Source organism: Gracilinanus agilis, chromosome 5 (genome assembly GCF_016433145.1).
Source record: "Gracilinanus agilis isolate LMUSP501 chromosome 5, AgileGrace, whole genome shotgun sequence".
In the NCBI taxonomy this organism is placed as follows: domain Eukaryota; kingdom Metazoa; phylum Chordata; class Mammalia; order Didelphimorphia; family Didelphidae; genus Gracilinanus; species Gracilinanus agilis.
This window is the reverse complement of record NC_058134.1, coordinates 232,295,382-232,438,065: the sequence shown is the minus strand read 5'-3', so window position 1 is coordinate 232,438,065 and position 142,684 is coordinate 232,295,382. Positions and strand designations below refer to the sequence as shown.

Below are 142,684 nucleotides of genomic sequence, written 5' to 3'. Positions count from 1 at the left end.
CTTTGGATGTGCTCAGCAATGTCCTTCCTGAGCCGCAGCTCCACAATTGAACACCTCCATCACTTTGATAGCATCCTTCCTTTTTTTTTTTTTACCCTTAACTTTTGTGTATTGGCTCATAGGTGGAAGAGTGGTAAGGGTGGGCAGTGAGGGTCAAGTGACTTGCCCAGGGTCACACCGCTGGGAAGTTTCTGAGGCCGGATTTGAACCTAGGACCTCCCGTCTCTGGGCCTGGGTCTCAATCCATTGAGCTATCCAGCTGCCCCCCATTCCCCATTTTTTTTAAACCCATCTGTGTATTGGCTCCTAGGTGGAAGAGTGGTAAGGGTGGGCAATGGGGGGGTCAAATGACTTGCCCAGGGTCACACAGCTGGGAAGCATCTGAGGCCAGATTTGAACCTAGGACTTCCCATCTCTAGCATCCTTCCTTCTTAATGCTGCCTTAGGACCCATACCGGGACTCTACTTAAATCTCTCCGGCTTTTCTTGCCTTAACTATGACTGTTTTTAATTTCACTTTTACTCCACGATTTCCAGTCTATTTGTATAACCTGTTTTTGTCATCCAACACATTTTGGCCCTCCTAGTGTTTGTGTCACCTACAAACCCAATTGTGCCCTCTATCCTTTCATCCAAATCAGCCACAGAAATTGTTGAACTTCACAGTCCTTAAGGAAAGAATTCTATAACCCTTCATTGGAGACATCTCTTCAGACTGACCTCTTAACATTAATCCACTTTGGATTCACTTAGTCAAGTACAAACTCATGTAATTACACTATCTCTAATCCATCTCAGCGCTGAAAGACTTGAGAATGCCTTTATTATGAGACGGTCAGCAGCCTTGCTAAACCTTAGGCTCTCCTATCCCCAGTTTGAAGATCCCAGCTAGCGCGCAGGTATACTTCCAGGGTGCGCTCCTCCGCATCCCCAGATCAGCAACAATACTTCCATTAAGCCCATAAGTCCTTCCAGCATCCTGACGTCTAGCCGATTCCATCCTGGTGACTTGAACTTTCCATCTTGTTTAAATCTGATCTAATTTCCCTGTAAATCTCCAATTTGAAGTTTATAATTTATGGAGAAAATAGGAGTTTACTAATTCTAACTTCTATCAATTTCCAATTTTCCATTCAGGACAAGGTTACATATACATACATATATACGTATACATGCGTACTTATTGTCTCGAGATTTTTACTGGAAAGTAATGATTTTTCATTTTTGGTCTTTATCCCTAAGACTTAGGATGGTATCTAGCATATATGTGTGTGTACATATGTATGTATGTACATATGTATGTATATGTATAAAGTAAGTGTTTAATAAATGTTTATTGATTGAATTTCATCTCTTGGTTTTCTTGCCTTCCGTGTTTATTTTCAAACAATTTTGTTGTCTTTAGTATTTCTTGAAACTCATCTAAATTAGGTTCCCCACTTCCATCCTTATAGTATCTTGCCACTCATACATCTTCAAATATATATCCTTTAAATTTCAACTCACTGCATCAATCTCTTAAAACTTTCCCGTTTACCTCTCAGAATAGATTGTGAATATGTCACCAGAGTCTAGTTCCTGAACCTCACATGATATCCATAAAATCTTTAGACTTTGTCCAGGATCATAGACTCAGATTTACATCTAAAAAGGATCTTAGAGTCCATCAAGTTCAACTCCTTCATTTTTGAAAATGAGGAAATGAGCCCCAGAAAAGCAATGACTTGCCCAAGGTTATGTGGGTAGGAGCAGAGGAAAGACTTGAACTTTGCCTCCCTGACCTCAGAACCAAAACTCTTTCCATTATATCATATTGCTTCATTTAAAATTTTTTTTCAGCAATTTGGATGAAGACAAGATGACAGTAGCATGATTGATTACTGGCATGTTTCTCATTTCTGTTTTACCCAGTAGTTCCTTATCAGCCAAAATCCAATCTGGCATAGCAGTTCCCTCATCAATTCCTAATTTTCTGTATTTTTAAAAAAATAAAATTATGACCAAATCATTTACAACCAAAATCATTCTTTTTTTTTTTTTTTATCTAATCTAAAATAGAAAACCAGTAAGTTTAAGGTAAGGCATCCAAGGCAATATAGCTCAAGGGGATATAATTTTGTCCTAAGATTATGTATTGAAGTATTTGGTTATATCAGGCTCTCTTCTGATGAATAATTTCCCCTTTGATTGAAGATCAAAATATGTAGATCCTTGGTGCAGAAACAGCTACGTTTTCTCTTGACCACCCATTTTAATTTGAGCCAAGAACCCTCATTACCCCAAAACCTTTCACTGGAGAATTTAGTGGGCCTCTTGAGAGAGGTGTGCACGGACGTGGAGTCACAGTCCAGCATTGATCCTTGACTAATCAAATGATCATAATCATGGAACTGCTCTGAGGCTCCATTTTCTTCATCCAAGAAATAGACATCAGGTCACAAATAGCTCCAAGGGATTATGAGGCTCAAATAATCTGTCAAAAGGCTTTGTGAACTTTAAAGCTATGTAAATGTCAACTATTTTTCTTTTCCTTTTTTTTTTTTTTTAAAGATAAATACCCTCCATCCTAGAATCAATACTGTGTATCAGTTCCAAGGCAGAAGAGCGGTAAGGGCTGGGCAATGAGGGTTAAGTGACTTGGCTATCATCCCATAGCTAGGATGTGTCTGAGGCCATATTGGATCTCTAGACCTGGCTCTCCATCTATTTTTCTATTTAAGTTTAAGAACAGGGGCCCATCTTCGTTGGTAGAGAGACCAATCAGGCATTTAAGTGCCTGGTAGGCACCAATACTGTGTGACATGCTGAGGATATAAATGCAAAGAAAGAAACTATTCCAGCTCCTCAGCTATAAGCTCCTTTGTTGACTAGGGATTGCTTTACCTTTTATTGGTTATTTTTGTTATTGTTTATTTGCATCCCCAGCTCCCAGAAGAGCGTCTCACACAATAGGTGCTTCCTAAATGCTTGCTGATTGCCTGGGAGTGCTCTACGTCCAGCATCGATAAGTTTTCTGTGCTTTGGGGATGATCCACTAGATGTCACTAAGGAACACTTTCCATAGTTGGTAACTTGACCCATGAAAAGTGTGGCTGGTTTAAATGATGGTATGGAAAGATATTGATCCCCATCTGGGAATCTTGAGTCCGGGATTAAAACACTCATTTTGTCATTACCTGGTCTTTGGAAAAGTGCATCGTCTCAGGTACCAGATGTGCATCTGGAGACAATTCACTCCATCTTTCTGATCCTGTTTCCCCACCGTGTTTCTAGCTTGTAATTCTGTTGACAGAGCCTTCAAGAACCTAAGAATTCAAGGAGAACCAGGTAGCATAGAACCAGGCTTGGAGGCAGGAGGTCCTGGAGTCAACTCCACCCTCAGACACTTCCTAGCTGGGTGACCCTGGGCAAGTCACTTAACCCCCATTGCCTAGCCTTAAAACACAGTATTGGTTCCAAGACTGATGGTATGGATTTCTTTTTTTTTTTTTTTTAAGCATGCAAAAGAAAAGTGGTTTCTCATTCCATAACCAGTTTAATTTCATCAATCGTGTCTGAAAATGTATGTCTAATTCCACATTTCAAGGTCACAGCCTCTTTATTAGGAGAGGACGGTGGGTCATTTCAGCTTCAGAATTCTGAAGGCTCCCCACGTTGTTAGGGCTTGCAGCGTGGTTATTGTGTGAACTCTCCTATCTGGGCTCCTTCCCCTCAGGACGATTCACAGAAGGCTCTACAAACCCCCAAATGGAAACAGCCTCCCATCCGCCGGGAAGGTGGCAGTCAGTGAGGAGCCAAAGGGCGGGATGGACACCCACTTCTCTTTGGTTATTTGCTACCCTAACAAGAGTTCCCTGCGTGGTTTTCAGACGGAAGGTGAGGGAGGGAGGCTGTTTCCATTTGGGGGTTTGTAGAGCATTAGAGTTCAGTACCCTTCACTGGAGACTGAAAAGCTCCAGGCCAGAAATCAGTCACCCCCGCCACAGGCCCGTCGGGGTGTCTCCTGCACCCCCGTGTGGAGTTCGTACACTCAGACCATGGAAGGACCCTCGCTTGTTTTATTTTTTAAATTAATTAATGGAGACTATTTTTCCATGGTTACATGATTCGTGGTCCTCCCCCCTCCCGGAGCTGACAAGCAGTTCCTCTGGGTTCTGCGTGTATCCTTGTTCAAACCCTATTTCCATGTTATTCCTATTCGCAGGAGAGCCATTCTTTAACACCAAAACTCGTCGTATTGTGTAAAGGGAACCCCTTCCTCCCAGGGTCGGGAGCTCTCTTCTAGTCCGAACCATCCCATGAGCGTGGCTGGGACGCTCCAAACAGAGCTCCCAGGGTAAGAGGCCTGAGAACATGACCAGGACTAAGGGTTACCGGGCCGGGCCGGAGAGACTCGGATAGGTTCCTGAGAGGTGACAGACCAGCTCAGAGAGACGGGCAGTGACGTGGAGAAAAGGGCTTTTATAAAAGAGGAGACCACAGAGGTGTGAGTTTGCTGGGATTGATTCTTCTACTCCATTCGGCCTTGGTGGCCCAGGCAGAAGACACCCTCGTGGGCTGCTGAGACCTTGCTCCAAAGAGGCCATCGGACTTCCATGTGGAGATCAGAACCTTGTGGGGAGGGAGCTGGAATTCTACGGAGCAGACTCTAGGGGGGTAGGCTAGGAAATAATTTTCTACTTCCTTATTTCTTCCTTATTCTATATTTATATAAATTAAATTGTTAAAAGCTGCTATCATCCTTGTGACTTAAGAGTTAATTTTATAAACGGCGATCACAATTTTTTTATTAATATTAAAACCAATTTCTAAATATCACATGTAGCATTTTAATTATTACATATTACATTTGTTTTCATTATTACAATATCCCCATCGAACTACATGATTGATCTTATGTTTTCCTTCTACTCCCACAGTTCTTCCTCTGGATGTGGATAGTTTTCTTTCTCATAAGTCCCTCAGAATTGTCCTGGGTCATTGCATTGCTATTAGTAGAGAAGTGCATTACTTTCTGTTGTGCCCCAGTGTGTCTGTCTCTGTGTACAATGTTCTCCTGGTTCTGCTCCTTTCACTCTGCATCAATTCCTGGAAATTCCTCCTGTTCATCATTCCTTTGAGCACAAGAGTATTCCATCATCAGCAGATACTACAATTTGTTCAGCCATTCCCCAATCAAAGGGCACCCCCTTATTTTCCAATTTTTTGCCACCACAAAGAGTGCAGTTATGAATATTTTTGTGCAAGTCTTTTTCCTTATGATCTTTTTGGGGTACAAACCCAGCAGTGGTGTGGCTGGGTCAAAGGATAGGTATTCTTTTATTTTTATTTTCTTTTTAATTTTTCAAAGCCCTCACCTTCCATCTTAGAATCATTACTGTGTATTGATTCTAAGGCAGGAGAGTGATAAGGGTGGGCAATGGGGGTTAAGTTACTTGCCCAGGGTCACACAGCTGGGAAGTGTCTGAGGCCAGATTTGAACCCAGGACTTCCCATTTCTGGGTCTGACTTTCAATCCACCCAGCTGCCCCCTAGGTATTCCTTTAAAGCCCTTTGGGCATAATTCCAATTGCCCTCCAGAATGGTTAGATTGAAGCGGTCCATCAGCTCCACGAAGGTTCCTGGTGGGTAGGACACTCAGAAAGGGGAACCAGGGACTGAGAGAAAATGAATTACGGGTTAAGGACTAATGGAAATAGAACATAAGGTGAGAATAAAGACTCACAAAGTTCTGGCAAAAGGTAGTCAGACAGCAAGCAAGTTCTGGAGGAAAATAGTTTCACTGGAATGAAGTTCTGATGGTAAAGAGCTTCGCCCTTAGCAAACATCCAGGTGTTTTTATTGAGGTTACAACTGTATAGGGCAGGGGTTGGCAACATATGGCTCTCGAGACACATCTGGCTCTTTTGAGGGCCAGATATGGCTCTTTCTGCAGGAGCCATAAAGTCAATTTTTTTCAGGTGCTGTTACAGGAGCGGCACTGTGAGCACTGACAGATGAACCACGTCACAGTAACTAACGGTTTACACATGACATTGTGCGTCACGTGATAAGTCAACGTCATGATGTCACACGTCACGTACCTTTTGTTACCACGACTATCTTCTAAGACAGAAGGCTCCCTCATTGATATTGCCGCACAAGATGAATCCTGGTCTGGTTTGGCTTGGTAGGTGTGCTGTGTGTTCCTCCTTCTGCCCTCCTTTTACTCTTTCCACACCTGTTACTGACATCTTGGGGTTCTGTTTAGTGATTGATCACTTTTGTCTACATTCTCTACCCCTCTGCCTCTGATTTACATGGCTTTAACTCAGTGCATTCATGGGGACTGCGCTCCCTATTTGTGGGATTGTTATTGTTTTTAACTTTTCTACCTGCTCTTAAAGGGGAACTATAGTCAGATTACATCTGTACATATGCTTCATTAGTGAGAAGCATTTCTCCCCAGTAGTTATTTCATTTGAAACAGAATGATTGAGTAGGCAGCACTGATAAAACACCTGTACCAGGAAATGTGTGTGATGTGTCCTGGCCAGTTTTCCATGAAAAGGTACCCTCCTCCCCCACGACATACTAATGCCTGCACACAAGTCATGTTATTTTCTGTAATCTCTTGATCTCCTACTTAATTTATGTGGCCAAATGGCTTAACCAGCAGGCCGGCAGCTTTTTCTTCTCCTATTGCCTGACTTGAGAGAGGGAGAGGAAAAAGTATTCTTCCCTGAATTTTTCTCTCTTTATTTCAGCAATTTTCTTAGTGTAAAGGAGTTTTATATGTATGTATGCAGTTATATCAGTACGATAGTGCCCCATTAAGTCTTGTTTTTTGATTAATAAAATAGTTTGAATTGGATGTTTTTCTTTCTTTTTGTTTTCACAGCTGGAGAAGGGGAGAGGCCCTTGCTGGTATTTAACTTCAAATTTTCTAATTAAACTGAACTGCGCTTTCCTTCCTTTTAATAAAGTAGTAACTAATTGCAGAAACCCTTTTATTGAAGAAGATGGCTAAAAGAAGAAGAGGAGTATTAAAGGATGATGAGTATATTACTTTTCAGCAAAAATGGACAGAGGAATTCACCTTTGTGGAGAAAACAGGTTCTGCAGTGTGTCTAATATGCAATGAAAAAATTTCATCGATGAAACGGTCAAATATAAAGCGACACTTTGACCTACGCCATACTACATTTGCATTGAAATATCCTGTGGGGGACAGCAGGAAGAAAGCATGTGAAGAGCTACTATGCAGAGTGCAAGCTAGTCAGCAGCAACTCCGTGTTTGGACCCAACAAGGTGACTGGAATTTGGCTAGCTTTGCTCCTACTTTAGCAATTGTGAGAAACAGAAAGCCATTCACAGATGGGGACTATGCCAAAACATTCATGCTTGATGTTGCCAATGAACTTTTTGATGATTTTTCAGATAAAGACAAGATAGTCAAAGGAATAAAAGGCATGCCTCTGTTGGCAAAAACTGTTCACAATCGTACGATAATGATGGCAAATCAAATTGAGGAAACACAACTGAAGGACATAAATGCAGCACTATTCTTTTCTCTTGCTGTGGATGAGTCAACAGACATAAGCCATTTATCCCAGTTCAGCATGATTGCAAGGTATGTTGTCGGTGACACACTACATGAGGAAAGTCTTGCTGTTTTGCCTTTGAAAGGGACAACAAGAGGGAAGGATTTATTCAAGTCTTTCACTGAGCTCACTAATGAAAAAAATCTACCAATGGATAAACTTATTTCAGAGTGTACTGATGGTGCTCCGTGCATGGTGGGGAAAAACAGAGGATTCATAGCGCTTCGTCATGAACATGAAAAGAGACCCATCCTAAGTTTTCACTACATTCTACATCAGGAGGCGCTTTGTGCTCAGATGTGTAGCGAGCAGCTTGGTGAGGTGATGTCGCTGGTCATTCAGGTGGTCAATTTTATTTTTACCTGAGCTTTAAATGATCACCAGTTTAAAACACTGCTGGAAGAAGTTGGGAATAATTATCCTGGTCTGCTTCTGCACAGCAATGTGCGTTGGTTGTCAAGAGGGAAGGTGCTCAACTGTTTCGCAGCTTGTCTGAGCAAAATCTGGACTTTTCTTGAAATGAAAAATGTCGAGCATCCTGAGTTAGCCAACACTGAGTGGCTCCTGAAGTTCTACTATCTTGTAGACATAACTCAACATCTGAACCAGCTCAGTGTGAAGATGTAAGGCGTTGGAAATACAGTCTTATCCCTTCAACAAGCAGTGTTTGCATTTCAAAGTAAGCTAGAACTCTTCATTACTGACATTGAAACAGGTCGTTTACTACACTTTGAAAAACTGAGAGAGTTTGAAGATGCATGCACAACAAGTGACCCTGCTCAACATCTTGATCTTCAGCAGCTAGCGGGTTTCACATCTAATCTCCTGAGGTCATTCAAAGCGTGCTTTGGAGAATTTCGTGAGTGCACTCGTCTTTTTAAGTTCATAACCCATCCACACGAGTGTGCAGTGGATAGTGCTGACCTGAATTACATCCCCGGTGTCTCCGTCAGAGATTTTGAGCTTTAAGCTGCTGATCTGAAGGCCTCAGATATGTGGGTGAATAAGTTCAAGTCACTGAATGAAGATTTGGAAAGACTTGCACGACAGCAAGCAGAGTTGGCGAGCAATCACAAGTGGGGAAAAATGAAAAATCTTCAACCTGTGGATGAGCTGATTGTCAAAACTTGGAACGCCCTTCCTGTCACATACCACACACTGTGTGAGTATTGCTGTACTGACAATGTTTGGCTCTACGTAAGCATGTGAGCAGTCTTTCTCACATCTAAAGAACATTAAGACCAACCTAAGATCACGTTTAACAGTTGGAAGTCTCAATGCCTGCATGAAGCTTAACCTCACCACATATCAACCAGACTACAAATCCATCAGCAAAACCACACAGCACCAGAAGTCACATTAATGGTAAGAAGTACTTTATTCATCATTGATTAGTACATAATAATGTTATTAAAAATAGTTCAGAGACTTATTGTACTTTAAAAGTGTTGTTCTTACATAAAATGCACATATTTACTTGTATTCAGTGTTAAACATATTGTAAGGCTCTCACAAAATTACATTTTAAAAAATGTGGCGTTTATGGCTCTCACGGCCAAAAAGGTTACAGACCCCTGGTATAGGGGGAAGGGGAAATGGTCATTAGAGGAGGGGTCTGATACAGTAACATCATGAGGTCATCATCACGAGAGAGACTATAGGTAGAGCTAAGGCCCAGATCCAGAGTTCCTAGGGCCTAAGGCCTCTAAATTTGTTTGATACATGTGTTAATTGATTGTTATTGGTAAAATAAGGAGACTGAGATAACTGACCAGTCTTCCTCTTCTGGAGTAACCTTAGGGAAGGGCTAGGAATTTGGCAAGGCTAAGGTTCAATTTAACTCAAGGTTACAGAAACCAATCACAAGCAATACAAAAGTCCCCTTTTTGAGCACTCTTAAAATAATATCAAGATTAATGTATAGCATGGATCAATTCACAACTCCACCAACAATGCATAGTATGACAGACTTTTTGAATGATACTGCTTGAAATCCCTGACCCAGGCTTCTCATCTGTGCCATTGAGACAATGGCTATGCTGGTGTTGTCCCATGATTCTGAGGTATAAATTATACCAGCTGTAACATGATCTATAAATGTGAGCTACAATTATTATATCCAAATAACAAAGTTTACTAGTGTGATGAATTATGGATATCTTATCCCTAAGAGTAACACATCACCTCTATTTAAGAGCAGAAAGTTCCTATCACTTTCTAGATTGCTTTGTTTGTTTTTGAATTCTGAGGATTCCTCAGGAAAATGGTTTCAAATCCTGGCTCTTGACCCATATAAGCTCCAGGACCCCAGGCAACACTCAGCCTCTCATTGTACAAGACAACCCTTTAAAACCATAAATAAAATGCAAGAATCCAGAGCAAGGCTGGGAGACTTATGAGAAAGAAAACTAGCCACACTCAGAGGAAGAACTGTGGGAGGAGAAACATAGAAGAAAAACAACTGCTTGAACACATGGGCTGATGGGGATATTATTGGGGATGTAGACACGAAACAATAACCCTAGTGCAACTATCAATAATATGGAACTAGGTCTTGATCAATGATACATGTAAAACCCAATGGAATTGTGCATCGGCTAAGGGAGATTAGGGGAGTTTGGGGGAGAGGGAAAGAACATGAAATATTTAACTAGGGGAAAATATTCAAAATGAAAATAAAACCATAAATAAGAGAACAGATGCCAATCTGCACTGGAAAAGGATGTCTCTTCCTCTCAATCCCATAGATAGATGGACAGACAGACTTGTCGACTGATAGTTAAATGGATGGATAGAGAAACAGGTAGGTAGGTAGGTGGATAGATAGAAAGATAAATGGATGGACAGATAGGTAGAGAGCAGGTAGTTAGGTGGAGAAATGATGGATGGATAGATAGTTGGTACATAGGTGGGTGGGTGGGTGGATGAATGGATGGATATGGTTATATATGTGTATAACTATGTAAAATTTAGTTGCTTGAAACCACAGTTCATGAAATCATTCAGAATGGCCATGTTTTCCAGAAAGCTGAGTCTTTATCCCTTTAAGTTCTCTCACACACAACTTTATATATACTAGATGCAAGGCATTCTGAATGTATAACCAGTACTTTAGAACTGTGCTTAGTCCTGTGCCTGGGACATAGTAGGCAATTAATAAATATTGATTATTTGAATGCTTGTACCACTCGACTCTAATGTACCAATTCCAGTCTTTTTTTTTTTTTTTTTAATCCTTACCTTACATCTTAGAATGAATACTGTGTATTGGTTCCAGAACAGAAGAGTGGTAAGGGCTAGGCAGTGGGAGGTTAAGTGACTTGCCCAGGGTCACACAGCTGGGAAGTATTTGAGGCCACATTTGAACCCAGGACCTCCCATCTTTAGGCCTGGCTCTCAATCCACTGAGCCACCCAGCTGCCCCCTGTTTGACTTTTAAAGTCCTTCACAACCTGGTCCCAATTTCTTTTTGCAGCCTCATTTTATGGTGTTCCCCATTCTCCACAGTCCTGCCTCTCTGTTCCTCACACGTGGCTGTCATCTCTTGGGTTGGTCCCTTTGCTTGTGGCTATGCCTCGTGCCTGGAATGCCCTCCTTGCCTCATCAAGTCCCTCCCATTCTTCAGGAATTAGTTCAAACACTACCTTCTACAGGAAGCCTTTCCGGATCTCCCAAACTCCTCTCAGTCTTCCTCTCTCCCTGCCTTGCACTAAGCCATCTCGCTTTATTTTGCATTTATTCAACAATTATTTATGGATCATGGCCAAGTGGAATACAAGCCTCCATATGCTCAGCTCCTTTAAGGAACCCACGCAAAGCCTCTGCCCCTTCTGAACCTTTGTCGTCATCGTCGTCGTGCCTGACTCTTCGTGACCCATTTGGGGTTTTCTTAGCGAGGACACTGAGGCAGTTTTCCATTCCAGCTCATTTTAGAGCTGAGGATCCAAGGCCAAGAAGGTTAAGTGACTTTTACAGGGTCAAACAGTGAGCCCAAGGTCTGAGGCGGGATTCGAACTCAGAAAGATGAATCTCCAGTACTATCCTCTGGCCAGTTAAGATGCCCTTCTAAACCTTTCTGCAGTTCTCCTCCCTTTCTTTTCTTTTCTGTAAGCCCTTCTGTCCTAGTATCAGTTCTAAGACAGAAGAGCAGGAAGGGCTTGGCAATGAGGGTTAAGTGACTTGCTCAGGGTCACACAGCTAGGAAATGTCTGATGCTAGATTGGAACCCAAGCTCAGGGCTCTATCCACTATGCTACCTAGCTGCCTCTCTCTTTTCTCATGTGGATGAAGTAGCAACAAGTTCTTTTAACTAATAATCATCCTTATGAGTCTGCCAGTAAAATGCTTATTATATTAGAAGGATGAGCAGTTCCTCAAGCCAGAGAAATGTAAAGCTTTTTGAGTTGGCTTTCTTGACATTACGCTAAACTTGGGCAGGAAAAAAATGGCATCTTTATCATCGCTAACCTCTATCTGAAATCTAGCGTTTTCTTCTGTGATTTCAGAACCTTATTGTGAGACTCTCCTCATCCTCTACCATCTAATCCTGTGTTGGCGAGCCTATGGCACGCCCGGTGCTTGGGTGGCTGCTCCCCTCCCCCTCTCCATGCCTGAGGACAGTTCTCCCAGGCCCCGCCCCTCTGCTCAGCAGCCAATGAGAATGCTTCCTCCTCCCCTGTCTGGGGCAAGGGGCGGGGCTCACATGGGGTATGAGGGTTGCTGTTTGGGTACTCGGCATCACTGCTTAGCCTAATAGGTCTCTTTGTTCCTCACCTGTGCCTCTCCCTCTCGGCTCCTGTATTAATCAAAGCCTTTGCCCTGAGCATCTCCCAAGCCTCGCCTCCTCTCTCTCTCCTCTCCTCCTCAATCTCAGAGAATCCACAGGTTTCACCAGACTGCCAAAGTGTCCGTGATGCCAAACCGGCTGAGAACTCCTGCGCTAAACTCTACAAATAGGGGGCAGCTGGGTAGCTCAGTGGATGGACAGCCAGGCCTGGAGATGGGAGGTCCTGGGTTCAAATCTGGCCTCAGACACTTCCCAGCTGTGTGACCCTGGGCAAGTCACTTGACCCCCATTGCCCACCCTTACCACTCTTCTGCCTTAGAACCAATATATAGTATTGACTCCAAGATGGAAGGTAAGGGCTTAAAAAAAAATAGCCCCATGCAAATGACTGAACAAGTTGTTGTGGATGATGGTGATGAAATACCTCTGTGCCATAAGAAATGATGAACAAGATCACAGAAAAACCAGGAAAATTAAGAACTATTTTGCCCAATTATATGGCAATAAATATGACAATCTAGGTGAAATGGGTGGATATCTACAAAAATAAAAACGGCCTACATTAACAAAAGAGGAAATGGAATACTTAAACAATCCTGTCTCAGAAAAATAAATCAAACAAGCCTTGTTCTTCACCTTTTAAGTTTCCCAATAAAATGCCTGGACCTCTATCTACCACCAGAGAAGGAAGTGATGGATTCTGAATGCAGGTCAGAGCATGCCATTTTTCACTTGATAAGTGTTTTCTTTCAAGGCATGATGAACATGGAAGCATGCTAGCACATGTATAACCTCTATGATATTACCTGCCATCTTGGGGAGGGGAGAGAAGAAAGAGAGAACAATGCATCACAAAGTGTCAGAAGCAATTATTTAAAATTAAAGATTAAATTTAAATTTAATTTAAAATTAAAGATAAAAAATTAAAAAATAAGCTGAGGACCCACAATGCCCTAAAGTCATCTATCCTCAAGTTCTTTCAGTACATTTATTTGAGTAGGATTCTCCAAATCTTCCCAACAGTCCGTGTCTTTCCTTTGCATTTTATTAGAATTTATTTTCACATCTGGATTTTATTTCTCTTTTTTTTTGTACCCAAGAGTTTTTTTTCCTGCTTCTTAACAGCAAACCAAACTGTTCCCATACAAAAGAGTCAATACTTACCCCCTTTGTAAACTAATTCATTCTTTTTTTCTTTACTCCAAAGTTACAATTCAACTCATTTCAGCAAAATGTTTATGTACAAAAGGGGTAGAACCTTGCCCTCCTGTGCCTGTGGTCTTCCCCACTAGAATGTCAGCCCCTGGACAGCTGAGAGGGTTTCACTGTGCATTTGTACCCCCAGGGACCTAGCAGAACTCCTGGCTCACAGGGAAGGCTTAATCAATGTTTGTGGATCGATAAGAGAGTCTGTAGGAGAGCTGGAAGCTTTCCTCCAATTCTCAGACCTTGTTTAGGGAGATCCCTTCAAAGACCAAGAAAGGCCTGGAGCCTTGCTAGCTGCTGCTTCTGCTTACAGCCTACAGTTGCCAAGAAGTGGAATAAAGGTTATTACCCAGGAAATGCACTCTCAGAAAGGGACGCTGGCTGGTCAAATAGACTGTCCAAGGATTATGCTGGCTCTCCTCCAGATGGTCTTCCCTAATCTCCGGAAACGGAGCGCGTCTCTTGGCTGAATTGTATTTCCATTATATATATTTTGTATAAACTTTTATGTATACATACGGTTTCTCCTTATAAAATTTAAGCTCCTTATTTCCTTTTTTTTTTTTTTTAACCCTCACCTTTTAAACTTAACTGTGGGCTATTTATCTGCGTCTTCTGTATTCTGCAAGGAAGATGTGTCCTCAGCTCTGATATAGCGTAGGTATTTAATAAATGCTTGCTGATTAATCTATAACTTTATTGCTGTAAAATAAAGATAGACTATAGGATTATAGCTTTAGAGCTAGAAGGTCATCCAATCTTAATCTATTTCTTCAGATGAGGAAACTGAGAGGTTAAAAGATTTGCTCAAGGTCAAACTGTTTGAACCCTGCTCCTCCTGACCCAAAGTCCGGCACTCTTTCCATCTTGCTCTGTTGCTCTGTTGCCTCTCACCAGGGTGATTTTTTTTTTTTTTTGAGAACCAGCCAACAATTAAGTATCTTCTATTTGCCAGACACTGGCTCAATGCTGGTGCTACAGAAACAAATTAATCAATTTGCCAAATACTTGCAAAGGTCCTACTGAGTGCCAGGCATTGTAGTAGGTATTAGGCATATAAGTAAGAAGAATAAAACCATGCCCACTCTCAAATGCCTCTATTCTATTGAGGGAGACAGGAATACAAATAATGTAGGAAAAAAGAAAGAAAAAAGCATTTTTTAAAAAACATTAATTTAAAAACAATTTTTCACATTCATTTTTTATAAATTTTGAGTTCCAAATTCTCTCCTTCCTTTTTTCCTCTTTCCACTCATTGAGAAAGCAAACCATTTGACATAGGTTATATATTTATTTGCAATCACACAAAACATATTTCCACATAAGTCTTATTGTGAAAGAAAATACAGATGCAACAAAAAAGAGAAAAAAGTAAGTAAAAAATAGTATATTTCAAGCTATATTAAGATTCCATCAATTCCTTCTCTGGAGATAGATAGCATTTTTCATCATGGGTCCTTTGGATTTGTCTTGGACTATTATATAGCTAAGAATAGCTAAGCCATTCGTAGCTGATCATCTTACTACATTGTTGTTACTGTGTTATGTTCTGGTTCTGTTCATTTTACTTTGCATCAGTTCATGCAGGTCTTTCCAGTTTTTTCCAAAATCTTCATGGTCATCAGTTCTTACAGCACAATAGTATTCCATTACAATCATGCACCACAGCTTGTTCTGTCATTCCCCAATTGATGGGAATACTGGGGAGAAACCTTATGAATGTGGTATATGTGGGAAAATTTTTAGTCACAAATCAACTGTAGTCCAACATCAGCAACATTTTGCCAAAGAATAACCCTAGGAATATCATGAATCTGGGGAAAATTTCAGCCAAACTTGTCACTTTATTAAATGCTCAAGAGTCTAGGCATGTTGAGAGACCACATGAAAACTGATGATTTATCTCCCTTATTTTAAATAAACCTATTGTTCAAGCTTAAAAAAAATTCCTCAAGAACAAGCATTTATTAAATGCCTACTCTGCAGACACTGTACTAAATGCTTTACAATTATCTCATTTATCTCAAAGATAGAATTAATTTCAGGAGCATAAATATAAAGTAAGTATAAGGTAGTTGGGAGGGAGAGACCTACATTCTATCCAAATAGCTAATAGGGCTTGAATGAAAAGACTGGCCAGAATGGAAGTCTGAATTATGCTTGCAAGTGGGCAATAAGGCAGCCAGCCTTCTGTTTGTGAATGTTTTCTTTCCATTCTATTCAACAAGCATTTATCAGGCATCCATACTGGGCAGGGAGGGCCGCATGGTGTGGTGGGATCCAGGAAAACTGGGGTTCAAGCCCTGCCTCTGACATGTCTGTCCCTGGGCAAGTCACCCTAAGAGTAGCCCCTTAGTGGGCGAGGTGACTGAGATAAAACTGCAGATGTGTAAATGGAATTAGCTCAAGCCCATTCATAGTCAAAACTCTACTACCAGAGATAAAGTCATCCCCACCTCCCTTAGTGGGGAGGGGAGACGAGTTACCCACACGTGACAATAAGTAACAAATCAAGAACAAGGGACGGCCCTTTGGGCAGCCCAAATCAGTGCAGAGGCTGCCATTCGTCCACTTGAATTAGAGGTGGATCCACGGGAAGTGAGGAGAGACACTTTCTCTTCAAGTATGTGGGTAACTTCCTGTTGGGGCAGTTCCCGCTTTGAACTGGGTCCTGAAGGATCTCTGCTGAGACCTCAGACGGCTTCCCCTCTGATTGTCACGTGGGTAAGTTAGGCTGACTTCCTTGGCCTACCTTGGGGGTTCCAGACTCTCTACCTTAAGTAGGCCTCTTGCCTCTCTGATTGCTAAGGCCTTGTGGCGTGTAATCTAGTTTAATTAGTCTTTTTACCTTCTCCGTCAGGGCCTCTGCTGGCCCGGACTAGCCTCTCCCTCTCTCTATTTCCCTTGCCTTCTACCCTTCCTTATTGTAAATAATCTACCTTAAACCTGATCCTGACTTGGGTCTTTTAATTATGGAATCAATCTGAATTGTTGATTTCTGGCGGCCACACTTTAAATATATATCTATATAATACCTAAAATCTCCCTCTTACACAGAAGAGGTACTGCTTTGCATTGGTAAAGGGAATTTTCTCATCTGGGAGTTCTCTATTCAATAAAAGGACAAGTCTAGTCCCTATTCTCCTTTTGGGCAGAGACTAAGTACCTCAAACAATACCCAGCACTTAGTAGGACCTTTAAAAGTATTTGCCTGGGGGGCAGCTGGGTAGCTCAGTGGATTGAGAGCCAGGCCTAGAGATGGGAGGTCCTGGGTTCAAATCTGGCCTCAGACACTTCCCAGCTGTGTGACCCTGGGCAAGTCACTTGACCCCCATTGCCTACCCTTACCACTCTTCTGCCTTGGAGCCAATACACAGTATTGACTCTAAGACAGAAGGTAAGGGTTTAAAAAAAAAAAGTATTTGCCTGGCTTCAGACACTTCCTAGCTGTGTGACCCTGGGCAAGTCACTTAACTCCCATTGCCTAGCCCTTACTGCTCTCCTGCCTTGGGACCAATACACAGTATTGATTCTATGATGGAAGGTAAAGGTTTTTTTTTAAAAGTATTTAGCAATCATAGCAATGGTGGTAGCTATAATCCAAGCTCAAGATTTTTCAACTCCACCATTAACGATCTTAACCATAATGAGAATACATTAAGAACTGCTATGGTGAGCCATTCATCCTGCAATGCTTCCTGCCTGGAGCTACATGCAATACCAAGAAGTCCGAGGTCTCCTGGTCCAAGAAACTCTGCTGCCCGCAGTTGGGTTGGCCTGGAGCCCTTTGCAAAGGGTCATTAAAACAGCAGCCCCAGAAGAATCTGAGCAGGCTCAGAGAGCCACCAGCCTCCAGATCTTCCCTGCAGATGACGGAAGACAGATAAATAGGCCACAGTGAAACCAGGGAGGGACAGCACATCATACATCCCTTGTGGATGCCCCACCACAAAACGTTGCGGGGAAGGTTATTGATTAAGAGGAAACCTTGCCACAGGGAAGGCTGAGCCCAAACAGGTTTTCTTAAAACAGTACTGGCAGGACATGACGGGACACGTGCTTGGAGTCTGGGCAAACACCCAAGTCACTGGCTATTTCCATTCCCCTGGCGTTCAGCCTTGAAAAAATGACTCTCAAGGAGGCTCAGCGTTAGGTGACCTTCCTAGGAAAGGGTGAAAACATAGAGGTATCCAGGCGGGCTATTCTCCAGACACACCTTGGTGTTATTCGTGCCCAAAATGGCACTGCAGGTGCTTTCCCGGGCCAGAAGGGAAGTGCGTTCCTTAAATCAGTCAGGAAGCAAGTACTGGTCTATAGACTGGGGACCTACTAGAAAAAGACCAGAAAAAGAACATGGAGCGAACTTCTTGTTTTTACCAGCCACACACCGGAGGGGTGACCTTGGTGAAGGTGGAGCTTATCTGCAGAAAGGTCTGCTTATCTGCAGAAAGAAGCTGGAATGCGTGTTTTAACAAGTCCTTTGTATGTACATAGAGCCTGACTCCCAATACCAGCTCTACTGGCCCCTTGAGTCTATGGGGCAAGAGGAAAGACTGCTTTATCTCCCCAGGTTTCTGTGGGTAGCCCTAAGGGTCTGTAGGATGCTAGCACTCACAAGTCCCCCTTGGGATATTCCCTCCACTATCATCACTAATAATACCACCAGTGAATAGCTCCCATCTCTCTCTCACCTGCGCTCTCTCCAGACTCTTCCTTTTCCTCCTCGCCCGCTGCACTGCCACCTTTAGAAACCTCCCCTCTGGGTCCCTCTTTGACTCACTGGTGACTCCTTTCCTAAGGAAAGAAATTTGAGGAAAGATCCCAGCTATATTTCATCTCACTCTTACCCTCCTCTTTCTCCTCTCCTGAGGCACTGACTCAGTCCGTGGACACCCTTCTTCCCCACCCCTTCCAGATTCTTGTTCTCTTGTAGGGATTGTCTTCCTCCAAATACCAGAATGTAAACTTCTTAGAGGTAGTTTGTGCCTGAGCTTGTATTTGTCTCCCTAGTGATCTGCCCATTGCCCAACATTTGACATGCTTTATCTATAGATGATCTAAATCAGTGGTTCCCAAACTTTTTTGGCCTACCGCCCCCTTTCCAGAAAAAATATTACTTAGCCCCCTGGAAATTAATTTTAAAAAAATTTTAATAGCAATTAATAGGAAAGATAAACACACCTGTGGCCATCACTGCCCATCTGGATCACTGCAGCACCCACCAGGGGGTGGTGGTGCCCACTTTGGGAATCACTGATCTAAATAATACTAGCTTTAGGGTCTTTTATGTGCCGGGCACTATGCTAAAGCACTTCATAAATAGTATATCAACTGATCCTTACAACAACCCTACAAGGTAGGAGCTATTATAATCCTCACAATTCCGATGAAGAAACTGACATTAAATGACTCGCCCAGAGTCGCATGGCTAGTAAGTGTCTGAGGCTGCATTTGAATTTAAGTCCTTTTTGACTCTAGTTCCAGCATCCTCTCTTCTGGGCTACCTAACTAGCTGCCCTATCTATCTGTTGTCTATGTATCTATTTATGTGTCTATCTGTCTATACATCCCTATCTCTCTCTCCATCCGTCCATCCATCCATCCATCCATCCATCCATCCATCATCTATCTCCTCTTTCTCCTCTGTCTGTCTGTCTATCTATCTATCTATCTATCTATCTATCTATCTCCATCTCCTTTATCTTTCTCCTCTGTCTGTCTGTCTGTCTACCTATTTTTCTTTTTCTTTCTACCTATCTATTTATCTATCTATCACCATCTCCTCTTTCTCCTCTGTCTGTATATCTATCTATCTCCTCTATCTCTCTTTCTCCTCTGTCCATCTATCTATCTATCTATCTATCTATCTATCTATCTATCTATCTATCTATCTATCTATCTATCTACCTATGGCTATTTAATGACCCAGAAATAGGACCATGATCATTGGTTACATTTTCCTAGAGGAGCAGGTGAGAGCTGAGTGAAAGGTGGACACCAAAGGTGAATGAGAAGCCCTGAAAAGGGCTCAGCAAGCCCTCAAACAGAGGTGCCAGATCTCCCTGAACACCCCCTATACCCAATGGAATATGATTGTGCTATAAGAAATGAAAGAGACAATCTCAGAAAGACCTGGGAAAACTTCAGTGAACTGACAGGGGGAAATGAGCAGAATTATAACAACGATATTATAAAAATGAATCATCCTGAAAGATTTCAGAACTCTTAGGTCATTCCTGGTGTATTCTAATCAGTGCAAGTACAATTTCTGTTTTCTCTTCTCCTTGGCTAAATAGATGCGCTCTCCTTTGTTAATTTATGATGATCTTTTGGGTGATCGCTGTATGGTGGAAAGGTATCAAACTAGTAAGTATAAGCTAAAGGCTAGTGACCAGGGATACAGCTTTTCTTCTAAACCTATTATACTCTTAGAACAGAAATATTTAGGGGAAAAATAGATATAAATCTTACTCAATACTCCCCTTGGAGATAGATGTGGGAAAGAATAGCTAAGCAACAGATCCAGTTCTTCTTCCACTTCTCAATGGAGAGCTAGGCCTAGAGTCAGGAAGATTTGAATTCAAATCCTGATTCAGATACTTTCTAGTCATGTAATCCTAGAACAGTTACTAAATTCTGCTTGCCTCAGTTTCCACAATTGTAAAATGGGAATAATAACAGCATCTACCTCCCAGAGTTGTCTTGAGCATCCAATGAAATATATATAAGATGCTTAGTTCAGTCCCTGCCACACAGCAAATCCTTAATAAATGCTTGTTTTCTTCCTTTTTCGTTGTTCCTCCCCTCAAAGCAGAAAATACAGTTTCCCTTGGAGAGAGATAGGGCAGATTCCAGAGATATCTATCTATGTTGTCCATTTACAAACCACATTTAAACAACCCAGGTTCCTTGTGTTGATAGTCATCATACCTGGGCTCATCCATATAACTTAGAATTCACTTTCCTATACTCCACAATGGTTTTTCTAAACCTGTCATTTCTCCTCAAACCATCTATGGCTCCCTCTTCTCCAGCTTCTCAGCTGAGAACCTTACCTTATATTTCACAAAGTGGAGTCATTTGCCAAGAACTCCCTCTTCCCTCCTCATTTTACACCACTTAGATGCCTTCTCCCCCATTTTCCTTCTTTACCCCTATTTCACACAAGGAGGTGCAAGGCAAACCCCTCCATCTGCATGCAATTCCATTCATCGCCCTCTTCTCTAGCAAATTGCCTGCATTGTGATCGCTAATCTCTCATTAATCTTCAGTCTCTTCCAGTCTACTGTTTGGTTCTCTGTGGCCTAAAAATGGCCCCTGCCAACCTTGAAAAACACAGAAGTACCAAAGGAGTTAGGAAGAACAAGTGATTAATCTGGACAAGGAAGACAAAGCTCTGATCCACCACTATGTAAGTCAAGCGCTGTATACTACACAGAGCCAAAGCTCTGGGACTCTGGGAACACTGTCTCTGGGGAAAAAGCACCTCGAAGGGAGATTTTCCAATGAGCTAAAGAACTTGGGGGTCTTATACACTTTTGGGAATATAGACCTGGAAGGTTTAATTGATAGGCTTTACAGTGGACATGAGGGAAGGATGATTCCAGCCTAGGGCAGGACACCTGGGAGAGGCCTCTGATATAATAGGAGAAACTTCTAAAGACAAAAGGGAATTTAAGATTTGGTTATATCTACTAATTCTATCTAAGTTGAGATCACTGGGTACTTTAGGGTTTGTTGTTCAGTTTCTAGTCAGGTCAGTCTGGGACTTCCTTTAAGGCAAGTTCCCAAAGGACAGGGATAAACTTGGGGGGTCCATAAACAAGTTGACACCCCACATATTTATGTCTCCTTCACCACCACCCCCAGGAGCCCTGTTTTGCTCATCTCCCTGTTCACTATTATTCCATGTCTCTCTTCCCTTTTGTGGCTACACTTATTGAGATGGCCATCTCCAGGAGATGCCTCCATTTTCTTTCCTCTCTGTTAATTCATCTTCTGAACTCATAATAAAGTCACCAAGGATTTCATGGTGATCAATAATGTTCTTTTCTCAATCCTCATTCTTTTTAACTCCTCTGCAGCCTTTGACACTGTTTCTCACTCTCTTCTGGTTCTGCTCTTCTCTCTAGGTTTTGTGTGGAGAGAAGCATTAATTTGTTCTTCTCAGGGTGGACCTCCAGTGGGAATGGAAGCCTCCTTAGAATTTCAAAATAAGTCCTCAAAGACATTCTGTTATTGCCACAAGCCTAGTGAGTTGAGAGGCCTCTTATCTCACGTAAGAAAACCATTAGGCTATCCTGCCTCCTCATCTCTTCTGACCTTTAGGAGACAGAGAAGCCCTTCCTAAGGACATGGCTATCTCTCCATAACCTCTCCCACCCCTGATGGAAGATCTGATGAAGCTCAAGCTATGTAACTTCTTTTCCGAGTGGTTAGACTTTCATCCCTAGATTGTAAGTTTGGCCCCCAGACCGTGGGGTCTTGTGTCAGGAATCTATAAAAGGCTTGCATCTGCACCCATTCATTGGGCATTGCCATTAGGGCATGTCCCCTTACTCATGAGTAAGAATAAAAGACTGCATCTTCTACTCTCCAAGTTTGTGATGATAATTTGTGTGGGTGTTCCTTTTCTTTCAGCCCACAGTTTCAGAGCTCTGCTCTATCCTGGTGGTCTTCTTTCCTGTTTGCTTCCTTGCAGTCTCCATTGCTGGATCCATAAATAGGCCGTGCCTGCTAACAGCGTGTACCCCAAGGCACTATCACGGGCCCTCTTCTCTTCTTCCCTTAGTCATCTCTTCAGCTCCCATGGAGTCAAATATCTCTATGTTCATGGTTCTCAGATCTCCTCATTCAGCTTTAATCTTCAGACTCACGTCTTCAACTGACTATTGGACATTTTGAATTGGATGTCCAGTGGACATCTTAAACTCAATGAGTCCAAAGCTGCATTTGTTATCTTCTCCCTCATCCAATGTCTCCTTTTCAAAACTTCCCTATTCCTGCCTGGAGGACTACCATTTTCCTAAGCATTGAGGCTTGCAAACTAGACATCACAGACCTTCCCATTCCCCTCTTCCATATCCAATATAAGCCAGGGCAACTCTGTGCCACTTCTGCAACATCTCTCAAATTTGCTCCCTTCTCCCCTCTGACTCAACCACAACTCTAGTGAAGTCCCCAATCTCTTCACCCTTGGCCTACTGCAATAGCTCCTTATTGCTTGGTCTGTCTGTCTCAAATCCCTCCTCACTTCAGTCCATCCTCCATTTGGTCACCAAAGCGATTTTCCCAAAGTGTAGGGCTGACCATGCCAATCCCCATCTCTGTTCCCTCTGCCATTGTCAATAATCTCCATCACCTTCAGGATGAATATAAATTCCACTGTTGGGACCTTTTAAAAAAACTCATTTTCTGGCTTAGTAACAACTCTTAGAAGAACATGGGCTCTTCAAATAGGGTTAAATGACTTGCCCAGGGTCACATAGCTAGGAAGTATCTGAGGACAGATTGGAACACAGATCTTTCTAAGTTTGGTGCTCTATCCACTGTGCCAACCAGCTTCCCCTCTTTATTGGGTTTTCAAAGACCTTTATAACCTGGTCCTTGCTTTCCTTTTTGCCTTATTAAGCCTTACTTACTATTCCTTCAGCCCTATATATCCTGTGATTCAGGGACATTGGTCTTGATTGAGTCTTCATGATTTTTACCAACTCCTCAAATGGTCATTAGTCTCTTCCTTGCAAATAAAAGAGGGTTAATGGAAGGGGGGAAACTTCAGGGGGAGACATGACAAGGCAGTGTCTTGTGGGAAAATGTATTTATTATACCATTATTAATTAATTAATTGATTGATTTTTAAGCCCTCATCTTCCATCTTAGAATCAGTACTGTGTATTAGTTCTAAGGCAGAAGAGTGGTAAGAGTTAGTCAATGGGGGTTAAGTGACTTGCCCAGGGTCAACCAGCTAGGAAGTGTCTGAGGCCAGATTTGAACCCAGGACCTCCTGTCTCTGGGCCTGGCTCTCAATCCACTGAACCACCCAGTTGTCCCTCTATAACACTTTTTATTACATTGTTTTAATGCAACCTTATATTTTTTACACCCAGAATGTTTCTTGACCCAGTAACTCTTGGAATACAAGAGGTAATTAAAAATTATAGGCAATTTCTCCAGACCCCTGATCCACCCAAAGTATTCTTGTTTGGGATCACCACACTCCTGAGCCATTCACCGTAAGCTTCTGGTCTGAATTATAATTACTCAGACCTATCTCAATACATGTTGCTTTTTGGCTACCCTCTCAATAAAACTACTTAACTTCATACCTGGGGTTCTTAAGTGGAAAACCCTTATCAAAATGCTATTTAATATAAATCTTCTAGAATCTGGGAAGAGGGAGGCACCTATCCTTTCTGTCTCATTCTGTCCTACCAAATAACATACTAAATTTTTCTAAAATGATTTCAGATTTTGGGCTCTATTCTTGAAAGTCAGACTCAATTCCTTGTTTTTGCTTTTGAAGTGGCAGTTTTTGTATTTTATTATGCTTAGCATTTTTAAGAGACCTAGATTCCATTCCTGACTCTGTCACTTACTACCAGTAACCTTGAGTAAGTAACTAAACATTTATGAGACACAATTTCCTTATCTGTAAGTCTTGATAATGTATGTATATATGTATGTATGCATAATAATTAAACCACTAGTGGTGGATATTTTAAAAGAAATACAATTTTATTTGACCCATAGAATTTTAGAGCTGAAGAGGATTGTAAAGCTCATCTAAGCCCTCAAGGAGTTTATATTCTAAAAGGAGTGGGTAGGTGTAATACTTACACAAATAAGTGACAACACCAGGAAAATTGAGGAAAAAGCATTAACTGGCTGTATCTGGGAAGTCTTCATGGAGAAGGTGGTATACTGTCTGAACCTTAAAGGAAGATTTCTAAGATGTGACTACTGTAAGGGTTAAAATAAGGGTTTTGACAAAATAAGAGAGCAGCTTTTGATAATTTTAAGTTTTAATGAGAATATAGTAGAATTGTAAATTAATATTATCCCTTTAAGTCAGAGAAAAGAAAACTTCTGGCAGCTTTTAACAATTAACAGTTTAGTTTAATTAAAATAGACATAGTAAAAGAATATAGCAAAATTAATATAGTAAAGGAGAGAAATATAGGAAAGAGGTAGAGAAAGAAAATTTCCCAATGTCTTTATTAGTTATCCTATAACTACCTATAACTGTCTATAATTACTACTCAAACAACCTATATCTACCTATTATAAAAGGTATAGATAGATATCTTTCTATCTACCTACAGAAAGATAGAAAAGAGGAAAGAGAGCTTTATTAATCTTATACCCTATAAATATTCCTAAAATTCCCAATACTACCTAAAATTCCTAAAAACTACCTCTAACTATCTTCTGAGGACAGTTTCTTCTTGCCTGGCAAATGCCAGGCCTATCTAACCTACACTATCTATAAATAATTCACTAACTACCTAACTCACTAAAATAATAGACAACCACCACTTACTCCTTCAATCAGTTTTTTATCAGTAGCCGATTGATAGCAGATCCTTGCTTATGAGACAGATCTCCTGTTCTCTAGAGATCGCAGAGGCAAAAAGTCCTCTAAAAGCCAAAGCCAAAAGCCAGTAAGCTCAGGCCTGCCTTTGTATTCCAGCAACTAAATACCAACTCACACCACCAGCAACCAACCGCCAACAACCAACTCACACTCAGCAGCCAACTTCCCCGAAATTGCCAGCCCTCACTTTCAGCAACTGACACTGGCTCAGCATGGTTCCTACTTCTTGTTACTGTGGGCTGGCTAATTCTTACACATCTCTATGGTAAGAGGACCTCCATGTCCCCCATTAAATTAAAAAAGGATTAAAGAATTCCTTTTTACACTACAAAATTGGTATGCATTCAAGGCATGGAGAATGACTTACAAAAATTACAGAATAGCTAGAGCTGGAGTATCAAATCCTGGGACTGGAATATAACCTGGTCTTTCTGGAAAGCAGAGTCCATGGTATAGATTTAGAGGCAGAAGGGAACTAGTCAGCTAGCTTAGAGGTCAGCGAGCCATATTTCACAGAGGACAAAACTAAACTCCAAAGAGGGTAAAGAAAATTGCCCAAAGTCACACTAGTGACTTTGTTAGAGATAAGATTTGAATTTTACAGTCCCTAGATTCCAAATCAAGCCATCAACAAGCATCTATTGAGTACAGGTTATGTGCCAGCTTCTGGGGTTAAAAATATCTCAATAATCCTCACCATAACTGGGTGAGGTAAGAGACTATTATTATCCTCCCTTTTTTTCTCCCCTATAATCCTTACCCTCTGTCATAGAATTGATATTAAGAAAGAAGAGAAGTAAGGGCTAGACCATTGAGTTAAGTGACTTGCCCAGAGTCACACAGCTAGGCAGCATCTGAAGTCACATTTGAACATAGTATCTCTCATCTCCTGTTCCACTCTCTGTCCTGAGCCACCCAGCTACCCCTATTATCTACTTTCTACAGATAAAAGAGTGGGGGGACTTGGCCAGAATCACACAGCCAGAATGCCTAAGGCAGAGAATTGAACTCAGGGTCAACAGATTCCAAAAGTAGTCAGTCAGTAAGTAGAATTTATTAAGAGCCTACCCTACCAACGGCCTGAGGCTGTGAGTTCAAGATTTCAAAATATCACTTCACTTTTTCAAATACAGCTCCTTTTCCAGTGTAAATAATAATAGTACTTATGTAATGCTTTAAGGTTTAGAAAGTGCTTTACAAGTATTTAATTTTATTCTCACAGAAACCCTGGGAGGTAGGTAGTAATATTAGTTCCATTTTGCAGATGAACAGAGGCAGACTAGAAGTTGTGACTTGCCTAACGGTCACCCAACTATTAAATGCCCCAAGTTGATTTTGAGCATAGGAATTCCCCACTCCTGGTCAGACATTCCCTCCACGGTGCCCTGTAGCTAGCAGAGTCCTTCTTGTGGTGTATTGCAAAAGAAGATTAGAAGGGTCAGTGGAAGCCAGATGGTGACAGCTTCTTGACTGCCAGGCAGAAAAGTTTGGACTTTTCATCCTACAGGCAAGGTTTTGGAGGAGGCGGACCGTGCCTTAGGAAGTTGGTTAGGTAGGGCGGCAGGGTGGTCGAAGTGGGACTCGGGAAGTAGTGACCCCTTGGTGGGGCTGGGCGGGTGGAAGCCGGGAAGGTGAGGGAGGACGGAGACAAGGAGGTGGAACTTTGGTCAGTTACATCACAAGTTACACCAGCTAGGCCAGGGCCTCCAGTGAGCTGGAAAGTGAAAGGGATAACGGGAATCTATCTATGAAAGAGTGAGGACGGAGCTCGGGAAGGGCAGAAGAACCCCTCCCCCAAGGCCTAAATCGAATGACGTCACGGGACGGACGTCCGGTCCTCCACCCAGCTCTCGCGTCCTGGGATGTGAGGGAGAAGGCAAAAACTAGTCCGGGGCTCTCAACGTTACGCGAGACTTGGAGACGGTTGAGGGCGCGCCTGCGCAAAAGCAAGTCCTCTTGTTCAGGGGGCGGGCACTCCCGAAGGTGAGGCGGGGCCACGCGGTGACGTGAAGGCTGCGGAGCCGTTCTTCTCCAACCGGCGGGCTCGCGGCGCGGTGACGTTACGGGTGGCGTCAGAGTGACGCCGGACGAAGGACACAGACTTTAGGGCGGGGAGGACATTCGGTCTCTGTGAGCTGCAGCTTGCCGGAGCGGACAGACCGTCTTGTCTCCGCCATTTTAGGTGAGCGGGAAACCCTAGAGGAGAGGCCTGGGCTGCTGGCCCTGGGCCCGGGAGTCGGGCCGGGGGCGGTGGGGAGGATTGGCTTTGGGCAGCCATGGGTGACCATTGAGGGTGCGCGGCCGCGGTCGCAACGGGGTACATTGGCGGCCGTGCCGGGTGACATTGGCGCCCGCGGCCCTCCACTGATCGCGGCCTTGCCGCCTTCTTCTCCTCAGGAGGATGTTTTCGTCCGTGGCGCACTTGGCCCGCGCCAACCCCTTCCAAGCACCCCACCTGCAGCTCCTGCTGCAGCCCGAAGCCGATGCCAGCCCCGCGGGGCCCCCGGGCGCGCCTAGAGGCCTCCGCCCGCGCAGCCTGGCTGCAGCCGCCGTGGAAGGTGAGATGCTCTGCCTGGCCCGGTGACCTTGGGCAGGTCGTCGAGGCCCGCCAACCCGTGACTCTCGTTTTACAGACTAGTAAATTGAGCTCCAGGGACGTGGATGGGAGAGGGGCCCAACCCCACTGGGTGACAGAAAAAGAAACAGGCCGGGAGGGTCATAGGGGTCATAGCCGTAGAGTGGGGAAGAAGCCTTAGGCCGTTGGTCTGGGTTCCTTATTCTTGAGGCTGGGAACAAGCGATTCTTAAGTGCTGGGGATGCACACGCTCCTACCCCCAAGGCTCTCTCCTTAGGGGAGAGGGAAGTGGAAAGACCCCGGCTGTGGGGGTGGGAATGGGGCAGGACCTCTAGAGGAGGGAAGAGACTTCCCCAAGGTCACCCAGTGACCCTGCGGGGTTCTCTGACATGAATCTCTGCTTTTAGATTTATTTTCTTTTCCCTTTTTTAAACCTTTATTTTCTTATCATTCTAAGAAGAGTGGTAATGGCTAGGCCTTTGGGGCTGAGTGACTTGCTCTTTGGTCACACAGCCAGGAGGAAGTGTCTGAGCCTCAGAATTGTACCCAGGCCCCATCTCCTATTTTGCCTGTAGGTTTATTTCTTTTTATACTTATTGCCACCCACAAACAGCACTAAATAAAAACTTTATACCTGGTAGTCTTGAAAATGTGATTGAAGCCTGGGGTAGAGATCTCCAATTGCAGGAGTAAGGAAGACGAGTTCAGATCCAACTTCAAATTACTGACTGTGTGGCCTTGGGCAAGTCACCTCACCTCTGCCTCAGTTTCCTCATTTGTAAGATGGGGATCATAACACCAACCTCCCAGAGTTGTCAGGAGAACAAGAGATAACATTGAGTGACAGACTATAAATTACCAATAATTTCCACATAACTGATGCCTGAGTAATAGACATGAATGACCCCCCCCCCCAATTGCTGTAATTTCCTATTAATCTCTTCACTTTACTGGAACTGTTATTTTTAAATATCCTAAATGTAATAAAATGAAGGAAGCTTTATATCAGCTGTTGTGACATAGTCATAGTGGCTCTTCACCTGTCTTTTGGAGCCAGGAAGACCGAGGTTCAAGTCCCTCCTCTGATTCAGATTTGTGGTGTGTGAACTTGAAGAGCAGTAGTTGTAGAAAAAAAACTGCCTTTGTATAGGAAGATTCTCTACCTGGCAGTTTCTATATCAATGATATCAAACAGTTAAGTCCCAGTTCCTATTCAAGATACTATACTAGTTCTTAGTCAAGGCATTTATTTAAGCATCTTCTCTGTGCCAGGCATTGTGCTAGAAGACAACCATAGACATTCCCTGCCATCGATGAGCTTATAGTTTTAATAAGGGAGACAACAAGCAAACATGTACAAACAAGACACAGAAAGGATAAATTGGGGATAGTCTCAGAAAACAATGAGATTGAGGGCTGAAAAGATTTCTTGTGACAGGAAATTTATAAAAATCATCTGCTCTCAAAGAGCGTTTGTTTTACTTAAATACAGTTAAAACAAATCTATAGTGGGGCAGGCAGCTGGGTAGCTCAGTGGATTGAGATTCAGACCTAGAGATGAGAGGGCCTGGGTTCAAATTTGGACTCAAGACACTTCCTAGCTGTGTGATCCTGGGCAAGTCTCTTAATGCCCATTGCCTAATCCTTACCACAATTCTGCTTTGGAACCAATACTCAGTATTGATTCTAAGATGGGAGGGTAAAGGTTTCTTAAAAAAAAAAAATCTAAAGGAAGGCATTTCCCTGCTAAGAGGAAGGAACCAAATTTTAGGCTTAATATAGAATTATCTAATTTGAGGGTAGTTCTCTTGTAGAAAAAAGAAAATTGATCTCCACCTTTTGTTGAAATGGATATTGTTAGACTTTTGATCTTTTAAAATTACTGTAGAGTTTCTGTGATAATCTTAAACCAGTAGGGAGAAATTAGCCCTTAGGGTGAATCCTTAACTATTGGACTTCTACGTTTTATTTGTTCCTTTTTTTCCTTTTTTTTTTTCCAAATAGAACTATCTAGATTTTTTTGCCCATATCTTTCTAGTTTTCTTTTGTTGTTGAAAGCTAATATAAAGTCTTTTATGCATTTACTTCCAAGAATATGTAAATTAATGGTTTTATAAACAAATTGTAAGAGAATTTGGGGCATTAGTAAACTGTAGGATCTTTTGTGCTAGATAGCAAGCAAGTTACCTCTCTTTGGGAATTGATGTACCTGTTAAAGCTCCCTTAGTTTTGTTATTTTTTATAGTAGTAAAGCTGGCTTTGTCAGCATTTAAGAATTGATATCTGGTATATGTATTACAAAATCTTTATTGCTAACTTTAGATGTCAAATACCTAATCTTTTGTCATTGAATTGCAAGTTGAGGAAAAGGCTTTTCAGTTTTTCTTAGTATAGCAATATCAGTCACGTGGGGGGTTATGAGTCAGCATAGAAATATTTTCTATCACTTGAAATGTAGTGTCTGGAGAAAAAAATTAATTTTTTTTCTTTAAATGAAAACAGAGCAATATAGCTGCGAATATGGATCTGGCAGATTCTTTGTCCTTTGTGGCCTCGGAGGAATTATTAGCTGTGGCACAACTCACACAGCAGTGGTTCCCCTAGATCTGGTTAAGTGCAGAATGCAGGTTGGTTTGGCATGTTGGACTCCAGTCCATCCTTGCTCTGCATGTCTGAGAGTGGCGAGTGTGGGCCTCTACTAACAAGCTGTGTGCAAATCCTAATTGGCCAGAAGGTAAGTTGCTCTCTAGTAACGTGAGTTTTTTTTATTAAAAAGCATGGTGTGTCTTGTTTCTGCTACAGAATACAGTTGTGAATATGGCTCCATGAAGTTTTATGCACTCTGTGGCGTTGGTGGGGTCTTAAGTTGTGGCCTGACACACACTGCTGTTGTACCCCTCGACTTAGTGAAATGCAGAATGCAGGTTTGTACCGAGTTGGCACTCCAAAAGGCTTTGAGATTATGGCAAGATTCTCAATACCATGAAATGCTTAAAAGCAAGGAAGAAAATGGAAACCAAAACAAATTCTGCTTTTAATTTGAGTAGTCATGATGCAAGTTGAGATCATTCAGACTACTGCTGTTTTTTTTTTTGTTTTGTTTTGTTTTGTTTTGTTTTGTTTTTTGTTTTCTCATTGATATCAAAAAAGGTTTTACAGGGCTCAGCAGGTTGAGAGCCAGGCCTAGAGACAAGAGGTCCTGGGTTCAGATATGGCCTTAGACACGTAAGGCAGCAATGTGGCCTTGTGTAAATCATTTGATAACCCTATTGCTGAACCTTTACCCCATTCTTCTGCCTTAGAATCAATACACAGTATGGACTCTTAAGCTGGAAGGTTAAAGTTTAAAAAAAAATTTTAATATACTGACAAATATAAGTTAGGTGTTAATTTTCTTATGTAATTAATGTTTGAAACCCAAGGACAGTCTGGCCCTATAATAGGAACAATCTGGGGAGGTGCCTTTTCTTTCTTGCCTGATCCATTTGCTACCCTTTTCAACACAGCTGAAATCTCTTTTAAATTAATTTGGTTATCCTTAATGCTAGTTACCTGTTTCTATATTAATTAGCCTTCTGGTTTTAGCTGCATATGAAGTTGTTACTTGGGTAGCCCAAGCTTTACTACATGAGATTTCCTTGTTTTATGTTAAAAGAACTGGATTTTAATATATTTTTATAACGACTTTTTGAGCCTAATTTTTAAAAATAAAAATGTTAAAATTTAAAAATAATAAATTTAAAATTTATTCCAAACAGGATTAGGAGTTCACTTACCTATAAGGGGGAGAGAGAGAGAGAAAGGTGAAGTATTAGGAATAAGAGGAAGATGAAGTATCACTGAACTGACCCTAATAGAGATAAGAGCTTTTTGCATTAGGTAAATAGTAGGGGTTCTAAAGGAATGTGAACAGTCCTCTTTGATGACAGTTGTCTATTGATGTGTGTTTTGTGGTCTATCTTAACAGTTGAAGAACATTTGTAGTGTAAGATGAATCTTTTCATTCATTAGTTTGGAGTTCACAGTATTTTCAGCCCCTGGCATGTGTTCAAGAGTCCTAGCATTTTTGCTGGCATGTATTCAAGAGTACTTAGGGAGTAGCTTAGTTTATTAATATTTTGATGTGTGTTATCAAAAAGGGATTTTATTTGATAATCCTATGTTGCGTAAGTTATAGATTATATATTATAAGTCTCCTTTGTGCTTTTGAGTCAATGTTAAAAATAGTGCTGATTAATATTAGGCTATGTGCCGTAGTGACCTACTCAATGCTTGAATTCAAGCATTATCCTAAATAGTAATTTTAATATGTCTATATTTCAATGAACTACTAGTAAAAGTAAATTTCTTTTATAAGCATTGGGTAGTTCAAGTTGAAGGTTTTTGGAGATGTTATATCTAACTTTATTTTGTGTTGATTTTTAAGGTGGACCCCCAGAAATACAAGGGCATCTTTAATGGATTCTCCATCACACTTAGAGAAGATGGTGTTCGTGGTCTGGCCAGAGGATGGGCTCCAACATTCATTGGCTACTCTATGCAGGGACTCTGCAAGTTTGGTTTTTATGAAGCCTTCAAAGTCTTGTATAGCAACATTCTTGGTGAGGTAAATTAAATTTCAAACACATCCATAAAACCAAAGGTTTGAAACAATGGCCACTTTTACAAAAACAGAAACTGAAGTTTTAAAATGTAGTTTGCCCAAGGTCATAAACCTAGTTGGTGACTCAATCCAAAGTTATTTTTACTATACTGGGTTGCTCTGCCTCCTACAATAAACTCAGGCCCTTTGGCTTGGATAACCAGAACAAACCTGTGCCATGACTTAAGATGTCAGAATGTAGCCCGAATTGCCTTCCACATTGAGAAGAATGGGAAAGTAAAATTAAAAATGAGATTGCATCTTACTTGTCAGAGCTGTGATGATGAGTGTAACCCTCCTTGTATTTGAATTTGAAATGATAATTTATAGGAAATAAGAAAACAAATGAGACAGGAAATCAAAGATAGCTTCCTTTCCATTTATTTTCTCATTTTGATGTTTCAGGAAAACAGTTACCTCTGGCGTACGTCCCTGTATTTAGCTGCTTCGGCCAGTGCTGAATTCTTTGCTGATATTGCCCTGGCTCCTATGGAAGCTGCCAAGGTCAGAATTCAGACCCAGCCAGGCTATGCCAACACCCTAAGGGAGGCTGCTCCAAAAATGTTTAAAGAAGAGGGCCTGTTTGCGTAAGTGATTGGTCTAAATTCTACATGTGGCATCTGTTTGCATATTTTTCTGGTCTTGGGTGGGTCCTTTTGGTCATTTTGTTAGGTAGGACATATAAAGTGTGGCAGATTCCTGAAAAATGAACTAATTTTGAGTTGGCAATAGCATTTTTGGTAAATGTTGGTGATTGAAAGACTTGGCCCTATCTGAGTCTTGGCTTCAATAATCAGCTCAAAACTAGAAGCTACTAAGAAGCAGGAACAGTTCAGGATTTAAGTCCCATTGTTTCTATGTCTCATTTTGCTCTTCTGTAAAGAGGCTAATAAGCTATGCCTCACAGGCTTCTTGCAACCTAGAAACTTGAATTACTAAGGAATTTTGTTTGCATTAACTTAGCATAGTACCTGGCACATAATAGGCAATTAATACTTGTTGACTACTTTATGTCTTCTTAAACAAAGTAAATCCTTTAATTTAATTTCTCAACCAACATTTTCTTGGTACGGGGCAATCTGAGTTGTTGCTTTAGAGATGGCTTGTGCCAGAAGCTGATGCTTTGTTTTAGGGGCTTATGCATTAGACTGAGTTGGCAACATGCTTCCTTAGATCCACCTTTGTGGATGCCAACTCTTGTTCTGAGTTCTACTTGCTAACATTTGTTTCTTGTAGTTCCAGTCAAGAGGCATCCAGCAACTTTACCGGTTGTACTGTCAAAGGTGCTTGAGTCATTGGCATGTGAGATGAATATACCTGCATATTAGTCATGCGTTCTGATAGAAATGGCAGTGTGTCGTTTCTTACTATCAGGACTTGACTGGTATGCGGACAGACTTTTAAAAACAAAACTGAACTCTGGTTTTTTAAATGTAGTTTCCTGTTACATTAACCACTTGGGTCTTATAGATTCTACAAGGGAGTTGCTCCTTTATGGATGAGACAGATACCGTACACCATGATGAAGTTTGCTTGCTTTGAGCGCACTGTCGAGGCCCTGTACAAGTATGTTGTTCCGAAGCCTAGAAGTGAGTGCTCAAAGGGAGAACAGCTGGTTGTAACATTTGTGGCAGGTTACATAGGTAAGAAGCAATTACAAATCTTCATCTGCTTTTGAAAAGACATTTATGTCTTTTAATTATTGAATCCTAGTGTCTTGGGATTTTTTACAGTTTAATTCATCTGTTGTTCTATGACTTTAAGACCCGGGCAACTGGTTTGAAACCTCTTATTACTTTGTGTGATCTTGGGACAAGTTGTGTCACCTTGCTTCTCTAACTTAAGAGGTTGGGCTAGATCTCTTGATTCCCCCAAGGAGCAAATATTTTTAAAAGGGTTGTCTGGTTTTGAGTATTTATTAAATTTTATTTTATTTTTTTAAACCCTTCTGTTTTAGAGTCATTACTGTGAATTGGTTCTAAGGCAGAAGAACAATAAGGGCTAGGCACTTGGGGGTTAAGTGACTTGCCCAAGGTCAGACATCTAGGCAGTGTCTGAAGCCAGATTTTGAACCCAGGACCTCCCATCTCTAGTCCTGGCTCTCAATCCACTGATCCACCCAGCTGCCCCCTGTTTGTTAAATTCTAGAAAATCATTGACACCCAGATAAAACTCATGGTTAGCACCCTATGAATTAGACTCATTGGTCTCTGCAGAGAAATAAAAATAGTTATACCCTTTCTATAAAATAAAAAAAGTACATGAAGGTGATTAGTGAGTTTTACATCTTCATAATTGGTCAGTTTTTTACTGCAACATTAGCCAACTGAACACCCATACCCTAGGTATAATTATTAACCATTGTCATCTTCTTCCAGCTGGTGTCTTCTGTGCCATTGTATCTCACCCTGCTGACTCAGTGGTGTCTGTGCTGAACAAGGAAAAGGGCAGCTCAGCTTCACAAGTCCTCCAAAGGCTTGGATTCAGAGGTAGAATTTTGTTTTCTTAAAATTTTCCCACACAGGATTCCTTTTTTTTTTTCTCCTCCCTTTTCATTGTGCTTTGTGTTATTTTCACCAGGGGTATGGAAGGGGCTCTTTGCCCGTATCATCATGATTGGTACCCTGACTGCACTACAGTGGTTTATCTATGACTCCGTGAAAGTCTACTTCAGACTTCCCCGTCCTCCTCCTCCTGAGATGCCAGAATCTCTGAAGAAGAAGCTTGGGTTGAAATAATAGACAAATCAAGACTTAACTATGGACTGAATCTGCTTGCTGACCAGTGTTGAGCAAATATAAAAGAAACTTTTATATATTTGACTGTGTAGATTGTCTCTTCCTGATGTAATTATTGGTTGTACCTTTGCCTAATGCAGAGGTTTCAAAATTTAACTGTTGCAATAAACCAACTATTCGTGTTTCTTGCCTTTTTGTTCATCTGATTTCACTTTTAGTTTTAATTTGATTTTTTTTTTTGTTCTGAATTTCAACATTGGCAAAATGAAAAATAAGATTGCTTATGAAACTACCTTTTCTACACAGATTGCATTTCTTCACATTTTGGCTTCAAAGCTATCCTTTCATCCTGGTGAATATTTTTTTAATGCTATGATGACCTTATTTTATTTTTTTGCATCTTCACCACCCCCAAGTAAGACCCTTATGAGAAGTAGTCTAGAAAACCTACATATGGCCATGTCAGAAAATGTACGTGTCTTCTCCTTGAGTCCCCTATCTCTGTAAGGCTATGGTTAGCATATTTCATTATTAGGTATCACATGCAGAGTTCTTAAATGTTACATAAAATCTGCTTTATCTTAACTAGGTTTTTCTCAGTTCTTAATCCCCATGTCATTTCTTGTGTAGTGTTTCATTTATAGTCTTAAACTGCCATTCAGGCATATCCCAGTTGACGGGGTTTGGGAACAGTGATGTATCTTTTGTGTATGGGGTTCCTTTCCCCTCTAATGCCTTTTGGGGGTAATAAAATGAAATGGTATTGCTGGGTCAAAGGGTATATATGTACAATTGCATGAGTAGACTTGTTATCCACAGCAGCTGGACCAGTTGGCTTATTGACTACATCTTCTGCATGAATGTGCCTGCTTGCCCTTTCCCAGTCCCTCCGCTATTATTTTCTTGGTTATCTTTGCCAAACTAATGGAGTTCATGATGTAAACCTCAGTTATTTTACTTTTCATTTTTCTTGGGTTAATGTTACTAGAGAAATGACAGGATTTAATTCAGCCTTTTTGTAAGTTCAGACCCTTTTTTTCTGTTTGGCTCTGAGAAACATTGGTTCTTGGTTCCAATCTGTGACTTCAATGTGACGGAAATCCTGGTAAGGATGCAGATCCTAGCAACCATTCTACGATTTCTTATTTTCTGTCTTAGTAACAATACAGAAGGACATGGGTTAGGCAATTGGGGTTAAATTACTTGCACAGAGGGTAACAGCTAGTGAGGCTAATGGAGCACAATTGAGTCCTTGGAGCTCCTCCCAACCCCAGCCCTGGTTCTCTTATCCACTGTGCTACCCAGCTGCCCCTTTGCATCTTAAAATTTCTAGAGCACTGAGTAAGTAGATCTGTGGACAGCCAACCAGTATGCATCAATTCAAATTCATACTTTTCTGAATGAAACTGGGCCAGCCCTCCTCACTGCCTGCTTGCTTTTCTGTGATTCTTGTTGTCATAAGGTCCAATTTTGAATAAACCCTCAAAAGGAAAATTATTCCTCCCCAGAAGCAAGCCAGAGAACATTTTTGCATCTTTCTGCCTGCCTTTCCTATCCAAGAAAACCAAATGCAACGCCTTTCTGTGGAACAAAACTCCTGACATTTGGCTTTAAGTCTTCAGTTTTTCTCATAGTCTGGCAAATGGGGCTGCTTTTGTGGAGATGGTGAAATATGTCAGCATGGACTGAGTGTAAGTGCTTACCTAAAGGCAAGGAGTAGAGTTTGAATTACAGAAATAATTGGTAAGAGTGAGTATATATCTGAAAAAGTCACATTCTTAGCTAGATGAGTAAAAGTTGCTCAGTATGAGTGATAACTGGGATTATGGAGTGGAGTTGGTCTGTAGAGGCAGAAGCAATAAAATGAGAGGAAACCTGGATGTATTGCCAAGAGAATTCTGATTCCTTGGCCTCCTATTTTTGCCAGTGACTTTGGGCAAGTCTTTTCCATCTATAAATATGAAGTTTTTAGTGCTAGATGCTTTCTAAGATGTCTTCCAGGCTCTTCTCTTTTAATTTAGAACAAGATAAGGTTGAAGTAACCACATTTGTTCCTTTATTAATAAGATTTCATTAGATAGCTCAAATTACTTACTAGAACATCCTTAGCTTGTAAGCTATAAGAGTCTAGAAATGCAAAGTGACTTTTCCCCATTAAATTGATTAAGATTCCAGCTGGTTTTGAAGGTTAATCTACTCTTGGTATAGCACGTAAAATTTTTTTCAAAAAAAATTTTTATTTTAATTTTGAATACTTTCCCCTAGTTACATGTTTCATGTTCTTTCCCTCTCCCCTAAACCCTCCCACCCCCCTCGGCTGATGCACAATTCCACTGGGTTTTACATGTATCACTGATCAAGACCTAATTCCATATTATTGATAGTTGGACTAGAGTTATCGTTTAGAGTTTACATCCCCAATAATATCCCCATCAGCCCATGTGTTCAAGCAGTTGTTTTTCTTCTGTTTCTCCTCCCACAGTTCTTCCTCTGAATGTGGCTAATTTTCTTATAAGTCCCTCAGCATTGTATAGCATGTAAATTAGTGGTAGTCTGAGCTAAAATTTTTTGCCCCATAAAAATACTTCTGAGGCTTGTAGGTGCTTAATTATTCTCCTTAAATTATGTCTTGCTAGCATTTTAATATAGCTGCAAAAAGATACTCAGTTTAAAAGTATTTTGAGATGCTCACACAATGTTTGAGCCATTGGGTTTGTTTGTTTTTTAATGACCCTTACCTTCTTAGAATCAAATACTGAATATTGGTTCTAAGGTAGACCAGTAAAGATTAGACATTTGGGGTTAGGTGATTTATCTAGGGTCACACAGCTAAGGTCTGAGGTCATAATTTGAACCTGGGACCTGTTATCTGTAGGCATGGTCCTCAATCCACTGAGCCACCAAGCTGCCCCCAACTTTGGTTGTTTAGTGCATATTTAAGTAATGATTTAACTAGTAACACATGGCAAAATGGGACATGTGGGACTTGGTGCAAGAATGATAGAAGATTATGGCTTAAGCACCTTTTAAAATGATATACCTTAAAAGTTAGGTGGCTTCCCTGGGGTAGAGATTCACCCAACCTCAACAGACTTTTTTTTTTTTTTTCCTTTTTTTTGTGGCTCCCTAAATAGGCCTTTCCAGATCTCTGGCAGGGGAAAAGCAGCAATAAGTAGTCTTAAGTAAGATCTCTGAGCTGCTTCACATGTTGCTGTAGTGAGCTTCCATTTTCTGTCTTTGAAGGCAAGGGCCATCACTTTTGTCTTTGTATATAGCAAGTGCTTGGCTCCCAGCAGGCACTGATTACAGTCATGTAGCTCATGTTTTTGGACATCTGAAGTCTTTCTCAATTTGGTTTATTTATCCAAAACAAAGTTGGGAGAATTGCAAAGTAAATAAAAAAGGCTTCTGAGCTGCCAAAATAAGGAGCTGACAGTCCCTGCACTGAGGCTTCTTGTTTATGGAATGTTAGAAAATTGTAGGAGTGGCGACCCATTCCCTAGCTGGTAGGACCACCACAGTCCTGCTTCCAGTCCAGCCCCAACGGACATCACTTGGGAAGTGGGTTGTCATGTGGAGAGAGGGCTGGCCCTCCCTACTACCTGCAAGCCAGCTGCTAGCCAGGGTAGGCTGGCCGGGCTGGCTGAGGCAGTAAGGCCCTGGATGGGAGGGTGCTTAAGAGGGAGATGAGCATCATTAGACTTCAGGCAAGTTGGACCACCACCTCCCTCTCTGGTCCGGCTAGGCCAGTGTCCTCCCCTCGTCCTGGGAGACACCTCTCTGGGACATGCAGCCTGGGCACTGTTCCTCCTTGCAGCTACAACCCTAACTCCTGAAGACCCAGAAACCAAAGTTGTTGCCACCAAAGACTCTGGCACTACCACATAGTTTACTGTCAAGAGACAGAGAGGATTTGATCAGTGAAAAGGACTTGAAATGAGACCGATTAGTGTCTGCTCTGCATTTGCACCCTAAGGACCTTTAGAATGGGGAGCCCCTTGAGAGCAGGACCTGCCTTTTCTGCGTACACCCAGGGGTTCGCACAGTGCGTGGCACACAGGAAGAATTTAGCAAATGATCCCTTCTTTTGGACAAAAGACTGGGAAAGAAAAAAAGCTGGGGCCATTTTAGTGGTGGGGCAATAGGCCTGACAATTTGTATCAGACTACAAAATGCTGACCCTGTTTCATCAAAAAAGGTTAAATTCTGTTTCAGAATACTTTTTAAAGGTAGGGAAGTGTGTGAGATTCTAGAAAGATTTCCAACCAAAAATAAATGCAAGATTTAACGTGCTCTCAGTTACCAATGCTATGGCTTTAATCTATTTACAAGCTCCAAAAGGGGCCCTTAACCATTTCAGTACAATTGATTTTCTGTTCGAAGCATCTGCGGACCCGATGCTGAGTTGGGGCCCACAGCGTTCAGCAGCTGCCCAGCGAGGTCCATGACCCAGGAGGGCGAAGCGTTCGTGGCCCGCATGGTCACTGCGGCCTATCCCCCAAAGTCAGGGTGCCCTGAGCCTTCTATGGAGAGAGCGCAAGAGGCTTGGGAGGCTGAGGCCCGTCTCAAACCACGTGGGATTTCCGGGGAGCCTGGAGGTGAGGGCTTGGGGGAGGAAGGCCTCCGGAGACGTCCCTGGTACTTCCAGGAGCTCCGAGGGGCGTGGGACAGAGCGTCGCCGGTGATTTCCGGTCCCACGGGACACTCTCGTTCTGTCTGCACCAGGTGCCCTGCTGAGACCCCCGCCCCGCGTTAGCCCACAGCGCCGAGGAGACGAGCCTAGCCCTACAAGATGGGGCTCTACGCCTCGCCGCTAGGCGTCCTCTTCGCCACTGCCAGAAGCGGATCCCTCCTCCTAGGCTGCGCAGCGACGGAGGGGCCCCGCCCCCTTCTCCAGCGCTCCTGGTTTCCTGTAGTCTCCCCGGTTCCCCAGCCCGCTGCCGTCCCTTCCCACGTTCCCGAGCTTCTTGTAAAGGTGCCCATCTCCTGTGCCTCTGCTTCCACTCCCCCCGCCCTCAGCCCTGCGGATCTGGGTTCAATCCCCCCTTTTCTTCCTGCGTTGTCTCCCGAGTCCTCGCCTGCCTACAGAACGGGGCTCCCCTAACAGGCGCTGTGCTGAGAGCAGGCTCCCAGAATTTCCCCCTCTACCAGGGATGGTGAGCCTATGGCACGGGTGTCAGAGTGCTTTCGGTGGGCAGGCCCTCCCCTGGAGTTCATTACCAGAGAGGCGGAGGGGCTGGGGCAGAGCTGCTCCTCAGCCCAGTCTGGGGGGAGGGCGGGGGGCGCGCAGTGTGTGTGCAGCCCGGCACTGGGTCTAGGGGGTGAGGTGGGGGCGGAGCCTGGCACTTCCTCTCTAAAAGCTTCGCCAAGACTGTCCTCTGCAGCTGTCTGCAATCCTAGCAGAATAGAGAACCAGCTTGGGCTGGCAGGACTCCTCCTCTTCCCTTTTTACTGATAGTAATTTTCTGGCAGATCAGGTAAAACAACACCATCTAAAAAAGTTCTCTGCATATTTTTACATTAGGTTTTATTTTATTTTTGAACAAAGATCAGCCTTCTCTCCTCACCGTGAAGGCCAAAGAAAACAAAACTCATTACAAACACATACAGTCAAGCAAAACAAATTCCCACATATAACAATAAGATCGGAGGAGTTCAAAAACCAAAACACTTTTGGAGATTAGTTTGACAAATTATTCATGCCTCCAACAAGATAGCACAGAAGCCCACAGATTGCATTTCACATTGTTTTAAACATGACATCCAAAACTGTCTTGAAAAGTTGTCATTCAATTTTGCAAAATGAGCTCAAAATGCTTCCATGACATTTTTACTCTTTTTCAGAAGAGGGGCCACAACTTGTTAGAATCCCCTTCTTTTTTGCACAGCATCCCCACAGGAGATTTCGGGGGAGCCACAGGGGTGATTAGGAATTGGGGATGAATCCTGCTAGACAAGACCGAGGTGCTCTCAGGGAGCTGGACGCCTGCTCTAGGTCCTTGTTGGGAAGAAAGGGAACTTTTCCTGACTGCCAGGGACTAGCACAAATATCTGACTTTAAGTCTACAAGATAGTTTAAGGAGACTTGGACCTGCCTGTCTCTTTTGTGACTTTTCTAGAAGTACTGTCTGTCATAGACAATTGTATAGCAAAGGGTCGGGGGAGAAGGGGGCAGGCATCTTTCTCCCTTTTCTGCTCTGAGGAGCCTAGGGTTAAAAGGGGCTGGGACTCTTGCTCACATCATCTCTTCTTCTGTAGTCAGTGTGGGGCAGGGGAAAGGGCATGCTTCAGCAGACCTGGGCTTAATTCCAAGCTCCCCAAAGGAGAATGAAATGACTGCCCCCCTGCGCCCCCCCCAAGACACAGGGTACGCTTGCCAATATGAAAGCCAGGTTTTGCCCCAGAGAGGTCCTGATCTCTTAGGTCTAACAACTCACTGTCTCTCTAGGACCCAATTCCTCCCCGATTCCAGAAATGGAGTTTGACTCTGAAATGAGCAGACACTCTTTTTGGTGGTGGTGGTGCACTCTGAGGATTAAAGGCATAAAGAAGAATTCCAGTTTTACAGACTAGCCAAGGGATTTCACATCTACAACTATCACACTTCACAACAAACAAACTATTTCAATCAAGATATCTAAATCTGCAGGAGGAGGTAAAAACATTGGGCACCTTTTTACATCTTATACTCATGAATAAATAATGGTTTTCTGTTAGTCTTCTGCTTAAAATCTTTCATCATCATCCATCTTCCCGTTTTCTGTATAGCCATAAACCAACTAGATTATTAACTCACCAAGGGTTTCCTGACTGATAACCTGAAACCGTCTCCTGGTTATGACCAGGTAGCTCTAGCAAATACATGTAGACACAGCTCTGGCTCTGAGAACAAAGGGAGATGCTGGGCCGGAAGGTGGCAGTGATGTAATGAGGCCGAGGCATCGCACAGCTCTCCAGCCAGCAATGGCGAGGAGGAGAGTCATACCAGGGACTGAATTTTATCAGTAGTTACTAAAATCTCCCAAGAGCATTCTGACTCCTGGATACAAGCATGAAAGTACATGCTTACTTGCTGAAAAAACTTAAGTACTCAATAGTTACACAGCTCACTAAAAAATATTTTTATTTTATGACACATTTTATCCAATACAAGAAAGTCCAGAAGCTTCTAATATTTTAAATATTAAATTTAAATCATTTTTATCAGTGTGTAACATAACTAAGACCACATTTTTCAGGTTTTTTTCAATTTAGGTAACTTAATTTAAAAACAATTCAGGGGTTCTTAACCTAGCATATACAAATTCAAAAATTTTTGGCAGGGGATAAATTTCAATATAAATTAGTTTGCTTTGTAATCCTATGTATGTTGATGGATTTAAAAACATGACACAAAAAAAGATTAAAAACCCCTAACTTAATTTATATCTGAAATTTTAGTTATTTCTTCTTTCACATCCTTAATCTCAGTTTGAACTATAGTTATGTTAGATATTTTTTCATTCAAGAAAGCAATTTCTTTTTCTCTTTGTAGCAGGTCAGCAACCAGTCTCCCAATTCGTAAAGTTAAATCATTTATCATTGGTTCCAAACGGGAAAAATCCTTTTTGAGGTTATAAACCTTAGGTTTTAAATCATTTGCAAAATTCACTGTCTTCAGAATTTTAGCCCTGTCACTTTCCAAGTTTAAAAGTCTATCTGAATGCTTACTGAAATCACTGTCTAGTTCAGAAAGCATCTTGTTAGCAACCTGAATTCTTTCAGAGTTTTCAGATGCTAAACTCCTTAGTTTTGCTGTTCGATCAATGCTACTGGAAAGAAGGTCACCTATGCTTTTGACTGTATTTTGTTCTGCTTTTTCTAATCTGCTTTCCAGGTCTTGTACAGATTCTGTCAATGACGTTACATCAGTTACTAACCCTGAAATACGCCTTATATCAGTTTTGACAGCTGAAATCTTGAGGGAAACCTCTCTTGCCAGGAAAGATGTACTCTGGTCTGTGTTTGTAACTGCTTGATACAGAGCTGTCATGTTGTTGTTCAATTTATCTCTTTTTTCAGTTATCCTGTTGGACCAAGTTTTCAAGTTATAAACATCTTCCTGAAGACGTTTTAGATGAGCAATGATCTGAAAATCCTTCAACTGTTTTATCATAGCTTCAGACTTCTGACACTATAGGAAAATAAAATACAACAATGATTACAAATGATAAACCAAACTTCTTTATTTAATTTAAAATGGTAATTTAAATTTAATTTAAATCAGCTTAATTTTAAATGTTACTTTCTTACTGAAATTTTACCCTGTGCCAACCTGGAAACTGATAGGAGAAGACATGAATTATTTGAGTAATTTAAGAGTAGATGGAATTATTATGTGAAGCTGCCCCTTTCTGCATGATAAGTTATAAGAATAAAAAAATTCACAGAAACTTATAACACTATTAATTTTCAACTACTTTGAATAAAAGATGCTTACTGACTGAATCCTTGAAAGAAATCATAACAAATACACACAAATGCTCAAAACATTAGGAACTGAATTCTAAGAAGTATTAATATAAGTAGTTTCTAACTATCACAGAGTCTTTTCAGATATGGAAAAGGTCATAAAATATTAGATAACAAGTCTTAACCTTTTTTCCCTTGGTAGTCAGTTACAGTACATTTAAAGATTAAAATGTATAATTTTCAATTCTTCAATTTTTCAATTCCTCAAAATCCACTGAGTAGATCATGTGTATGTAGTGGCAAGAAAGATATCTTCTAATAATTTACTAGAAAAAGGAGGAGGAAGTATTTCTCTAGCATCAGGATGGATTTAGGGATAAACACAAACCTAAGGGAATTTATAATAATTTGTATGGAATGAAGAATTTTTAAAGTGCCTACTATGTCTAAGTACTAGGAATATGAATAAAAAAGTGAGTCCCTGCTCTCTAGGAGCTCACATTCTAATAAGGGAAGCAACACATATGGAAAGTTTCTTCTGAAGTCAGAGATATCTGTTATTAAAGTCTAGTGGTTTCTAGGATGCGGCGGCAGCAAAGCAGATGGTAATGGCTCTTCTTTAATGTATTTCCACTGATCAGATCTTCTAATGAATACATATGCTTCAGTTTCATATCACGTGACTTTGATCTAACTACTGAACCTACATTTATTTTTTAAAAACCCTCTCTGTGTTAGTATCCATTCTTTGGAAAAAAATTATAACCCTTAATTTTAAAAATTAAAGCCCTTCTCTTTTCTTAGGTTCCTGTATGTATTGGTTCCAAGGCAGAAGAGTGGTAAGGGCTAGGTAATGGGGGTTTATAGGACTTGCCCAGGGTCACACAGCTAAGAAGTGTGTGAGGCCAAATTTGAACCCAGGACTTCCTATCTCTAGGCCTGGCTCTCTATCCACTGTGTCACCCAGCTGCCCCCTACCTATACTTATTTTTTAAATCAATTGAATTTAATTTTCAATTCTGAATTCTCTCATTTGTATCATCTATCCACAATTGAGAAAGCAAGAAAAACAAAACCTTTTACAAATATATATCGTCAAGCTAAACGAATTTCCAACATGGAAAAAAAATAAAAAGCTTCCATTTGAACTCTGAGTGCAACAGCTATCTAGGGTTGGAGAACGTGTTTTGTCATGAGTCTCCAGGAAATGGGCATTTAGCCTATAATAAAGTCCCTACTATGTAAAGGTTGTTTATCTTGAGAGTCACTCGGTAGGCTAAAAAATTTGACCATAGCACTTGTCTACCAGCATGGATTTACAAGCATAGCAGAACTCATTCAACTGAATGACCCTGATGAGTTTAATTTGTCACCACAAATCTATCTACTAGGCTCAGTGAACTGTAGGCAACCTTGAAGTTTGGATTTCTGATGTTCAAAGAGGATCACAGAATTCTGTACTGTAATTAAAACAGACATTAGCAATTAGCTAAGTTCAATTCCCTTACTTTATGGATAAGAAACAAAATCTTGAAAAGGTTATGTAACTCGTGTGGGGTTAAACAACTAGTGAATGGCTCAGCCTGGACTCAGATCTTTTGACTCGTAAAGTCAAGGTTTTAAAATAACAACAACCTAATTCCTGCCAATATTTAGCAGTTTTTATAAGTTGGCATGGAATTTTTAGATCAGTTTTTTCTACTTCTTTTGAAACCTGTCAGGAGAATAAATACTATATTTGTATAATCTGGTTTGCTTCATGTGCAGCATCACAGTAGAATAAAGGGTGATTGAAGAAAATTAAAAGATCATTGATAAGCTGGCTAAATTTTTGTTTAAACCAAGTTTAAGCTTCTTGATGATGTTGTTGAGTGGAAGTGTTTCTCCGTGCACAGGGAGTACTAACCCACGCCCACCCATTCTGTGATACAACCTTGAAAAGCAGTGGCATGTAGGAGCTCCAGTCTAGCACTGCTACAAGAAGTTACCATTTGGTTTTCATCTAATGCTAAAATAAAGGGTAGGTAGTGAGGTGGCTAAGTGGATAGAGCACTGGGCTCAGAGTCAGGAACATTTGAGTTCAAATATAGCCTCAAATATGTCCTAATTGTATGATCCTGTGCAAGTCACTTAAGCCTATTTGCCTCACTTTTTTCTTCTGTAAAATTAACTAAAAAAGGAAATGGCAAACCACTCCACTATCTTTGCCAAGAAAACCCCAAAGAGGGTCACAAAGAGTTGGACATGCCTAAAAACTCCTGAACAACAACAAAAATAAAGGCTGAATTTCTGAATTTCATGTGTCTTGAAATACAAGAATATTTCTACGTTCAACAGTGACTGCCAATGAACATGGAAATGTTTTGTATGATAGCACACTTATAACCTGTATCAAATATCAAATTGCTTATGGTCTTGGGAAGAAAGGTAGAGAGGGAGAGAATTTGGAACTCATAATATTAGAAAACAAAACATTAAAAATTATTTTTACATGTAATTGGGGAAAAATGTTACTGAACTTAAACTAAACCAACGTGATTACCAGCTGATTAGTGGTTATTTCTAACCTGGATATCCTAGGAGCTGGTCCCTTCTGATGTTTTGTTAACATATCTCAGAGCTAAAAAGTTTAAATGTGTTTAGAGAAAGGATGCTCTCCAGAGGACTTGGTGTATGCAGGCAAAGAGGTTTGGTGCTAGATGTAAGATGTACTCATATATTAAGTAAAAAAATTGGTAAATGTATAAGTAGCCTGAGGGAGAAGCATTATGGTTTGCTTCAATTTGAAAGCACAAAGGTAGATAGATGGAAGATGTTGGATGGTGTGTAATGCAGAGGTGTTAAACTTACTATCAGCAAAATTCCAGTGTTATTGGAATCTGATTCAAATGTAACTGGGACATATTTAACAAAATAAATAAAAATACACTACAACATTGATGCTAATTTGTGGTTTTCTAAATCAACAGTTTCTATTTGAGTTTGACACCCCTGGTGTAAAGAACTTGGAAGTAAAGAAGCCTGAGTGTAAAGCAGAGCCTGGTGTAGACCACCTGTGTGGTGGGATCCCAGATAAGTCACTAACCTCTAGGTATCATTCTCTACAATTATAAAATAAGGAATAGACTACTTCTAAGAATTAGGAAAACCTGAAGAGAAGTCATCATCTTACTGACTTCCCTAATTCTACTGAGGGAATCCCCATTCTCCCAGTAATCCAAGTCTACAAGCTAGGAGCCATCTTGGATTTTTCCCTCTCTGACCCTCCATATCCAACTGGTCACCACGTCTCATAGATCTTGCTTTCAATTGTTTCTTGCATCTGGTCCCTTCTCTACTCCCATGTCCACCCTTTAGTTCGGCGCTTTATCACCTCTTGCACGAACTATTGTAATGGCCTCCTATAAGGTTTGTTTCCAGTTTCCCCTCTTTAATCTTTCTTCCACTTAGCTCCCCAAATAATCTTTGTTAAGAAAACATTTGAGCATGTCACTCTCATGTAAAACAAGCTCCACTGTCATTCTATCATCAGTGTAAAATACAAAAATTTCACCCAATATTTAAAGATTGGCTATAGCCCCATTTCCAGACTTATGACCTCACCTAATGCATTCTGTATTTCTCCAGCCTAAACTATTATGCCAACTCCCATCACCAAGCTTTTGTAGAGTCTGTCCCTGAAGCTTGAATACCCTCTCATCTTAGTATCTTACACTACCTCCCTTATTATAGTTTATTCACCAGTGGAAAGCCTTTTTTTGATCCCCTCAATTGTTGGTGTTAGGGTTTTCTCCCTTCTTATTTTGCTCTTAATTGTTTACGTGTAGACCCTTGCATATAAAATGAACTTGGTAAATGTTTGTGGAATTAAATTTAATTCCATCTCTAATCAATAGGATTACAAACACTGGCTTAAAACCTTCTGTAAATAGCAACATAGAGTGGGGAAAAATGGGAATCAGAAGACTGAGATTTTAAGTTTTATCTCTGATGATGTGCCATTGCCCCTTTGAGCTTCAAATTCCTGACTGGAAAAAGGAAGGGATTGTTATGTCTTGCAAAGTCTTTTTAAGATCTAATATTTTATAAAGAATATGTGACAGATATTTTCACATGTGGTTTAGATTAAATGTTTCATTTTTTGAGGGAGTTTGTCATGCTTTCCCTCCTAAGGTTCCATAATCTGTCTTGTAATGCAGATAGGATTAAGCCTTCATCAGAATTGTGTATAAAATTAGTTTTATAATTACAGATTAGGGGCAGAATAATGCTATTAGCCTTAAATTTTGCAGTTTTCCTTGAAGTGATGAAATATGCAAATACTTAATAAAGTATCTAACCTGGTCAGCTGCATTAGACCAAAGTCTTTAAAAATCTCCATTTATAAAATTCACAGCAAGAGTACCTAGGAAATTTTTTTATTTTAACAAAAGTTCCCCTTTCTATACTCTTTTGTATAATTTATTAAAGATGAATAAAACATGGCAAACAAAAATCTTTAATGAACTTTTTTTTCTTAAAACCCTTACCTTCCGTCTTGGAGTCAATACTGTGTATTGGTTCCAAGGCAGAAGAGCGGTAAGGGCTAGGTAATGGGGGTCAAGTGACTTGCCCAGAGTCACACAGCTGGGAAGTGTCTGAGGCCAGATTTGAACCTAGGACCTCCCATCTCTAGGCCTGGCTCTCAATCTATTCTCAATCCACCCAGCTGCCCCTTTAATGAACTTTTAAAATAAATATAAAAAGTCATTACTATCTACTTGAATATTTCAAAGATCCATAATTCCACCAGTATGGGTACTGCCCAAATGAATGTAAGATTGTAAATCCTCTGTAACTTAGTTCTCATCAGTTGCTGTGGCTGAACAAATTTGCCACCTGAGGAGCAGCCTTCTGATAATAAAGTATTGCAAATGTGGCTGTGGGCTGTTCTTTGGTTGAGACATGGCCACTCTGTTGCTGGCCAGGCCTTCGACTCACCAGAACTTGTCTTCTGCTTGCTTGACAATCAAGAATGCCTTGATTGCTTTCCCCATCATCATGCACCAAGAGACACCAGGGTGGGACTTTAATGTCATTATTGTTGGTGAAAGGACTTCAGTTTGATGGAGATGGGATGTTTTGAGTTCAAGTGTGGCCTCAGACACTTCTTAGCTGTGTGACTGACTCTGGGCAAGTTACTTAATCCCCACTGCCTGGTCCTGACTGCTCTTCTGCCCTGGAACCCATACTGATTCTAATACAGAAGGTAAGGAAGGGTTTAAATGATAATAATTTTTAAAAGTATGTCTTGAAATATATGTGAATTATTTTCTTAAACAGATGATAAATATTATAATTCCATATTTGTTATAGTATGTTGATATTTCAATAGCTGTATGAGAAGGGGGAAGAGAATTTTGTGCATACAATTCAGATCAATACTTTTTAAGAACCAAATTTGCAAATCTTTAATGGGAAGCATATACTGAGCCCCATGTTCTAGGAATGGTGTCCTTATTTATTATTTATATGAACTATAATTTCACCTACTTCACACGTTCATGATGTGGTCTTTAAATTCTTTGTTAACAGTCTTGGTGGGCCCTTTTATTCTAAATATTCAAAGTAAAATATACTTAAACTATGTCCAGGTTTGTTACTGAAGTTGTACTGTATTTGGTAACATGAAAAAATGTAATTAAAAAGACATTCACTAACAAAGATTACGTTTGCCAGCAGTTTCTGCTAAGTCACTAAGGAGTCTATGATAATAAATGGAGATGGCAGAATAGGGGCTGAAAAAATATAATGATAATTTTCATTGATATTGTAATCTATTGTGCTTTAAAAAAAATCCAGACTGTTGCAGCTCATAAATTATTACATTAAATTTAATGATATGATGTAAACAAAGAATACAATTTTGCCAGCACATAGTTACAGGTAAGAACTAGCATTCAGAAGCCAAGAAATTTAAAGATAAAATTCTAGGAATTAAATCTATGTCTTGTAAAGTTAATTCATTTCTCTTAGTGTATTCAGACCCTGCTTTCTGTGGCAACTCTAAATAATTAACGGGGAAAATGACAAATAATGAAAATAATTTGTTTGGGTTATTTGAGGAATGCATGGAATAAGAATTTGAGTTGAGATATTTGAAAAAGGCAGAAGTAGTCTCTAAATTTTATTTTACTGTTTTTATTATTTAACATCCCCTCCCCCCATACAATCCATGGGTTTAGTTTGTCTGAATAATAAATATGACATTACTTCATTTACCTGATAACCTTAAGCATATAGAACACAGATAAGAACCGAGACGTGAACAAACAAGATCTGCATGACCAGAATGGATGACACAAAATTGTCCATGCACTAATGCTCATGCATTGAATTGCTAGGCGAGTCCCTCAAAGCTCACCCTCTAAGCCTATTTATTCCCTCTTCCGACTCACACCAAGTGTGTTTGTCTCATTTTCCTAGCTCAAAGATGCTTAAGACAGTATGAGAGATGGAGTGTGGGGACGCTGCTGGCTGGCAGGGTGACAGCGAGAAGCGGGTGCTACCACTGTGTTTGCGAGGCACATCCTCACAAGGGCCCTGGTGTGAGTCGAATGGGGCAGGTACCATCATTCCTATTTTACAAAGAGGGTTAGTGGGAGAGCTGGCTCTGGTCTCCCAGTCTAGTGCTCTTTCCACTATACAACACTGTCTATTACCACATAACAATATACACAAAGACTCAAAGCACAGCAATCTGTGGCCACCTGAGACCACAAATGTATGTTAGCCCAGTAAAATAGCTCATTCTAAATTATGTTACCTATACTCTACTTAAGAAGGCAGGGAAATATGTCCTATATTTTGGAAACAGATATATTTTTATCTGAAAAATTCTCTTATGTGGATAAAACCCCTTTGCTTTCCATCATGCTGCATGACTGAGGCATTATACCATAGAGCAAAAGAAGTATAAAACATGATAGAAATGTGTGCAATAACATACTTCCTCATAACATGAATTGGCTAAGTTTACTGTTCACCAATTCCTTTATTTTCTAGGTCGTATTCTAAAATCCCCTTTTCCCTAAGACTTGAGGATGCTATGAACTCTTGAACCTTGCCCTTTAGGAAGTGCAGTTCATTCTGCATTTTGAGCATGCTGTTATCATACTGCATTCCTTCAAGGGCTTTCTGCACATCCATAATATCTGACACGGCTTTCAGCATATCATCTTCCAGATTAAACATCTTCATGGTCAATTCTTCCATTTTCTTTTCTGTCCCTATCAGATCTTGAGAGACCTTCAGAACCGAGTGCACGGCACTCTCAATGGCTGGCAAGTGTGTCTTGCATTCCTCCACTTTAGGCTCATAGTCAGCAAGTTGATTGCCCAGGTGGATTTCTCTCTCAAAGAGATTTCTTTGTTCCTCTTCTAACTTTTCAACTGCTTTGGAATCAGACACTAGTTGCTCTTCTACTTGTAAAAGGTCGTCTTCTTCCTGACTCTTGATGGTTCTAATATTTCTGATGGTGCTATCTTCCAAATCTCTGAGCCTTTCAGTGAGCAATTTTACACCCTGTTCAGCCAAGTTAATTTGGGCAGTAACATGAGAATGCACACGTTTGGCTTCAGATTTTAAACCGCCAGTATGAGCATTCATGTCATCTAGGTTTCTTTTCCAGGAATCTGTAACATTCTTAAATTTCACATTAATGGTCTGCAGCCTTTGCATGAGAGTCTGCTCACTGTTCTTAATGTCACTCAAGATGTTATGCAGACTGGACACCTCTTGCTCAAATTGGGTCATCAAAGATATGGCTGATGTAGTTTCCTGCAGGACACTTTCAGTAGAATCAAGCTGCATTTGTAACACAAAACAATTCCCAAGTCTACTTAATAGCAGTTAATGGTGGAGAAACACACACATTAACAATCAGGAACATAAGAGATGTGCAAAGATCAAGTTCTGAAGATACCCTAAAATATTCTATGTCCATCAGTATCAGAACATTACTCACAAAGGGGAGTTCATTCACTAGTTGTTTAATTTTATGAATTTTGCCAAAATTAACAGATTATATTCCAAGTTAGAAAGATATATACCTGCACCCCACATAAGGTTTTAGAGATCTGTACCTTCATAAATAATATTAAAATCAAAAGAGAATTTCATCTTAATTCCTTTTTATCTTTTTTGGGGGTATGTGAAAGAAATCTAGATAAACTGTATAGTTTACTTGCTTGCCTTTAACTTACAATTTGGGTATTCATTCAAAAAGCATTTGGATAAGAACTATTTTTTTTTTCATAAAAATATTTTTCTTTGTGGATTTCCTAACTGCTTAAAGAGAAATTACCTGAAAGTTACATTTTGTAGAAATTACAAACAACTGCAAAAATGAATACAGAAAAGTGATACTGACAGCCCCAATCATTTTTGACCTAGATCTGTGATTTTGTTAACATAGTGATATTTGCAAGTTGTCCCTTGTTCTTTAACAAGGAGGGCTGCATGGGGGCATTAGGAGCTTAAATGACTTGCCCAGGATTTAACAGTATGGCAACTTTCTGACTGAGCCTGGCCCTCCATTGACTATGCTGAGGTGATGCTATGTATAATACTAATACTCTATAATACTAATCTAATAATAAATATATTTTTTTAGGCCTTACCTTCTGTCTCAAAATCGGTACTAAGATTCAATTCTAAGGCAGAAGAGCAGGGAGGGCCAGGAAATTGGGGTTAAATGACTTGCTCAGGGTTACATAGCAAGGGAAGTATCTGAGGCCAGATTTGAACCAAAGATCTCCTGTCTACAGATCTGGTGCTGTAACCACTGAATCACCAAGCTTCCCCTAGTATTTTTATATGTTATATTCTGACCTGCTCTTAGGAACACTGGGAAACTTCCTGGATTGATAAATCATAGTATCGGGAACTTATAAGTCAAAGAAGTGCCTTTTATTAATGAGGTCTTGGGGGCATACAGAACTTCTCATAACCAAAGAGATGGTATTGGGGGCTGCCAGTTCTGTTCTGACTCAGATTTAGCCAAGGGGATCCTGGAGTGGATCATGGCCACTCTCCTGGGGTGGCCATGGTTGCTTAAGGCCAGCCCTTGGGCAAAGGCTTGATGTGGATCATTACATTTCAGTTTCTCTCACAGAGGTCACCCACTGTCATGGCTTAGAATATCATCTTCGTATATAACTCCAAAATCATCAAGTTCTCTCCTAAGAATCTCTAACTGGACGTTGGGCATCCATGTAGACATTTTGAAATCACCTCCAACCTGACATGTTGAAAACCTCAGTGAGGTGTGGCAATCCTTTTAGTTCATTCCCTAATATATTCACCATAAAAGGTGTTTCAGATATTTTGTACACTCCTTCCCTCCCAAACCTCCTCAGCCTCAGATGTTGCATCCTACTTAAACGAGACTAAGGCCTTCTGACCACAATTTCTTCATCTGCAAAATTATCTGTAATGTCAGTCATTTTTTTCTCCTTTCCTTTTGCATCAGAGGAACCCTCTTGATAAACCTGTCCATGGATGGCCATGATGCCAATCCCATCCACCTTTCTTGTAAATTGTTCCTTATGTGAGATCCTCTCTTTTGCATCATCAGTCTCTCCCTCTCTAATAGCAATTTTACTTCAAGCTACTTGTGCCCCTCCTAGAGATAGTGCCCCATCTTTCCTTTCTTGAATGAGTACTTTACATCCAGCTCCTCCACTTTAAGACTTTCCCACTTTTAAATTTCTTGGCAATCTGGCTCTCACATTTTACCAGAAAGATTCTCTGGAGGCTCATCAAAGGATTCTCAGTGGCCTTGTCTGTTTCCGCTCTCCTTTGTCTCTCTGTGGCATTTGGCCCTATTGAGCCCTCCTTGCCCTTCTTGACATTCTCCTCCCTTGGGTTTCTGTGGCCCTGAACTCTGGTGCGTCTCCTATTAACTTTCTGTCTCCACTTGGTGTCTGTCTCCCTGCTCCTTAATCTTAGGTATTCCCCAATGCCTGAAGCCTTTTCTTCTTTCACTATCTCTCTCCCTTAAAGAGCTTATCTAGTCTCATAATCTCAACTAACACTTTGGTGTGGATCAATACCAAATCTGGATCTCTAGTTCCAGTTTTTTTTCTCATACTACATTTCCAACTTCCTTTTGGTCAGCTTTACATGAATGTTCCACTAGAACTTCAAATTCAACATATCCAAAGCCACACTCTTCAACCCTCCCAACTTCCCTTTTCTTCCAAAAGCTTAATGACCTTTTGCATTTTTTGAGTTTAATACTCAAATGAAAAATAAAACATTATGTAAAACTCTTCAGGTATGCCTTTTGTGTAAAATACCTTCATATTTTTAAGCACAATAATTTCCCCCCAAAGTTTCCTATTTTGAAATTATTACCTTTTCAGAAATTAAAGTGACTTGACTTTGAAGGCTATGGAACTCAGCAGCTTCCAATTTCAGTAGTTGGTATTTATTTTCGACATTATCAAACTTTTCTGACTGCTGAAATACAAACCTGTAAAAGATAAGAAAATAATAATATGCATTATATAACTCAAAAGGGGGCTATTTTGTACTAAGATTATAAAACACATTCCAAATACACAAGATCATAAATTTAGTTCTGGGAAGAAATTTAAAAGTCATCTAATACAACTCCTCCTTTTTTATTGCTGAGGAAATTGAAGGCTATAGAGCTTTGATCTGACTTGCCCAAGCTCTCTGAGGTTGCAGTAAGTAGCTGAGGTGGGATTAAAATTCTGTTACCCTGACACTTTCTCCCAAGGCTCTTTATACAGTACCACACTAGCTCTAGGATTTAGAAGAAAATATCTATTATATAAAGCTGCAAGGGAATCTTAGTAAATTTTACATAATTATAAAACAAAAAATGCTCACAACTGATAATTGAACATTATCTTAAAGGATATATTTACTTTTCTTTTTTTTTTTAAACCCTTAACTTCTGTGTATTGGCTCCTTGATGGAAAAGTGGTAAGGGTGGGCAATGGGGGTCAAGTGACTTGCCCAGGGTCACACAGCTGGGAAGTGTCTGAGGCTGCATTTGAACCTAGGACCTCCCGTCTCTAGGCCTGACTCTCAATCCACTGAGCTACCCAGCTGCCCCCAGATATATTTACTTATGAGATGAATAAAATACCTTCTAAGACTGAGTCATTAAAACTGGTCCCAATATTTATAATTTTTAAATAATGAAGATTAGTTATTTGATTCAATTAAGACGAATAAAACCTGATTGCACTGTACTAAATGCTCAGGGAGTACATGTGAACAAAGTGCTAGGTGAGATGAAACCAAAGTAGGGATATTGTTAGCTGTTTCGGGGAGATGGAAGGTAGTAGCTGGAGGTATGCCAGAGGGCTTTAGTAGCCAGGGCTGAATTGCAGTCTTGAGAGCCTTACTTCAAATCTTGAAGGTACTATCTATGTGACTTTGGGCAAGTCCTTTAAGCTCTCTGGACCTCAGTTTCCTGCTCTGTACCATGAAGGGTTGGCCCCTTTGGCCTCCAATAATGTACACATCTACCACAGAAAGGGAAAGGAAGGAGAAGAGGGAAGACTGGAAATGGAAGTCATAAAGAAGGCCCATAAAAAGCATTCCCAGGACAGGTAAGCAGTTCAGCTGGCCTAAGTGTAGAGTACTTAGAAGGGTAGGAGGTGAGATGAGAGGCAGGAAAAGGTGGGAAGAGCTAAACTGTGGAGGGTCTGAAAGTTGGGAAAAGGATTAGGAAGCCATTTCAGGCTCTGAGCAGAGAAATAATGGCATGACTGAATAGGAAGGAGATATTGGATGGTTTGATGGGAAGAGAGAACTGAACTAGGAATACCAATTTGGAAGCCATGTAAGAAGCAGGGTGGGGGTAGCCATGGGAACAAATGTGAGACATGCTGGAGAGGTAAAATCAATAAGGTACCCTCCTTAGGAAACCAGGAGGGTTTCCTTGAAGACTGAAATTCAGGGATGTATGAAATAGGACAGTCTTCAAATGATTTCTATAAAATCTGGTTACCTCACTTAGATGGTATACTTTTTTTCAGGACAAAACTTTATTAATACCTCCCTTAGGGTTATCATTTTTTGACTTTTCTCACCTACCCAAGTTACCATACCCAAACCTACAGTGAAGATATGACAAGAGGGCCAAGATAAAGCGTGTGTATTTATGGATGTGTGGGGTTGTTTGAGGGTAAAAGCCAAGACCACTTATTATCTGCCAATACAAAGTTTAGAGGTTAGATGACATTAATTTTAGTTAGATAAATCCTAGAGATAGTGAATCCTCAGCTATTTAGACTAAGTTTTAAACTAAGTTTTTAGGGCCCTTTGGTTTCTAAAGTAATTAGGTTGAGGGGAAATAGGATAGAAAAACTGACAGGTTCAAAGCAGCCTTACAATCTATCAACAATCCAACTCTTGAAACGAAATTTAATTTTTAATCGCTATTTTCTGACTTTACATCACCCTTTCTTTCTTTTTTGGGGGGGGGAGTGGGTGGGTGGAGGAGACTGGATTATCTCAGTTCAGCCAGGCTGCCTCATCTCACAACTATTTCTGACCTGGGCTGGTTCACTCATCCTTAAGCAACCTGGTGGCTTTCCCATTCCTAGGTGTTCACCATAGTGATGCTAGAAGTAGCACAGATGCTAGATTGGCCTAACCCGGTGAGGCTCAGAAATCCGGGGCTTAGGAGATCCTCCAACCTCAGCCTCCTTCAGAAACTGGGTATGGGCTTGCACTACCACACTGGACCTGCCACCTTCATTTCTTTTTCTTTTTTTTTAATCTTCATTTCTAATGTTTCCCTTTCCATACAATTAATGAGCCATTTTTTGTTAACAAAGAAAAAAATCAGTTCAGCAAAACCAACATATTAGCCCAGTCTGACAGAAGGTATAATACTCCATAGTGATTGTTTACTACCTATGCCAAAAAGGGAAGTGAGTCCATTTTCTTCACACTTCCCTGGGGCTCTAAACAAAGCCAAGGAGGTAAAGACCAGAAAAGGAGACTCGACCTCTTGGAGCTGGTTTGCTGTAAAGGTTGCCAGAAGTCTTCTATTGTGGATAATGTCTATACAGAGGCTGACTGTTTGTGTCGAAGTTCAGAATTAAGAGATGAAGAAATGAGAGAAAAGCAAATAAGACAGGAGGGCTGGTGACAGAGATCTGGCAGAGAACAGATCTGAATATGGGGGCCGGGACATCACTGGAACTTTCTTAAGTGTCCCCAAAGGCACGAGACTGCTCTTCCCCAGCCGGCCCCTGACCATCACTTGACTGCAGCTGCTTTCTCCAAGGTTGCCAGTGACCTCCTAACTGTCTCAAGTGTTTCCTCAGTCCTCACCCTTGTCTAGCATCTGCCCTGCTCTGTCCCAAATTCGCTCCCTCATTGGGGTTTTCATGCTGTTATTCTCTTCTGGTCTCCTTTGACCCGGTCACTCCTCAGGCCCCTCTGATTCATGATTTGTGCCCGTCCCCAGACCATGGGGATGTCCCAAAGCTCAGTGACCTCATCAGATCCCATGAGCTTAATGATATTGATGCAGAGGATGTCTCCAGGACCCCCTGGGTGAGCAGCATGACTCCAAGGCTCAGTGGAGGCCCCTGGGATGCAGTAGTCTCCCACATTTCCTCACCACTCCTATGGCCTCCAGGTTCTCCACCTTAGCTATCCTCTACTCTTTACTCCTCTCTTGTTCCACTCAGTTGCCAAATGTCAGCATTTCTATCTCTACGTCATGTCTCATTCCAATTCTTTTTCTGCTCCCGCAGCTACTGTCTTTTGGTGAGATTACTGCTGGACCTCCTCACTGGTCCCCCAAATCTCTCCCCTCTCCAGTCTGACCTTCACTCAGCTGCCAGGGCTAGGCAAACAGGGTTAAGTTTAGTTAGGTTCAGGCAACTAGGAAGGGTCTGAGGTCAAATTTGAACCCAGAATCTCCCAACTCTAGGCCTGGTACTTTATCCACTGTGGCCCTGAGTTGACCCTCCCTTCCCTTTCAATATCAAACACAGCTCCCCAGATACTACAAAAATTATCAAATATAGTAACACCATATGTAATCATATATTATTGTTTAGGAGCACAACTCTCTAGTTGAACAACTGAGACCTGCTAATTTCTGCAAAATAAAGAAGCTACAAGGTGGAGAAAAGTCAGCTTTAGGAATTTTGGGATGTGTTTGGCACTGAGGTACAGGTTCTGCAATAATAAAGTGATATGACTCTGTCCAGGCTTCTCTCTTCTCTTTCTTCACTCTCAATGATATCTTTAGTCCTCGAGGATTCATTTATTATGTCTCTGCAGATGATTCCTGAATCTATCCATTCAACATCATCTATCTTCTGAATACTACACTGTGGTACCAAACATCTGTGTACCAGTTCAGGCATGCCCCACAAATGAAAATTATTTTAGACTTGATGGCCTCAAAGGTCCTATCTTGTTCTAAAAATTTCCAGGCCTCTAAGCATAGGGAAATGTACAAAACCAGGGTATAATGAAGCCATGTAGGAGCATTAGAATTGTGTACCAACTATCTTTCTGTGGGACATGTATGTATACTTGGATGCCCTATGGTCATCTCAAACTCAACACTTCCTTTTTTTTTCTCCTAAACTGAGCCTTCTTTAACTCTTTCTTATTTCTATTTTCCCCCTTTTTGTTAATTTGTTTTTATTTCACTTCCGAATTTTCTTCTCCTCTCTCCTCAATTCACTGAGAAGGCAAGAAATAAGATGGATATCCATTATATATGTGAAGTCAAGCAAAAAATATTTCCACATTAGCCATGTTGTGGGAAAAAAATAAAAGCAAGAAAAATAAAGAGAAAGCCAATATATTATGGTCTACCCTGAGTACGTTACTGGAGGTGGATAGCAATTTTCATCCTAAATCCTTTTGAATTGTTGTGGATCATTGTACTGATCAACACTGTTAAGTCTTTTACAATTGATTTATTGGTATAATATTACTATTAACTGTGTCCAGCATTCTCTGGTTCTGCTCATTTCACTTTCTATCAGTTCTACAAGTCTTCCCAAGGTTTTTGGATCCTATTCCACCCTTGTCATTTCTTATAGCTCAATAGAATTCCATCACAGTCATATACTGTAACTTGTTCAGTTATTCCCTAATTGAACATCCCCTCAGGTTTCTAATTCTTGCCAATTTTTCTTTTTCTTTGATTTCTTTGGGATATGAAGCTAGTATAGGTATTGCTGAGTCAGGGGGAAGAACAGTTTTATAGCCCTTTGGGCCTAGTTCCAAATTGTTCTCCAGAATGGTTGGGTCAGTTCACAACTGCACCAACAGTGCATTAATGCCCCTATTCTTATTTCTGTTGAGGACACATTTTTGTAGTCATCTAGATTCACAACTTTGGAGTCATTCTCATTTCATCCAAATCAGTTGTGCTTCAACATCAGTCAAATCAATTCTTTTCTCTCTAATAACACCCATAGGTTTTGTGAGGGCTTGTGGTCCTAATATACTGGTCACATATGACTGAGATTCTATGCCTTCTTTCCTGGAACATACAGCTAGGTGGCACCATAGTACATAGAGTACTCAGAGATAGGGAGAACCAAGTTCAAACACTGCCTCAGCCATTTCTCAGCAGTGTGACCCTGGGCAAGTCACTTAACCTTTGTCTACCTGAGTTTCCAAATCACTAACCTATCAAGGTTATTGTGAAAGTAAAATGAGATATTTGTAAAGTGCTTAAAAATCTTAATGGATTATAAATGCATACTTTGGTGATATTGCAGGTTTAGTTCCAGACCACCACAATAACGTGAATATTGTAATCCAATGAATCACATGAATTTTTTGGTTTTCCAGTGCATATAAAAGTTTTGTTTATGCCATACTGTAGTCTAGTAAGTGGGCAACAGTATATGTCTAAAAAAAGATGTGTATACCTTAATTTAAAAATGTTTTATTGGGGCAGCTAGGTAGCATAATGGATGGAGTGCCAGGTCTGGAATCAGGAATACCTGGGTTCAAATATGGTCTCAGACACTTCCTAGCTATGTGACCCTGGGCAAGTCACTTAACCCTGATTACCCAACCCTTATTGATCTTCTGCCTTGGAACTATACTTAGTATTGATTTTAAGACAGAAGGTAAGATTTAAAATTTATTACTAAAAATGCTAACCATCACCTGAGCCTTCAATGAGTAGTAATCTTTTTGCTAGAGGAGGGTCTTGCCTCACTCTTGATGGCTGCTGACCGGTCAGGGTGGTATTTATTAGAGGGTGAGGGTGGGGAGGCTGTGGATATATATATATATATATATATATATACACACACAGACACACATTCATTTATTTGTCCTTACCTTCTGTCTTAGAATCAATATTGTGTATTGGCTCCAAGGCAGAAGAGCAGAAGAGCTAGGCAATGGGAGTTAAGTGACTTGCCCAGAGTCACATAGCTAGGAAGTGTCTGAGGTCAGATTTGACCCCAGGCCTCCCAATCCATTAAGCCACCCAGCTGCCCCCTGTGGCAATTTCTTAAAATAAGATGACAAAGAAGTTTACCATGCTGATTGACTCTTCATTTCATGTAACTCCGAGGTCATTGCAGAGTTATTAACTAGTCTAATTTCAATATTATTGTGTGCCAGGGGACAGGGAAGCCCAAGGAAGGTCCAGGGGAATGAACAGTTGGTGGAGCATACATGACTCAGCACACATGACATTTCTCAATTAAATCTGAATCCACTCTTGATGAGGTCAGGGGCAACACAAAACAATTAGTAACATTAAAGATCACTCATTATAGATCACCATACCAGATATAATACTAATGAAAAAGTTTGAAATAGCAAGAGAATTATCAAAATGTGACCTAGAGACTTGGTGTGAGTACATGCTGTTGGGAAAATGGTGCTGATAGACTTGCTTGATACATTCAAATGAAGCATGCCTATACAAATACTAACTACCATTATCATATAGATTACTGCACTAACTTCCTAATTGGTCTTCCCCAGTCTACTCTCTTCATCTTTAATCTATTCTCCACAAAGCAGTGAAAAGAATCTTCTTCAAACACAGCCTAGTCCTTCCCTTGCTCAAGAAGCTTCAGCAGTTCCCTATTGTCTCTAGGATAAAATCCAGATGCCTTTCACAAGTTAGCTTGAGTTAATCTTTCCAGGTTGTGATCACACATTACTATCCATCATTTACCAACCAGTCAAACCAGCTGATTTCATGTCAGCTGTGGTGGAATAGTCTACTTTCTGTTTCCTTGCACAGACCTATCCTAGGCCTCAAATGCTTTCCCACTTTGTTCTGTCTGCTGGAGCCCCTCCTTTTATTCAAGGCTCAGTCCCTGTACCCCCTCCTGCGAGATGCTTTTTCTGGGGGGGGGGGGGAAGTTAGGTGGCTCAATGGGTAAAGAGCCAGGCTTGGAGATGAGAGGTCCTGGGTTTGAATCTGTTCTCAAATACTTCCTAGCTGTGTGACCCATTGCTTTGCCTTTACTGTTTTGCTGCTTTTTCTGAGTCTTTCAGTGATCAGGCTCCCTCCCCTTGCCATTTTACATTTCTTATAAATACCACATATAAGTGTTTATCTTTGAACATGTATCTTTGGTAAAATGTAAGCCCCTTGAGGCCAGGAATTATCTCATTTTTCTATCTCCAGCTACAAACTCAGTTCCAGCACACAATAGGCCCTTATGCTTGAGAGGCAGTGTGCCATACTGGATGGAGAGCTGGCTTCAGTCTGGAATACCAAGCAGAAGTCAGGTCCTTCTTCTGTCACACACTGATTGTGTGGCCTGGGGCAAGTCACTTAACCTGGTGTCCCAGGCAACTTGTGAAGCCTATGAGGCATAGGGCGAGGGCTGATCTCTGTTGGTAGAGTTTTTTTTTTTTTAAATTTAAACTCTCAAGTTTTTAGTATCTATTCTAAATGGCAAGAACAAGGCCGAATTAAGTGACTTGCCCATAGTCACACAGCTAGGAAATGTCCGAGACTACACTTGAGCTCTAGTTCTCCTGACTCCAAACCTGATATGCTATCTACTGTGCTACTTAGCAGCCTGAGTAGAGAAAATCATACCAGGAACTCTCTACAGCCATGAAATCCCAGGCCAGGTAAAAAAACAAAAGCAAAAAACCAGAAAACAAGCAAACAAAAAAACTCAAAGAAAAGAAAAGCTTGTTATGACATTATGGGCCAGAGGGTCTGGAGCAGGCAGTTTACTGTAGTAGGAAAAGGAGCCAGATGTGTAGTTGTAGACACAAGATTCTATAGGTCTTTAAGCAGAGGTGCGATAACCATTTATTAGGTATGTTCTAGTTGGGATTCTTTTTCTGTAAGGGTTTTATTCAACAGTTGCTGAAATCTCTTCTTTATTCTGAAATTCTGTGATTCTGTGGTCACGGATTTACCTATTAGGAATCTTAGGGGCCATCCCCTCTTTAAAAATGAGGAAACTTAGGCTCAGACATGTTAAGTGTCTGGCCCAAGGTCACCAAAAGACAGGTGAGTTTTGAAGCTGGGTCTTCTGACACCAGTACTCTTTTCCCATACTAGATTGCATGTCTAGATGATCCAAGTCAGACAAATTGATGGTAAACACTTGTTAAGTACCTACTGTGTGCTAGGCACTATGCTAAGTACTGGGAATTCAAAGAAAGCAAAAATAGTCCTTGCCCTCAAGAAGCCCACAATCTAAAGGAAGGGGAGACCAAATGCAGACAACTATGTATGAATAAGATAAATATGAGATCAGCTTGAGATAACTGGGAGCAGGCACTAACATGAAGGACTGGGAAAGGCTTCTTGTAGAAGGTGGGATTTTATAGCTGAGACTTGAAGGAGGCCAGGAAGCAGAGATGAAGAGGGAGAGCATTCCAGGAATGGGGGAAAGCCAGAGAAAAGGCTTAGAGTTAGGTGATGTAATGTCTTGGGAGAGGAACCTCAAGGAATTCAGTGTTACTGGATAGTAGAATCCTTGGAGGATAGGAGGATGTAAGAAGAATGGAAAGGTAGGAAGAAGCCAGGTTATAAAGGACTTTAAAACTCAGAAGGTTTTATATTTTTTTCCTGGTGCCACCGGAGTTTATTGAATAAGAAGGGTGACCTGTGCTTTAGGAAGCTGATAGCCAAGTGGAGGATAGACTGGAGTGGAGAGGGACTTAAGCCAGGTTACTGCAATAGTCCAGGAATAAGGGCCAGCACCAAGATGGTGGAAGTTTTTGGGAAGAGACATGGTGTGTAGAATCCATAGCTGAATGGATATGGGAGGTGAGAGTGAGTGAAGAGTTGAGGATGATACCTAGGTTTCCATCTTGAGTGACTGGGAGGGTAGTGGTGCCTTTGACAATAATAGGGAACTCCATGAAGCAGGGGAAAGAGTCTGGGGAAAGATGAGTTTAGTTCTGGACCTGATGAGCTTAAGATTTCTATAGGACTTCCTATGTGAGATGTTGAACAGATTGGAGATGTGAGTCTGGAGGACAAAAGGGAAGTTAGAGCTGGATAAATCTGGGCATCATCAGCAGAGATAATTGAATCCATGAAAGCTGATGAGATTAACAAGTGAAATAGTACAGAGAGACAGGAAAAGGGGGCCCAGGGCAGAACCCTCTTGGACACCAGGGATATTGGGTACCACCTGGAGGCTCCAGCAAAAGAGAATGAGGAGTGGTCAGAGAGGTAGGAGAAGCAGGAGAAAGCTGAGCCATGAAAACTCAGAGAGAAGGGAATATCCAGGAGAAGAGGGTCATGGTCAGTATCAAAGGCCACAGAGAGGAAACATGAGGTTTGAGACAAGATCATTAGCCTGGGCTTTAATAATGACACCAGCATAGCCCCAGAAATGAAAGGGATTTCAGATGTCTACAAATGAGGAACCTGAGGCTGGGAGAGACATATCTAGTTCAGCTCCTTTATTTGTGAGGACACGAGGTGAGGGGGGAGGGGCACTCAGGTAAGGAGTAGTCTTTCCCTACATCCGAAGGCTCGGTTGGGGATGGATGGATAGGCAGATGGATGTATGGATGTATGTGGATGTACTGACGGAATGGATGGACAGATGGACAGCTGCACAGATTGATGGGATGGTTGGATGGATGGGTGGGTGGGTAATATATGGGCAGATGGACTGACGGATAGCTGGGGCACTTGGGTGTTCCGCCCTTCTGGCCCGCCCCGCCCCCTCACTTACCAGGCCAAGGCCAGGCTGGTCCCGAGGGAGAGCAGGCACAGCACGGTCCGTGGGTCTGCCCAGCCGCCGCTGCCGCCGCTGCCGCCGCCGTCTCCGGATACCCGGGCCGGCTCCGGGGGCTGCACGGTCTCGCCGCGTCGGCCCGGCTCAGGGGGCGCCCCTTTGACGCCCGCTTTCTTGCGATGCTTCGCCTCGGACATTTCCGCGGGCCCTGGGGGGGGACACGGGCGGCCGCTGACCGTGACGAGGCCGGGGTGGGCGGCAGGCATTGCCGCCTTCCCCTCCCGGGCCCCCGAGGGCCTCCCCGCCCGCTTCTTTACCTTAGAGCATCCAGTCAGTCCGTCCGTCAGTCCGTCAAGGCGTCCGCAGCAGCCAGCAGTGCCGCTCCCTTCCCTCGCTGGGAGCCTGGGGGCGGGGCCGCTCGCGCCCACGCTGAGCGCGTCCCCGCCGCGCGTACCTCACACGAAGACCCGCCCCACCCCTTTTTCTGGTCCTTCAGGCGATGGCCTAACGCAGAGCGCGTGCACGATCAGGCGTACTGCGTGCACGCCTCGGAGTTCTAAGGTTTTTCCATCCTTTCTCACTCTCGGAGGCAAAGACCGCGTTTGGTTGCGTGCGCAGCTTAGGCGGCCTGAACGTTATACTATAGGCTGGGGAAACCAGGGCGCGAGCGTGAGGCTGCAGCAGGCTCTAAGGTGCGCGCGCACGGTTAAAACAATTACGTTCTGACAAGACTGCGGAGGCCCTCCGACCTCTCGAGAGGTATTCCGAGTATGGCTGCGTTCGCAGGTTGGACTACCTGAACGTTGGGGGTCCGGGGGCCAGCGTCGTAGACCCTCGAGCGGCGAGGCCGCGTTTGGCTGCGCGCGCAGTTCGAGCAGCTCTAAGACCATGGTCCCCGCTGGCGCTCGCGTGTGCGCGTGCTCGGCTTTGCCTCGGGGCGGGGTGCGGGCGGTTACGGTCGCCTTGGTAGTCTTTCCCCTCCCTTCTGGGCGGGGAAGCGGCGGTAACGGCCTCTGCCTGGCTCTAGTCCTCCTGCGGAGGATCCCGGGAGAGGGAGGCACTCGAGAACAAGCAGTAGCCGGACCTTTGCCGGGGTCCTTGGCGGGAGGGCGGGGAGGAGGAAGAGGAAGAAATTACTTTGTATCAGGCTTAGGCTTAGGCTTAGACTTGGCCTTGGCCTTGGTTTCGGGCTCCAGCCGCGCCTCCGGGAAGATTTCCCTCTGTCCGGGGCTCGGGGAGGGACCGACCGATCCTACGGCTGTTGGGCAGTCCCCGAGGACGGTGCCCCCGGCGGCCGGTTCCGAGGGAGGGGGTGTGGAGTCCTGGAACGCGCACCTGCGGGCGGGCTGCAGCCAACGGACGTCCCCTCCCGGGAAAGGTTGGTGTGAGGCGGTGAGGACCTCTGCCCCGTCTGCACATCACCCAGATGCTCCAGGTGGAAGGGACAGAGAAGTTGATCAGTCAACAAACAGCAAATGTCTGCTGGGTGCCGGGCACTGGGCGAGGTCCTGGGGTTTTACCAAGATAAAAAAACTGTGAAGATACCTCGGGAAGCTTAGGTTGTGTGTGGGAAACTGTGTGTGTGTGTGTGTGTGTGTGTGTGTGTGTGTGTGTGTGATACCGCAAATGAGTTAAAAGTTAAGTGCTTTGTAAACTACAAAAATACTCTATAAATGTGTTTTTATGTATATTTATAGACGTTTCCATATGTATATACATTATCTACCTAGCTACAGATACATATAAATGTGTAAATGTGTATACTTCCCCCGCCCCTCCCTTCCCCCCAGTATACGTGTCCACATAGACAGGACCCTAGGAATTTCTGGAAGGAGACTACATTGGGTGGAGATCAGGTCTGAGAGCTTGCTTCTAGACTGTAGGTTTCATTTTCGAACTGGGTACCCTCCAGAAATGCTGAAGCTCCTCTTCACTTCCTTGTTTTATTGATGAGGAAATATTTTCTAGTAGGTTTCTCCACTCCATTGTGAGGGGTAGCAGAGCCTACCTCATATAGGCAGCATGCCCTGGCTTGTGCCTGAGTGACCCAGCTTGGGTGCTGACAGGAAGTTAGATTTTTGTTCCACCTCTGACAGAAAGTTGGTAACCAGAGGCAAGTCACTTAAGGCCTCAATGCACAACCCCCGAGGGGGTAGTGGTTGTTAAGTCCAGTTGTATAGGACAGACCCTTTCTGACCCCATTTGGAGTTTTCTTGGCCAAGATCCTGGAGCGCTTTGCCCTTTCCTTCCACAGATGAGGAAAGGAAGCAAACAGGAAGTGACTTGCCCTGGATCACACAGCAAATAAGGGTCTGAGGCAGGATTTGAATTCATCTTCCTGACTCCAGGCCTGGCTCTCTTATCCACTGTGCCACCTGGCTGCCTTTAGGCATGGGTAGAAGTTTTTTTCTTTGGTTTCCCCATATACTATTGAAATTAAATCTTGTTTTTTTAAAAAAGGTATCTCCCTGCAACATTTATTTTATTTAAGCCCTTTAAGATCTTCAAAGAACTTTCCACCCAAGATCCCTAGGATGTAAATCCAAATATTATCCCTGTTTTACAGATGAGGAACAGTACACTTTTGCTCCAGAATCTCTGATCTAACTCTAATATTTTATGTCCTGAACTCCTCTAACTAGCATTTATGGATTCATTCTATTCATTTAGAGGCTTCATGTATTCCCTAGTCAAGAAAGTTTGGGAAATGCTGGCCTTAGTGATTTCACTTGTACAATTTTCAGGAAGCAGCAGGAGAGGGAGAGGAGGGAACTGGATGTTGTCTTGGCGGAAACTCCCTCTACAGTCCCAGGTCCACAGCTTTGTCTGCAAGGACTACTTGAGTTAAATTAGATCATAACTCACTGATAAAACTCCGTAAGAGGCTGCTAGGAGGAGCAGTACATAGTGTTATATTTGGAGTAAAGACAGAGTTCAGATTCTGCCTCAGACTATTCCTAGGGGTATGTGTATGAGAAAGAAGAGACTGACCCTGGGTAAGTCATATCCCTTGTAAGCCTCAGTTTCCTCATCTTTGTATTGGGGATAATAATAGCACTTACCTCACCAGATTATTATTGAGGCTCTCCTTGCAAACCTTAAACTACTTTATAAATATGAGGTGTTATGATTATGGCAAAGTATAAAGCAGTGTTGTGATGTAGGTAAATTGCATTAATATTATTCCCCATTTTATAGTTATTAAGATACCAAGACTCAGAAAAAGTTCTGTGACTTGTCCAGATCACAAAGCTGGGGTGAGCCAGGATTGGAAGCAGGTTTTTCCTGATACCTAAATCTTTCGATTATATCTTGCTACCTCTCTGAAGTACTAGAATGATTTTATTTAATATTTAAAATATTTAAATAAAGATTTATTTAACAGAATTTCAGAAGTTCCTAAAACTCACCCCTTCAGGCATGGTTTTTCCTCCTGTTTTCCCATTAAGAAGCTTAGGTTCCTTCCAGCTGACCATTGACAAATGTAAACAAATGGTCACTTCTATTTTGGGCTACTTCCTCATTTGGTGATACTTATTGTAAATGTGAACATTTGTTAATAGAATCTTGCAGCAATAAACTCGATGGAAAACTATGATTCATTTGGAAACGTGGGCTTTTATTACTATTAAATGTTATAGTTGGGATCCTATCTGCTTTTGGCTCTAAGTAATTTGAAAAGCAGATTGTGGAAACTCGGTTTTATGTGCCTTCCTTTACTTGAAATCCAAGAGATGACATCAGACATGTGTGTGGGGGATGGGTTTCCTCTTGTTTTGTCTTGCATCAGTAGCAGAGCTGGGAATGCTGAGCGCATGTGAAAGGTTTCTCTAACCTAGACAAAGGGCCAGCAGCAGGGATTTCTACCTTGTCAATTGCTCCCATAATTCCAAAGTCCAGGGGCGGAGGAGGGACTGGCCTGTGTGTGACTTCCAGCTTTTTGGTATCTTGATTCCAGCTCATGTTTCTCAGCCCTGAGGAGGAAGATCAGCTCCGAGGATGGACGCCAAAGCTCGGAACTGTTTGCTTCAGCACAAGGAAGCCCTGGAAAGGGACATCAAGACTTCCTACCTCATGGATCACATGATTTCTGATCAAGTTCTCAGTTTGTCAGAGGAGGAGAAAATAAGAAATCAGGTACATCTCCTTAAGGTTAGAAGGACCAGGCATATTAGTTGATGCAGAGGATTGTTTTTAAAATCCTTACCTTTTTTTTTTTTTAAAACCCTTACTCTCCATCTTAGAATTAATACTATGTATTGGTTCCAAGGCAGAAGATTGGTAAAGGGCTAGGCAATGGGGTTAAGTGACTCATTCAGGGTCACACAACTAGGAAGTTGAGGCCATATTTGAACCAGGACCTCCCATCTCTAGGCCTAGCTTTATCCACTGAGCCACCCAGCTGTCCTGATGCAGAATTTTAAAATAATTTTTTATAATTTACTACAGTAAATACTACTTGTACTTTATAAATAATTATAAGTAGATATAAGTAAATACAGCTTAATCTTTCAGGGTGGTGTTAAATTTTGGTACTTCTATTGACTATTCTCTAAAGTAGGAGTTTCTTAATATAGGGCCTGTATACTTCCAAGGGGTCTGTGGATGGATTTTGGGATGGGGGTATCTGTGAAGCTGATTAGGAAAAAATTATGCCTTTATTTTCACTCACCTCTAACTAAAATTTAACCTTTAATTATTTAAAAACATTCTGAAATGGGATTCCTACCACCAGAGGGGCCCATGACACAGAAATGGTTAAGGACCCCTGCTCTAAGGCTACTTGTGTTGCCTTAGAAGTTTTCAGAATTTATCCTGGAGATGTGATTGTGGGAAAAAAAAGTCCTTATCATATATACTGTTTTCTTTTGTGTGTTTTTTTCTTCTGTTTAGCCTACCCAAAAGAAGCGAGCAGCTATGCTAATTAGGGTATTACTTGAAAAAGATAATAATTCATACATATCTTTCTACAACGCTCTACTACATGAAGGGTATAAGGATTTGGCTTTCCTTCTCCAAGAAGGTCTTCCTCTTTCTTCATATAATGGAAAGGATCCAGTGGATGGAGTGACTTCATATGGTCAGTATCTATGATTTCTATCAAGAAATGCTAAAATGCTAACCTTTTTTTTTCGTAGAATCCAAGGATTTCAGGATTAGAACTGGGAGGGTATAGGCCAGTCCTTTCACATTTTCTAGATGAGGAAATTGAGGCCAAAGTGACACCCCTGTGGTCACACCAGTAAGAGGTAAGTCAGGATTTGAATCCAGGTCCTTGTACTTCAAATGTGGTACTTTTTTCATTTGTGCCACCCTGCCTTCCCATTAGGAAAGTCCACTCAAGGAAGTAGATTCTCTTTAGAAGTGAAGGTGTAGGATAGGAATATTTTCCCACTTAGTTGTTAAAAATCAAGTTGATTTTGCCCACAGTAGTCTGGGATCAGTCATTCTTGGTTCATTTTGACATTTTCTGTGAGTATCATCCTGGTTGTGCTCTCAAGTTCTTCTTTGAGACCCCATGCTTGTGGGGTGGAGGGGAGCCTGGCTTCTTGGAGAATGTCGGACAAAGGCAAAGGTGATGGCGATGGGCCGGTGGCAGACTTACTGCACCTGGGCACCAGCTGGCTCTGTGAAAAGAGGCTAATCACCAGCGGTGCCATGTTATAATATTAAGGATTTTGGCCCAGGAGGGATCTTTGAGGTCATCAAATTCAATTCCCTTATTGAATAGATGATGAATCTCAGGTCAGTGAAGCAGCTTGTCCACGGTCACCCAGTGGTTGGGGGCTGAGCTAGGGTGACTCTGGCAGTCATTGATGGAAAGCCAGAAGTTACTTTAGAAAGAGTTGAGTATATCCCTTTCATTTTGCAGTTAAGGAGATAGAAGCCTAGATGGAAGGGCTGAAAAGGACCTTTGAGTCCATTTATGCCAATCCCTGAGTCTGAGGCCCAGAGAGGTAAAGTGGCCTGGCTGCTTAATTCAGAGGCAGTGTTTGAATTCAGATCCTTGGCCTCCAAAATGTAACTGTATAAGTAGCATTAAAAACCATCAGCTTTGGGGCAGCTAGGTGGCTCAGTAGATAGAACCAGGCCTGGAGATGTGGGATGTTCTGGGTTCAGATTTTGACTTCCCCTGGGCAACTGTCATTACCTAGGCCCAACAAGTCTTCTGCCTTGGTACCAAAATACCAAGTATTGATTCTAAGACAGAAGGTAAGGATTAAAAAACCCCTAAAAATATTAGCTTTATTAGCTCCCCCGGCCCACGCATCCTGTCCTCAACTCTGAAGACGGGCTTGTTATTGAAGTTCAATGATATAATTCTATCCTGTGCATTTCTGGGAAGGCTATGGGACCTACCCAAAGTTCTTTTAGTTTGGAGGGGGAGGAATAGAGAATAAATAATGGCAGCAGTGTAATTAATGGCCTACGGTGTAACGGATTGACTTTGCAACTGTTTTTTAGTCAGCAAATACACAAGAAGTGAAGAACTGCTCAGTCTTCTTGATGTCACCCAGCCTGTTTCCTTGTGGGATAATTTCACTTCACTTAGCCAGAGCTGGATTGTTTATCTTGGTGCTGCAGCTTCCTCATTCCAGTCTTTGTAATCTTAGGACAGACACCCTTAGGCTGCTTGGAGCCCTGCATTCCTAAAGCTGGTTCCAATAGACAGTGGTACCCTCATGTTCTCTTTTCCAAGCTTCAGTATCTGGGGAGAAATAGCTCTTCTCCATCTTAGTTTCTTTCTCCTGAACTGGCTTTCCTCTCAAAGGGACCTTTGGTTTTTTTGTTTTTTTTTTTTAAACTTTTACCTTTGTCTTGGAATCAATACTGTATGTTGGCTCCAAGGCAGAAAGAGTGGTAAGGGCTAGGCAATGGGTGGTTAAGTGACTTGCCCAGGGTCACACAATGTGATAATTAGATTAAGTCTACACTGCCCATCTTTAGATTTAATCACCAAAGGTGAGAGCACGTCCAATTCTGGGAGGTCCTAAGTACAGATTAAGTCTAAACTGCCCATCTTTAGATTTAATCTTAATTATCACTACTGTTGGGAAGTGTCTGAGGCCAGATTTGAACCTAAGACCTCCTGTCTCTAGGCCTGGCTCTCAATCCACTGAGCTACCCAGCTGCCCCCTTGTTGCTTTTTTTTTCAGTTTCAGTTTTTGGCCAAACCACATTTCTTGGAAGAAGCCTCTGAAGTTTTCCATCCAGCTGAGAAAATTTTAGGGCAGAGTTAAAAAATATGAAGCCCTAGCTTATAATTGAACCTTGATGTTTGTCCATATTGTCAGGCTGAGAAATAGAACTATTAAAGTAGTTATATGAATCTTTAAATGAAAAAAATTAATAACAAGTTTTTAATTAGGGCAAGATAGAAATTTTGTCAACTACACAGAATCATAGCACTGGAATTATAATCTGCAAAGCCACAGAAAACCATAGCATTGAGTCTTCCACTGATCTACAGAAAAGAGAGTGATTAAATTGTCTTTTGGAAGGGAGGGGGCAACAACAAACTCTCTTGAGTTCCCAAACACTTGGGAAAGACAATAGCCAGAAGCTAGAGTAACTTGGTTCAATTTCTTTGTTTATGTAAAATTTTACTTAAAATTACGTAAAATACATTTGTTACCCCCTTTCCAATTACCTTTCAGACTCTTCCTTATAATAGAAAAAAAAGGAAGAGAAAACAGTTCAGCAAAAGTAACCAGCACTGTATATGCAGTATGCTACACCTACCTGTCTAATAAAAGGAAGGAAATGGATTTTATCTCTTTTTTTGAGAGCCTCATTGCTCATAATTAAACAGCATTAACTTTTTGAGGTTATTTGCACTGTTAAAATCATCGTATATATTATTTCCTTGTTCTAACTTTTTCGATCTGCATCATATCACAGGAATCTTTCCAGTTTTTAAAAAATTCTTCATATGCATCTTCTATCTATATAGTACAACACTATTTTTTTTTTGTTCATGCACCACATTTTGTTTAGCCATTTCCCAAATGGTGTTGAAAATATGAGACTTTCTAAATGATTTAGTGGCATTTGTCTGAGCGACCTTTTGGATGATTAATTTGTTTTCTTTGCTTTGGTTTTCAGTGAAGACAGTGCTGTGTGAAGGTGGTGTACCACAGAGACCTGTTGTATTTGTGACCAGGAAGAAGCTGGTGAAATCCATCCAGGAAAAGCTTTATAAACTGAATGATGAACCGGGGTGGGTCACAGTTTATGGTATGGCAGGCTGTGGGAAGTCTGTCCTCGCTGCAGAAGCCGTCCGGGACCACAGCCTCTTGAAAGGTAAGTGCTTAAATACTAGGAGAGTGGTGGCCAATAATATATTCTTCATGAATAAATTACTTTGAAATTACATATTTGGAGGAAAGCTGACTGACAGACTTGATCAGTTAACTGTGAACTGTAATTCTCAGAAGCATTGGGTTGAGAAATAACTTAAGAGATCATTTAGCCAAAGGTTCTTAAGCTCTCTGGGATTTTTATTCCACATTTTATTATAAGTACTATACTATACTATAGTGTACTATAGTGAATAGAAGTAGAACTTTATTATTATTTTTTATTCAGAGTAGAAAAAGATTATACAAGAAACTAATTTCCTCTGATGTCCAACTTGCTTTAAAAACACATGTTGACACACATATGCACACATGTACAACAAGGTTACCCTATAATTTCCAAACATGTCCTGCTAATCTGATTTCTGGCTTCTCTTCTGTTCTATGCATTTTTTTGTTTTAAAATCCTTACCTTCTGCCTTAGAACCTTTTTTGGAGGAAGGAGAAGAAGATAACTTGTAAATGATCATCTAGTGTGTCTTTTAGAAGTTGATTATTTTAGTTTCTTTAAAATTGAACACATTTTATGTTCCAAATTCTTTCCCTTTCTCCATCCTTTCCCCCCACCCCCCATTGAGAAGACAAGAAATAACATTATACAGATGAAGTCAGGCAAAACATATTTCTACATTAGCCATATTGTGAAAGAGAAAAATGCAAGACAAAAAAATAAAAAAAAATATGCTTCAATCTGTACTCAAAAAAATATGCTTCAATCTGTACTCAGCTGCAGGTTACAGAGTTCCTTGGTTCTCTCTCTGGAGCATCTTTCATGCACCCTTTGGAATTGTCTTGGAATGCTGACTTTCACAGCTGATCATCCTTATAATATTGCTGTTACTATGTATGGTGATCTGGTACTGATCACTTCACTCTGCATCACATCATATAAGTCTTTCCAGATTTTTCTGAAACCATTTCCCTTGTCATTTCTTATAGTATTCCATCACAATCATATGCCACAACTTGTTCAGCCATTCACCTATTGATGGTCATCTCTTCCTTTTCCATTTCTTTGTCACCACAAAGAGGGCTGCTATAAAATAGTTTTGCATGTGTGAGTCTTTTCCCCTTTTCTTTGATCTCTTTGGGATACTGACCTAGGAGTAGTATTAGAATTTGATTCTTGGGGCAGTGAGGTGGTTCAGGTGGTGGTTCATTGAGGTGAATGGAGAGCCAGGCCTGGAGACTGGAGGTCCTAGCTAGGTTCAAATCTGTCCTCAAATACTACCTAGCTTTGTGAATGGGCAAGCCATTTAACTCCCACTGCCCAGCCTTACAACTCTTTTCTGCTTTGGAACCAATTTTGCATAATAAAGGTTTGAAAAGAGAGTTTATTCTTAATCTGAGGATCCTCCCTGAAGGAATTGAAGATTTCACAAGATGTTTCAGAAACAAAATGAACATTGTATTTTCTTGTTGGCTTTTCTGTGGTCTGAGTGTGGAAGAGAGTTCTCATCCTACTCTGGGATGGAGCTTTGCAGCCAGTGTTAACTGGGTGAACTCCATCTAACAGTCTTTTGTTTTCAGTCCTCAACCTTCTTGACCTTTAATGATTTTTACACAAATGACTAATTGCTCCCTTGGTTTTAGGAGTCTATTCCTTCCCTGCCTCATCCCCCCAAATGTCCCCATTCTCTCTTTTGTTGAGTCCTCATCCACTTCTGTGTGTGTGTGTGTGTGTGTGTGTTTGTGTGTGTGTGTGTGTGTATTCATTCCTCTGGGACCTGTTCTTGGCCCAAACTCGCTCCATTCAGTAAGCATTGACTAAGGGGAGACCAAATTATGGATGATATGACCCTTTAATCTAGGAAATCCTACTGATTATTTTAAAAAATGGATTAGAATGATAAGTAACTGCAGTAAGATGGCAAGTTTTAAAATGAGCCCACACAAATCATCAACCTTTTTTTATATTAGTAACAAAAACTGGGGGAGGAGATAGAAAAAGATATCTCTTTGAAAACTTTTTTAAATGTCCAAAAGACAAAGAAATAAGACCAATTTCATATGAATGGGTGTTGTCACCATGTCCCATCAAATTTTTCACTTAGCTCAGGCTGAGAGGCACTTGGTTGACCCAGTTCCTTGAAATTTTTCTGGGTCTGCCTTCCCTTTCCTTCCTTACAGGGTGTGTGTGGGGTGTTCAGGGAAGGCCAGACCCCCTCCAATAGGAGGACCGGCTGAGCCAGGGCTGATCATTCACCTTTTTGTCTAATCTTACCTGAGACTAAGAAACTAGTTGCACTTTCTGTTCTTAAAAGCATAAACTTCTAAATCCATTGCATTTTGAGAGATTGATTGCATATAAAGAAAAAACAAACTTAATTTTGCAGCTGTAAACGCTGATGTCAACAGAATACTATTAGACATCAGGGAATGATGTTATGATATTAATGAATAGAAATAGGAAGGAAACTTCCTCTTTAGCCCATTTCCCTGAGTTAAAACAAAATTTCTTTCCCCTATTCAATGAAAACTGGTGAAAAAGAAAGTGAATGGGGGACTTGGGAAAGAAGTTAGAGAAAAGAAAATCTTTGAGACCCATAGTACTAACCTTCAATGAATGAGTTCACAGGTTTCTTATTCAATAAGAAGTATGGCCGAAAAAATCCCATTACTGTTAAAAAATAAAAATGTGAGAGACCCTGTTTACCTTATTGATTGCATCTTCTCAACCCAAAGGCTAAGTTAATTTTTTGTGTTTCCTTACCATAACTTTTTATGGTCTTCATGTAAAAATAAATTTACTTATTTCAGTTGCTTAGTAAGCAACAGAAGGGTAACTAAATACATTCTAGTTTTACTTTTATTTTCTTGGAAATTAAGAGTGGTTTGAAAGTTTCTTCTTCTTCTTTTTTTTTTTTTTTTTTTTTTTTTTTTGTATTCCGAGTCCACAACCTCTATCAGTACTTAAAAAAAAAAATTTAATAGAATTTATCCACAAGTATTCCAGCCCCTCCCCATCCTTCCCTACACCCCAGAAGGCATCATTTGGGAGATGGACATGTTCCTGGAAATTATGTCTCTCTTGTTCTCAGCTTTCATTTCACTCTCGGGGAGGTAACATTCATAGTCTAAAAGTTTCCTGTATTGTTTCCCTAAGTTCTTCTTTATTCTAACCCTTTTCTGAATTTTATAGGATCTCAAGTTCATTGAATCTCTCCTGATCAGATTCCATGATTAATAAAACAAATTTTAAGCTTCAGACTGTAATTCTAAAGTCCCACCTAAAAGATCTACCAGTTTCTGTTTTCATCAGACTCTATAGTCATATTCCTACCTAAACAATTTCTACAGACTGTAGACAATTTCTATAGTATCCTAAAAAACCTCATCAGAAATTCTCACATCATAATTTAGAAATTTTTCCAGTAGGAATTTCTCTAATAATTTTAGCCTCTAATTAGTTTTTATGTCTATCTCATGTAGTCAGTATTTGGAGGTATAAGAGAAAAAAGAAGAAAAAAAATTCTTTTATAGTGCATATTGAAAATTTTACTTTTATAGTCTTTTCCCTTTAGTTTCTCAGATTACAGAAAAAAGCATAAAGTAAAACAATGCTTGGGAAGCCCCTGCCAGCATTGCTTAGCACAAAGCACAGGTAAGGCAGATACTTTCACCCAGGGGCCCTTTAAGGCTTCCCCCTTTCTGGAGAGGAGGAAGGACAGGCTGGGCTAGCTTCTCTCTGCAACAGTTTCAGCCGGAGTGTCCTGACTAGTGTTAGTGGAGAACTGCTTCTCCTTTTCATTAGTCTCTCCCACTGAAACCCTAAAATGGGAGTCAGCCCTGCTTCCTGGGACAACTGCTTTCAAGGATGAACATTGTTACACTTTATTCAGCATACTGAATGCCTTGACTGCACTTTTTAGCAGCTCCTCTGCCTGGCTGCATTTATCCTTTTAGAATATTTCAAACAAGAAACAGAACAAAGATTTTTCTACAATTTACAAAGAAGCAAAAAGACAGACAGTGATAAGACAACTACATAGACAGGATGAAAAGAAACCTTTTGGGGGGAGAAGGGCAGAAACCATCACTCAAAGCTGCCCAGAAAAACCAGAAGTTTGTGAGCACAATAGGGATTTTCAGTGATAAGCCTTTAATATATTTTTTACCTAATTTGCAATAAAAGTAAGAGTTAAATTCAAAGATTATCAAATACTTGCTAGCCTCAGTTGTTTCAATTTGCAATAATAAACATCCCACTTTCAAGGGCCACTTAAAACATCCCAACCCCTGGGGCAACTTTTTGCCTGCTTGTTTAATTTTTTTATGGGATAGTTTAATTTCTGTCAGTTTACCCAATATCAGCCCACAGTGGCTTGGACTGTTGCCATGCCAAGCAGAGGTACATCTGGCCAGCAGGTGTACTCTGAGGAGGTCATCCTTATTTTGAAAAGTTTGATTACTCACGGGCATGAGGAGGCTCTGACATTTCCACTTCCTTTTGATTAAGTTATATCCTAGTTGGAAATATGACCAGAGGAATAGGAACTTCCGTAAAGTGCACACACAGAAGGACCTGCTGGGATCCAGTCTTTGAAGAACACTGATTCTTGGTTTACCCAAGAATTCTCAGTTAACTGGAAAGTACCCTCAGGGCTTCTGGGTTTGTCAATGAAAGAACTCAACCTGAAGGGGGCAGTTCAAGAATGGAGAGGGATGGTGGTTCTCACCAAACAAACAGCCCAGGGTTGGATGGGGTTAAACAGGCCACATGACACCAGAACTTCAGTGCTCCATCAGCCTTCTGATCCCACTTCTGACACTAGTGTTAACTTTAAAAAGAATTTTTTTGAGACATCTGAACTCAGAGGGATTTATTGAGGGAGGAAAGTTAAATATGCATGTGGGATGAAGCCTTCCCAGGAGGCAAGACCACCTGATGCTAAGGGGTCTGTGTGCAGGACTTAAAAAGTTACAGCTACACGGATGAGCCCATGAATGGGCAGGAAAAGTGGGTGAGAGAACTGGAAAAAATAGGAATGTCTGAGGAGGAGTTTGTGAAGAGGTGGGCATCTCTGCCTGAACTGGGCTCTCTTTGCATAGGAGCACCAAGTGTTCCCAGGAGGATGACTTAGGGTCCCCTCATTAGAATATCTGGTTGGGCCTCATCTGTGCCACTAATCTCATCAGGGCTGCCCGAAATTCTGGAATGTCTAAATTGAAAATCATAACTGGAGCCAGCAATGATTTCTGACAATCGCTGTGCATCACCACATGACATTTTAAATTTTCACTTAACACTTTCCAAGTACTTTGGTGAATCTGTTATTTTAAACCAGAGAGGAATAGTTAACCTGTTTTAAAAAACTAGAGAGCCCCAGTGTGCTCAGCTACTTTGCTTCTTTTAAGAGAGGGAAAAGAATGTGTGGCGGTTGGGATAGAACCAAGTCAGGGAATGAAGAGAAGGAAGAAGTGACAGGTTTTATAGTGTTTTCTTTTTTTAAACCTGTACCTTCTGCCTTAGAACCAATATGTAGTAGAGCAGTAAGGGCTAGGCAATGGGGGGAGAGGGGGGGAATCATACCACTAGGAGGGCTGAGGTCAGATTTCAACCCAACTCCTGCCTCCTGGCCTGGCTCTCAATCCACTGAGCCATCCAGCTGTCCCTGGTTTTATAGTATTCTAAGAAAGAAGGGAGTGGGTCTCTGGGATTGGACAACAAGGGAAAAACTTGCCTAGCAACAGGAGATGCTTGTTAGCAGCTTGGAATGTAGACCAGGATGTAGCTTTAATAACATGGTGTTATCCGTAGGGACTCGGGGACTGTTCTTGGGTCCTCATCGAGACCCAGAAACCAAGGCAGTTTTAAACAAGACAAAACCACTAGAAACCGTATCACCTGGACATGGCATTTAGTGCACCGTCTATGCAGTGCCTCGTAGATGGTAGGTGTTATTTGCTTCTGGGAAATTTCAATTTTGATTTCTCCTTCCTCTGGTATTAAGTAGCCACGTGAACCCAGCCAATTCAGCTAAGTACATATAAAAATGTTTTTTGAATAGGAAATGAATTCTTGAAAGGGGCCTTTATGCAATCTATGTTTTGTAATAGAATATGTATTTTTAAGAATTTATTTACATCTTTTTGTTTTTAACACTGACCTCATTTCCTGAGAATTTTACTCGCCTTATGTTGTAGTCTTCCTTCTAACAAAGGGGAAAGGGAAGAAGAAAGTACATATGCATTTATGTAGACCCTACTGTGTGCCATTAGTGGCCATGCTAGTGACCACTCTTCACAGAATTATTCTGTTTGATCCTCACAACTCTGGGAGGTAGGTGCTATTATTTACCCCCATCTTATGGATGAGGAAACTGAGGCAGACAGCACTGACGTGGCTTGCCTGGAGTCATCCAGCTAGTAAGTGCCTGAGGCCACATTCATCCTCTGCTCTTCCTGCTGCCAGGCCTGGTGCCCTGCACTATGTTTTTACAAGGAAGAGCAACTCGGCAAAGGAGCTTGACAGAATGTCTCCAGGACAGATGGAAGGGACTATGGTGCCAGTGTGGGTCTGGAGAGGAGAGAGGTGCAGTCTCTGAATCTCTGGGGACCCCACCTTCCTCCGCCCCCTCCACCCCTGCTGACTAGGGAAGCATTAGCTGCATATCTGTGGGCATCGGGGGCTGCACCTGCCCTTCCCCTGAAGTCTCAGAGAATTGGGTCTGTCGTTCTCCCGACGCCCCGGGCTTTGGCCTCACTGTTGTGTCTGGATGTTCCACCTTCACTCGCCCACAAAGAGCATTTTCCAAAGTCCCCATCTGTGGTCTCCAGTGCCACCCTGCCATTGTCCTCTGCGGCTACTCAGGCCTCCGCTGCCTCTGCTGGCTCTTGCCCTTCTCGGCACTGCTTCCTCTGTGCTTTTCTTGTGTCCTGCCATTCCGCCTCCCTCCAGCCCTCCCACGGGGCACTGCCATGTTCCCCTTCCCCCGCCCCCATGAGGGCAGACGGGAGTCTCTAGGACCTTCCTTTTTATCTAAATCGGAGGTGTGCATGCCCTGTGATCTGCTGATCCTGGCCTTGGGCTCCCAGGGCTGCTCATCTCCGGCCCCTGCTCCTCTGTGTTGGATCCATCAGCCTTCCTTGCTGTCATGTGTGCTTTGTAAATGCTCCACAATTGCTTGGCTGTGGTCGAGTCTGAACCCAGACCTTCCCAACTCCCTGCCTCTATAACCCCAAAATACTATCCTCAGCTAAGCTACCACCAAGCCCCCTTTGGATGATCTTGGGAAAGGGTCTCTGTGTAAGTTGGATAAGGCCTACAGATGGACCAAGATCCGAGGATCTAGGCCAGGCCTCAGGCTCGGCTGTCAGTTGTCACTGGGTCAGCATAGGAACAGCACAGATGTCAAAACAGCCACCAGGGAAACAGGATCATCTAAGCAGTAGGAAGAATGGGAAGATCAAGCAGTAAATTATCACCCAGAGACAAGAAAAACTACCGCCTAGGCCTAACTGTCTTAACAACAGCACTTCGCAGGGTTCCAGAATCTTGGCCTCTGCTGTCCATCTGCAGACTTGCACCTTACCTTAACTTTTCCTATAACAAAACACACAGAGTCCCCGTGGAATTGCTTGTCCAGGAGGAGAGAGGAATGAGGGGAGGGAGAAAACATGAATCATGTAACCAAGACAAATTCTCCACATTGGTCATGTCCAAAACAGACATGTTTCTGAGTCTAAAAGGCCAGTTCTCTTTCCACAGTGTCAGAGGTGGCAACTTTCAGAAGATGGAGACATTCCCATAAACACCCAAACAAAGTCCTCCCCAGAGTCCATGCCTCTAAAGAACCAAGTGGAATTACCTGATAGTCCATTATTTCCTGCTTTCTCAAAGAAGGGAGAGATGTGGCTTTGGAGCAGGTCTGCCCTTCATTCATGCAGGGATCTAGGCTGAAGGCTTCAAGCCTTAATCTGACCCGGCCTGGCCTTGCTCCCTGTCTTTTCCAGCGTGCTTCCCAGGAGGTGTGCATTGGGTCTCCGTCGGCCAACAGGACAAATCTGGGCTTTTGATGAAACTCCAGAATCTCTGCACACGGCTGGACCAGGATGGTGCTTTCTCTCAGAGACTTCCACTTAACCTTGAGGAAGCCAAAGATCGCCTCCGTTTCTTGATGCTGCGCAAATACCCAAGGTAGGGAAGGAGGCATCCACTCTGAGGGCAAGCAGGGCCGGGAGGCTCCTTCTTGACTTTCCCTCATCATTTCTTTTGGCTAAATGGATTAAGGGGAGCTGGTTTAGTCTCCCACCTTTGGGCCTTCTGTCAGTAAAATAACGGAAGTTCTGTTTCAGCTTGGCAGAACTTCTCAACCAGGTTGTTAGAATCAGCTGAGATAAAATCTGGATGGCTCTTAGCACAGTGCCTGGTGCTTAATAAATGTACATTCTCTCTTCCATCTTGACTCTTGGGATCACTTCAAAATCTGATGCAGAGGATTACCAAGGGTTCAAATGAAATCATTTTATTAAAAAACGTTCTGGGGGCAGATAGGTGGCTCAATAGATTGAGAAACAGGCCTAGATATGGGAGGTTTTGGGTTCAAATGTAGCTTCAGACACTTTTTAGCTATGACCCTGTGCAAATCACTACCTACCCCTTAATGCTCTTCTGCCTTGGAACCAATATATTGTATTGATTCTAAGATGGAATGTAAGGGTCTTTATTTATTTTTATTTATGTGAGGAACAGTTCTCTGAGTGGTTAAAAAGTATCTTGGGAAGATAAAAATAAACATCTCCTACACAAAGGTTCCCTGGGATCTCAGTAGCCCCTCACTTAAATCTCTGGCTCATTGCTAATGGGAGATAAAATCTCAGTTGTTGATGTGCATTTTCCTTATTAGTCACTAGAAACATTTTTCATAGAATGGTTAATAATTTGCATCTGGAAGAACATTCTTGCTGATTATAGAAATATATGTTTTTGGATTGAACTTGTGATTTCATTGCTGTGGGGAACTTCCAAGTAGGGAACCCTCCTCCCCCCCTCCCCCCCCCATCCTCCTCCTGCAGGGATTGGCTTTTTTGTTTGTGTTCATTTCTTTAGCTAGTAATACAGTAGTACCTGGCCAGCAGTGGGAACTAAGTCACTGTGTGTTGCCTGCTTGGCAACTTGTGGTTTTAGGTAGATGCTTGGCACAGGCAGAAGTGAAGGGATTTGGCCAGAAGGTCCAGAGGCAGGACTTGCGGTCAGCCCTCCCCTGTACCTCTCATGATACAGTCTTATCTTTTCTTTTAGAGGGAGATCTCTGGGAGCAGCTGAGTGGCTTACTGGGTTTGAGAGCCAGGCTTAGAGATGGGAAGTTCTAAGTTCAAATCTGGCCTCATTTACTTCTTATCTGTGTGACCCTGGGCAAGTCACTTGACCCCTATTGCCTAGCCCTGACTGCTCTTCTGCCTTGGAACCAATACACAGTATTGATTCTAAGATAGAAGGTAGGGATTTAAAAAAGTAAAATAAAATAAAAAAATAAATGGAGATCCCCTAAGTACTCCCAGGGAGTCCTTAGAGTTTTCCTTCCTACCCTAGGTCTCTTTTGATCTTGGATGACATTTGGGATTCGTGGGTGCTAAAAGCTTTTGACAGTCACCATCAGATTCTTCTCACAAGCAGAGATAAGAGTGTGACTGACACCGTGATGGGTAAGCTTCCCTGTCAGTGGCCTCCTGCTCTCTTCCCCTGGACTCTGTTCACTGATGTGCCTTGTGGTTTATTTCTTTTTTCTCATACTCGCATTACAGGTCCCAAATATGCTGTCCCTGTGGAGAGTGGCTTAAGAAAAGAAAAAGGACTGGAAATCTTGGCCCTCTTTGTTAATATGAAGAAAACAGACCTGCCCGAACAAGCTCATAGTATTGTAAAGGAATGCAAAGGTACCTTCCTTAAGGACAAGTGGATCAATTTGGGGCATGGGGGGAAGCCCCCCCCCATTGACCATTCCTTCAGTTAGCATGAGAATGGTAATATTTAGTTCCATTTGCACCTTGATTTTTTTTCAGGTTGCCAGTAAGTAATTTAGTTACAAAATAATCCCTGGTTCAGGGCTTTTATTACCTCTTACCTAGACTAACTGAGCTTTCTGCATCCAGCTTCTCCCTGTTGTAATCCATTGTCCAGACAGCTGCCCAATTGATGTTGTCCAAGCTCTCGGCTGTCCTTCTGGGTACCCATAGCTGCCCCACATCAGTAGAAGAAACTCTTCTGGCCCTGACCTTCAGAGGTAGCCTGGGGTTGTGGAAAGAGACCCCTTGTGCTGCTTCCTGCCCTTGTGGCCCCGAGGGCCATTTGCTCTCCAATGACAGCTTTGGAGTAGAGCTAGGACTGAGAGTCCTAGGAGCTTGAGATTCATGACTCTGTGAGAAGGCTGAGGAGGTAGTATGGTGCTAGGGGGTGGAGGGCCTTGAATGCCAGGCTTTAGACAGTAGTGAGCCCCTGAAGATTTTAGAACACAGGAGAGACCTGCCTAAATATGGATAAGGAAGGTTTTTTGGGTCATGAGATAAAAGATGGATTGGAGGGAGGAAGAGAGTGGAGGTTGCAAACCTCTTATATGGAGGCTGTTGTTGATTTAGTCCAAGTGGGCTGAAATGATTGATTCTGTGATGATAATCATGGGAATTGAAGGGGGAGGAGAATTAATTTTACTGTTCTCTCTTCTGCCACAGAATGGAAACACCTGAACTGAGTTGACTCTCAATGACAATTTTCTTTTTAAAAGGCTTTGTATTGACACTGTTGGGTTTTCTTTCCTTTTTCTTTAGGTTCCCCTCTTGTAGTATCTTTAATTGGTGCCCTATTACGTGATTTCCCCAATCGTTGGGGCTACTACCTCAGGCAGCTTCAGAATAAGCAGTTTAAAAGAATTAGAAAGTCTTCATCTTATGATTATGAAGCCCTGGATGAAGCCATGTCCATAAGTGTGGAAAGGCTGAGTGAAGACCTCCAGAAATATTACAAGGACCTTTCCATCCTGCAAAAGGATGTTAGAGTGCCTACCAAGGTAAGCACAGGCTGCCTGCTTTGTGGCTCAGAGTATGGCTCAGCAAAATACTTGAGGCTTGTGATTGGGTTCTTATGGTGTATAACCTTTCATGAAATATTTTACCCTATTTTTCCTGTGATCCTCCCCTCCCCCCACTTTTTTACATCATTGTCATTTTCCAGGAGGCTGCCCACACCTAATTCCTCCCTTGTAAGAAGTTAGTCAGTCAGCCAGCATTTATTAAGGACCTACCATGTGCCAGGCACTGTGTAAATGCTGAAGATGCAAAGAAAAGGCAAAAACCAGGCAGGCCCTCTTCACAAGGAGCTCATACTCTGAAGGGGAGACAACATGCAAAGAATTGTGCCCAAACAAGATGTGGGCAGAATGACCTCAAGGTGGGGATCCTTGTTATCTGTCTTTAAAAAGAAAATACAAATCCTTGCCGTCTTAGGATCAATATTGAATATTGGTTCCAAGGCAGGAGAGTGGCAAGGTACTAAGCAATGAAAGTTGAGTGACTTGCCCAAGGTCACACAGCTAGGAAGTATCTGAGGCCAGGTTTGAACCCAGGACCTCCTCTGGGCCTGGCTCTCCACTGAGCCACCCAGCTGTCACCCCCACCGCCGATATCTCTTCTGTTTGGCATTTAAGGACCTTCAGAATATGATTCCAACTTTATTACTCACCTTGATGCTCTCTCTGGTGCAAACTGGCATACTTGTTCTTTGCCATGCTCAACATTCCATCTTCCATGTGTGTCTCTTGTGTCCAGAAGTGCTCTCTCTTTCTCTTTTCTTCTTCCCCATTACTTCTTAGAATCTCATTTCCTTTAAGACTCAGATCCAGCCTTACCTTCCACAGAAAACTTTCCTAACTCTTTCAGCTCTTATCCTCAATGCCCTGCCCTCCAGGTGTCTTGTGTTTATGCACAAATACACACTTATGGGAATATATGAATTTATTATAATTATTTTTTAATTTTATTTTTCCTCAATTACATGTAAAACGTTTCCAACATTTTTCAAAGAATATTGAGTCTCAAATTCTTTCCATCCTTCTCTCTTCCCCACTCCCCACTTGCCTTGACATGGTAAGCAATCTCATATAGATTTTACATTTGCAATCATGTAAAATGTTTTCCCATATTAATCCATTTGTGTAAGGAAACTCAAATAGAAAAAAAACGTGAAAAAAGTTTGCTTTGGTCTGGTTTCAGACTCAGTTCTTTTTCTCTGGAAGTAGATGGTATTTTTTAGTTTGGATCCCTTGGGATAATTTTGGTGTTATTGTATTGATTGCTGAGAATAACTGCTACGTTGGTTCATTGTACAATGTTCCTGTCACTGTACAATGTTTTCCTGGTTCTGCTTATTTCACTTTGCTTTAGTTCATGGAAGTCTTTCCAGATCTTTCTGAATATCATATTCCAAGTCCTCCCATCCTTTAATGTAGAAGCTGCTAAGTCTTGTGTTATCCTGACTCCATGATATTTGAATTGTTTCTTTTTGGCTGCTTGTATTATTTTCTCCTTGATCTGGGAGTTTTGGGATTTGACTATAATAATATTCCTTCTTGGGAGTTATTCTTTTGGGATCCCTTTCAGGAGGTGATTGGTGGATTCTTTTAATTTCTATTTTAATTTCTATTTTATTCTGGTTCTAGAATATTGGGGGCAGCTTTCCTTGATGATTTCTTTTTTCTTTTTGTTTTAAACCCTTACCTTCCATCTTGGAATCAATACTGTGTATTGGTTCCAAGGCAGAAGGGTGATAAGGGCTAGGCAATGGGGGGGCAGGTTAATTGGCTTGCTCAGGATCACACAGCTAGAAGTGTCTGAGATCAGATTTGAACCCAGGACCTCTTGTCTCTGGACCTGATTTTCAAACCACTGAACCACCTATCTGCCCCTCCTTGATGATTTCCTGAAAGATGTCTGTTTTTTGTTTTTGTTTTTTTTTTTGATCATGGCTTTCAGGTAGTCCAGTGATTCTTAAATTGTCCATCTTGCATTTATTTTCCAGTTCAGTTGTTTTTCCAATGACATATTTCACATTTCTACTATTTTTTCATTCTTTTGACTTTGATGGTTTCTTGATGTCTCATGAGTCTGCTAAGGCATGATTTTCTTCAGTGAACTTTTATACTTTTTCCATTTGGCTAATTTTACTTTATAAAGAGTTCTTTTCCTCAATGAATTTTTGAACCTCTTTTTTCCATAGGGCCAATTCAAGTTTTTCTCTTCAGTGCATTTTTGTATATCTTTTTCTTTTTGGCCAGTTCTGTTTTTTCAGAAGTTCTTCTCTTCTTTGGATTTTTGTGCCTCATTTATCAATTGACTTACTCTGTTTTTCAAGGCATTAGTTTCTTCAGTATTTTTTTGTGTCTCCTTTACCAAGCTGTTCACTCTTTTTAAAAAATGATTTTCCTGTATTACTCTCATTTCTTTTCCCAGTTTTTCTTCTACTTCTCTTATCTGGTTTTTAAAGGTTTTTTTTTAGCAACTCCATTAATTCTTTTTGGACTGGAAAGCAATTAATATTTTTCTTGAAGGCTTGGGGATGGAATAGTATTGACTTTGTCTTCTGAGTTTGGGTCTAGCCTGTCTCCAACACATCTGTTCCTCCATCCTGTGAACTAGATTCCTTGCGCTGGCCTTCTAAGTTGTTTTAGGCTGAGAAACTTTCTATGTTGAGTTTCTTTTTTTTTGTTTGCTCATTTTTCTGCTTGTTTCTTTTCTCTTCGTTTAAAAAACTATTAAAGTTGGGCTTTATAACTGTGAAAGGAGTACTGTTCCAATCTTCAGGTTCTTTGTGCAGCTGCCTTTAGAGGTTTTCCAAGGTGGTATGGTATGATATAAGGACAGGTATGTTTGGTACTCTCCTGGCCTGTGCTCTTGTCTGTGAGTAACCCCAAGCACTCTTAAACCTTCTTGCAACCGTGACCAGAGTCCCCTGCAGCCCTGAGGCCTCAGGTGCTGGTGTCTGCTAGCGTTCCTCCTTCCCTTGTGACAGTGCCCCAGGACTATGACCTTCTTCAAATGGGGCAATTGAACAAGAGTTTTGCATCCAGATCCAGCAGAGGGACTCCTTGATCTACCTCTGAGGAGTCATCTGACCCTCCTCATCTATGGCTGATGGGAAGCCTTAGCTGCTGCCTCAGTTGGGTCCTGTCCCATGCACTAGATTCTTCATGCCAGCCTTCTAAGTTGTTTTGGCTGAGAAATGATTTCACCGTGTCTTTTTGTGGGTGATGCTATGCCAGAATTTGTTCTGAGGCGCTTTATCTTTGCTTTTTGGAGGTAGTTTGGTAGAGATCAGGTGGGCACCCATACCCTCTCTGCCATCTTGGCTTCCCTCAGCCAAACTGGATTTATTGGTAGATCCAGATACACACATGCACACACAAATACACATTTGTATGTGCTTTTCCCCTTGAAAAATGTAAGCTGTGTGAGAGCATGGCTTGTTTTCATCTTTGTGTCTCCAGTACCAAATATGGTATCTGCCACATAGTAGGTGATTAATAAACATTTTGTTCACTGATGGATCAACATGTTGCAGTTTGCCAGACATTCCCCAATCAGTGAACATTGATCAGTACCTGCTCATTACGAAGCTCCTGCTCTGAATGTTTGTGGGACCTTTCTGTTCTTGCCCTCTTCCCGTGCCACATAACTAGAACACGGGGTGCTAGGGGATGTAACTGAGGTTCCTTCCTTTCCTCTGCTTGGAGGACTTGAAGAACCACTGACTCCAAGTCAGGCCAGAGTCATTGAATGGGGGTGAAATGGGGAGAGTCGCTTCTAGCTTCCCATTGACACTTATTCTCCAGCAAGGCTGCTGGGACTTGTGTGCATGGGGATGTAAAACATGTATTATCTATCTAGAGTCTGTCCAGAGGGCTAGTTTCAAGGAAGTGCTTCTGATGAAGCCAGAAAGCATTGTGCTTCCTTAGTGTCCTGCCTTCTCCCCAGGGAGCTGGGGGGTGGCTGCCCACATGATCTCCCTTTATAGTGTCGCCCCTTCCCCATGTCCCTGTTCCTGTTGCTTCTGGGTGCCTTAAGTCTCACAATGCTTCCCAGGTATTATGTATTCTCTGGGACATGGAGACTGAAGAGGTCGAGGACATCCTACAAGAATTTATTAACAAGTCCCTCCTATTTTATGATCGAAATGGAAAGTCTTTCCGTTATTACTTACATGATCTTCAAGTAGACTTCCTCATGGAGAAGAACCGCAACCAACTCAAGGTACCAGGTCTTTGTAAGGTTGGAATGGCGTAGTCTTTCTTCCCCTTTCATTAAAAAAAATTAATTCATTAATTCTTCATAAATTAAAAGGCAAAGCTATAATCTAAATATTGATCTAAATATAATCTAACTATTGATCTAAATATCATATATTTTGACACTAGAACTATCCATGGTAGAGGAGCATGAAAGGATGTTGAAATTTCTCTACTTACTAAAATTTTTTTTTAATTAATTATTTTTTTACTTAAAAATATTTATTTTCCCTCTCCCATCTTCTCTCCTCAATGAAGAAGGGGGGGGGGGGAAGAAAGGAAAAGAAAGTCTTTAAGAAATATGCATTGTTAAGCAAAACAAATTCCCACATTGGCTGTATTCAAAAGATGCATGTCTCAGTCTACACCCTGAGTCTCTCAGGACTGTGTTCAGAGGTGGGTGGCTTTGACCAGTTTCAGTCCTTAGGTTTAAGTTTTTAAAGTCGTTTATCTTTACAGTGTTATTGTTTAAGTTGTTTTCCTGGTTCTTTTCAGTTTACTCTATATCAGTTTATCCAAATCTTTCTGGCTTTCTCTGAAACTCCCTTTTGTCATTTCTTGTGACACAAGACCGTAATTTTCTTAGCCAGCTGATGCACATGGTTGTGTTCTGGTTGCAGGAGCTGCACAGAAAGGTTGTGACCCAGTTCCAGAGGTGCTGCCAGGCACATTCCCTCCCTTCAGATCAAGAAGACTCCATGTACTGGTACAACTTTCTGGCATACCACATGGCGAGTGCCGACATGCGCCAGGTAAGTGGTCTGGCTTTGGTTTCTTCACTCTGGGGCCCCCCGGCTGGGGTCCTGCTGGGGAGGGAGACAAGGGCTGCTCGCTTTAGGGCTCTGCTCATTTTAATGAAAAATAAAGCTTACCCTCGTATATGGGTGATTTGCTGTGAGAAGTGCTCCCAGACACACCCGTAGACACTGTCCTCCTTTACATTGGCTTCCCTTAAACATCGATGGATTGTTAACAGAAGGAAGGGGCGGCCCTGACACTCACAGGGCTTTCCGGGGAGCACTGGTGCACGGAGGCCACGCTGGCACACCACAGGCTTGTGGGGGCAGATGGACGCTGAGCCTCCCCCCTCCTTTCCGTCATATCGGAGAGCATTAGGAGCCCCTCTGTGTTATGAATTATAAGGATTTTAAATTAGTTTATTCTGAGCAGAAGTGTTAGGACAGAGATGGAGTTGCAATTTGGATACTATGAGAGAGAGAACAGCCACACAATGGTGGAAGCCTTTAAAATAGGACTGAGGGCTCTTTAAGGGGAGACAGTAAAGCCAGGAAGGAAAAGACAGTTGGGGCCTGCCTCTTGACCTTCCTCTCTCAAGCAGGTTGCTGGGGAATTTCTCTGAGAATATTTGTGAGTGATTTGAGAGAGATTGCCTTGAGAAGTGAAGCCATCCACCGACTCCACGAAGATTCCTAGTGGGTTGGACTCTCAGAAAGGGGAACCAAGGACTGAGTGAAAATGGGTTCCGGGTTAAGGACTAATGGAAGGAGAACATAAGGCGAGAATAAAGACACACAGACACGGAAAGTTTGGGCATAAGATAGACCTACAGCGAGTAAGCTCTGGTGGTCAAGAGCTTCATGGTTAGGAGCTCTGATGGTTAAGAGCTTCTCTACCAGTTCATTTCTTGTCACCTTTATTGGGGTTACTACAGTATGGGGGGAAGAGAAGAGCTCAGTGGCCTGATACATTAACATTATGAGGTCATCATCATAAAATGCAAACTGCCAAAACCAAAAACAATAGATAGAGCTAAGATCCTGATCCAGGGTGGATATGGCCTAAGGCATCTACTGATGTTTGATACCTATGTTAATTGATCATTGAAGGAAAAGTAAGGAGACTGAGATAACTGACCTCTCCTCTGGGGTGTAGCCTTAGGGAAGGGCTAGGGATTTGGCAAGGTTGATGTTCAATTTGACTCAAGATTACAGAGATCAATCATTAGCAGTATAAGGGTTAAGTTTTTTTTGAATACTTCTTAAAATAATACCACAATTAATGTATACCTGGATTGCTACAAGAAGTGGGCTTAACATCGAAGACACTGAGAAGAGTTGGTGAAGTGGGAGCCAGTAGAGGGCTCTGCTTCCTCCCTGAAACTCTCTCTGACAGGCTAGAGCCCAACAGCCAGTCTGGCAGGTAGCTTCAGGAAGCTCGCTTGTTTTCAGAGATTATTTTAAGGAGGTTAATATCAGCTGAAGTTCATCTATTAGAATAAGTTTAGTTAGACAGAAATTGGGGTTTAGATAGTTGAGAATAGTTTAAGGAGGTTCACCTTGGTGAACAGGAAGCAAATCTGTGAGGATTTAGATTGGGGGTTTATATTTAGAAATATTAGAATTAGGATAAGAGTTCGCCTGTGTATTCCCACTTCTTTATCCTGCCCCTGCCTCTCCTCATAATAATTCAAGAAGAGTTGGATTAGGCTGTGTCTGGCATTTCATCTACCACCTTCAAATAGGTTATCCTGACAGCTTTAGTCTCTCTGCCGCCTGATCAGTATCAACTGGCCAGCAATATCCAAACCCCAAACAAGATTAATATTACCACAACAGTGTGCATGGCGGGTGTGTTGCATTTTCTAGCCTGAATTCTTTACTCTCATGGACTTCATACAAGCCTTGTCCTGCTTCTCAGAATTCAGTCAAGTAACTTATATCTATTCAGTACTCACACTTTATTGGGAGAAAATAGCACATATGTGTAAAATAAATGCAGACCTGGACAAAGTAAGGCTAAAATCATTAGGGGTTAGGGCAGCCCTGTTAAGTGGGGGGACCAGGAAGAGGCTTCATGAAGGACTTTTGAGCTGGGCTTTGAAGGAAGCAGGACATTCTGAGAGGCTGAGAAAGGAGGGAGTACAGCCGTGGGGGGGTGGCCAGGACTAAGGTGCAGAGATGGGAGAAGCAGAATCCTGTATGGGGAATAGCAGGTGGGAAGCCGAGTTGTCTTGCAGCCTGTAACAAGCCTGCGCAGGGAGGGTGGAGCCAGATGAGCAAAGGCTTCCAAACAGATGTTTGTGTTGGTTGAGCTGAGGGACACGGTCAGACCCAAGCTTTGGCAGTATCGCTGGCCACTGGGCAGGTGGAGGAGAGAGTGTCCGGTTTGCTTCTCGCTCCTTCTGGTGAGATTCTGGGGGCCGAGGTAGCCTGCCGGTGAGCTGTGGAGAAGTGAAGCCCCACCACTTCGGAGGCCCTAAGGCAGTGATGGCAGACCTATGGCATGGCTGCCAAGGAAGGCACGCAGAGCGCTCTCTGTGGGCACGAGCCCCTCCCCCCCCAAGTTCATTACTAGAAAGGTGGAGGGACTCTGGTGGAGCTGCTCCCCTTTCCCTCTCGTTTTTCACATCCCCACCCCTCTGCCCAGCAGCCCAAGGGGAGTGCACAGGGGGCAGAGCTGGAGGGGAGCAGAGCATTAGCTGAGGACATTCCTCACTTCCCCTGCCTCTCCGCCCTGCAGCCCAACGAGAGCGCTTCCTCCCTCCCTTGGGTGAGGTGTACCCAGCATGTGTGTGTGGGAGGGGCATGGTGGGGGGGCAGAGCCTGGCACCCCATCTCTAAAAGGTTTGTCATCACTGCCCTAAGGTGACAGGAATCCAACAGCTCGGGCCCTGGAGTACAGCCACCTTCTTTGCCAGGAGATCTGGCGCCTGGTGGAAGTAGACTCAAGCCTGATCTTGGACATATTGTTTCTTTCTTTTTTAAAAACAATTAGAAAAAATTTATAACTTGGTGGTCATCAGCAAATGTGAACGTATTCACATGGGAAGGGACAAAAAAAGGGGATTTCTTAGTGCCATGGGGGGTGAGCTGGGGGTCTTGTCCTGAGGCTGGCTCCAAGGTGAGGGAGGAAAGTGGAGTGGCCCTGCTGAGGGGGACAGGCCCCAAGGGCTTCTCAGGAATGCTTCTGTCTCCCTTAGTCACTGAGGAAGGGGCCATCCGTTTGGGTGGTCATTGGCCCTGTCGTGCCCAAGGCACACTGATGCCACTTTACCCATGGGACCTGTGTGATTGTGCTCACCCCCGAGGCAGGGAAAACCCCTGTGAAAATGGGGTATCTTCTGGTTCCTGATTCTGGGGAAGGCAGGGAGTGTACAAACCGAGCACTTTTGAACCTAGTTCTGTGTGACTGGGTAACTAAACCCTGAACGTGCTGCCAGAGACCCTGCCAAGGGTCCAAGGTATGTCTAAAGACTGATGAGGAATTTTCTCCTAATTGTGAATCTGAGCAGCCTGTCTGTTCTGTCAGAAGGTGGCCCCGTCCTAATCAGCTAGTTGTTTCTGTGCTCTTTAGATTGTGCACAGCTACTTGGCAGGGCTTGGGGACATTTCAGCCCACATCAATATGAAACCTTGAATCTGCCAAGTACAACTTTTTAAAAAACGTCTTCTTTTTTCATTTTATTTTTCTGTTAATAGCATTTATTTTCTTGTTGTTCACTCTTTGTTGTTCAGTTGTTTCAGTCACCTCCAATTCTTCATGACTCCATTTGGGGTCGTCTTGGCAAAGATACTGGAGTTTTTTGCCATTTCCTTCTGCAGCTCATTTTCCAAATGAGGAAACTGAGGCAAAACAGGATGAAGTGTGACTTGCCTAGGGACACAGATAGGGGGTGTTTGAGGTCATATTTGAATTCAGGTCTTCCTGACTCCAGTTCCAGCACTCTATCCACTGTGCTGCTTAGCCATCCCTCTTCACCCTACCCTCAATTTAAAAAAAAAAAAAAAGAAAAGAAAAAAAGAAACATTATAACAGTTAGACATAACCAAGCAAAAGGAATTCCCACATTGGCCTTCTACAAAAATAGGTGTCTCATTCTGCACCTAGAGGTCCCCCCCACTCTGTAGGGAGGTGGGTCGCTGCTTCATGGTTGGCCCTTTGGGATCATGGTTGGGGATTGCATTGATCAGAAGAGCTTTCAGACTTGTATAAATTGTCCTCTTGTGGCTCTGTTTACCTCAGTCTTTTTCCATTCTAATCATCCATGATTTTTTTTCTAGTTCTGTAAAATAAATTGTTGGTAGTTTGATAGGATAAGTAAATTAATTTAGGTAGGATTGTAATTTTTATTATATTAGCTTGGCTTACCCATAGCAGTTAATGTTTTTCCAATTGTTTAGATCGGACTTTATTTGTATACAAGATGTTTGGTAATTGTGTTCATATAATTCCTGTGTTTGTCTTGGCAAATAGATTCCCAAATATTTAAAGTTATCTTAAATGGAGTTTTTTTTTTCTAACTCTTGCTGTTGGACTATGTTGGAAATATATAGAAATGCTGATGATTATATGGGTTTATTTTGTATCTTGCAACTTTGCTAAAGTTAGTAATTATTTCCACTAGCTTTTTAGTTGACTCAATCTAGGATTCTCATCATATCATCTACAAAGAGTGATAGTTTAGTTTCTCATTGCTTAATATTAACTCTTTCAAATTCTTTTCTTCTCTTATTGGTAAAGTTAACATTTCTAATACAGTATTAAATTCTTTGGTTACTTTGCCCAAGCCCCATTCTTAGAAACATCCACCATCAGCAGTGATAGGCACAGGTGCATGTGTATGTGCGCACATGCATGGGTATAGAGAAGGTATCTTTCTTTTGGAAATCTAAACTGTCCTCCCCTTTATTTTAGGAACTTTGCAATCTAATGTTTTCCCTCGATTGGATTAAAGCAAAGACTGAGCTTGTAGGACCTGCTCATTTGATACATGAGTTTATGCAATATAGACATTTATTGGACAAGAAGGTATGTATCCTTATAAAAAATAAGATCTTGAATGACGCCTTGTTTTGATGTTGGGATCTAGTTTTAATAGTGGGATAAGGAAAGATTGCCTTAGAATGTAAGCTCCTTGAGGGCAGGACCTAGTTTTTTGTATAATAGTCTCAAAACAGTTTTAGTACATAGTACTCACTTAATAAATGCTTATTGGATGATTTTTTTTTTCCTGGGGAGGTGGTGTGAGGAGATAAAATAGATTTTTGTTAGTTGGAAAAAACTAAATTAAAAAAATCTAAACTTGTTAGCTTGCATTAGAAAATAGTTTTTGTTCTTTGAGTTAATTATCTCCCTCTATAATTTGCTTTTGCTCTGTCTTTTGAGTTTCTCTTGAAGTCAAATAGGGTAGTTTTGGAGGGCTTAGGTTGGAACAATAGAAATGTGTAATGGTCTAAATAACTCTTAGTAATGATTTAGAGCGACTTTAAGAGATATTTCTTGTGTTAGGAAAGTAAACCTGTCTTGAATGTAAGTACCTGGTTAACCAAACTTTAACTGGATCCTTTAAAATCCAGTCTAAGAGAAGTCATTTCACATTAGTTCAGAGGAAAGGATGTTTCCTTCAAACCTAAAAGATGAGAAGATCATAGTGACATTTAGAGAAATGTCAAATTTTAGATCTGTTTGCATTTCTAAGAGATTTCAATTCGCTATAGGATTGGACCATCTGTGAGAATTTTCAAGAGTTTTTATCTCTCAATGGACACCTTCTTGGACGCCAGCCATTTCCTAATATTGTGCAACTTGGTCTCTGTGAACCTGAAACTTCTGAAGTGTACAGACAAGCCAAATTACGGGCTAAGCAGGAGGTCGATAAAGGGAAACTTTACTTGGAATGGATGTAAGTAGGTTAAGATAAACTCTGAAAAGGGGGAGAAGTTAAAATGCTGCACTAATATTTATGCATTGTCCTCCTTGGGATGATTTTGGGATCCTGAAGAATGCTTTGGCTTTTCTAGAAGCCTTTCTTTAAAAGCCTTTCAGAAAATTCCATGGAAGTCAGTATAGAGAGAAGAGATTTTACCTGGATTTCCGTGGTCTAGGGAACCTCTGTCTTCCAGTTTAAGTCTGGCCACTTCTGCAACTCAGAGCCTTGGAGAGATGCCCAGAACAATGAGAACATTCAGTGTCTTACCAGGGTTATGCAGCCAGTATTTCTCCAAGGCATAATTTGTACCCAGGACTTGTTGGTTTTATGACCATATCAACCTCTGTCAGTAAGTATAAAGGGGCATCATTCCATCAGCCATGGAAGGCTTAGAAATAGGCAATGGGAAGAGTTCTGGATGCGCAGTCCTGAGATCTGGGTTGGAGTCCTGCCCCAGATATTTAACATGCTGGGGGACCTCAAGCAAACTGTTGGGCTTCTGGGCACCTCAGTTTCCAGCCTTAGCTGCACTGTCAGCTTCACAGAGATGATTTCCTTTCCCAAGTCTTGGTGTTTGCAGCACTTGGGTAAAGCGCTTTGTGCACGTGCTTCCCCTGTGCCCTCACCCAGCACAGTACCTGGCATGTGGTAGGTGCTTAATTGATGCTCGGTTGGTACATTAAGGAAGAAGATTTAAGCAGATTCAGGTCTCCCATTCTTTAAAAAAGAACAAATGACCTTCGTGGATCCATCTCCTCAAGTTCTCTCTCCTCCTTTGGCTGCTCAGTCCTTAGAAAGAAAAGCTCACCCTCCCTGCATCTGCCGTAATGCCGTGGCTCCCTGGTTCCCCTGACCCTGCTTGTCCTGGCTCCATATTGTTCCCCATGTGGCCACTGGCCCTGTCCTGGCTTTCCCCTCTCCCTCAGCTTCAGTGGCCATTGTCATGCAGCTTTCTTGGTGTCATCTCTGCTCGGCACTGTACACTCACTCTTGTCTTTATCACTGCCACCCTGAGAGGGGGCGCCAGGATTCTTCCCCTTTGCAGCTGAGGAACCAGGCAAGAAGTTAAGGGAATGTTCAGGGACCCACAGCCAGGATAGGCTCGGGTCTCCAACTCCAGGGAAAGAATTGTGCTCTATCCATTGGGCTGCCAACTCCTGCCAGCCTGGCGTGCCTGCTCCTTCTGCCCCCTGCTCACTGCACACAGCCCCCCTCCCCTCTCCTGGCTGCTGGTGCCCTGTTCATGCAGGGGTGACAGCCAGCATTGTGCTTGCAGAACACAGTTAGGCAAAGAATCTCCATTTTGGCACTGTAGGGAACGTCCAGTGTGAGAAATGGTCTCCACAACAGAGTAGAACCAGTCTCTGATGTTCCACATCATGGAATCACAGAATCTCAGAACTGGAAGGATCTTCCAAGGCTATTTTGTTAATACCATCCCAGACCAAGAGTCAAAAAACATCTGAGGCATTTTGAGGCCATGACTCACTGGGGCTCCATAGCTAGGAAGGGTCAGAAGCCAGACTGGACAGGAGGCTTTCCTGAGTGGGAGCCCAGGACACTCTGCAGTCTGACCAGTTACTGTGCATGCTAGTGATTTCATCTTTATGCTGAGCTTTCTGGAGTGGCAACTCTAACCCAGTTCAATCTCTCTGAGATTTAAGAGTTTTAGAAGGGGGACCGTTGGGTGGCTTAGTGAATGAAGAGCTTGGCCTAGAAAGAGGAGGCCGGTTCAAATCTGGCCTCAGACACTTCCTAGCTATGTGACCCTGGGCAAGTCACTTAACTCCCATTGCCTAGCCCTTATCACTCTTCTGACATAGTATTGATTCTGAGGTGGAAGGTAAGTGGTATTAAAAAAAAAAGTGTAGAGGGTTGCTTTGTACCAGGAGCTTATTTTTTTATTTTTTATTTGAAATATTTTATTTAATTGATTTAGAATATTTTTCCATGCTTCCATGCTTCATGTTCTTTCCCTCCCCTCCTCTCACCCTCATCCTGTAGCTAACAAGCAGTTTCACAGGGTATTACATGTGTTATTGATCAAGATCTATTTCCATATTATAGATATTTGCACTAGGGTGAGCGCTTAGAGTCTACATCCCCAATTATATCCCCATCGACTCATGTGATCAGGCAATTGTTTTCTTCTGTGTTTCTACTCCCATAATTCTTTCTCTGGATGTGGACTGTTTTCTTTCTCATAAGTCCCTCAGGATTGTCCTGGGTCATTGCATTTTACCCTACAGTACATCAGTCTCTGTGTACAATGTTTTCCTGGCTCTGCTCCTTTTGCTCTGGATCAATTCCTGGAGGTCTTTCCAGTTCACATGGAATTCCTCCAGTTCATTATTTCTTTTAGCACAATAGTATTCCATCACAGATACCACAATTTGTTCAATCATTTCCCAATTGAAAGGCATTCCCTCATTTTCTGATTTTTTGTTACCACAAAGAGCAGGGCTATAAACACTTTTGTACAAGTCTTTTTCCTTATTATCTCTTTGGGGTATAAACTCAGCAGTGGTATGGCTGGATCAGAGGGTATACAGTCTTTTAGCACCCTTTGGGCATAGTTCCAAATTGCCATCCAGAATAATTGGATCAGTTCACAACTCCACCAGCAATGCATTAATATCCCAATTTTGCCACATTCCCTCCAACATTCATTACTTTCCTTTGCTGTCATGTTAGCCTATCTGCTAGATGTGAGGTGATACCTCAAGAGTTGTTTTGATTTGCATTTCTCTAATTATAAGAGATTTAGAACACTTTTTTTTGTGCTTTTTGATAGTTTTGATTTCTTTATCTGAAAATTGCCTATTCATGTCCCTTGTTGTGGAATTACTTGCTTTTTTTGTAAAATTGATTTAGCTCCTTATAAAATTGAGTAATTAGACCTTTGTAAGAGGTGCATATCAGTTTTTTATACAAATTAGATAGCTTAAAAACTTTTATATGGTACTCAGTATTCTGTTACTTTTGGTGCTCCTAGGGAATGACCACTGTTATAGCTCTACTTATTAAAGTCTTGGTATTATAGGGGCTTCCAATCACACTTCACTTATCCAAATAAGAAGTGTATTTTGGAGGAGGGGGAACAAGCTCTTCATCGTGTGTGAGCTGAGAACTCAGCTCTGCCCAGGGAAGACCCTCACTTACTGCGGCTTCCCTTCTCCTTCTGTGTGCCTAGAAACAAAAAAACGATCAAGAAGCTCTCCCAGCTGGTCGTGCGCCCCCACACAGATGCTGTCTACCACGCTTGCTTTTCAGAGGACGGGCAGAGAATCGCATCCTGCGGTGCCGATAAAACCCTACAGGTGAGACGAGAGGCGGGAGAGCGCTCTGTGCTCCGACAGCTCCTGTGCTTGCTGCAGGCACGGAGGAGCCTTTGGTACCTCCTCCATGAGCCATCCGTCCGTCTGGCTGCCCGCCCCAGGTCCCCGGGCACAGCCAGCAGTGGCCTCCCCTCCTCTCCCCACATCTGTCGAGCACCTCCTCAGGGAAAAATGGGCAGAGAGTGGGAGGGTCTGAGGGTGCGCTCCAAGTCAGTGGTTTCTAGTTGCCTTGCCGGTGTGGCACTGGTGTGGACATGATAGACTGCTCTGACCTGGAAGTGCGGAGGGAATATAATGGCATCATGTTCTTTTCTGAGGTTCCTTGGTGACATCTGTCTGCAAGGCCATTATTTGGCTTATTCTTTCTTCCTTTTTTAAACCCTTACCTACTTGCCTTAGAATTAATAGTATGTATTGTTTCCAAGGCAGAAGAGTGGTAAGGGCTAGGCAGTGGAGGAAAGTGACTTGCCCAGGGTCACCCAGCTAGGACGTGTCTGAGGTCAGATTCGAACCCAGGACGGCCTGGCTCTCCATCCACCAAGTCAGCCAACTGCCCCCATGTTGTTATTTTTTAAAACTAGTTTTGTACCTTTTTTAAAAATATCCCAGTGCTAGGCACTTTCTCTTGAAACAAAGAATAAGTCGACCAATGCGTGGGAGCTTGTGGTTGCTTAGGCAGCATTCTGCACGTGGGCACCCTCCTGTGCTGGCTCACACCCTCTGGCTGTGACTTTGGGAGCCAGATTGCAGAGGGTTCTGGGTCGTTTTTAGTGAAAGTGGGAACTCTGGGCAGGTGGCCTGACTCGGAGGGACCAGAAGTGGTTGTCTGGCACTTGGGATAGTGTTTGTAGACTTCTAGGTGCGGGCCACAGTGTTGACCTCCACACGGACCTTGCTTTGGGCCTCGCTTTCCTCCACTGTGGAGGGAGGGGCCGGCGGGGCCCCTGGGGCAGCCTGTGGTGATGAGATTCATCTTGGGGCGCAGTCTCTGCTCCGCCCTGCAGGGGTCAGCCTTGTCCGCTGCTCTGTGGCAGCTTGCAGCCCTGAGATGGGGAGGGAGCCGGCCTGGGGCTGTCGTGCTCCAGCCCACAGGGAGGCGTGTCTTGGCCAAGAGAAGGGGGCGTCCCCCCCCCCCATTCCAGAAGCCGCCCAAGGCAGGAGGACTGACTTTTGTGGCCATCATTTGTGGCAGGTGCTGAAGGCAGAGACGGGAGAGCGGCTCCTGGAGGTGGAGGCCCACGAGGACGAGGTGCTTTGCTGTGCCTTCTCCAAGGATGACCGCTTTATAGCCACCTGCTCGGCGGACAGGAAAGTGAAGGTAGGCCGCTCGCACCCAGACAGCATGGCTGTTCATCAGGCCCCATTTCCTTACCTCTGAAATCAGCCAGGGGACCCCCCCCCTCCAGGTATTTCCTCTAGCCATGATGGAGAAGAGACCCAAAGGCTTCAGCAGACCGCCAGAGCAGGCCCAGAAAAGGTCTAGGCAAGAGGACTTCAGCCTTTGAGTAGCACAGACTTTTTTTTTCCCTTAAATCAGTGGTTCCCAAACTTTTTTGGCCTCCCGCCCCCTTTCCAGAAAAAATATTACTTAGCCTCCTGGAAATTAATTTTTAAAAAATTTTAATAGCAATTAATAGGAAAGATAAATGCACCTGTGGCCATCACTGCCCCCCTGGATCGCTGCAGCAATATTCCAAGGCAAGGGCTAGGCAATGGGGGGTAAGTGACTTGCCCAGGGTCACTCAGCTAGGAAGTGTCTGAGGCCAAATTTGACCCCAGGACCTCCTGCCTCTAGGCCTGGCTCTCCCCTCACTGAGCCACCCAGCTGCCCCTGTACCATAGACTCACAATGCCTTCCTCCTCGAGAGGCAAGGTGGCACCCCAAGTGATTTCACTGGTCTGGGGAGCCCCGGAGTGTGAACTTGCTCCCTGTGCTGGTTTTCCGAGGTCAAGGCGGATCTGTACATCATTGAGTCATTCTGGGCATCCTTTGGAAGGTGAGATGTTAGTGAGTAAGAGCACAGGGGCTCAGAGGGCAGCCTGATCAAGGAGGGGGCCTGTCCTGGGGCCCCGTGCATAGGGCGGCTGCCTTGTTTTAGAGAGGCATCTCTGTGTGGCGTGACAGAGCCATAGGGTCCATCCTGGGAACTTGCGGACAGATTGGATCCGGCAGAGCTCAGGAGATATGTGACTCGTCGCCCTCCGAGCAGGGGAGGGTCCCCAGGAGAGACCCAGACGCCCTGGGGACTTCAGCTTTGGGGGCCAGCAGCCTTGCCCTTGGGCAGCTGGGGTCCTGAGCTTTGGGCTGGGCATTGCGCTTGCCCACAGCCCACCTGCTGCTTGTCAGAATTCTTGATTGAGTCCTTTGAGACTCTCTCTTTAGATCCTGCTGTGGGAGCTGGACACAGCAGTACAATGGCGGAGAGCATGGGGTCTGGTTCAGAGGGACCCAGCAGATGTGGGCAGACCTCTGCTTTAGGAAAACCAGTGCCAGGGACAGGGGGGAAGACTGCAGGGGGCAGAACCCAGCTACTTTGTGTAGCCTTGAAAGGATGTAGCATTGGGCACCTTAGGGGGTGCAGGCTTGACTTGCTTCCAAGAATCCTGCCTGAAGCTCAGACGGAGAGTTCTCCGTTTTCATTCATTCTCTGAGGGAACTCCCCCAAGTTCTCTGGTGCTGTGCAGACGGGCACTGGGACGCCAGTGTCCAGAGGGCCACAGGAGTCAGGAAGACGCAGGTGCTTATTCAGGTGTTCGTGCCACCGAACCGGTTTGCCTGAGTTTAATCTTTATCTCTAAAATGGGGCCATAACAGCACCTTCCTCCCAGGGTTATTGCAAGGACCAAAAGAGGTAGCAATTGAAAGGCTTGTTGCAAATCTTACATAAACAGTTACATAAGTGGTTATTATTATTATTATCATGCCATTGCCATCATATATTAAAAACATGATTAAAAGCAGGTAAGGACCTTAGAAATCTCCTCATTCAGTGTCAAAATTTTACAGATGAAGCAACCTGAGCTAGGGGGTCTCTGTAGAAGGGGTAGAGACAGAATGACGATTGGAACCCAGGTCCTCTGAGGCTAAATCCAGAGCTCTTTAACTTGTGCCCCTAAAAAATTTACAACACTCAGCTGAAGTCCCACCTTCTGTAGGCTGCCCTTCCTTTCCTCTCAGGTGCTGAGGTTCCCTTTCGTCCCTCCCATACAGATCTTGTCCCTGTCCCTCCATCTCCCTCTGTCTCCCCTCTCCTCACTCCTCTCCATCTTCTGTGGCCCTTTCTGTGTTGTCTGATTGTTATGTATCTATTTGTTGTCTCCTCTTTGCTTTGGCTCCTCCTTCCTAGGGCTTATCCCACGGTAAGCTCGTAGAAAAGGCTGCCTGGTTGATGAATCAGTGTTTTCACTAAATTGTAATTGTGCTAGAAAAGATACTCTTGGGTGGGCAGGTCAGGGTGTTTCCTCCTGTCTCCATTGGCCTCAAACCAAACTGCTGCCCTCCAGTGTCAGCTCCTTCGACAATGCGATTTCAGACTTGTTCTCTTCTTCTGCTTTTCTTTGAGAATGTTGCCTTGCAACACAGATAAAAGTTGTGTTGCTGCCTCAGTCTGCTTTTTTTCCCCCATTCTGTTTAGATTTGGAATTCAAGGACTGGGGAGCTGGTACACACCTATGATGAGCATACGGAACAGGTCAACTGTTGTCATTTTACCAATATGGAGCACCACCTTCTCTTAGCCACTGGATCCAGTGACTATTTCCTCAAAGTGAGTGCAACTGTCCAGATTATGAGCTAATTTTTTAGTATGGCTTAAAGTCCATTCCTTGATTTCCTTCTATTTCAGGATTATAGATTTAGAGGGGAAAGAGTCTTTAAAGTCCAACCCTCTTATTTTACAGATGAAGAATCTAGGGCAAAGGGAGGTTAAGGATTTGTCCAGGGTCCCACAACTAGTAAGTGTATAAGGTGGGACTTCAAGTCCCTAATCACTATACCACATTGCATGTCAATTTTTTTTATAGGACCTTATAATAAAATGTAATAATCACCCAAAGAAAGGTGCTTCATAGTTAAGTGAGAATATTAAGATACAATGACTAAATCTCCCAGGGACTTTGAAAAACTCAATACATTTCTTTCAACTTATCTCAGGTCTCAGAGCAATAGCTTTCACTCTTGAAACTCTTACGAGTTTTCTTCCAAAATGTAATGACTGCACAGTTAAGCTACTAGGTTGAAGATTTGTATTGAAGAGGACAAGAAACATCCATTTCTAGAATTAAATAACAGCTTTTGCCTTTTAACAACATCTGTGAGTAATTCCTATTACTAAGATGCATCTTCCATTTGAATGCCAAGCTCAGAAGCAAAATTGTAATTGTTCCAGACTAGTTAAAGTAGGCAGTTAACTGTCTATCCAGTTATTTAGTGCTCAAACTAATGGATAAGGTAAATCTTAGAGTTCCCTAGTGTGCTTTAGATTCTCATCTAAGTGCAGCCCCATTACTAGTTCATGGCACCTCTGGAATACTGTGAATTCAATATCTTCTTTTAGCTTAAGAAGAATGAAAGAAGCAGCTGTAGTCTTGGGGTAAAGGAGAGACTCCCTAACAGTTGGACCTGCCCTGTATGGAATGTGTTGCTATGGGATGTGGGGGACACTCTTTATTGTGGGAGGTTTGGGGACAGAGGATGGTTGGCTTTGTTGTAAAGGAGATTGCTGCTTGGGTATGGTTGGATTCATTGGGCTCTGGGGTTCCTGTCCACCTTGAGATTCTGCCCAATCCTCTGATTTTGTTTATATTTCCACATAGCTCTGGGATCTTAATAAGCAGGAGTGTCGGAATACCCTCTTCGGTCATACGAATTCAGTGAACCACTGCCAATTCTCACCGGATGATAAACATTTGGCTAGCTGTTCAGCGGATGGAACACTGAAGGTAAGCTTTTGTATGGGCCCAAAAGAGATGCAATTTTGTTGACTATATTCTGGTTTCTAAATAGAAAATGCTCATATTTTAAAAAGTGGAAGCCATTAATCTTATTTTCCATCAACTTTTTCTCAGGAGCAACTTCATTATAACTATTTTTCATAACAAACTCCCAGGAATAGTTTGCTGCCTCATTCTTTTTTTGTTGTTTTTTTTTAAACCTTACCTTCTGTCTTGGAATCAATACTGTATATTGGCTCCAAGGCAGAAGAGTGGTAAGGGTAGGCAATGGGGGGTCAAGTGACTTGCCCAGGGTCACACAGCTGGGAAGTGTCTTAGGCCAGATTTGAACCCAGGACCTCCTGTCTCCAGGCCTGGCTCTCAATCCACTGAGCTGCCCAGCTGCCCCTGCTGCCTTATTCTTGAAGCGGGGATAATTTGGGTTCACCAACTGAAGAATATATTAAAGTGTATTCTTTAGATGCTACCACTGGGGTTTCTCTATGTGTGGACATCCTGTAAAATGATGTCTACTAATAATAATTTGTGGTCAAAGTCTTCTGCAAACTTTGGCTTTTTAGAAGTTAATAAAACAAAACAAATCCTCCAAACAATTCAGATGTGCCAAGTGTTGTTGAAGTGTGTTGAGTAGATCACTATGGGAAAGGTAAGAGTATTGAGAATCTTGGGCTTGGAACCAAAAGGAACTTTGGAGCCATCACATCCCATCTTGTCCAGGCCAGTCCCTGTTGCTTACATCCTGGGGCCCCAGTAAATGACCAAAAGTCACACGGGGTGAGATTCTTAGTATGTGGTAGGATTTGAACCCATGTCACCTGATTTGTGAGCCCAGCTCACGTAGCTGCTAAACATCGAGGTGTCAGGGAGCAGCAGGTTCCTTGAGTGGCATTCTCTTGTGTTCGGCTGCCGTGGCTCAGGGCCCCTCTGGCCAGCTCCTCTTCTCTTTTGCCTTTGTGCATTAACCTTTTTTTTGTAAGTAAGTGATGGGTGGGCTTTTGCTTTCTTGTGGTCATTCAGGCGCTGTTCAGTCTGCCCCACTCTTTGCAACCCCATTTGGGGTTTTCTTGGCAAAGAAGGTGGAGTGGTTAGCTGTTTGCTTCTCCAGCTCATTTTACAGCTGAGGAGACTGAGGCCAAGAGCGTGGTGTAACTTGTGCAGGGGCACACGGCCTACCTGAGTCCTAGCCACCCCCCAGCATGTGCAACATGCTGCTTTTTGAGAGGTAGCCCAGGAGGGCCAGGGCCAAGCCCCAGCTTTGCCACCTATGACGTGCAGCACATCCCATGGCAAGTCACCCACCCCCGTCCTGTCTCTTTCTGTCCAGCTTCCGTGCCTTTCCTTTTGTGACCTGGTGGGACTGTTTCACTTGCAGAGGGGGAGGGATAAAAACGGAAACTTTGGTGAAAACCTGACCGAAAGCAGTGCTCCCACCGGGAGCTGGCCTTCCTCACATGATGTCTGACCATTCGGGTTGTCGTTTGTTCCTTTTTTAATAAGCTTTGGGATGTGAGCTCGGCCAACGAGCTCAGCAGCATCGATGTGAGGCAGCACTTCCTGTCTGGTGATGGGCGTCAGGACGACGTGGACGTGGCGGTGAAATGCTGCTCCTGGTCCAGCGACGGGGTTCGGCTCATGGCGGCGGCTGCAAACAGGCTCTTGGTAGGTGGGCACGACCCGAGCCCCAGAGGGTCCCTCCATGGCCCTCCTCGCTTTCAGAGCTTCATTCCACCCACTGTGCTGCAGGCTCCTCATCTGTCAGGTGGGGATAGTCATGACCGCGGGCCATTCCTAGGTGCTTTGAGCATCACACGAGATAGTGTAGGCATAGGGTAGCCCACAGACCTTCATGGAGAATAGAAATATCATCTATCAGCAAGCATGCACTGCCTTCCCTGCTTCAGAAATTCTCCTACCTCATCTCCCACTGTTAAATGAGTGCTAGCAAATGAACAGATGAATGAAAGAAAATTAGTCTTCGTTTCCAGAGCTTTTGCTAGCAGCCCCATGCAAGCTCTGATTTTCTTATTTGGCCTCTCCTGCTAGTCCTCCTTCCTTCCCTTTCCAACCTTTCCTGGGACCCTCCAGGCACTCATCCCCAGCCTATTGTGGAAGCAGCTGCCGCCCTTCAGCTCTCACCAGCTTTTCTCCTTTTTGGAAGTTAATGGTCAAGAATCATCTGTTCTTGAAACTATTTCAACTCCCATGGTCCTTTGGGCAGCCTTTTTATGACATCATCTGGGCTTTCCAGGGGCCTCCTACTTTGGGGGTCCCTTGGCCGCCTCTCTGCTTTTGCAGGGATACAGAAATGGCCAGGACGCTCTGAGGAATGTAAGAATATTGAGGTTCCTCCAGTGACCAACATAGGCCTCAATTTCTTTCTCCCCAAGGATGGCAGTTGAGTCCAAAATTGCCACTGGATGAAAATTAGTATGAAATACTCTTGCTGCTTTTTTTAAAAAAAAGTTTTAAAAGAATATATTCATTGACTTAAACTAAAGCCTTTTAGAAATCGAAAGGAATAAATAAAAAATAGTTTGTTTCTCTGTCTTCTCATGGGAAATGTCTCTGTCACGGTGAAGTCATTTGTCTTAGCAATAACCTAGGAATGAACTGCTTTTTTGAAAGTTTTTGCTTAGCATTGTTGCTACATAGCAGACTCTCCCTGATGATCTGGGGTCAGGATTCTCCACCAGTATGGACTGCTTCCCCTCCAAACATTCTCCTCTTATCTGATTTTTGTCTAGAGCTCTGTACCAGCCCTTTATAAAGGGTCCATTCCACTCCCCGAGGCCACCAGGCTGCCTGTTGGTGTTTTCTCATTCATAGTTCATGCCCATCTCTCCCTCTTTGAAAAAAAATTTGATGATATTTTATTATTATTTTTTTAATTTTTAATTTTTTAGAAAAATTTTCCATGGTTACATGATTCATGTTCTTATTTTCCCCTTTCCCTCCCCCAATTCTCCCATAACCGATCAAGACCTATTTCTATATTATTGATTGCTGCTAGTACAGAAGTCCATTACATTTGATTTTACCACATTGTATCCATCTCTGTGTACAGTGTTCTCCTGGCTCTGCTCCTTTCATCTGCATCAATTCATGGAGGTCTTTCCAGTTCACATGGAATTCCTCCAGTTTATTATTCCTTTGAGCACAGTAGTATTCCATCACCAACAGATACCACAGTTTGTTCAGCCATTCCCTAATTGAAGGGCATCCCTTTATTTTCCAGTTTTTTGCCACCACAAAAAGCGCAGCTATAAATATTTTCGTACAAGTCTTTTTATCTATGATCTCCTTGGGGTACAAACCCAGCAATGCTATGGCTGGATCAAAGGGCAGGCAGTCTTTTAGAGCTCTTTGGGCATAGCAATTGATGTCTTTTAAAAGACATCAGATTTAAATCTGACCTTGGACACTTCCGAGCTGTGTGACCCCAGGCAAATCATTTAACCCCAATGACCTCCCCTCACAATTTTCTCTCATAACAAAGACAATCAAGTAAGACAGATACCTTAGTCATGTTTGAGAATGTATACGTCATTCTAGACCTGCTGGATTAAGTGATTTGCTCAGGGTCACACAGCTAGGCAGTGTCTGAGGCCACATTTGAACCCAGGATCTCCAGGTCTGGTGTTCTATCTGCTGATCCACCCAGCTGCTAAGATGATATCTTTTCAGCCACTTCTTTGGGGGGTTTCCTACGAGCAAACTGTTTGAGCGCATCATGTGTCTCCCTTTCTCCTTTCAGTTAGTCACGATTTAAATATTCCCGAACCCATGGTCCATACTCTGAGGGCATTATTTCACAGGGAGAGTCAGGAAACGGTCTTTCATGGTAAAGAGTAGTTTAGGGTTAGTGAAGGGCCCTGTGATTCCCTGAACATGGGACTAACCAGAAGTGGGACAGCCTGTCCCTTTCCCAGGATCAGTGATCCTAGGCTCCTGAGCGCCGCCTCCATCTTCAGCAGTTATGAAGTGCCTGCTGTTCGCTCTGCAGAAGCGACACCAGGCAAGCCTGCATAGACAGAGCCAGCCCTATGAGAGGGCCAAAGAGGAGATCTGAGTCAGGGCCTAAAAGAGGCCGGGATGAAGCGTTAGAGCAGAGGACCAGCTGGGAGGGAGGGAAAGGTGCGTGCTGGGGACTAAAGTAGATGGGAAAGGGAGGAGGAGGCTGGAGGAGAGGCTCTGAACATCACATGGAGGCCAGCACATCACAAATGGCTGTTCAGTGATTCTAAGGAGTTCATTCTTTTTAAAGGTGGTGGTCAGCCATTTTAATTATGATAATTGTGGCAGTTCAGTGAAAGAAGCATTGATTAAATTCCTATGATGTGTCAAGCACTGCTAGGTGCCAGAGATAGCACTTAGTTGACTGACAAGCATTCATTAAGTGCCGACTGTGTGCTGGGCACTGGGGATGCAGAAACAAGCATGAGCCCAGCCATCCTTCAGGAGGGAAATGCCATGTCCCCAAAGCTGTAAAGCCTGTACACAGAGTGACATCAGGGAGGGTGCAGGTGAGACAATGCCTAGTGCACTTGTCACTCATTGCTGATGCTTTGCCATTTCTTTGCAGGTTTTTGATGTCCAGAGCAGGAGCCTGTTGGGGGAAATCCATACTGGTCACAGCAGCACCATCCGCTTCTGTGATTTCTTTCCCAAGAGCCACCTGGCAGCAGTGGCTCTGTCCCACTACTGTGTGGAGGTGAGTTGCCCAGTGGCTTGAATTTTTTGGGCCCCCTCAGGCCGGATAGACCACAGGATTATAGGTTTAGAGTCTGATATAACCTTCTTCACTTTGCAGATGAGGAAACTGAGTCCGAGAGAAGTTAAGGGTTAGATTTGAATTCAGGTCCTTCCCATGTCCAAGCCCAGAGGTTTATCCATTATAGCAGCATCTAGATCCAGGGAAGAATGTTGTCATGAAAACCAGGAGGTGTGAGAGTATCCAATGGGCACAGTGTCCCAGGCTGCAGAGAAGTAAAAAATGATGAGATCGACACAAGGCCATTGGATTGTTTACAGCTGGTTCTTTCAGTGTGCACATTTGGTTTTTAACAAGGGAGTAGTGGCACTGTTTGTGTCCTCTGTACAATTTGTTTAAAATTTTTTTGTTGTTGGAAGTGACTGCACTTCCCCTGACCCCATGCCACCCCCAGTGTAAACACCCATTCCTGAAGTGGGGCTTCTTGTCATGGAAATTGGAAAGGGCAAATTTAAAGTAAAGGAATTCAGTTACTAGAATATTTCAGGCTTGGGAAATTGGGAACCTTTTTCCATTTAACAACAATCATCCACTTTATGTAACATGTTATGAGTATGGAGGGTGTGTGTGTGCACACGTGTGCCTGGCTCTCCCGCATGCTCCTTTACTGTCAGCCCCTGGAGTCCTAGTCCATCCTAGACGGCATGTGGGCCTCCTTCCTCGTTGGACTTTATCGGTGGCAAACATCTCTGGGAGCCACAGAGGGGAAGTGCCCCTGATTTGCAGCCAGAAAGTGTCTGAGGTCACATTCAGACTCTGCAAACTCCCCGCTTCCCCCTTTGCTGCCTCTCTGAGGCACGTTTGTGATGTAGGGGTGGTTCCCTGGCCCGGTCTGATTTCTGTGGGCCTCTGCCAGGGAGGAAGAGGGAAAGAACAGTTAGGTAAAGATTGCTGGGAGGGAGGAAGCTCTCTGCCTCAAAGATTTTTTTCCTCATGAGAATAGCATCCATTTGAGAGCTGGCAGGTGCCTCAGAGCCCAGGCATTGCTTAGGAAATGCCATCCACAGGAACATTCTCCCTAAATGGAGGCCTTGGCGGCTTGGGGCTGGGGAGAGCCTGCGGGAATGGAGGAGATGGAGGTGGTATGTCTAGAGACAGACAGAAAGACAGGTAGGACACTGAGGTGAGCACCTTGTACCGGGCACTTTTACATGGTGTTTCTCCCCCTCAGATGTCAGTTCTTTGGGTGCAGACACTATGCAGTAGCTGGCACGTAGCATTTGCTGTTGGCTGACTGAATGGGAAGCTGTCTCCTCCCAAGTTCCCTGATCCTGACCATCAGCAGTCCTCTCAAGCTCTGGAGTAATGCTACAAAAAAATTAGGGGCTCCCATGTCTGGTGGGGCCAAAATGAGCATAAGTGTACTTTAAAGGAGACCTTTGAATTGTGCAATGAATCCTGCCACATTAAGGCAGCCAGGTGGTGCTATGCATAGTGTACTGGACTTGGAGTGAGGAAGGCGAGTTCAAATCCTGCCTTCTACACTTGATAACTGTGACCTTTTGTAAGTCCCTTGACCTCTGCCTCAGTTTTCTCATCTGTATAATGGGAATGCTAGTAGTACTCATGTTTCAGGGTTGTTGTGAGGATCAAATGAGATAGCTGTAAAGTGCTCACAAACCTTAATTGTCTTATTGCCATCATCATGCTTGTCATGGTGCTAATTCAGACTGGCATAACTTGGGGAAAAATTTTGAACTGTAAGTTCTCCAGTTTGAAATACAGACTGTGGAAAAGGTCCCCCTTTTTTTGGTCCATGCTTGTCTGAAGCCTGAAGCATTACTGTGACTCGCAGTGCCGTGAGAGGAGCTCTGGCATGTAGGGGATTGTATGAGACTGGGGCGTAGACATGTATATAAAAGGGACCAGAGCCTGAACACAGGCGGGAATGTCCCGGGAAAAGTCTGCACAGCACAAGTCAGTGTCCTTTCATCCATTGCTGCCTGGATCTCTTTGCCTCCTAGCTGTGGAATACGGACACGGGTTTCAAGGTTGCTGACTGCCGAGGACACTTGAGTTGGGTTCACTGTGTGGCATTTTCTCCCGATGGTTCTTCATTTCTGACGTCTTCTGATGATCAGACAATCAGGGTGAGTTGGTTCAGGCTCTCTTTTTGTTGGTATCACACTCCAGGGTTTGCCGGCTGAGAATCCATCACCTTTCCTCTCTCCACCTGGTTGGTCCATCTCCTTTTCCGTTTCTGCTTCTCTCCAAGGATGTCCTTTACGCAGCTTCTCCCTGCAGAAGACAGACCAGGTTTTACCCCTGCTTTGTCATTCTTTCCTTCTTTCCTTCCTTTCTCTTCCTTCCCTCTTTATTTTTCTACCTCTTTCCATTCCTCTCACCCTACCCTTCCTCCAAAAATTATTTACTTGTTTACTTGCATATCTTTTTATTCATTCATTCATCTATTGATTTATTTTTTAATTAAATTCACTTATTTATTTTACCCAGCTCTGGGAGACTAGGAAAGTATGTAAGAATTCTGCTATCATGTTAAAGCAGGAAGTGGATGTCGTGTTCCGGGATGACGAAGTGATGGTTCTTGCAATCGACAACATAAGACGCCTACAAGTGAGTTTTTTTTTTTTTAAGATGGATCTGATCCAACCCATGTAATTTATAGATATGTTTCTTCTGTTTCTTTGTGGTTTTACCCTGCATGTAGTAGATACTTAGTAAAATATGTTGGTTGTCTGAGTGAATGACTAATATCTCAAGCTTCATCAATGTGGGACCTTCTGGGAACCTTTTTTGTTAGGAATCCATTTGGTAGTCAGGGGAAACCCCCTCAGGATCATGCTTTTAAATGCACAAGATAAAATACATTGGAAAACAGTTATGTTGAAATTAATGTATTATTTTTCTTTCACTTCCAAGTTTGTAGACCCCTGAAATCTGTCCATGGATTCTTTAGGGTTCATGAACTGGTAAAGCCTGTTAGTAAATGGTCTTTTGAGATTTGAAGAGTTTAAAATGGTGGCCCTTTTTTGGTGCTGATCTTGTTCAAACTTTGCTAACCTAGCCCATAGACAGACAGATGTCTGGTCCATCATTAGACTTGTCCTTGAAACTTTTTCAGCCCAAGGGAAGACCTGCTAGAGATCTCTCCTCTACTGGCATTGCCTTTAAGAACCCAGAACCCTATCTATACCATAGTGAGGCCTTCTGTTGGCTACTGGGAAACTACATCAAGGGCAAATGTTGTGAAAGAGTTAATCTATTTTCCAGAAGTACCTACAGACTGATCTAGACCAGTGGTCTACTTAGAATGTTTTGGCATCTGAAATTCAACCTAATTCCTTTCCTTTTTAATCTTATGTATTTTATTTTATACATGTTAAAACACAATTCTGAGAAGAGGTGGTCTATACCACACTCCAGACTGAAGGCTAAAGGTTGGGGATGGTTCATGGAAAACAAAAAAACCCATTGAGAATCCTATTCTGACCTGCTGCAGCTGTCTCCTAAGTGGTCTGTCTGCTTCCACATGCTCTATTTCCTCATTGGTTTTCATGTAAATGCTAGAAAAATACTCTTGTAACCCAGATCTGACCATCATTTCCCAATTCAGGAATCTACAGAGGCTCCTTGTTGCCTCTTAAGGTAAAGAAAGGAAGACAAATCAAACTTTTCTGTTTGGCATTTGAGTCTGTCTACAGCGAGGTGTGGTGTGTTCCACTGAATGCAGACAGAGTCTTTGGGGGAGTTTCAAAGATGGAGATGGCAACATTTTATCTGGGTCTTGACGGTTGGGAAGGATTTTAAAAGGTGGAGGTGGGAGAGTATAGGCCACATTCCTGGAACGTTGAGTAGCTTCCTTTGGCTGGAACATCAAGTACACAGAAAGAGAGGAATGTGAAGGAAGGACTGAGGCAGAAGTCAGCTGGTATTTGACTGTGGAGGACTTTGAATACCAGGCTGCAGAATTTGGACCCAGGTCGGAGGTCCAGTTGTGGGGTAGAGCGTGCTAATGAACTGTAGGCTCGGTATGACTTATGTAACTACTGTTACATTATGTACTATTGTCACATCTTGGGCCACATTGAGAGAGCCTGAGCGTTCGGGACTAGAAAGGGGATAGGCAGATCTAATGTGCCCTGCCCCAGTCAGAAGTTCAGTCCTGGACCTCTTGAGAGCCTTCAGAGGAGAGCCACCAGGAAAGTGACCGGGACCTTGGAGAACATAACTTACTTATGAAGGATGATAGAGGCATAAAAAGCTGAAGACTGAAGGTGAATATGATAAGTATTTGCAATCACTTGTGGTTTGAGCTGTGGGTGCCTCAGAGCAACTTCGCCTTCCTTGAACAGCAGTAACTTTGCTTCAGAAAAGTCTTTTTCATCCTCTCCTACCCTGCATTGAAATAAGCTTTGTGAACATCGGCAGCCATAGCTTTTATAAGCAGAGAAGGCAGTTGCAGAACCCAGAGCAGACAGATGTGTCTCAGGTGGCAAGCATGGCAGCGGCTTGGGAAACCTTTAGACCCTCCTTTGGTTTTATGGGAATGTATTGGAGCATCAGTGCCACCATAAACAGGAAGGTAAATGCAAGCCCGAGGTGCTAAAAGCAGCTGTTGGGAAGAGCAGAGGGTTTTGTGGTTCCTGGGGGAACCTCGGTGGCTATGTTCCCTGCGCACCTTCTGGGTTTTCTCCCCTTTTCCAATTGAAACTCGGTGCTAGACAATGCTGCAGCTATTACCATTTAATCACCTACTCTGTTTTATTTTGCATTCTTAGCTAATTAATGGAAAAACAGGTCATACCGATTATCTGACAGAAGCCCAGAAATCTCGAATTAGCTGTTGTTGTCTGAGTCCAGGCCTGCGATATGTGGCATTGGGAGAAGAAGATGGGTCCATAAAGGTACCGACCTCTCTGGCCTTTGGGATTTGGGATCCTTTAGTTTCCCTGAACATGTGGGCCTTGCCGTGGCAGTGAGAATGCTCATGATTTGGCCATCTTTTGCTGCTTTGTTAAGGTTTTAAAAGAGCTTCTGTAATCAAACTGGATGTGAAATGTTGAATCTGACATCTCCTCCTTTGACCTTGCCTGTTTCTGTGTGTTTACTTGTGTCTCTCTTCTGCCCCAAAGACCCCCTGAGACTCTTGGGAGATGGAGGCAAAGCTGTTTGTCTTCTTGGAGGCTCTCCAGCCTTTGAGCCAGACGTGCCAGGGGTTTTGTCCTTGTATTTGCAATGCCTAGCACGGAGCCTGGCACACAGTAGGGTGTAAACAAAAATGCTTGTTGGAGTGAATCATGTTGTAACTAGAGAAGCAGCTAGTGTAGTGGGAAGAGCCCTGGCTTTGACGGGAGAGGACCGGGCTCATCTCCTCCCTTAGGTGAAGCCCTAGCCTCCCTGAGCCTTGGTTTGGACTTGACTCAGTTTCCTTATTTGTGCAGTGGATAGAATCATACTTGTTCTATTTACCTCACAGCTTGGGCTCTTCCGACTCTTGAGAATCCTAGAAGTAGAGCCAGAAGGAACCTCAGAGGCCATTTTACAGTGAAGAAAACTGAGGCCTGTGGAGGTTACCTTAACTGGACATCAGTCAGTCAGTAATATATGAAGTGCTTCCTAAGTGCCAGGTACTATGCCAACACTAGAGATAGAGAAAAAGCAGAAACAGTCCCGGTCCTCATGGAGCTTCTATTCAAACTTAAGAGAAAGCCACACACAAGTGGGCCCCGAGCAAATGGAAAGGACGTGGTGTAGAAGAAGGCATTTGTAGGCATCTGAAGAGAAGGCCAGTAGTGATGGCTTCATTCCCCTGAGCTGCTTCTCCCAGGCCGACTGATTTTTTCTTACTTTACTTGTGTCTAGACTTAACTTTTTCTTTTTGTCTCTCTCTAAAAGGTGAGTACCAAAGCCTTTTGCTTTTGATTTCAGGATGTTGAGGTCTGCACCTGGATCTGTGCTTTGGCTAGTTTGGGGATCTCCCAGAGAGGAGTCCTCGTCTCCTGGGGCCTATGCCTTGGTGCCTGCCTGGGCCCTGCAAGGTTAAGTGAACAGCCTGGCCAGGACAGGCCAGAGACAGGGCCTCCTTGAGCCCAGGCCTCCCTCCATCTTGTGCTCTCTGGCTTCTGAGTGTCTTACCAAAGAAAAGGCCTAGCAGATGCCTTCATGCTGCCTCTGCTTCAGGATCCAGCCAGGCTTGGTAGTGCTGCGAGCTCCTGTCCTGCTTACTCCCTGTTGCTCGCAAAGGCCAATCCAGCTAGCTTATTTGGAATGTCTGTGTTTCTGTCTCTTCTTGGTAAATGGTCACTTGAGTCAGAAATAGAAAACACCTTTCCAGAGACTGCTGACCCAAGTAAGGGTTAAAAAAATTAAAAGGTTGGACTAAATGTATATAGATGTGTTCGACAAAAATATATTGCTCAAGTCAGAATGACTTTTGTATGACAATTTATTTACAGAAGGAGAAAGAGTGAAAGTAAGGATAATGAGAGAGAGAGAAAGAGGCAGGGCTTTAGAGGCCCCAGCAAAGGGTAAACTAAATGAGGGTTCCAGCTACAAGGCCTTCTCCAAAAGGGAGGCCTCTGAAGACTAGTCCTTCCAGAAAGCCAGGAAAAGAAGCCAACTTTTTCACTCACCCACATGGTAGTTCAAAGGGAGAGATTCAAGAATAGTCCAAGGTCCCAAGCCAGAGCTCCTCCAGGGCCAAGTTTGAAGGCAAAAGAGCTAGTCACAGGAAGTTTTTCCCACTTTTAAAGATCATGCCTTTCGTCACTTACTGTGTGCCTTCTTTCCACTTTATGTGGACCAATTGCGGCTATAGTTTTGCTTAGGACTGCCCAGAGGGCAGTCAGTCATTTTTGATTTGTCACCCACTATAGGGCACATGTGTCTCAGACCTCCCCATACTTAAAGATAAGTGGGGTGTATACTTCTGATGATTAAATCTAAAATTAGGCAGGGGAGAGTTAATCCCATCTTCACACCCATCTTTGCCTGTGTCCTGCTATTTACCTTCTTTGTAGGCTCCAGAGTGGGGCAGGAACTGCCTCTTTAGGGATTGCCCTGTGGCTCTCTCTGGAGCCTGGGGAACTTGTGATCTTGGGCTTGAAAGATGGGCTTCTGTGGTTTCTCCTCAGACAGCCTCATCTCTCCTTAATCTGGTGCTCTTCTTAGATCTCTTTTAAGATTTTAATTAATTGTGGCTGGATGGAGACAGCATGTCTCTGCCCACTTCACCATCTTAGCTAGACTCTCAGTTGGAAGGAATTTCTGGGGCTTATCAGTGGGGCAGGGTTGTGTACTGGGGAGAGTATTCGATTGAATTGAATTGAATTGAAGGTAGAAGTTGCTTTAGAAAAGTCACTTAATTTCTGAGTCTCATTATTCTTACCTGTAAAATGGGAATTTTAGGATTTCAAGCTAGAAAAGGCCTTTGAGCTGATCTAGTTCAACGTCTCACTTTATAGATGAAGAAAAAGAAGTCTAGAGATGTTAAAAGACTTTTCCAGGACCCACATAATAAATGGCAGAGCCAGGACAGAGTCCAGATCATCTGACTTTGCATCTCATGGATTTCTCCCTGTTATACTATATAAATATTACTGTGTATTCCCCCAAACCTTCTTTACAGACTAATTGTTAGGATTAAATGAAGGAGGCGTTAGGAAGTTCTTTTCTTTTTAAAAAATAATTTTCATAGCTGTCTTCTGTTTTTGACATTATCATAGTTATTATCCAAGTATCTCCCCCTCCGAGAGGGCCATCCCATAGTACAGTATTATTTAGAGAGGAAAAAGTCAGCATAACTGATCAAAACATAGAAAATATCCAAAAATGTGTAGGACTCTAAATTTGGTTAAATTTTCAAGCTTAGAGTACATATTAGCCGCTATAATTAGTGTTAGAGAAATTTGGTGGGAGAATAGTAGATAAGAGTTGGTCTGGGTTCCAAACCTACCTGTGACCCTGGGCAGGCTGCTTCTGTGCTTTAGGCTGCCTTTGAAGGCCTTAGGAGTGTTACCGTTATTATCTAGTCTGACATGAACCAAAATGAGAATCTTATAAATCTCCTCCCTCTGATGCAGCTGGTTCTGAGGATGCTAGATCCAGAGCTGGGAGGGACCTCTGTAGCTGTCTAGCACAAAGCTCTCATTTGGACAGATGAAGAGATGGAGGTCCAGAGTGTTCTGAAGGGACTTATCTAATAGGATTTAGATTTAGAGCAAGAAGGGATCCTAAAGAGGATATCTGGTCCAATCCCCCCCCCATTTTATAGAAGAGAAAACTGAGACCAGCGAGGTTAAGAGACAGGAAGACCCAGAGGAATCCATCCCCCCTTCCTCTGAATTTGTTAGGCTAGACAACCAGCCCCCCTGTCTCTTAGGGGTCCGGGGTCTCTTGGTGCTTTCCCTCCAAGTAATCTTGCTCTCCTTTTCCACTTGGAAGATTCTAGAGCTCCCCAATGGAAGAGAGTTTCGATCTCGAATAGGGCACGAGAAGGCCGTACGCCGGGTGCAGTTCACACCAGATGGGAGAACCCTTATTTCGAGCTCTGATGATTCCACGGTTCAGGTGAGTCCGTGAAGGGCTATTTAGGCCTGTTTAGGCTCGCTTTCCTGGCATATGAAGTATCAGTCAGCCAGATTTGCTGTATTCTCTGAAAAGACAATTTGGGGGTGGTTTTATCTGTAGTATTTGTTGGGGTCACTTATATAAATTGCCCTAAAATCTTGAATGCCCCCTTTTTTAGCCTTCAGGCCCCTTGGTTTTTAGCAGACCTCATATTTAACATAGAAGGAAATAAATTCTAGAGATAACCATATATATGCAAAGAAGAAATCAAATAGAGATTAATTTAAAAGGACAATATAGGGGGCAGCTGGGTGGCTCAGTGGATAGATAGCCAGGCCTAGAGACGGGAAGTCCTGGATTCAGATCTGGCCTCAGATATTTCCTAGCTGTGTGACCTGGGCAAGATTCTAAGACAGAAAGTAATGGCTTATAAAGAGAAAGGACAATATGGTTGTTTACCAAATATTCCCTGTACTCTGTTTATAAGCTTCTTGTATGCCTCAGAAGACCGGTTTAGAAAAATCCTTATTTTGTCGTTGAAGAGGAAACAGCTTCTAGAGCCTCTGATATGCATTGCTAAGTATTAAGTACCTCTTGGGTGCCAGGCGCTATGCCAGGTGCTGGAGATCAGCAAGCATTTATTAAGCACCCACTGTGTGCCAGGCAATGTGCTGGGCTCTGGGGGGTGTCAGGCAATCTGTTAGGCACTGGGAATAGAGACAAAGAGGAAACAGTTCCTTGCTTATGGTCATCTGGGAGACACTAGATGCACATTCATGCAAAATAAATACAAAGTACTTTTGAGGGGGAATCAGAAAGGCAGTTGTGGGAGCCCAGGGGCATTCTAGTCATGTGGACTTAGACAAGAAGGTGGGACCAGTAATGAGCTTGGACTGATGGTTTTTTCCAGAAGATTATTTAACTATGTGAACCTATCTGGGTGGTTATGTGCTATTTTTTTTGTGCTAATCAGTTAAGTTCCCATTGTGTAAAGATTTGGAGGAAGAAAACCCAGATTTGCATTCTGGAACTGGCCCTCAGTTTCCTTAACTGTAAAATGAGAGAACAAGTTGCTCTCTGAGTGTCTTTTGATTCCAGGACTTATGTTAATGCTAATGAAGTTTTTAAAAATTAAATTACATTAAAAAAAATGAACAAAAATCTCTTTCCTACCTTCCTCTCCATTGAGGGTGGGGAGAGAGAGAAGGAAAAAAAACTCTTGTGACAAATATGTATAGCCAAGCAATACAAATTCCTCCATTGGCCATGTCTAAAAATAAATGGCCCCTTCTGCATCCCGAGTCCATCTCTTCTCCCCAGAGTCATGGTTGGTCGTCTTCCAACATTGCTGTGGCTTTATAAGTTGTCCCTGTGGTTCAGTGTCAGTTCGTACAAGCCTTCCAAGGTTTCTCTGAAGCTGGGCCCCTCATCATATTTATGTACCCTTGTCTGTTTGGTCCCTCCTTAGTTTCCAGTTCTTTGTCAATACAGAAAACTGCTAGAGATAAATTTGCATATAAGATCGTTTTTTCTTGGATGTCTTTTGATATAGACACAACAGTGGTACTTTGGGGTCAAAGTGTACAGTTTAGTAACAGTTTTAGGAACTTTGGGGGCAATCGGCCGATGGCTCTGCCAATCTACTAATGGGGCCACTTTCCTGTAGCTGCTTCAGCATTTGTCAGTGTGCTCTCAGTTCAGTTTTCAGGATTGATTTTAACGTAGCACTTCCGGTGGTGCTTGGGCAGACAGTGTGAGGCAATGGGAAGAGTTCTGGGTTTAGGGTTCTGATCTCAGTTCTGCCCCTGCATGATCTGGGTTGAATTCCTTTATTTGTGTGATGTTGGGCAAGTCAGAATTTCCTCATCTGAAAATGAGGGAGTTGGATTAAATGGCCTCTGGGGTCTCTTCCAGCTCATGAGCTTATGAATGTAGTATAGAATTAGTATCACTTTTTTCAGTGTAGACCAATAGATATTTTTCTTTAAAAAAAAAAACCAAACCCTAACCCAGTCTTATGTAAGAAGGGGGGAAATATATAGGAATCAACCAGATCTAGATTGATTCCATAATTAAAATAGACCCAAGTCAGGATGGCTTTTATGGTAGTTTATTTACAATTAGGAAGGTTGAAGGTAGGGAAAGAGAGAGAGAGAAAAACTCTGGTCGGGACCAGCAGAGGTCCAGACCGGGTGAGAGTTAAGAGATTAAACTAGGCTACTAGCTACAAGGCCTTGGCAATTAGAGAGGCAAAGAAGCCTCCTTGAGGGTAGAGACTCTAGAAATGCCAAGGTAGGCGAAGGGAAGTCAGCCTAACTTACCCACGTGACAATCAGAGGGGAAGCCATCTGAGGTCTCACCAGAGATCCTTCAGCACCAAGTTCAAAGCGCCAACTGCTCCACAGGAAGTTACCATCATATTTAAAAGACAGCAGCTTTCGTCACTTCCTGCAGGTCCACCTCTAATTCAAGTGGACAAATGGCAGCCTCAACACTGTTTGGGACTGCTCTTTCTTGATTTGTTCTTGATTTGTTATTTATTGTCACGTGTGGGTAACTCATCTCCCCTCCCCACTAAGGGAAGTGGGGATGACATTATCCCTGGTGGCTAGAGTTTTAACTATGAATGGGGGTGAGCTAATTCTAGGGCTGCTAGGCAAACAGTGTTAAGTGACACATAGCTAGGAAGTGTCCGAGGTCAGATTTGAACTCCAGGCATGGCACTCTATCCACTAGCTGCCCTTATATATTTTTCTTTCAAAGAGATGTCACTTTAGGGGTGCTGCTTATATTCAGAGGCAATCCTTGGCTTTTTTTCTTATCAATGCAAATAGTTAATCAAAATCATTTCATTTGTCCCCCCTGATAACACATGTACTGTCTGTTTGACCCTGGCCAGGAAGAGCAGATTGTATTTCTGTGGACCTTTAAGGTTTGTGATGTGCTTTACACATCATCTCATTTGATCCTCACAACAATCCTGGGAGGGGGTGGCAGCTGGTATTTTATAGAGGAGGAAATGGAGGTTGAGAGAGAAGGGAAATAACTTGTTCAGAGTCACTTAGAAAGATTAGAACTCTGGCCTAGGGCCCTTTGCCTTCTGTAGAATGGGAAATCATGTCCTTATTTGTACTTGTACTCTTCACTTTCCAGGGTAGCTTTGAGGAAAGTAGTTTTTAAGCCTTCAAGGCTCTGTAAAGGCAAGATGCTGTCATTATTTCTTCTCAGAACAAAGTGAACATATTTGGGGTTATGTGATCCTTACAAGTCTAAAAAGACTTACTCATTTTAATGGAGAATTTGAGGTCCAAAATTTGAGCTTCAGTATATTTTCTTAGAATATTTTGGTTACTTTGTTTAACTTGAACTTCTTAGAATCAAAATAAAAGTCTAAATCATACCCCTTCTTTATTCTCCTGAAGTCATAAATTAGCTCTTTTTTTGGTCAGTCTATTAAAAGGATAAGATATGAAGGGAGAATTTTGCTTCCTGATGGAGGCTAGCTAACTAACATGGCCCCCCGGGGTTGTTGCTATCTAGACCAAGGCTTTGGAGCCCTGAACTTGGCACAGGCTTGCCTTTCTTCTCCTGAGAATGTCTTCGAAACAGGTAAAACCAGACCACAAATAGGAAGAGAACAGATGAAATCTTGCCAGGCAGCCATTTGCCTGAATTTTCCTGTCAGAAGATAAAATCATAAGGTTTTATAACCACCTTGAAGTTGAAGGTCTCCCAGCCAGAAAGAAACAATACAGTCTTCCTGGTGATTCATTCTCCCTTAGAAGTGAGAGCTAAGGTTCTCCCTTCCCCCTGCCCAGGATCTGTTTAAGTGAAGGGATTTCCCCAGAAGTGCAGAACCTTAGGAAAAACTCTTGCTCAAAATTTTTGAGAAATGGCCTCTCTAAGATTTTTTAAAAGTGACTTAATGAGGAGTGATTGGAAGGAAAGAAAGTTATCCTGGAGAGTTGAAGAACTGCTTTTGACCCAGTCTCAACACTTAGATCTCAGAAAACTGAGGTCAGTTTCTCAGTGACTGTTGATCTAAAGCCAGAATGGTCAGTAGTTCCCTCTGGGCCATAGCTGAAGAGAATCCTCATTTTTAAAACTATTTTTATGAGAAGGCCTCCTGGTGTGGCTGATGAGAAAGCTGGCTTTGGAGCTGTGGAGCCTGGCACCAACTGGCTGTGACCCTTGGCCACCTTCTCATCTCTATGGGAAACTCTCTAAAATTGATGACAGGATGAGGGACTGATTTAGTTGGATTTGGGGAATAAAAACAGGCCATGTACCAGGGCAAGAGGAAGTGTCAGACCCAGGCACCCTCAGACCCAGCACAGGTCACAGAGATGAGGACGGGTATGAATTGGCAGCTCTGTTACAGCCCACTATTCAGTTTGGGTCTCAGATCCAGTGTGGACTGAGAAGGGGACACTGTGCAGAGGGGGTGATGTTCCCCAACAGGGAGACCCCCAGGTGATGTATAGAGGAGGGAAGAAGTTCAGAAGTCAGCAGCAGCAGTATGACTTAGATTCCAAGCGCAGAACAGGGTCAACCTTTGAATGTCTAGCCCCGCCTACAGAGGAATAAGCAAGGCAGGAATCCTGGACCACAGGGGACTCTGCAGTTTTGTAGTTGTGAGCCAACTGATTTTCTAGATGGCTCATGGGTTTGAGTTCTGCAGCATCTAGCATCTACTCTTTCATAGACCCATACCAAATTCTCTGACCAGGGGCTACAGTAAACAGACTTTGCCCTTGATCAAATCACTTTGGGAGCACCGAAAACTTGGAGGTCCTCAGCTTGAGCTGATCCCCTTGAGGTCCTGAAATAATACATTACTCAACACCCCATAAAAGCAGCTCAGACTTTCCTCTAGAAATGCTGCAAAGACTAACCAAGGAAGGAGGCTGGAAGAATGGGAAAACAAAAAAAGAACCACACCATCATGAGTTATTAGCGTGTCAGGGATGCTCAAGATACCAATATGGAAGGATAGAATGACTTAAAAACATTTATAGGCAAAGCCTCAGAAAAATATCGCTTGGCCACAAAACCAACCAGAATTCCTGGAAGAGATAAAGCAAGAGTTAAAAAACAAAGTCGAAAAATGTTTTTTAAAAATAGAATTGGAGTACTTGAGGGAAAAAGTTGGAAAAGAAATGAGAGGTAAGAAAGAATTGGAAAGGGAATAAATAGCTTAAAACAAAAGGTGCAAAACTTGTCCAAGCAGGGAACTCTCTGAAAATTAGAATGGACCCAATAGAAGCCAGTCACTTAAAAAAACCCCATGTGTTCTGTCTTAAAAAATCTAAATATTAGATACTCAATATTGGTTCCAAGGCTGAAGAAAGGCTAGCCCAGCATTGGCAAACCTTTTGGAGATTGCTTCCCTTAAGTGACTGGGCCAGGGTCACACAGCTAGGAATTATCTGAGGACAGATTAGAACCCAAGACCTTCAATCTCTAGGCCTGACTCCTCTCTATCTACTGATCCACTTAGGTGTCCTTGTCTTTCTTTAATCAACAATGAATCAACATCCTGCTCCCTACTCTCTAGCCCAGCCTAGGAAGGACTCCAACCTGAAGTAACTCTGGCCAAGAATGAGGTCTGATCACCTTGATTGAATGAGAGTGATTCTCAAATTCAGAGAAGGAAGAAGCCTCTTTGGTGACTTTAGTTAATGGAAGTCTCTCGACTAAATGGTCATCAAGCTGCCTCAAGCCAATGACATTTTGAAGCAACAAGAAATATTAAAACTTAAGTCAAAAGGCTTAAAAAAAAAAGTAAACAGTGTATCTCACAACAAAAATAACTGACTTGGAAAACATATCAAAGAGAAGTAAAGAATCATTAATTACTTGAAATAACTGAGCAAAACAAACAAGCAAAAAAAAAAAAACCCTTAAAAGCAGAGGGCAAAGTGGAAATAGAAATAATCCTCTGGTCATCTCTTGAAGGAAAATTCCCAGGAGCATCAGTGCCAAAACAGAGCTTTCAGGTAAAAAAAAATATATATAGTAAATAGCCAGAAAGAAAGGAGAAGAAGACAACACAGTTGGATCATTCACAATTTGGCAGCTACCACTCTAAAGGAGTAGAGAACAGTTGAAGAATAAAATTCTAGAAGGCAAAGGGTATAGGACTTGGCAAATAATGTATCTGGCAAACTGAATGTAACCGTACAGGGAGAAAAATGAGTTTTAATGAAACAGAGCTTCTAAGCATTCCTGATGAAAAGAACAGAGCTTCATAGAAATTTGGAAGTCAACCACAGGAGTATTTTACATAAGGATAAACATGAATAAACAGTGATAGAGGACTAAACAAGGATAAAGTGCTTACATTTAAAGAGAGAGAGAATACATATGTCCCCTCTGAACTCTTATCACCAGGACAGTTAAATTAGACAAAGCCTATGAGTGTTTCTATTATGTCTTGCTGATACTAAGACAAGAATGGAAAAAGAAGGGAGAGGGTAAGGTGGGAAGGAAAAGGAAAGTTGGGGAAATTTATCTTGGACATTATAATCAGCATTATAGTTATTTTTAATATAAGTAGACATCTGTACACACAAAAGGGAAAGGAGATGGGGGAGTGTCTGACATTTGAACCTCATCCTCATCCAAATTGACCTGAAGAAGGAAAACACCCAAACAGATTTCACTCATCAGGAAAACAGGAAGGGAAGGGAAGGGAAGATGGGGAATTAGAAAGATAAAGTGAGGGATCAGTCCTAAGTAAAACAGACTCTAAAGATGTACAGAAATATTTGTAGGTCTTTTTGAAGTGGAAAAGAATGGGAATCTGAGGGGCACCCATAAATTGAGAAATGATTGAGAAAATTATGGTATATAAATATGATGAAATTCTATTGTTCTGGAGTCTTATTAGCATATGACCTATCAGGATTCCAGAGGAATAATAATAAGACATGCTATATTGTAAGAGTTAAGTTTAATGGTTGGACAGTAATTTTATGAAATTATGTGGTTGCCAATATTTATTATATCTTGAGTCAGAAATTTATTTATAAATATATGCAAATAGAGAAGAAACAATAAAGAAGAAAATCGTGAGGGGGTTAGAGAGGTTATCAATCCTTTCTTAATCCAAGTAGAGATTAATTAGCTCTCAACCAGGAAGGCCAGTAGTGAGTAACCACCACAGCTAGTCTCTCCAGAAACTAGGAAAGGTGTCAGCCTTTCACTCACCCCAGGAGCCAAGCTCCAAGCCCACCATCCAAGCCGCAGTCTCCAGTGAAGCTCCCTTGAAGACTCTCCCCAGTCAGGAGACTATCTGCACAAAACTCACTCAAGCTGAAGGATTCATGGCTTTTATGGTGCTAGCACTGCCGGGGGGCAGTGTTTATGGGAACCAGTTCTCTGAAGGTGTCAACTCTGATCATCCATCTAGTTCAAGCTTTTGTTGGTTCAATCCAAAAGTGGAAAAAGGAGAGTTAATCCAGTCTTCACAATCTAGTGAGGTACTAAGTAACTTAGGTTATTGTTTAACTAAGTGTTAACTCAAACTAGACACAGGGAATAAAGAATTCCCTTTTACAAGTGTAAACTCAAAAAAGAGAACAAAGAATTCCCTTTCACACTATTCACCTCTTGACAGTAAAGCCAAAGACCCAGAATACAGATTTTACCGTGTCAGTTCATATAGATCTTCCCCATGATTCTCTGTGTTCATCACACATTCTTTCTTTTTTTTTTTGAAACACAATTTTTGCTTTATTTTCTTGATGATTTTTTTTATTTTTTAGAAAAAAATTTTCCATGGTTACATGATTCATGTTCTTACTCTCCCCTCCACTCCCCCCAACGCCCCCTCCCCCCCATAACTGACGCACATTTCCACTGGTTTCTTCATCACACATTATTTCTTACAATAACATTCATTACTGTGATTTGTTTATCCATTCCTCAATCAGTGGGTATCTACTTTAGTTCTAATTTTTTGCTAACACATAAAGTACTGCTATAAATGTTTTGGTGTATGTGGGGACTTTCTTCTTATCAATGGCCTCTTTAGGATGAGTACAGTAATAGAATAGGTTCATCCTCCATCAAAGGGTATGACCATTTTAGTCATTTTATTTGTATGATTCCAAATTGCTTTCCAAATTGCCTGCCGTTTCATAGCTCTATCAACAATGCATTTACCCTAGAACCTCATTACCCTAGAACAGTGATTCCCAAAGTGGGTGCCACTGCCCCCTGGTGGGTGCTGCAGCGATGCAGGGGGACGGTGATGGCCACAGGTGCATCTGGGGGCGGTGATAGTATGAGACAGGGGGTGCTAAGTAATATTTTTTCTGGAAAGGAGGCGGTAGGCCAAAAAAGTTTGGGAACCACTGATCTAGAACCTCTTTGACATTGTTTGTCATCTTTGCCAATTTGCTGGGTGTGAGGAGAAGTTTATTTTAATTAGCATTTCTATTATTACTAGTGTTTTGGAGCGTGGTTGTAAATACCTTGCAATTCTTCTGTGAGAGCTCTTTGTTCATTTCCTTTGACTACTTTTGATCAATTGGGGAATGGCTGTTAAGTCTTTTTTTTTTTTTTTTTTTTTTTTTTTTTTTTTAACCCTTGTACTTTGGTGTATTGTCTCATAGGTGGAAGAGTGGTAAGGGTGGGCAATGGGGGTCAAGTGACTTGCCCAGGGTCACACAGCTGGGAAGTGGCTGAGGCCGGGTTTGAACCTAGGACCTCCTGTCTCTAGGCCTGACTCTCACTCCACTGAGCTACGTTAAGTCTTAATATATAAATTATTTATCTTAGATACCAAACCCTCCTCAGAGAAATTTGACACAGTTTTTTTTCCCCATTCCACTACTTACCTCCTTATCTAGGTGCATTAACATTATCTGTGTTAAGACTCTCTCTCTTGTCTAGCTGCAGAGCTGTGTGACCCTCTTCTCTTTCATTTGTTTTATAGAAAGCTCTCTAATAGTGAGGTCATTTATGCTCTTAGGAGTACAGGAGAGAGTATGGTTATAACACTGGTTTTCCATGCTTCTCTTCCCTTCTCAACAGCTTTTTGTTTTCTTTGTGTGTTTTTCTAAGAGAATCCTGGCTCTTAAGGATCCTTTTTCAGTGTCTTTTAATTGTTAATGTTTTTAGGGTACAGTTGGAAAATTCTAAAGCCTCCACACTATTAGAGCAGGAATTGAAGGCATTACTGAAAACACCCATTAGTAAAATTGCTTAATGCAGTTTTACTCCTAAACCCCATCAAGTTCAGCCACTACCATGATGTGATTGAATTGGCCCAGTAGGCTGGATTTTGCTAAAAGATGTGCCCCATGTCTGTGACTTCTCAGCCACCTCTCATCACAAAGGCTGCTCTCACTCTGCCTTTCAATGCCTATCCGATGCACCTCCCATGTGTTCAGGGACCCCGAGTGCCAATTCAGAGGGCAGTGCTGAGAGCAGAGAAGCTAGGCGTGAGCTCCAGATCAAGCACACATGATTGATTTCCCATCGCCTGTCCTGAGGAGTCTGTTCATGTTCACCACTGGCCGTCCAGCCTGCTGGAGCCAAGGAGAGAGGAGCAGGGAAACAGTTGGGGAAACTGAGGCCCACGGAGGATGGGAAACTTAAGGTCATACAGGAGACCCTGAGGTGGTCTCTCCAGCCCCTTCCTTTTACAGAGGAGGAGACTGGAGGGTCAGGGAGGGTCAGTGATTGGCCAAAGTCCTCTGACCACAGAGTGGATGCCTTTCTCTGGTTCCTCTGCTACCTCAGCATGTTGGGAGGAGTGGTGGACATGAAGAACTCTGCCACTTCCTCGTTATTCAGGCCAGAGGAGGTGAATGAATGAAGTCCCTCAGACAAGTTTCAGAGGTTGTAAAGGAAATCGGAGGCATTGCCGGCAGGGATGGCAGCTCCCTCCTCTGTCCTCGTGTCCCTCCCTCGCACCCAGCTTGATCAGTGTTTTTGATAGGGTCATTGATGGGGCTGGAAGGAGCTTGTGAGGCCATCAGAGGAAACAGAGGCTCAGGGCCCCTACGTGACGTGCCCCAGGATGGCATCGGAATGCCTTCCACCTCTCCCTACAGCCCCCCTGGAATAGCAGCGTTCTTGTTGTTAAGGTGCCTTCAGACACCAAGCCCCCAGGCCCAAGAGGTCCTGCCTGATTGGAGTCCCAGACCGAGAGTCTCTCCCTTTAGTCTGGGGTTTCTTACTTAAAATGTGAGGAGTGGGTGATCTTTGGCCTCTCTTTTTAGTCTCGCGAAATTGCTGTATATGTCCACCCTCTCCTCCCTGAGGAAGGGCCTTTGGGGCAGGGACTATTTTCATTTCTGTCTGTCACTGGCACTTGATACACAGCAGGAGCTTAATAAATGCTTATTGAATTCAGTCTTTTTTCCTTTACCTTCATGTGGGGCAGCCCACCAGGCAAGAAGGACCAGGGTTTTCAGGTAACACTTGTAGTTCTGCATTATTTTGTATTATCCCCACCACAGAACTTGAGCATTTATTAAGCACCTGCTATGTGCCAGGCACTGGGGTGGCAGGAAATCAAGACAGACTTTGTCCTCAGGGGGCTTACACTGCATCAAGGAAGACTTCAGGGTGTAGATTTGGAAAGGGAGCCTTAGCAGTTGGGGGGCCTTGAAGGAAGCAAGGCAGGTGTGAGGAGGAAAGGCAGCCTGGGCATGGCGGGGGGCAGGGCCTGGTGGGGGTGATGTAAGGAAATGTAAGGAACAGCAAGGATGCCCGGAGAGTGAGGGGCGCTAAGGCAGGGTGGGGGCTGGAGTCGGATCTCCCAAGATTTTCTGTCTCAAACAGGCACTCGTCTTGGCTTGTAGAGGCATCTGAGAGCCCTTGGAGCTTTCTGGGCAGGGGTATTGCCCCTTGCTTTTGGAATGTTGTTTTTAAGTGTCTGAAATGGGATTTGAACTCATTCGCTGTACCATGATGCCTGTGGACGTGTGAAAGTTTGTCAGGAGGAAGGAAGATACGTGCATCCTAGCAGAGCTCCTAACACCTCTTTATCCTCTTGTCATGCAGGTGTGGAACTGGCAGTCGGAGGAATTTGTGTTTCTCAAAGCACACCAAGAGCCTGTGAAGGACTTTCGGCTCCTGCAGAATTCACGGCTCCTGACCTGGTCCTTTGATGGCACAGTGAAGGTAATTGGAGGCCGGGTGGCCAGCCAGTGCCTCCATCCTGCCACGTCGGGCTCTTCAGGCCTCTGACAGCAGCCAGAAATTCTCTGTTGGTTTCTAACTCTTTAGATTAATTGATTGGAAGAATCACGGCTTATGTGTTGCTGCTGGAATCGACCCCTTCCTTGACTGGCTCAAAAATATATAGAGTGTTCTTTTAGGGTTCCCTCTTTTTTAAAAAAACCCTCACCTTCTGTCTTCAAGATAATACCGTGTATTGTGTACAAGGCAAGAGTGGCAAGGGCTAGGCAGTTGGGTTAAGTGACTTGCCCAGGGTCACACAGCTAGGCAGTGTCTGAGGTTAGATTTGAACTCAGGACTTCCCCCCACCCCCATTTGGTTTTTAAAAATTTTAATAACAAATTCCCACATAAGTTTTCCAAAGTTATATGATCCATATTGTCTCCCTTTTTCCCTCCTCCCTTCCAGAGTTGACAAGCAATTCAATCTGGGTTATACATATATTATCACTCAAAACCTATTTCTATATTACTTCTTTTTGTAAGTGAATAATCATATGAAACCAAAACCCCAAAACATATACTCACATAAACAAGTGAAAAATCATCTGCTTTCATCTGCATTGCGACTCCCAAGAGTTCTTTCTCTGAAGGGTAATGTTCTTTGTTGTAAGTCTTCAGAATCCTCCTGGATCGTTGTGTTGCTGAGAGTAGCAAAGTCTGTTGCATTTGATCTGAACCCAAGACTTCATGTCTAGGACCGACTCTCAATCCCTCGAGCCACCTGGCAGCTCTCACTCTTTTTTTTTTAAGGTTTGGAACATCCTTACTGGCAAAGTAGAGAAGGATTTCATTTGCCACCAAGGCACGGTTCTCTCCTGTGATGTTTCTCCCAACGCCACCAAGTTTTCATCCACGTCTGCTGACAAGACTGCAAAGGTATTTGGGTGAATTGAGATTTGCGTTGGTGTGATTTGGCCTCGCTTAGGGAGTTGGGGCTGATTGTGAGGGGCGGCATTCCCCCCTTTGAGCCTGGAGCTCCGTCCTGCGTGGAGGCCTTCTCTAGACCAGACGGGAGCACCTGCCTTTGTGAAAGCTGTAGCTACTTTCTTTTCTCTTTCTAGATCTGGAATTTTGAGAGCACTTTCCCTCTTCACGAGCTGAGGGGTCACGAGGGCTGCGTGCGGTGCTCTGTCTTTTCAGGAGACAGCGCCCTCCTGGCCACTGGAGACGATAATGGAGAAATCAGGGTATGGCTCAGGCCACGCTGCTCCTGCTTCCCTGGCCTGCTGTGGGGGGGTCAGCAGAGCCTGCGGTCATCCGTGCTTGGCCATCCCCAAGGTTCTGTGCACACTGGTGTGAGGAGAGGGGCCGCCGACCCTGTCATGGGCCTTTGAGCTCTCATCCTCACTTAGGATGATCTTGAGTTCATCCTAAGGATCATTGGCAGAATTGGAGGAAGACATTTTTTTTTAACCCTGACCCTCCATCTTAGAATCAATACTGTATATTGGCTCCAAGGCAAAGCTAAGTGGTAAGGGCTAAGCAATGGGGGTCAAGTGACTTGCCCAGGGTCACATAGCTGGGAAGTGTCTTCTGAGGCCAGATTTGAACCCAGGACCTCCTAGCTCTGAGCCTGGCTCTCCATCCACTGAGACTCTCCATTGCCCCCAAGAAATGATTTTTTAAAATATTCCTTCACCTTCTGCTCAAATGGTCAATGATTATTTTTATTTATTTTTAAAAGCCCTTCTCTTCTGTCTTAGAATCAATTCTAAGTATTGGTTCTGAGGCAGAAGAGTGGTTTTTGCGGCGCTGCTCTCATGTGCATGCACTTTCGGGGTGGGGGGCCGCGGGGTTAGCCTGACTGTGCAGCTGGCCTGGGCCTGGGCTACAATGCCAGCCGGGAGGTGGGAGATGGAGGGTGGTGGAGGGCTACTGCCTGGGGCAGTTTTCTCTCTCTGGGGTCCCCTCACACTTGGAGAGTTCCAGGAGAAGGAGAGGCCCCGGCAGGGTGGGAGGAGGCGCCTCCCAGGCCTTGTCTCCCCGCCGCTGAGGGAGGCCTTTCCCTGGTGTGTGCAGATCTGGAGCGTGTCCAGCGGCGTGCTGCTGCATTCCTGCCTCCCGCTCACCGTGGAGGAAGGAGAGGCCACCTACGGGGGCTGGGTGACCGACCTGCGCTTCTCTCCAGACGGCAGGACGCTCGTGTCTGCGGGCGGCTATCTGAAGGTGAGCCTCGGCCACAGAGCCGGCACATGAGCCGGAGGGGATAGAGCGGGGGAGAGCCCGGCTTCACGGCCGTATCACTGGGGTCGTTGGACGCCTGGTGGCCAGTGTCAGGGCCTGGGCCTGCCCTGGGCTGCCGGGGACTCTGGGAGCCTTGGGATCCCGTTTCCGGGCTGGGTTTGCCCCGAGCCTCTGGCCCGGCCTCCACAAGGACGGATGCCCCCATCTTTTCCCTGCGCCCCAAAGGGTAGAGAGCAGAGGCACAGGCTCACGGACCCAGGCCTGCTCACCTGGGCTCTTTGGCCAGCCTCACTGAATGGGCCCTAGACTTGGGGCGGACACTCGATGGGCTTAGTGTCCCGTCTGCTGGTCCTTTATGGGCAAGTGACCTGTCCGGTTAAGCTGCTGCCGATACAATATCGGCTGCATTTACTCAGCCTCAGGAATGTGAGGATCTGAAAGCAAAGAAGCAAATTAAAAGTAAAAAAAAAAGAACCAGCTACTGTAATGTCCAAGAAAATAGGCCTTTGGAGGCTGTTTACTCCCAGATTGAATGTCTGGAAGACAAAGTAGGTACTCAGGAGCCAAGAGCCCTTAATTATTCCCCAAGTTGTTGCTATTGAGGAACGAGGGCTCCCCGTTTACCTGGGATAGACTCTAGAACACGGCTGTCTCAAAGGGCACTCAGACCTCCCTAATTCTGACTGGTGCAGGGAAAAGGACACTTAACAATTATAGAATACATTTAAAGAAGTTCAGCTTTGGGAAAAAATGATCTTATTCTTTTGGACACTTTTTGTATTGATGGCATATTAATTTCCAAATAGATAGATCACTTTAGCTTTGAAGTCCAGAGTGTGACCTGAGGTCACTTAACTTGGTTGTGTCGGTCATTCCACTATTCATATGGTCATTTCTTTTTTTTTAAAAGTTCCTTTAATCAAGTATTTCATTTTATTTTTCAAGTACATGTAAAAAAAATTTCAACATTCATTTTTAAAAAATTTCGAGTACCGAATTTTCTCCCTCCCCCTCCTTGAGAAGGCAAACAATTTTTTACTGATTATACATGTGAAGTCATACAGAGTGCATTTCTCTATGTTACAAAAGAAAACGCAAACCAAAACAAAAAGAGCAAATCGAAGTTTAAAAAGTAGTATGCTGCTAATGTTTTGTGTGATAATACATGTATAATTCAGATCAAATTGCTTACCTTCTCTGAAAGGGGGGCAGAAAAGGAAGGGAGGGAGACAATTTAGATCTTGTCTTTTGAAAAACATATATATTGAAAATTGTTATTATATGTAATTGGGAAAATACAAAATATGCTTTGAATTTCATTCAGGCTCCATCAGTTCTTTATCTGGAAATAGATAGCATTTTTGTTTTCTTCCCACCCCCACCCCTCCTCCAATCCTTAACTTCTGTCTTAGTATTCTAATGGGGATTAAATGACTTGTCCAGGGTCACACAGCTGGGAAGTGTTCAAGGGCAGATATGAACCCAGGTCATTCCAATTCCAGACCTAATGCTCTGTCAACACTTTCCTTCTCTAGATACCCCAGGAAAGCATTTTTTCATCCTAAATTCTTTGTTATTATCTTGGATCATTGTAATCCTGAGAATAACAAAGTCAATGACAGTTTATCTTCATAAAATGTTGCTGTTACTGTGTACAGTGTTTTCCAGGTTCTGCTGTCTTAGAATCAGTATTGTGTGTTGATTCCAAGGCAGAAGAACACTAAAGGCCAGGCAGTGGGAGTTAAGTGACTTCAGCTAGGAAGTGTCAGAATCTAGATTTGAACCCACAACCTCCCATTCTCAGGCCTGACTTTCAATCCTCTGAGCCACCTAGCTGCCCCTGACTCATTATTTCTTATGGCACAGTAGTATTCCATCATAATCATCTACCACAATTTGTTCAGCCATTCTCCAGTGGATGGAGATCCCTTCAATTTCCAGTTCTTTGCCACCACAAAAAGAGCTGCTATAAATATTTTTGTACAAATAGGTCCTTTTCCTTTTCTTTGATATCTTTGGTAGACAGACCTAGTAGTGTTATTTCTGGGTCAAAGGATATGCATTGGTTTATAATATAATTTGGGTGCAGTTTCAAATTGCTCTCCAAAATAGTTGAATCAGCTCCCAACTCCACCCAAAGTGTGTCTCAATTTTCCCACATTTCCTCCAATATTTGTCACTTTTCCTTTTCTTCCATATTAACCAATCTGATAGGTGTGAGATGGTACCTCAGAGTTGTTTTAATTTGTTTTTCTTAAGTCAGTAGTGATTCAGAGCATTTTTTATACTATAGATTACTTTGATTTCTTCTTCTGAAAACTTTTTGGTTATATCTTTTGACTTTATTAATTGAGGAATGACTTGTAGTCTTATAAATTTGATTGTTTTCTGTATATTTTGGAAATGAGGTCTTTATCAGAGAAATTTAATTTAAAATTTGTTTCCCTAGTTTCCTGATTCTGATTTCCTTACAATCTTGGCTGCCCCTGGTTATGTTGCAAAATTATCCATTTTAAATCCCATAATGCTCTCGTATCTTTTGTTAAGATATACATTCTCCCCTTATCTGTAGATAAGAAAGGTAAAATTTTTCATGCTCCTCTAATTTACTTGTGAATGCTGTTTTTTATGTCTAAATCATATACTCATTTTGTCCTTATTCTTATAAATATATATATATATATACATATATATAGTGTGAAATGTTGGTCTGTACCTAGTTTTTGCCAAACTACTTTCATAGCAATTTTTGTCAGATAATGAATTTTTGTCCCAAATGCTTGGATTTTTGGATTTATCGAACACTAGATTACTGTGGTCAGTTACTACTGTGTACCTACTCTATTCCAGTGATCTACCACTTTACTTCTTAGCCAGGACCAGATTGAAATTTTATACTTTCCTTCATGTTCTTTTTTTCATTGATTCCCTTGAAATTCTTGACGTTTTTATTCTATATGAATTTTGTTGTTATTTAGTCTAGCTCTATCAAATAATTTTTTGGTAGTTTGATTAGTATAATTCTGAATAAGTAAATTGACATAGAATTATCATTTTTTTTATATTGACTTAGCTTGAAAATTTCTNTATATATATATATATATATGTATATATATATATAGTGTGAAATGTTGGTCTGTACCTAGTTTTTGCCAAACTACTTTCATAGCAATTTTTGTCAGATAATGAATTTTTGTCCCAAATGCTTGGATTTTTGGATTTATCGAACACTAGATTACTGTGGTCAGTTACTACTGTGTACCTACTCTATTCCAGTGATCTACCACTTTACTTCTTAGCCAGGACCAGATTGAAATTTTATACTTTCCTTCATGTTCTTTTTTTCATTGATTCCCTTGAAATTCTTGACGTTTTTATTCTATATGAATTTTGTTGTTATTTAGTCTAGCTCTTATCAAATAATTTTTTGGTAGTTTGATTAGTATAATTCTGAATAAGTAAATTGACATAGATAGAATTATCATTTTTTTTATATTGACTTAGCTTGAAAATTTCTTTGGATAGGATAATCTTATTGTGAGGAGTGTTTTATAGTTGTGTACATATAATTTGTGGGTTTGTCTTGGCAGGTAGACTTCAAATATTTTTATTGTTTGCAGATATTTTATTTTATTTTTAAAACCCTCACCTTCCATCTTAGAATCAATATTGTGTATTGGTTCCAAGGCAGAAGAGTGGCAAGAGCTAGGCAATGGGGGTCAAGTGACTTGCCCAGGGTCACACAGCTGGGAAGTATCTGAGGCCACATTTGAACCCAGGACCTCCCATCTCTAGGCCTGGCTCTCAGTCCACTGAGCCACCCAGCTGCCCTTGCAGGTATTTTAAATGAAATTTCTCTTTTTCTCACTTGCTTTGCTGAATTTTGTTGTTAGTATGTAGAAATACTGATGATTTATATTTTATTTTATATCCTGCAGTTTATACTGAAGTTGTTCATCATTTCAGCTATTTTTAAGTTGATTCTCTAGGATTCTCTTAGTATACCAGCATACTGTCTGAGAAAGTGACCGTTTAGTTTCCTTATTGCCTATTCTAATTTTAATTTCTTTTTTTTTGTCTTACTGCTATAAACTAGCATTTCTAGTAAATATTAAACAATATGGTAATAATGGGCATTCTTGCTTCACCCAGACCTTATTGGGAAGGTCCATATGGCAGTTCTAAGAGCCATCCTTGCTAGCATTTCCAAAGTTTCACAACAGCCCTGGGAGAGAGAAGGAAGAGAGGGAAGGGTCACAGGTACCCCAGCAAGTGAGGAAACTGAGGCTTCCAGGCTCGAAGCGAGTCCTTTGTAGTCCTGAATGCCTTGGATCTGTCTGTCCAGACGGCAGGCTCAGTGTTGTGCTCCCCGCATCAGGCACTCTGTGGCACCCATGCTGCCGCCTCCTCTGAAAGAGTAGCCCAGAAGGGTCCGGCTTGGCCCAGTGGGGACCTGCTCTGACCGATGCGTGGTCGCCCACAAGACTCCACGGTGGGTTCTGGTGCTGCCAGAAGGTCTGGCCCACATTGCTCCCCATTAGCAGAGAGGCCGCGGCTCTTCTCCCTTGTCTCTGCTCGCGGTCGTGGGGCCTCTGTCCTCGCTTCCCTGCCCTGTGCGTGGAGCTGCCCCGCACGGATGGGCCTGGATCACGGCCTGCCTGGACAGACTGCCGGGCCGCCGAGCTCCCCCGGCTTCTCCTTGGCTTCCTCCAGGCTCCGGCTTGCACGATCTCCTGCCGTTTGTCCCTCGCGTTGTCTCGTGTGTCCATGATTGTGTCCTTGCGCCGTCCTCGTCTGCCCTCAAGCCCAGGAGAGCTGGACATGCTGGCGCAGGACTGGCACCTCCCGCTCCTGCCGGGAGCCTCCCTGCTCCCTCCCCCCACACGTCTCTATTTATTGGGCCTTGACCTTTGTGCATAGGTCTGTGTCGCCTCTGGACGCCGAGCTCCTTGTCTCTGATCCCTGGGCCAGGCATGTAGCAGGCACCGAATATGCACTCTGTGCCGGTCCCCAGCTCGGGCGCCATAGAGGAGGGTGCAAAAAGCAGCGCTTTATCTGCTCGTAGGAGAGTCTAAAGAGTGTCAAGAAATCAGGCTGAGGTCCGAGCAGGCGTCTCAGACCAGCTCTGTCCGAACTTCCTCCAAAGGACTGACTGCAGAGGCAGAGACCGAGGCTCACCCCTGAACGCCTCGAACCCAGACCTTTCCTGTCCTCCCGGGGCGCCCGTGCCTGGGGCTGGGGGGGATCCGGGTGGCTTTGGGGGTGGGAGGAGCCTTGAGGCTTCCTGCCTCGTCGTGGGTTGCCGTGGCTGAGCCCGTCTCTTGTCTGTTCACAGTGGTGGGACGTGGAGAGCGGCGCGTCCTTGCAGACCTTCTACACCAACGGCACCAACCTCAAGACCATCCACGTGTCGCCCGGCTTCAGAGCCTACGTGACTGTGGATAATCTCGGGATTTTGTACATCCTGCAGGCGTTGGAGTGAGGTGGTGAGGCCGGTGAGCGAGCCGCAGCTGCTGTGGACCGAGGCCTCCCCGAACCGGATCTCAAATCTTACTAAACTGTGAATCATTTTTCAGTATTGAATTCATTACAAGTGCTTGTTGTCAGGTGAAGAATGTTTATGTAGATTTTTCCCCCAAATGAGGCACACCTTTAATCTTGTTTTCCATAATCATTATTATTGTTAACAGTTTGTACTTTTGGATATTTGTGTGGCTTGTTAAACTGCTGATACAATTCTATTTTCAGATATATTCAAATTGGTTGACATAATTAATGAGGCTTAGGAGAAAGGAAGAAAGTATCTGGGAAGAAGAATAAAAGCCTTTCAGGTTTGGGGACTAGGTCTAGGGAGGTGCCTTCCCAGAGCAAATCTGCCCCCTCCCCACCTCCCATCATTGTGGGGGAGGATTTTGAGAAAATGGCTCTCTCTTGAGTGATTCTGTTTTGTATCCCTAAGTGTGCTTTATGGGAAGCGGCGCATTGTGGTGCCGCAGAGGGGCCTTGGAATCGGGACACGCTGGCCTCGGCTCCTGCCCCTGCTTCTTAAGACTGTGAGTTGCAGATGAGTTGGCTGATCCGCACGAGTGGAGGGTCTACCACTGATCACAGGATGGGCCATTTCCCCAAAACCGCTTTACAAATGTCTGGTGGTTGCAATGTGGAGTTGCACTGGAGGTACAGTGAACCATTCATTACATTTCCTACTTGTACCTTTGAAAAGCAGTAACTATGGAAAAAAACCCGAGTCCATTAACCCACATAGGTTCACTCCCCCTTTCCCCAGTGAATGGCCATGACACCAGGGAGGTCATAGTGGGCCGTACATGAGCAGACTCCAGAAATGTGATTTGGGACTGATGTCAGATTCCTCCATTGTTGAACCCTAAGTTATCAGAATCCACTTATTTAGAGCGGGCAAATACTTTTCTACTGGAATGCAGCTTTGGGGAAGGCAGCTTTTTCTACTGGATTTAATTCCACTCCGATATTCCTATCTGCTTCCTTTTTTGATGAATAGAATGACTGTTCTGCTAATTTCTTTGGGTCTCAGTTTCCTTATCTACAAAATGGTCTAGATGATCACCATAGATGACCTTTACTTTCAATGAAATTTAAAAACTGCTGTTATTCTTTTATCAACAAAGAACCCCCTAGGATTTGGTCCAAGGTTAAAGGAAGGGCTTGACAACTCTCAGGAGTGCCAGTTGTAACTTCATAAGGTTTTTTTCCCCTTTCAAAAAGTAGATGAAAAGTAGATGTTCATTCGGGGTGCTTTGGATGTCTCAGGACTGTTGAAATCTGTTAAATGGCCTAGCCAAACTAGAGTGCCACTCAATCAGAGGCAAAATTGTGCCTGAATTCAGCAGTGGGATGAAAGGAATGGAGAAGTGAGGGAGTATCATTGCACCCTAGATCTCTAGCCCAAAGGGAGCCTCAGGGGTCCTTTTGTTCAACCCTCTTCTTTTACAGATGGGGAAACTGAGGCCCAGGAAGGTGAGGTGACTGCCCAAGCTCCCATAGATGACAGGTTGCTGAGTGAGGACTTGGAACTGGCAGGGTTTTTTCTCCAAGCCTGGCATTCTTTCTGCTGCAACATGAAAGCTGTAAAATGAGACCACTCTCACCCTTGGCTATATTCCTTTCCCTTTCTGAGCCTCAATTTTGCAGTCTATAAGTTGGGGATCAATAATGCTTTTGCCATCTGTCTCGAAGGGAACAACTGTTGACCTGCTTCCAAGTGTTACAGAAATGTGATTTGTTCTCAATGTAAATGGAGGTGGTTAACACAAGCCAAGCCTTTTGGTATTTTTTTAAAATGTCATCTGCTAGTCTTAAGAAAAGGCGATGAAAAGGGAAGCTAGAGATGTGGTGGGTGTTGACTGACAAGCAGCTCCTTTCTGCCAGCTGTGCCAAGCTGGTGGACTTTTGGAGAGCCAGGAACCTATTTTTAGAATGGGTGTTTCAGTCCAGTTCTGATTCAGGACAGTTCTAATACTCATTGATGGACAAGGAGAGTAAAAAAACAAACCAACCCCAAGCCCTCTGGTGGTTCTCCATAAGCTAGGTTTTTCTCATGGCGAATGGAGAAAAACAGTCTCAGGTATATGCTGTTCTAACCAAAACTGAAAAATGAATATTTCAAGGTGGTTTTTTTTGCCCCTTGAAAAGGAACTGGATGGTAGTTATCATATAAATAGCCAGTTCCCTTTCGTCTAGTCATAACTGGATTTGTGGCAATATTTATGTGTGCTTTTTCAGAAAAGCTTTCGCCACCCACAGCCAGCCATACCAGTGGAGTTTATTCATAGAATCATAGATTTAGAGATGGAAGGAATCTTGGAAGCTATTAGGTCTAGCCATCTCATGACAGATGAGGAAACTGAGTCCCAGAGAAGTGAGCTGATTTGCCTGGTGTCTCACAGCTATTAAATGTCTGAGGCAGAATTTGACTCCAGGTCCTCCCAACTCCAAGTCCAGTGCCTTCTCCACTTTCCCACGTTGCCTCTCCTTGTGTTGGCATTCCTTTTCTAGCTTGTTAGGGCATTGTTGCGTTAAGAACCATTTTTTTGTGTGTGCACCTCATCCAGGGCTTCCAAGAGTGGCAGCAAAAGGAAAAAGGACAGTGTGCCAGGGTTCTCTAATGACAAAAGGGCCGGCCCCTTTAGCCACAAGAAGTGACTCCAGAGCAAGGACAGCTGTGTTTTGTAGCTTCCCTGGGACCCCCGAGAAGTCATACCTCTGACCATTCTGCTCTGGGGTTTTGTTTGGGAATCCCAGGTTGGCCTCCGGCTGTGTTTTCTCTGTGACCATCCCTTGTGTACCTCTTACTGTGTAAGTATCTAGCAAAGGCTACCGATTTGTTTTCCCTTTGCTATGTATTTTTTAGACAAATTTTAAAGATGTTTGTACGAATAAACTTTTTGAATCCTTTTTGAATCGTCCCTTCCTTTGCAAACAAGTGGTCTGATGAGTCCTTTGTCCAGAGCATCGTTGGTCTTGGCCGTGTCTGGGTTGGTTGAGAAAACGAGGACCCGCAGGCTCGCCCCATCCACGTGTGCTCTTTTGGTCTCCCCTTCCCTTGCTCAGTGGCCGGGCGTGTTGTCGCTGGGCTTTCCCAAAGGCTGTGGACATAAACTCTAAGTAGTCTCTCTTCTCTACAAGCCTCCTCTCTGGGTTTATTCAGCCCCGGCCTCGTTACTGGGATTCGGTGCTTGTGTGGTTTCTGGAGTAACTTGGCATCTGCCTCCTGCTTGGCCATGCTGGAATCTCTGGGGCACAAGATGTTTGCCAAACGGAGGCCTGTTTCCTCCTCTTCAGGAAGAGGATCCTTCTACTTTGCCATGGCCTGCCATTCTCTGGGGGAGGATCCCATGAAGAGTAGGTATAGAAACCTAGAAAGCCATTTGACCATAGGCCGCACAGTGGATTGAGCCTCAGGCACATACTAGCTGTGGGGCCCTGGGCAAGTCACTTAATCACAGTATGCCTCAGTTTCCCACCTCTCAGAGTTGTGAGGTGGTCATTGTAAGGGCTTAGCACAGCGCCTGGCACATTAGTAGAGGCTGTAGAAATGTTGCTGATTTGTTTTTCAGTTGTGTTTGACTCTGTGATCCCATGTGGAGTTTTTTCTCTTTTTTTTAAAAAGCAAATTTTTTAAAAATTTAGAATATTTTCCCTTAGTTACATAATTCATGTTCTTTTCCTCCCATCTTCCCTCCCTCTCTTGGAGCTGACAAACAATTCATGTATCATTGCCGTGTTGGGTTTTCTTGGCAGAGATACTGGAGTGGTTTGCCGTTTTCTTCTCCAACTCATTTGACAGATGGAGAAACTGAGGCAGACAAGTGATCTGTCCAGGCTCACATGCTAGTAAGTGTCTGAAGCCAAATTTGAACTCGGGAAGATGAATGTTCCTGATTGCAGGCTCACCATATAGTTGCCCAAATAAATGTTGGCTGCTATTATTATTTTTAGACCCTAAGAGCTGAATGGAACCGTAAGTTCTCTCTGGTCCCATATCCCAACCAGGAAGAGATTTCCTTCTGTAACCTCCCCATAGGGTGGTAATTCCATCTTGCTTAACCATTTTTTTGATCATGTACATCCTTAAAATCCAATTAATTAATTAATTAGGATTTTTTCCCCATGGTTACATGATTCATGTTCTTTCCCTCCCCTCCTCCCTCATTGAGCCAATGAGCAATTCCACTGGGTTTTACATGTATCATTTGATCAGGACCTATTTCCATATTATTAATATTTGCACTGGGGTGGTCTACATCCCCAATTGTTTAGAGTCTACATCCCCAATTAGTTTCCCTTCAACTCATGTGATCAAGCAGTTTTTTTTCTTCTGTGTTTCTACTCCCACAGTTCTTTCTCTGCTTGACAATTTTCAGGGGATAAAGGACCTTAACGCTTCACTAGGCAGCCCCTGCTTTGGTTCTACAGCTTTGGGCAAATCACTGAGCTATCCCAATTCTGTTTTCCCTTTTTATAAAATGAGAATAATAACATTTTACTATTTATTACATGTATTAATATACATAATATTGCATATTTATTATCTTGAAAGAAAGGTAAGCCTTAAAATGACTTAGAAATAAGTGTGATTCATTTACTTTGCCCTATTAAAACAGAGCCAGATGTTATGGATTGCTTCAAGTCTACCCATTTGTCTTGATTTTGCCTTTTGGAGCAACATCAAACATTCCTAGACACATCCTATTATCTGAAAAAAATGGATTTGAGTTTTAATTTAATTGTATAACCACCACCACCACCACTAACAAGTAGGGGGGAAGGGAAGAGCCCACACATATACTTGGCACCAGGCACTGTGATAAGGACCGAGGACACACATGCAGGCATACAGACAGCCCCTGCCCTCAAGGGACCGTGTTCTAATGGGGGGAGACTAAAAAAGGGTAGGGAGGAGGGATATGGATATGCCCAATGTGGGGGTGTGGAAGAGAAGCTGGGAGAATCGTGGGTGCACTTTAGTAAAGAATGAAGGGGGCAACTAAAAGCTTGGTGAATGTGGCCTCAATTCTTACCTGGCTCGCCACGTGTAATGGGGAATGTGAACCCTGATATTGAGTTGTATCAATAGTTGTCAATAGTTATGGATAGGCTTTTGGGTTTAAGGAGATTCAGTTGAAGAAAATGGCTGGTCTTGGCAGGTGAAGAAAATCTGCTAGAGACTGGTTATACAAAAACCCCTATTTATTGTAACTATAAGAAAAGGTAGGGATAGAATACAGGAATTAAAGAGGAGTTAGGATAGGAGTTACTCAATCTATTTATCCCTAAATCTAATCAATACTACCTAATACCCCAAATTCCCAATGTGCTCTGCGAGGAGCTGCTTCTCCTCTGACTTCTCAGACCTCCTCTAAACTCCTTAATCTATCTATAATATAGAATGCCTAATTAACTAGGCTAATCTACTTACAAATCTACCCAGACTCCTTCTTATAGTATATCTTCAAGTAAACAATTCAGCCTTGTCTGCCTCTCTCCAGTCTCCAAGCTCCAGCTTCTGCCAGGATGGCGGACGCCGCAGGTTTCCCAGAAATGATGCTCTCTGCTGCCCCCTGGGGTAGATCAGGGAACAGTCACACTCGCTGTCTGAGTCCTTCAGTCTTTCTCAAGCACAAGATATTCCCAACCAGCTAGCTCCCAAATCCTCGAATATCAGAGGGAAACCGCCAACCATCCACCCTTTGAGCATCCAACCCAAAGAGCATCCAGGAAATCCAAACTGTCCTTCCTTGGGAAACCCGAGAATTCCTTCCCACAATCTCATTCGGTTTCCACTGTTTGAATGATAGGAGTCCAGCTCATTCACCCCATCTTCTCTAGCCAGCCACCTGTTCCTAATAATCAAGAATCTCTAATTACTTAGCTAATCAAGAATTTACTCATTACAGATGCTTCCTGCCAGGACCCGTGTGGTCCTGGATAAGTCACTTAACCCTTATTGCCCAGCCCTTACCTCTCTTCTGCTGGTATTGATTCCAAGACGTAAGGGAAGGGTATTAGGAATGAAGACTTGGCTGGCCCTGGTGTCTTTCTTAAAATGGGGGTTCTGGGGGAAACTCGCCACTCAGGGGAGGCCGGATACCGCAGGGTATGAATTCTGGGGGATGATGAGACTTTTCTGGTACGTCGTAGAGCATCACGAATGCAGATCTTTTTATTTTAAAGTATGGGTTGTGGCATGATACTGAAGTTGCATAAAGATGAATAAAAATGTCTCCTTCGTGACTGACTCTTCAGTGAGTGCCCATCTCGTTGGCTATACAAACAACTACTATGTATACAGCACTTCAAAGAGCACGTCCTGCAAGCACTCCCTTTTCCAGTGACTGCCCTTTCTGTCCATGCCCCTAATTGCCTGTTTTTCTGGAACCCTCCTTTGGCTAGACTTTGGTTCCCAATAACCTTCTCTTTTCCCTGCAGCACTGAGAGATAGCAGATACCTCGGTGGAGCCAAGACGCATGCTAGATGCCGTATTCTCCTGATTTATTGGAGGCGGTGCTGATGTTGTGATGTCCAGGTTCTGTCGTGGACTTTGGATAAATCCCTTTCTGAGACTCCACTTACTCGTCTGTCAAATGGGAATAATATCATCTAAAGCCTTCTGAATAGATGGCTTTGGGTCAATGTGTGTGGATTTCCCTTGTTTCTAGTGCTATAGTGGTTGGTTGTGTGAGAAATAAAATTAGGACTCTGGTCCTTATTTTTCATAAAGTTTATTAGTTACTTGGATAGAGCCAGAGAGAAAAAAGCCTAGCTTGCCGTGTGTGTGGTCTCCGCCTTGCCGCCATAGCAGCAGAGGACCAAAATGGCATCACTAGTCATGTCTTTCGACTCACGCATAAATTGGATTTAATCGAGGCAGAGTTGCACAGAGTCGTCAAAGTCCAGTGGCAAGACAAAAAAATCAAGAAGACTGCTGCTGATGACTAGCCCTATGTAGAGTTCTACAGACATTTATTATTATTTATTATTATAAACGTGAGGGCAGAGACTCATTTTTTGTCATTGTTTCCCCAGTGCCTTGACTAGCGTATATATCAAAGCCTTGGCAAGTGCTTTTTGTTGTTGAATTTTTTGATGTGTGATACTCTGGTGACCCACGGAGGAATGAAACAATTCCTGCCTTCAGTAAGCTTAGATGCTATAGCAGCCAAGCTGTCATGCCCGCACCCTTCCATTTCTCAAACCAAAAAATTGTGGACTCTTTTGACATAGTCGAGCCCCGCGAGCTGAAAATAAAACTTGGCTATTCCGTTTGCAGAACTTGATTCTCAACTTTGTTCTTACGAACATCTCCCTGGAGCATTTGAGTCAGCAAGTGTGGGCATCTATTCTAATTCATTTACCTGCGGAGAAGGAGAAGATGATTTGTTTCTAATTCAATTCTCTGAAGTTGGTAATTAGAATAGATTCACGACTTGTCACCCTTCTTCCCCTCAGGAGCCCCCCCGTGCATCGCCCAGTTATTAAAACTCCCGCATCAGGAAGCTGCGGCTCTGGTGGGTCATTCGTCGGCAGGAGCCCCAGCCCGAGTGTGCAGAAAAGGGCGCAGCTTCCAGAACGGGGGCTTCTGACGCCTCTCCCTGCCGGGGAGCCAGCCTTTGAAGCGCTCGGCCCCAGCTCGGCGCTGTTGTCAAAGGGCCGAGGCTTGTGAAATTTTCATCTCTCTTTACGCTTCAGGAAAATGAATCGCGGGTGTTCGTTGTAAATTCATTTATGAGGTCAGGCCTCCAGAACTGGGAATATTGCTTATCTGACAGAAGTGAATAAAAATTCTGCCTTTGTAATTTGAGATCACCCGGGGCTAGAATTTATCAATATAGAGAGCCTTCATTTCACAGCTGAACTTGAGCCTGTCGGTTCCGGCTAGCTGATCAAACTGGACCCCAACAGGTACACTTGAAGCGCTCACGACTCCTTGCAGACCGAGAGGAGACCCCTGGGCTCTACAAAGTTGGGAGTTTGGATTCACTTCAAAGCAATCGTGATCTCCTCGTGTGTCACTCGGAGCTCTGTCCGCTGCTTCAGATCACAGCCTATTCGTGCCCTTCGTCCTGGGCTGTTC

General features: G+C 42.9%; 3 protein-coding genes and 1 non-coding gene across 10 annotated transcripts; 3 read left to right on the top strand and 1 right to left on the bottom strand.

The window, feature by feature from the left end:
• Positions 1-27,260: 27,260 nt before the first annotated feature.
• On the top strand, positions 27,261-35,308 carry SLC25A3 (solute carrier family 25 member 3). Of its 2 annotated transcripts, none has more exons than XM_044677903.1 (8): positions 27,261-27,353; positions 27,569-27,729; positions 30,549-30,670; positions 32,173-32,352; positions 32,794-32,975; positions 33,859-34,031; positions 34,767-34,877; positions 34,969-35,308. In XM_044677903.1, exons 2-8 carry the CDS (start codon positions 27,573-27,575, stop codon positions 35,124-35,126), a joined length of 1,083 nt encoding a protein of 360 aa, XP_044533838.1. In that variant the 5' UTR covers positions 27,261-27,353; positions 27,569-27,572; the 3' UTR covers positions 35,127-35,308. The 2 variants fall into 2 exon arrangements, with proteins under 2 accessions (XP_044533838.1, XP_044533837.1); XM_044677902.1 differs by lacking the exon at positions 30,549-30,670 and adding an exon at positions 30,249-30,373.
• On the top strand, positions 33,547-33,785 carry LOC123250813. The gene has a single exon (XR_006506448.1). It is a non-coding gene; the product is annotated as a small nucleolar RNA SNORA53 (small nucleolar RNA).
• A 6,915-nt stretch (positions 35,309-42,223) lies between the features above and the next one.
• LOC123249158 (IKBKB interacting protein) lies at positions 42,224-64,175 on the bottom strand. Of its 2 annotated transcripts, none has more exons than XM_044678145.1 (4): positions 64,108-64,175; positions 63,788-63,998; positions 53,976-54,093; positions 42,224-43,299 (listed from the first exon to the last, which is right to left on the bottom strand). In XM_044678145.1, exons 2-4 carry the CDS (start codon positions 63,985-63,987, stop codon positions 42,544-42,546), a joined length of 1,074 nt encoding a protein of 357 aa, XP_044534080.1. In that variant the 5' UTR covers positions 63,988-63,998; positions 64,108-64,175; the 3' UTR covers positions 42,224-42,543. The 2 variants fall into 2 exon arrangements, with proteins under 2 accessions (XP_044534080.1, XP_044534079.1); XM_044678144.1 differs by lacking the exon at positions 42,224-43,299 and adding an exon at positions 49,433-51,422.
• Positions 64,176-67,789: 3,614 nt separating this feature from the next.
• APAF1 (apoptotic peptidase activating factor 1) lies at positions 67,790-134,553 on the top strand. 5 transcript variants are annotated; one of them, XM_044679693.1, is made up of 26 exons: positions 67,790-67,927; positions 68,684-68,835; positions 71,892-72,094; positions 80,107-80,290; positions 81,686-81,798; positions 81,898-82,029; positions 82,918-83,156; positions 87,223-87,390; positions 88,046-88,177; positions 93,081-93,194; positions 93,884-94,068; positions 97,289-97,415; positions 98,626-98,751; positions 101,069-101,200; positions 102,249-102,374; positions 103,884-104,045; positions 106,969-107,097; positions 109,122-109,247; positions 109,612-109,731; positions 111,897-112,022; positions 115,561-115,686; positions 126,709-126,828; positions 127,638-127,763; positions 127,949-128,074; positions 128,907-129,053; positions 134,407-134,553. In XM_044679693.1, the coding sequence occupies exons 1-26, from the start codon at positions 67,790-67,792 to the stop codon at positions 134,551-134,553; spliced, it is 3,726 nt and encodes a 1,241-aa protein (XP_044535628.1). The 5 variants fall into 5 exon arrangements, with proteins under 5 accessions (XP_044535628.1, XP_044535627.1, XP_044535630.1 ...); XM_044679692.1 differs by having other exon boundaries at positions 68,684-68,870; positions 71,897-72,094; XM_044679695.1 differs by lacking the exon at positions 106,969-107,097.
• Positions 134,554-142,684: the final 8,131 nt, after the last annotated feature.

Bases quoted from the DNA above. Each gene is read 5' to 3' on its own strand.
- SLC25A3 (XM_044677902.1), top strand. From the start codon at position 27,573: ATGTTTTCGTCCGTGGCGCACTTGGCCCGCGCCAACCCCTTCCAAGCA. The intron at 32,353-32,793 runs GTAAATTAAATT...TTGATGTTTCAG, and splicing joins ATAGCAACATTCTTGGTGAG to GAAAACAGTTACCTCTGGCG. The intron at 32,976-33,858 runs GTAAGTGATTGG...TGGGTCTTATAG, and splicing joins AAAGAAGAGGGCCTGTTTGC to ATTCTACAAGGGAGTTGCTC.
- LOC123249158 (XM_044678144.1), bottom strand. From the start codon at position 63,987: ATGTCCGAGGCGAAGCATCGCAAGAAAGCGGGCGTCAAAGGGGCGCCC. The intron at 54,094-63,787 runs GTAAGTGAGGGG...TATCTTTTACAG, and splicing joins ACCAGCCTGGCCTTGGCCTG to GTTTGTATTTCAGCAGTCAG. The intron at 51,423-53,975 runs GTAATAATTTCA...TTACAAATGCAG, and splicing joins TCACTTTAATTTCTGAAAAG to CTTGATTCTACTGAAAGTGT.
- APAF1 (XM_044679692.1), top strand. From the start codon at position 67,790: ATGGACGCCAAAGCTCGGAACTGTTTGCTTCAGCACAAGGAAGCCCTG. The intron at 87,391-88,045 runs GTACCAGGTCTT...TTCTGGTTGCAG, and splicing joins AGAACCGCAACCAACTCAAG to GAGCTGCACAGAAAGGTTGT. The intron at 94,069-97,288 runs GTAAGTAGGTTA...CTGTGTGCCTAG, and splicing joins AAACTTTACTTGGAATGGAT to AAACAAAAAAACGATCAAGA.